The sequence below is a fragment of the Ixodes scapularis genome, unplaced genomic scaffold (genome assembly GCF_016920785.2).
Source record: "Ixodes scapularis isolate PalLabHiFi unplaced genomic scaffold, ASM1692078v2 PGA_scaffold2__306_contigs__length_199485367, whole genome shotgun sequence".
Classification (NCBI taxonomy): domain Eukaryota; kingdom Metazoa; phylum Arthropoda; class Arachnida; order Ixodida; family Ixodidae; genus Ixodes; species Ixodes scapularis.
In genome coordinates, this window is record NW_024609857.1 from 53,525,803 (window position 1) to 53,669,981 (window position 144,179).

General features: G+C 44.6%; 1 pseudogene; it reads right to left on the reverse strand.

The window, feature by feature from the left end:
* Positions 1 to 34,850: 34,850 nt before the first annotated feature.
* LOC121047770 lies at positions 34,851 to 118,926 on the reverse strand (annotated as a pseudogene).
* Positions 118,927 to 144,179: the final 25,253 nt, after the last annotated feature.

The window sequence follows — 144,179 nt, forward strand, 5'->3', positions numbered from 1 at the left end:
CTTGCTATCGCATGTGATTGTGAACTATAGCTGGGTCATAAAGCTTACTATGAGTCAAAGAGCCATAGTACGCTGAGATAATGGCACACCTAACCTTTTGTAGTAATGCTACGTGCTGTGAATCCCCGCTTCCGGGCATACGTAGAATGTGAGTCTAAATCCGTCAATAGCGGCGCGTTTGCTCCAGGACCGTGTACATGTTTACGCTTATCTCGAATTCGTGTATTAATACTTTTTGAAATGCGATGTTCAAGTAAAATTAAAACCTGAACAAATATAGGAAGGTGCTGGTGAAAAATCAAAACCAAGGGGATGGTAAAAGTATCAAGAAATAAACCCCAAAAAGGACAAGTAAAAATTACCTTGCCGACACTTCTCCTTTTTTCCCTTGTTCACCATTGATTACAGTTGATGCGACTCTTCTGTTCGTGTATTAGGTACTTCTTCGTGCTTTTGATTTTGGAGTATCTTCGTCAAATTACATTTATCTCACTCTTTGATATGTGAATGTGCGCCAAGTATACATTACCCTAACTCCTTGAAAAAAAATCGTGCGTGTGGTATTGAAGTAGGCGTAAATAGACACATATTCGTGAAGGATATAAAAAGTCGCAAACCGATTAATAATAAAAGTTTGGAAATAAATAAAACGAAGGTCTCGATTCCATTTTGTATCACCGAGCAATAAAAGTGCATTTTTGACATACAATACGACTACAAATAGGTATTTTGCTATTGCTCGGGCAACGTAATGCACAACCATACCAAAAACGAAAATAAAAATCCGAAACAAGGGCAGCTTTGTTCTAAAACGTCGTTATGTTTGTCCTCTTCTCGTTTTCCTTTCGCGTCGGGTTTTTCTTTTTTTCTTTTTTCAGTATGACGAACTTGTTTGCATGCATGATTTCTGCACGTTCAATTTCTACCCATTTCCACGTTTCCATGTTCTACCCATTGTATCGCCGAAACCAACGCCTCGCAAACGGAAATTTCTTTCGCGCAATCGTTGTAGCTTATGAATCGCCACCTCTTAAGGGGTATTCACACGAGGGAGAAATCCCGGGGATTTCTCCACGGTACGCGCACCCTGCGACGAAAATGTCAGGCTTTGCGATGTGCAAAAGCCTCGCGTTTTTGTCTCGTAATGCGCGTGTGCCGGGGAGAGATCCCCGTGATTTCTCTCCCGTGTGAATACCTTTTTACCCAAGTGGCAAAAACCCTACTGGCTACCTATTGTTTCATGTATTGCAAACCACAACAAAGCACTATACTTTGAGCTAACACTCCCTAAATAGGACCTATACATTTGACAAGGGCAAGTTGGTATTTCACTTTGTCTCTCCCAGCACACGAAAAGAGCGAACCATAAATGCTCGCCAAAAGTTTATCAAAATCTAGCTTTTTTTGAAGGCCTTGTTGTTGGACGTTGGTCTAACACTTTTATGCCGTTAGGCAGAAATATTCACATGGCCGTTTTCGGGGATAAAACCTTCCGAGACAGCGCAGTCAGAGCTAGATTCCTTAAAATAAAGCTGAAAAGGATCTTAAAAAAAAAAATAGCAAAAAAAAAAAGAGCTAGAGCTGAATTCTAGAGTATTTTTATCCCGGGAATCTGAATATCGCGTTCGTTTTTCGCGAATGTGTAACTAAACGTGTAACTGAACACGAAAAACCTCCGACCAGTCGTTGCGTGATAAAAAGATCTTCCGGCCGCCAAGTCCGTGTCACTCGTGTGGGCAGCGCGTGTGATTGCAAGCTTGCCAGTTATATTCCCCCCGCACTGAAAGCAGTCCTGACGTCTTTTTCTGACCTTTTTTAAAATAGCGAGAGTGCGTGTGCATAGCTTTGACAGGCGCTGAAATTTCGTAAAAGCGGAGATTCTGAAAACTCCTTTTATTCCTTAACCGGGAAGGAGGAGCTTCAGTGGTACTTTCAAAATTTGGAAAACATAGCGCTTCACGACAGGGACGAAGAGGAAGAACGAGACAACACAATGCGCTGACTTCAACTGCTTTAATCGTCAGAAATTGAAGTCTTGAATTTCTGACGATTAAACCAGTTGAAGTTAGCGCGTTGTGTTGCCTTGTTCTTCCTCTTCATCCCTGTCATGAAGTGCTATTATGTTTTCTAAGTTTCAGCACCAACTCGCCCAAGAATCCGCATTACTCAACTTTCAAAATGATTTTCTGCGGACTCCGTGAGCCAACTTAAAAAATAATTCCGATATTCGTGATCCTGGAGGCCAAATGAAGACGATTAAAGTGCTTTCACTCAAATATAGAACCGCTTCAACTTCCCTTAAAAAAAAACACTGACCCCAACTCTGTTTTATTGCCATCTGGGTTAATATTGTGTTAGAAAACTGACTACCTAGTCAATATTTTTCTACAGTGTCACGTATATTTTTAATAAAGTAAAAAAAAAACTAAAAAAACGCAACTGCTCGAAAAAGAAACTGAAACTGAACTGGGGAGAAAGAAGAAATATAGAGTTAAAGAGCGTTACCCCCCAGGGTTCGCGTAATTACGCCCGGCCGAATTTTCATTTTTTTTTTTCCCTTACGGTGATCTGGTTGTGCGAATCAGACGAAAAACGCTCACGTCGTACGTCGCACGTAAAACGTAAAAGTGAAGCACTTCGTACTTGACGCTTGCGCGTTATTCAAGCTCTTACTAATAGACCGATCTCACCAGTCAGTTTGACTACGTCACCGCTGCCACAGCGTGTGGAGTGAACTTCAGTCTTTCTGCCTGTGCGACAACCTCTCTGGAGCTCTGTGTGTGTAGAGCACTAGGCGGCCTGAGTCCTCTCGTACACTGCCGTCTGTCTCCAATGAACTAAAGTTATTGCGGCGTTACGCACGCGCCGAACGTTTTGTGAGATCTGTCTATTCGTGTTCGTCAGCCGAGCGATGTCTTCATCTACGAGAAGAGGCGACGAAACTGTGACGTCTTCGTGCAGATCAGCTTGGTGGTCGGGCGTGTCGTACAGAATAAATGCTAAGTATTTTGATCCGTAAACGATTTATCTTTCGAAGCTGGACGAATTCCTCGGTATTGTGAAAAACAATTCTGTAACATAGAGGTCCCGCGCCCATCGTCCGCCGCCATCGCTTTGTCCGTTTGGTTCAGCCGTAACGCCCGTATCCCGGGACACGACGTTATGTAGAGAATTGCGCAGCAAAATGCACAGAGTGATTCCGGTTCTTTGTGCTACTTTTTTTTTCAATCAACGTATTTGCAGTTTGTTAAAAGCCACAAAAATGGGGTATCATATTTTTTTTAATTTTTATTATCGAGTGTGTGCCTTCGATGACCCGCGACTTTGATTATATTTGGTGTGTGTGTCTAAACCGTAAAAAAAACGGCACGTGACCACGGGGAAGAAAGTGAGAGCAAAATTCAAACCGGCCAGTTCTCAATCGGTGATTTTCGAGAGAAAGAAAACAATGTTCGAGCCGCAAATTGTGTTCTGAGTAGTTGGGCTCTCATACGTCATGTACAAAGGAAAACCTTGGCGAGCATAAATATCCTGTCAGTGTCCCTTTAAGTAGGCTATACGCATCAGAGTGAAGGCCGGTTAACACACACAGCGCCGCGCCGAATCAGCGCTGGAAAACGGCGCTGACGCAGACTTGACTGGCAAGTGACTTATCGCCGACCTGGTTCCGCAAGGTTCCACAGTGGTGAGCGGTGGCACAGCGCCGATAAATCACCGCCAAACCGATAACTCGACACAGCGTCGGCGCCGCGTCGGTGTCTTTTTCAACTCCGTGTTCTGACGTCTGCGAAATCCCTGCAAAAGAAGCAGACAACCTTGCGCTACACATAGCAATCACGCGCAAAAAAAAAAAAAAAAAAAAAAGAAAACGCTCAAGGTTACGTTACATTTACTGTGCGTGATTGGTTTCGTCGACGATAGGAAACGCTCTAAGACGATGAGCGCCATGCCGATACACTTTTGGCGCCGCTTGATTCACCCCATCGGGTCGTCGTATACACGAACTCATGTTTGCAAACAAACCGAAGCGCCCCTAGCGGACGCTACCGGCGCCGCGCATGAGCGATGGGGTGTGGGCAAGAAGCTCGCCGTCGCCCATAAACAAACCATTGAAATGCGATGTTGCCGGCATCGGTACGAGTCTCCGTGCTCTTTTGCGCGTTGAAAGTATCGAGTCTACGTCTTCATGGCTCTGTCTGACTACTTGATCGGCCTCAGCGAAATTATCAAGGCTCGTTACACCGCAAACTTCGCGTAAATAATTTGATTAGCCTTGATTCATTCCGCGTGGACGCCGCAGAATGGACGCAAAAGCCTGCTTTGCATAATAAGGTTCCACTCAAAATTTTCAGTGGCGTCGTCGCTCGGGCTGCAAAAGCGTGAACCGCTGCTGAGATGGTCGACGTAGATACTGAAAATCGCAAGCAGACTCGCACCAAGTGAATCGAGAATAACAAGTCGATGATGGCCATTGGTAACGATGATCCACATCTCCTTGTATCTACCATTTACATCGAGCCGGCTTATTCCAACCAACCTTCAAACTTAAAAGTGTTTCGAGTCCTGCACTTTCTTCTTATTGCAATTACCGGGCCAACGTTTGGTCTATGGGCCGGTGTCATCTGAAATAGCAGACGACAACCAGAAACGTTGTCATCTGAAATAGCAAATGACAATTCAAACGATCAGGGCCGGTTTTCTCGAAGCGATGGTATACCCATTTTTGGTAAACCACGGTGCCTAGGAAGGAAAAAGTACCTAGGGTACTGTTATAAACGGCTGGATATAGAACAACGATCATTATTTTTGATTGGGCAGTAAGGTGCGCCATCTATCGGTGAAACAAGCCAGTCATTTTGTTTATCCTCTTTTTCCGCTGGTTGTTATCGATTAGTATAGTATTTTAAGTCAAAATATAATAATGTACTTGAAGACCAATTTATTTGCTTCAGATGGTACGAAGAAATTTTAGCTAATATGCTAGAGTTTGTCGACGAATATTCGAAAATTAAGAAACATTTTCTTCAATATGTTTCGCCATAAACAACGCATAACTTTTCTGTGTGCCTTCCAGTCTAGCAATGCCGGTGCTGTAGTATCGTTTTTTGTTCCTTGCGACGCACGTTTCTGCGATTCCTGCTGATCTCAACTGTTTGCCCCCTCTTCCGTTTGCCCAACCGATCCACCGGTGACGAGAAGCTAAGCTTCTCGTCACCGTTGAATTGCTGGCCACCGGGGATATGTAGAAACCTCGATGCTGCCGGCATACTGTCGGCTCACTGTGAACAAAAAACAGTACAATGTCTCAGCTGTTCACCCAGAACGAAGACTTTATCGAGGATAACCCCCTTTCTCCGCAAAGTAATCGCTGCTCACGAGTTGGCGTGCATAGTGTAACAAATTAAACGTGTTAGTATAAATATATACCAGCAGTCGTTCGCAAAACATTTTTTTACTCACCATAAAAACACTTGCAAGGCTTTTTTACCGTCATATGTCTTGGATTCCGGACTGCTGAAGAGGGATGCGTTCGCGGAATGCTGCCGTCGGTTAGTTTAATAGTCCCTCTTGACTACCGCTTTGCTTGACGTGCTAATAGGTTGATGGTGCGTCATTAATATAACAGCCGGATCGAAAGAATGTTTAGCAGAACCAAGCAGAACTATTAGCCATCATTAAGCGACGTCGCTGCCATTTTGTTTTTTGGTACAGCTCCTCCCACGGCACCCCTCGCTCTCCCAGTCACGTGACCTAGAAGTCCCCCTTCTAGGGACAATAGTTAACTTTAAACCACGATTCGCGTTTGAGAAAACGGGCCCAGGTGGCAGTTTGAACTTCAAGACGCACTGACCGTAGTCCGCAGGTGGTGCGTACAACTTGGCAGTTTCCCGCGTTCATGTTGGAACAAAACAAATAATTCTGATAACCACAAGCATCCGTGAAATCAACCCAAAGGGCTTCCCGCCCAAGCAACCGTGGTCCGACGGCGTCTGGCTTTCCCTTTTCACGGCTCATATCCACGTTCTCGAGCGAACCTCAGAGCACATGAAAACTGACCTTCAAACCTTTTTCGACTCTTTTGTTACAACCCCAATCGCGGCGTTTTGGCGAGGTTTTTGTCTGGTTTCTTTCAAGATAACGCAGGAATGCCCGCCTCGCATGGTGGCTTCCGGCCACAGCCCCAGACCGGAAGTGCGCCCGACGCGCCACCACCGCCTCGTGACGTAACAGAGTAGAGCTTTTGTATAGACCTTTCCATGGCCTATCACTGGGGCGAAAAATGTTGATTCACTGAGCTGTGGACGCATGCGCAGCGTCCGATATACCGCACAGAAAAGCAACAGCGCATGCAGCGATGGCGGTCCACAGCGCAGCAGTCAGAGATGGCAGCGCGCAGAAGTTTGCAAATGTCCCAACCATTAGCTGCGGTCTGACTTAATCTGAAACGGAGTATATGGGAGCCCTTGCCTCGGACCCCGATCAAAGTTATACGCGGGCGCACTCGTTGTACTTCTGAAGTGCCCCTGCAAGTTGTGCCCGAATGCAATACTGCGCCGACCTATACGCGTGCTAGCCAAACGAGGAACGGATTTGTTGTCTTCTAAAACTCGGGGAGGGCCGACTTCGGGGGTATGCGCGGCACGTGCTATCACCAAAACCCGCTTCTGAGCTTCTCGAGCGGTTGAAGAAAAAGAAAAAAAACAAAGAAAGCGAAGAACCCGAGTTTATTGGCGCTGGCGTGGAATAGCAACCAGCTGTCGAGGTGGGAGCGCTCGATAGTTAATTAACCGGCTACGAGAGCAGGAGTATAGCACCGAAGGTAATTGACTTCCGACGTTCGGAAACGGTAACCGAAAAAACGCGACACGGTGCCGAGTTTTAGAAACTTGGGATGAAACGGTCGTCGGACTTAATTGAACTGGAGACTTTCGCTCGACCTCGTTTATTTAGTTTATCTGGGATGTCGTCGTACATTCTTTCCGACCCTATACCCGGCCTTGTTTGTTGTAGGTTCAATCTAAACGCGTGAAACATTGAATAGAACCGGCGCTCCATGGAGGCCAGACTTGTTGCCGAACTGGGTACTGTTCGTTTCAGCGAACTTGCATAAACAAAGCCGATCCTGAATGCGGGCTTTGTGTTTGCGGGGGAGCCTGTTCAGGAACTGGAGGACTTCTGTTTTAATCTGTTTGTTGAAGCTGAGAGTGCATACCTGTAACCGTTTACGAGCGAGGTGTCGAATATTTTAAAATAAGAAAGGATGTCTTAGAAGTGCGCATCTGGTAGCTAAAATAATAAGAACGTTATTCGCATAGTAAGTTTAAATAAGAACCCAGCGCAGCCTTTTCATATCTCTGAATTTTTTATGCATGACTCTACGTGCTGCCTGGGGACGCATACAGCTTCTCGAGAAGCAAGCAGGCGTCGCGATAGGTAGGCTTAGTTATAATCAAACAATCTATACCGTCAAGTATCCCTTCGTAGCGGTAGCAGTAAACAGTATTGACTGCCCTCAGTTTAAAAAAGAAAAAAATCAGAAATCAAAAAAAGGAATAAATAGAGGAAGTTTCTTTTCTTTTTTTTTCTTTTTGCTTTTTTTTAATATAACCAACATACTCATGTGAGTCGCCTTACGTAAGTGGGCACGAGCGTGCTAGGAAGATACTTTGTTTAGAATGCCTCATCTGCACGTGATCATGCTTACACTTTCCCGATGTCAGCCCCTATACAAGTTTAATTGCCTGCGAGCCACACTAAGAGGTCTCACTTTAGCCCAGAGCGTTTGAGAGGTTCGATAAGTTTTCGTTCGTGGGTAGTGTTAAACATTTTGGCACCAATCTTCTTTTTAGTTGTCTATTTTAAAACAGACTTGTAACACTTGCGCTCTGTAGAGAAAGTGGCATAGTTTTACGAATATAGTCTCAATAAAACACTAATTAAAGCATCATGGCTAACTTCTCCATTCTAAATGAGAAGGCTTGATTCCCACTTATTTCTATCTGAATTACAAAGCGGAAAGCTCAAAAAAAGAAGAACATGTCTCTCTTCGTTGAAATAACAGTAGTCGCTATGGACGCTAGCCACATTTCGACGTACTTACCTACCACTGCGTCGTAAAGGCATCTTGCGCGGAATGAAAAAAAAAGAAAAAGAAATACGGTCTTGTATAAAAATACGCCTGAAACGTCATAAGAGACTAAAGCGTTTGCTTGAGTAACTGCCGCACTTATGAACAAAACCTGTGGGTCTGCTTTCCCGTGGAGGACGGGGATAGCGAATCACCGCGATCGGTAGAAAAATGGCAGCGATTCACGAAACATATAGATTACGTCTTCACGCGAAATCGCTATTCGCTCTGAACTAATTTTTACGGAAAATCGTGATCTCGACCATGTTATTCATTCCGTTTTTTTTTTTTAATTATTTAACGCAGAACGCAATGATTGATTGTATGTGTGCTCTGCCGAAAAGTGGACGCAAACGCCTTGTTCATAACATGGCTGTTACTCGGGCAAATACCAAACAAAGGACTCATCTACACATCCGTGGCTGCGCTTTGTCTTCTTGCTCCTACTATCAAAATAATCTATAGGTTCATTCCTGCCAGATTAAACTTACCAGCTTTCCTTCCTCCTTAAAATTTTCTGACCCTTAGTATTGTTCATGCTTTGGGTACTCACGTCATTCTCCCTGATCCCGAAATAACCGCGACGTATAAACATACATCTCGAATGTCCGAAATAAGCCTAGCCAATTAACTAACTGGCTTCGCATCCTGCACAGAAACTCGACGACCCTCCCCACTACCTATGGAAATGCTTTGTGTGCTTGTGAGGCGGTGGCGGTGGTCGTTGTGTTGCAGCAGCTGCGTCTAGCACATTCAGAACTACTACATGATGAGTAGCGACAATCCGCCGAGCTCCGTTATTGCTGCTTCCCGACTCCTATTGTAAAGACCTGGGTAAGAAAACATTGAGCGGAAGACCTTCTTGAATGAGTGTCTTCGTGGTGCCGTATAAAAAGGCACTTCTTTTCTTTTTTCATTTCCGTGCTCGGTGAAGCACGTCACAATCAATCTGTAAACCCGCGGAAGCCGGCGAAGAACAGAGTTTCTTCTGGTGGTGAGCTGGTTTCTTCTGCTCACCGACTCGTTCTCCCGGCGTTTCCGCAGCTGCCGGTGTTGTTTGCGATTGGGCGACGCCAGGGAAGAACCGATGCGATTTGTTGGAGCGCGGCCGCCCGGCGTGCTTGGAGTCGCGACGCAGCGAAGCGCGAAGACAGGACGCCGCCACGTTTGAGTGCGGCGTCTGGGTCGGCTTTTGTTTTCTTCCGATAACGCGAAATTCATTATATTGGGCCGGCTATGTATAGGAAATGGACAATATAAAAAAGGAGCGATATGGAAGTGACGTCATCAGAGTGACGTCGTCAGCGTTGACTATAGTTTATATTATGTCACTGTATAGACGTTTGCAAGTACAGCCCTGGGCGCCGCCATCTTGCTGACTGTGTGGGTAGATCGTCTGATAGTCAAGCATTGCTGAGGCGTACCCGCAGCCTCAGCAGCGTTTGACCAGCAGACAATCTATTCACACCAGCAGCTAAAATGGCGGCGCCCAAAGGCCGTACTCGCAGACGCTTCACCCTTCTTGCTTTGCGTTTCGTCCTTCGACGCTCCTGTCGGCCGATACCGCAAGCCTATTGGCTCCGGAGCTATACGATGGCCAGGACACGCCACGCCTCCCATGTTTCTTAAACTCTCATGTGACTATAGTGACAGCGAAATTTGGAGGGGGATGCCTCGCCCGCCAAAAGTTAGGGAATTCCGTTGAGTTCGCACATGTCGAACTTTGAAAGCCCTTACAATTAGTGTCACCTGCGCAACAATACGTTCCTCGTGAGTGGTGCCTCAATCTCATTGGCTGGGGTGCGATTGATAGAGTGGTCATGACGTCGAAGTTCGCAGCGCGGGTCTCTGTATGGAAACTATTTCATCTAGATTTAGCGACCTAGAAGCGTATTCCAGGCGCCCTGCTTCCCTCCATCCTACGAGGGAGGCGAGGATGTGGCTTCGCACTGCAGCCACTGGTCAGCAGTATCACAGGTGCAGAGATGCGCTCTGATAAGAAACCGAAGTCTGGAAACGCGTCCAATTAAATTAAGCCTTCTTTTTAGAACGCCGTAAAATGCTGTTCCCGTCATACATTCCCGAAAAGGGTTGATTTAGTGTTTTTCTATGATGCTTAGCAACTTTCTAATTAAAATCATGGGTCTATTTTCACTAATTAAAAATATAAGGAACATATTATACTTAAAGGGAAGCTAGAGTGGTTTTGTATTTGAGGAAACAGATTTAAATCTTCATTTGACCTTTAGAATCTGAAATATCAAAATTATTTGGTAATTTGGTCAATCGAGGCTGCATAAAGTATGCAGTTTTTAGTTTTTAAAGTATCGCTGAAGGCACTGTTTTCCGGCGAGAGACGTCACAAAAAGAGCATTCGAAATCTCTGTTTACGCATCTTCAGCGCCAATCAAAGCTATGCACGCACACACTATTTTTAAAAAAGGGGAAAAAAGACGTCACGACTGGTGCCAGTGCGGGAGAATACACCTAAAAAGCTTCCGATTGGACGCGCACACATGCTTGGCAGCTGAAAAATCCCCTTACGTCACCACTGGTCGGATGTTTTTTGTGTTTTCTCACGTTTAGTTATATGTTTGGAGAAAATGAACGTGATATTCAGATTCATGGAATAAAACTATACTAGAATCAACCTCCATCTAGTTTTCTGAGAGAATTTTGGTGCTTCCCTTTAATAAGGCGACTCATCATTACAATTAGCCCTTTATACCATGCCCCCCGGCCATATAACTCACGTGCACAGACCGTGTAAGTGTATCTTTTACGGCGTTTTTTCAACAAATCTGTAAAGCATACAAAGAAGTTGAAAGAACACCCTATAGCATGTCCCCTAGTACGATACGACTGTATGGTTCCTTCCCCGCTTGCATCCTTCGGGAGAGACTCGCAGACATCCAGCGTTTTATTGGAATGCTGGATGTCAGCGAGTCTCTACATCAGCGATTGGTTTGAAACAAGCATGATGTTTGCACACAAATAAGCTCTTGTCCGAGGTCCTCGAGGACCACTAGTAGCAGTGGCGAAATGTAGTGACGTGGTAAATTTGGTAGCAAGTATTTATTTCTAGAAGAATTGCATGCAGCAAAGCTGAACTTTGCTCAAAAGATGATAATTATAAATTCAATACTGAAGAAAGGTGTCTCTTGAGCCGTCAGGCCGAACTCCCACTCTTGCCACTCAGGAGTTCCTGACTTCTGCGTAGAGGATCAGCACAATCCACATTTGTGCTGCGAGCGCACCTGCGATATAAAAATTGAATAAACATGAGATGAAAGATAAAAGACGTTTACAATTCTCTGTAATGCGAAATTAGAGCGAAGATGTTGAGGAGGAGGATGGGAGGGTATGCTACTCCTCACCCTCCCCTCCTCCTCTTCTGCTCCCTCCCATTTAGCGGGAAATTTTCCTAAATTTAGCAGGAAAATTTTCTCACTAAATTTAGCAGGGAAATTGATTTCGCGTGACCTCAACACCAATTCAGTTTTCCCACTAAATGTAGCGGGGAAAATGACGTCGCATGACTTTGTGTCACGTCAGCCAGAAACAAATACAGTTCCTCCACTGGATTTAGCTGAAAAATTGATGTCAAATGACCTCTACATGAATTCAATTTCCTGCCAAGTTTAGCGGGGCAGTTATGTCGATGGGGATGCCACGAAACGGGCATCTAAGTGCTGCGCCCTAAAAAACTAAATGCCTCACATGAAATAAAGTGATAATTAGAGATGAGCCAAAGAAAAGAGAATCTAAGATACCGCTTTAATATCAATCTTTTTGTCCGTTCTCAAATGTTTTGATTTCAAGAAATGTTCATCTCTTTATTCATACCCAGAGAACCCCTCCCAGTTTCAGCATGAATGCAATAAATCAGTGCAGACTAGACCTTGTAAACCATAATGCATATGAAAATGAATGTTTGCCACATAGTCTTGCATGAGTCAGTTGCTGAGATCTCTAAATATATTTGTAGTGAGGAACGTTCTTGAATAAAACTTTTAGGGCTTTGAATTTGACAGTTTAAATGTCCATAAGGAACACTGTATGTCACAGATTTTTTTGTGACATATCAGAAATGACGCAGCACTGTCATCCTTGCATACCTAAAAGAGTTTGTATTTTTTAGCATTGCATGGGGAGGGGGGGGGGGTGCTATTCTGATACCCACACACAGACTTGTACACGTTACTGAAAAATAGTAAGGAATTACATTTACAATTACTCAAGGCTAAATTGTAATTTAATACAATTACAATTACCCTCCCATAAAAGTAAGTGACCGTTACCCACAAAAGTAATCCGTTACTTTCGTGGCGTTACTTTCAGCATTATTGTCCTCAAGGAAGAAACAAAGGGAAGAAGGTTATTCAAGTTCTTATCGTTGCCACCTGTTTCATTTATTGACCTTGAGTATTTTGAGCAACAGCGGACTATCGAAAGTCTCGTCAGACATTTTGCGTTATTTCTTGATGAAGATGTCCACTGATACGGTGAACTCTCTCTCTGAACTTAGGCACTGGACGGCAGCTCCATAATTGTTCCTCACAAATGTTTTATGCTCTGTGTCGAGCTTTTTCAGCGAAGCAAGCGAAGTACTATTTACCTCGAAGATAAAGCAAAGCTTCGTCGTTGCAGCCGTTGCCTGATATTCGAGAGTTTGAGTAGAATGGTAACAGTAAGGGTGATAATTAAATAATAATCAAGGTTTGGCTCGATATTCTTCTTCCTTTGATTCTGAACAGGTTGCGCCTCGGTTGAGACGGTGGTGAATAAGAAAAAGTTTCCAATAATTGAAAACAAGTAATCGAGAAAAAAAAAAGCAAAACAGGGCACTCCTAACAACAATATATTAGAACCTCAGTTAAAACATGGAAATGTAAACGCACGTTTGGCATGTGTACCTTTCTTGATTCCATTCAAAAACGCACGAAGCACGAACCGACCGCAGTTTACTCCGGTGTTCTCCAGATAGACGTGCCCTTCGCTGCCACGGGCAGCGAAGGGCAGAGAACTATGTAACAATAGCGCGAGTTTCACTCTTTCCTCAAGCCCAGAATATCAAGTCTTCGTCAGACGTCAGCCACCATTATGTTTTATTTGTAAAAATATCTGCTTGGAGATAAGATGCGTTGCTGGGGGAAAAACAGAAAGAAGAAGAAAGGAAGACTATTACCATTTTCGAAGTGCTCGCAGAACGCTGACTCACTAAAAGGGTGACTGAAATGCAGATAACGTGGCTGGAATTCACAAATAAGGTGGGAGTCAGAGTTTGGCCAGTTATTGTGGTGACGAAGGTGCCGGAGAGGAGAAAAGTAAAAGAGCGCCGAAGGAGCCAGAGAGAAAGAAGGGAGCAGAGAGGAGACTACCGCCATTTTTTTGGCAACGCGGTCGGAGACTGGTCGGAGAAGAGCAGTGCTGAGGCTACGCGTCGTCTGCTACGGGCCGACTTCTTTTTCGCCTCAATAAAAGTTTGTGGCCATGCGTCGAGAAAACTTCATTTAATAGCTTTTTAACCAGCCGAGGAATAACAGAATGTCATTTTCTTGCCACAGCCAGCGATAAAAAAGGAAATAATCGAGATTTAGACGCCGATCCCATGTATTCCGCCGGGAGAATGAACGAAAATGGCGGCCCTCCCCGCTCAGCTGGGAACAGCCGGGAGTTACACGCATGCGCTCATGCCTCTCGCTCTGCTCCGCGTGCTGATTGACTCACTCAGGAGGAGAGCGTTACGGCGGCGAGATCATTAGACTGACCAAACTCTCCCCATATACGGCTCTGGTGGGAGCGGGCCAACCCTAGAAGTTTGACTACAAAAAATGTAAGCAGCTTTTAAAACAGGGTCAAATAAGGTGGAAGAAGCAAAAAAAAAAAATATATATATATATATACATCCGGTTTCTAAAAGATGATAAGTTTAAATCGACGAACGAGGATTTGGGGGGGGGGGGGGGGGGCAGTGGCAATAACACCTTTACATATTATCACATCTCTTTTAGTGAATTTTAGGGTAGACGGAGCCTTATCTCGTGTTGTGACATTATGGAAACGGTCCTGTCACTATAACCGAGAAGGACATTGTTAGTTCATGTCTGAGCACTTACCACCTTGAGCTTTTCGAAGAGGCACACAATCATTTCTTTTTTGTTTATAATGCAATTAAATGCAAAGGTGCAAGCGAGCTGGACAAGAATGACGAAAATAATCCCTGGAGAAGGGGAACAAGAGGGACAAAGGACAAACACAAATCATTTCTTGTTTTCCTCTCCCCGCCTTCGATCGCAAAGAAAAAACAAAGGCACTAAAAAAGCGGATATAACTTGCCCCCCACCCCCCCCCCCCTTTTTTTTTTTGTAGAAATGTTTGTTTGGATCTTTTGACATTGTTGTTACGGTCTTAAAAAAAAATAGATTCAAAGGCTTGGTGTTGCAAAAAAAAAAAAAAAGGCTTTGAGGGAACGGAAGAGTTCCAAGCCTCCCTTCACGCTGATCAAGTCGCGTGACAGTGTCACTGCGCTCGACCTCACCAAAATGAAAACGACTTTTTCTTTAGAAGGGGGGGGGGGGGGGGGCGGGGGCGGGGGGGGGGGGGGCTGGTCCTGAAAAAATGTAACGGATTACAAGGAATCCGTTATGTCAAAAATGTAAGGGAATTACTTTAAAATTACTCTAGAAAATATGTAATTGTTCCATTACTAAATTACCGATAAATGTAAGGGATTACAAGTAATTTCGTTACTTGTAACGGATTACGTACAAGTCTGCACACACAGCCCTCTTTAACAAAATTTCGTCTATAGAGCTCTTTTTTGGTTCTTAACTCACATGACAGATTCGGTCGCTTGAATTCTCACTCGGCAAGAACACTTCTATATATTGATGTAATGGTGAAAGACAAGCTGTAGGGGCTTGAGTACGGCTCGACAAGCGCAGATCTGAAGAAAAGTACTGCCGAAAACTCAAATGTCAAAATAAAAACTGTTAGGTAGAATGCGGATACAATTATGGATATGGTCATGAATACAGTTAGCAACTTCTATATGTGTTAGTCTCCACGATCGTAAAAGGAAATACCTCTCAGTTTGGTATTAATCCAGTTGGTTGGGTCGCCCCGTGGTCCGGAACATCAGGCGATCGCATCCCGAAGCGGCAGCAGCGAGCGAGCCGTCCAGGACCGCGGCGCCGTAGAGTATCCAGGCGCACGACTCGGGCATTCCAGACAGGCCGCGACAGGCGCACAGCCAATGGCACAGCGCGATGTCCGGGAGAGGAAAGATTCATCGCGTTTGAGAAAAACATCACGTGATGTGGAGTAGAGGCAGCGAAAGCAGCGAAAGAACCGCGGCGCAATCGCTGCCTCCTGGCGGTGAGGGGAGACACCACTCGCCCCGCCGCATGGCCTCCGAGATCCCCGAAGCGCGCGAACGCTTCTCCGGCCGCCCCATTCGTGCGGAGAGGGCGTAATTGAAAAAAGAGAAGGAGGCGGCGTGTCTCCGCGGGGAGGCGCTCCCAACCCAGTCATCGACAGCATGGCGCGAGGCTGAAGAGTTGAAGAAAAAGTCTTGTTACGTCGAGTTACTGCAACTTATAATTAAAAATGTTTGGGTATTGTTGTAGAACGATGAATAGCTGCTCCGGGGACGTAGATAGAAAATTTGTGATGCTTATTTAATTATTTAATTTGAGATATTCATCTGGACATGTTGCGGCTAGAGCTACAAGCGTGCCTTTTGATATATTTGATTGCAATTTGTAGCACGTATAAAACTAAAAAAAAGAAAAGCTCCGTATATAAAAATAGTACTTCCCTAAATAAAAATACTCATGTTGCAATATATTTTTTTTACCTTCGCATGTTGCTTGGCGTAGCTTTTTGAGCCTCACGAGGTCTGAAACTATATAGGAAGTCCGTGTTGTCCTTGTTTTAATATTTTTAATATTACGCAATTTTTGCGGGTCGTATTGCGGTGTTTGCTTCTACTAGAAGTACCTTTAAGCCGAGGTCACTCTGCTTATACATTATACAAAAGACAGTCTGCAGATATCAGTCACCACGATATCCGTGGTTCAAACGCTGCGTGCCAACTCTCTAATTGAACTGCCTTGTGGCATTCGAAGCTGAGATCTCGTGGTGACTCGAGTGTGAATCTGTTCGCAGACTGTCTTTTGTATGATGTACAAGCAGCGTGACCCCGGGTTTGGGGAAAAACCTTTGGCGGTGAGGTACAAGCACCTCGCAATGGTTTCGCCATTTTTTTTATAAACCTAGTGATAATTGTAGGTACTTATTGAAAAGGTGGGGCGTTATCTTGTAAACATCTAGTTTTTGGCACATGTAGCGCAGACCACCGTATCCCGTAATGCACTTCGTGATATAACTTAATTGATATGCAAACAAACAATGGGATCTCAGGAAAAAGAACTCTGGTTTATCCGCTATCCATTTCCGACAGCCGGCGCAGCCCGACCCGAAGCTAACTTTCACGGGCACGCTGCGCTTTATTTTAGCCCAGTATGAATAGCTCACAAATTGCGCGGCATGGCAGCTCGCTTGCAACTGCTACACATAGGTTGATTACGATGCTTACAGTAAATACTGTAAGCATTTTATTCTTGCTGATATTATTATTCGACCAATCTGCAGGCGTAGGAAGCTTGTTAAGAAAAATCACCCGATCTTCCTGTTCTGCGACCAAACACGCGCGGAAAGAACGGAAAAAACAAAAATGACAAGTAGAAGTAAACAAAACAACGTGTCGCAGTTGGAAAGGAAGGGACACATCGCGACGGGATTGGACAAAAGACGGGCAAAGTTCTAAATTAGCCACTTTCGCTGCGCACAACCGTAAAAAAAAAAAAAAAAAAAAAAAAAAAAAACAGCAATGTTGTCGTTGCTTGCGGTGGTCTGCGAGAAATTGTTCAGGAAAAGTACCCCTCCGGGAAACCTCTTCACCCCCATTGGGGATGCAAGCACTCGTGCGTACAGATGGTCTACGCCGGCGAGGGTGCACACGTTGTTTAGGCGCGCGTATGTGCGTGTTTGTGGTGAGAAGCGCTTGTATGATGGCGGCGCCGCCGGGGACAAAAAGAAACGCCGTGCCGCTAGTCCTCTGGAAGAGCATTCGCTGCACACACCGAACCATACAAAAACATATACCCACACATACATGCTTTACCATCTGTTTATCCCCCCACTGTGGTTCCTCTACCAACCCCCGAACATAATTCCAAAGAACAAGCCGTTAAAAAAGAAAAAAGAAAGTAATGGTCGGTTTGGCTTGCTTTGGCCCCCCTTGTAGATGTGAATACAAGACCCGTACCCTGCCCGGTCCCTACAGATTGCAATCAAATATACCAAAAGGCGAGCTTGTAGCGCTAGCCGCAACATGTCCAGATGAATATATCAAATTAAATACAGTAATTAAATAAGCACAACAAATTTTCTATCTCCGTCCCCAGAGCAGCTGTTCACCGTTCTACCACAATACACAAACATTTGTAAGTATAAGTTGCAGTAACTCGACGTAACAAGACTTTTTCTTGAACTCCTGAGCCTCGCGCCATGCTGTCCATGACTGGGTTGGGAGCGCCGCCTCGCGGCGAGCGACGGAGTTAGCGCAATTACACTCTTCTGCTGGGGAGCGAGACGATTGGGACGGCCGGAGAAGCCTTCGCGCGCGCGCTTCGGGATCTCGGAGGCCATGCCCGCCGCATGGCCTCCGAGATCCCGAAGCGCTCGCTTCGGGGCCTCGGAGGCCATGCCCGCCGAGGCGGTAGCTCCCACCGCGCGCCCGGCAACCGAGCGGCGCGCTGTGCCGGAATAAGCGAGTCGATGTCTTGTTGTGACCACTCGTTTCATACGAGTTTAGCGGAGTGCGTATCGCCATTTCGTCCGAAGTGCACTCCGGAGTGCGTATAGCTTTACTCTTAATTAAACACAAATGGATGGTTTATATGATGAACCAGCAGCCCCCGTTTTGCATAAATGTAATCGACAGGGTGAAAATAATTGCTAGTATGAGTTGGCCAACAGAACGCTCGCGGTGTATAAAAGCTTCGTTCAATTTACATGCACCTCCTGCACCGGTGCAGCGAAGTGTAGGGCGGTGTACTTCATGTAAGCGATTTGGCGAGCGACAAGACAGCGACAACGACGAGCACTCGCTGTCGCTCAGTCAGCCGCGCGACGAGACACCTTACGAAAGCGATTGGTGCAAACGACGAAAGCGATGAGCGACGTTCTCTAGAAACCCCAAAACCGCGCGACGCAAGCAGCGACAGTGAGAAATCGTCGTCGCTCGTCGCCGGCACTCATAGCTTGTCGTTGCTGCTCGTCTCGTTGATCGCTATATTGCTTACATGCCGTTCAGAAAGGCGCTCTAAGTGCTTATTATTGCATTGGGAGCAGCCTCGCATCCAACCGTAATCAGTCTTCTTTTTTTAAGCCGCCCAGGTAGAAGTTAACATCGTAGAGACATCGTTTTCAAGCATGGCTCCTCGTTCATCGGCTCGATTTACATTTTCGGTAAATGACACACCGTGATGAAGCACAATTATTCTTGCTCAAAATTGTCACGAACAATTGGCACGCATGCTTACACTGAAGCGCACCTAACTTAATTTAAAAGTAGAATGAAAAGAGGACGAAATTCGCTTACCGCTTCGGATCTTAGGCCTACCGGCCGAACTTCGCATTTCGAAGTCGTCGACGGTCCGGCGATCGGACGAGGCGAGCCGGCCGTGCTTCGCTGACCCAGGCTGACCACACCTGGGTGAACTATGAGAGGCGCAGTCGAGTTGAGAGCCAGAGTCGCAGTAGAAACCGACCACCTAACGTCTGTCGCGTACAACGAACGAGCCGACGTCCCGTCTACGTCTCCGCCATCTTCTCCGTGACGATCGGGAGCTGGGAAAGCGGAGAAGCCGAGCACCGGAAGCGGAAGTCTCTGGGCGGCCGCTTTACGTTTCGCTTTTAGCCGACGCCGGTATCGGTTGAGGAATCGTGGAGGAATCGTGCGGTTGTAGCTGGTTGCGACGAGAGGAACCACGAAAAGACGCCGAGTTGGCCGTGTACGTGTCACGGTACGAGCAACGGGCCATTTGCTGCTGTCGACCGGTGACGCGGTATCCTCGGCTTGGTGTCACGATCGGTTTGTTGCCGTGCACGTAACGGCTGGTGCGGCTGTCGAATGCTTGTGGTGCTCATTATTCGAAACAGTCGCCCCAAGACGTCGCCGTGAAGAGTTGACCGCGGTATTCGTGTGAGCTCAACGTCGGTCTATGTTCCGTTTCGACATGTATGGCATATGTAACGATACCGGTGGTAGATGATGGACGTTTTTGTTGGAAGACGGCGGTCGCCTTTCTGGATGTATTTGGTGATACCGGTGGTCCTGAGGTATAAGCGTTGCGGGGGAAAGACGATGGTCGCCTACGTCATCGGACGTAAAACCATACCAGCCGCACCAAATGATATCGGCAAGCAAACTGGCTGCCAGTATAGACATACGTGGAGCCATAGCGGTGCCGGTATCTCCAGTTATGCAGAACGTCAAACCAAATCTAGCTGCATGTATAATCACAAGAAATTATTGTGGTGTAATACCAGAACTGCCGAAGCAGCAGGTATGTTTCTTGTACGTTTTTCCAATAGGGAACTCACTCAAAAATGTATTGACATTATACATATAGTAAGTGCCTTGCATCCCGGATGACACGGCGCCGTGAGCGACTGCAGGAACACGCTCGCAAATAGACGAGAAGCTGCAACTGTAAGGGCGGTTAAGGCGCTCTTTTTTTACTTTGTAGGTAAAGCGGTATTCAAACAGCGGAGAAATCCGCGCAGGGAACCCTCAGCTTCGTTGTTCACTTGAACGAGGTGCCGGGGGAGGGTCGCCAGCGTATGCAGTCCAGTTTAGCGGTTTGCACGCTTGACATTACCGTAGACGAGTTTGGCGAGCACTACACTTAACACCAAATAGTTCAACGCCAAAATATTATTGAAAACAAGCTGATAATCAAGATTGCTTGGAAAGTCAAATGGTCTACTAGGAGAATACAGGATGCTCCCCAAGAATACATAGAAAAAGTCAACAACGAAAATGTCCGGAACCACGCGTGACGGTGGCGGCGGTACCGTCTTCGCATCTGCTACTCCGTCAACTGCACCCCATTCCGAAACGTCGCCTGCTCACGTGCTCTGGCGGCGAGAGGAGGGAGGTAATGGAGAGAGGCGTCACCAAATAGGTGACGGAGGATTCAATGCGTCCGCCGTTCTGTCTAACGTAAATGAGTAGGGTGTCAGGTGTTCCCATAGTAAAGTAATTGGTGCAGTGCCATCCGAGCATTCCTCTCTCCCTCCGACCCGTACACGGAGACGTCGTAGCGCCGCATCGCAAAAGTCTGACGTCTTTGTCGCGTCATGCGCGCGCCGGGGAGAAATCCCCGAGATTTCTCACTCGCTGTAAGTGCAGCTTAATTAAAGGGGCCATGAAACGCTTGTTCAACTACTTTCCCTTTAGCGTTAATTACAGTTGTCACTGTACTTTAATCCTCAACTAAAAAGCCAAATGAGAAATCGCGTGGTCGTGGCGTGCTTGTGGTGCATAAGCTTCCACCGTGCTTTTTAAGCACACCATGAAACTTGTCATTCGGAAGTGATCATAAGTGCCGTCACGGCACTCATTGGCCACGTGCGCATACGTCCGAGTGACGCAGTGCTCGTGTCCAATGCGAGAGCTGAGGCTGGCTTACGTGCTTTGGGTACCGCGGACGCATCACATTGAAAAGGCGGAGAGCTTTCTAAGGAAACTATTTACGAAAAAGTGCGCTATATTTTCAAATTTTTGTAGTGATAAGCAGGCTTTTGACTTTCTGCTATCTGTCTTTTGGCCCTCTAAGCGATATGCGATTAGTAAAATTCCAATCTAAAAAATTTATCCCAGCCCAAAATTTATTAATGCGAAAGCATGAACTGGGGGTCCCATGGAGCGAAGCCGGCGGCGTCTGTAGCCGTTTTCTGTAGCCGCAAAAAACGGCACCTAAGTGCCCCCTGGCTGACCAAAACGGCACTCAAAGTCCTATTGGCTGCGACACGACGTATCGTATGCTTCGTCATGGAAGCTGGCAGGGCCGCTCGAGGTCAAAGCGGACGCGCCTCAACGATAAAACACAAAGAGAAGTGCAGCAACGCAGATCCATCGTCACGGAAGCCGTGGAGCCGACTGGAGCGCCGCGCCTGCGCAGGGGGGGAGCGTGCATGATGTCACAGCGGGAGCGCCATCTGATAAAGGAAGACGTGGTGCGCTACTTGTAGGAATGCGCTGCGTGTAGGAAAGCTTTCAAATTCCTGCACGTAAGCAGTCTTAAGTGTCTCGGCCAAATTTGACATGGCCCCTTTAAAGCCATTCGATCAAATTCACGCTTCGCGTTTGTTATACAAGTGCCGACAACCATTGTTGCGCGGACGCTTGATACACGTGCCTCGAGCGAATGTGGCGCCGCCATTTGCTTCTAATGTAGTGTACTGGCATAGCCTCCTCAACACTGTAGGCTCCTCTATACACCTTTTCTACAAGGGTGCAGCCATCTTGAATATCGTCAGTCCTGGTATTCGGTAAAACATCGTTTTGATCTCACCCCGCCGCTGGGAGTTGTTTATTCTTCTTTGTGTACTTCTTCAAAAAAATAAGTACACATTCTTCTTTTGTCTCACAGGTTAAAGTGTGTTTTTTTATTTTTCTTTGTCCCGCATACCAGATACGGAACCCATGTGACTGAGAACGGCAGGTATCAGAAAACGTCTATACTGACAAAGCCTGGCAGGCCAAAAGTGAAGAGGCAGACCGGCACAACAACAGATAGGAGAGTATGAACCCACACTCTCCTGGGAAAAGTGGCGCCATTCATTGTTGTGGAAATGCTCGAGACACGTGACGCGCGCCACTTCTGGGAAGAACATGGCGTCTGAAATGTAGCTTAGTGCTGCGCTGTGCCGCCATAATCTTCCCAGGGTGTGCACGTTGTGCATGCCTGGCGGATCGACGCACCTCGCGCTACTTTTGAAACATTAAGGGGTCTTAGGAGAGTCTAGGGTGCCTCGAGGTGCGTCTGTCATAGGGTGAAGACACCATTATTGTATTGAAAACTGCCTGCGTGTGCCAAATGGGCCTTAAAATGGCACCAAACCACCGGGCGGAGCTAAGCGCTCGCTCTGAACGAGATCGAAGCGCGCGCATTTTGGGCACAGAAATTGCCGAGATGCCTCCACCCGAAGACAGACGTGGCGAAAGTGTATGAAGGCTCCCTAGGAGAGTCATGTAACGGGCACCCCGCTCCGGTGAGACGCCGAAACATACCTGTTCCGAGCGATGGAATGTCGGCTCGTGCTCCTTGCGTTCCTCGCGCTACCGCTTCTTTTCTCGTCGGGTTTGAAAACCATAATTCGGGTACTCGCCACTGCAAAACCTGTGCGCTGAATACCAGATTCCCCGAGAAATGCTCTCTGCTACCAGATCCTCGCGCTCCAAACCTGCGATCGGACGCTCTATGGCTCCGTGGTCGAGCTGCCAGGCTTTGTGAGTATGGAGGAGCTTATGGTGCTGTGCGTGCACTCACCTGATGGTATGTCTTCGTTCCTCTCGCCGTCCATACGGTCAGGGATTGAGAGGGACGAGGAGATGAGAGAGCACGTATAGACGTCAGAGCGCCGAGATCTGATTGGTAGGATTAGAGGGTAGACGCCAGGCCCAGCTACCTTTGTCTGTCACCCTCCAATCAGAGCGAACGAGACCGTCGCCTCCTTCTCGCGCAGAATCTGGCGTTTGGACGCCGAACACCAAACACCGGCGTCCAGCGCCCGAACGTTAGTGTCCGCGCGAGGAGGAGACGTTGCTCTTGCTCCTCCTGATTCGAGAGAGACAGTGGTTAGGGATAAACGCTGCTAGCCTTTGCATTTACCCACTACCCCTCCAATCAGACCTCGGCACTCCGACGTCTCCGCGCGATCATATCCCCTCCTCTTCCTCGGTTTCTCTAAGCATTGACCCTTCATTCCTAAATGGATTAGAAAACTAAAACAAACTTCCCAAGATTACATTGTTGTCCGCTTTCTTTGTTGTTGATGTCGTTCCTCATACTTCGCATTCAAGAGCGAATTCGGTCTCATCATGCAGAAGCAACCAGTTCCCGGTTAAGTATCGCCACCTATAGAGCCTTTTCTGTTTACAAATACATATCGTCTCTTGGTTCCCAATATAGTAGACCAATCTCATCAGCAAATTTGGATGCGCCACCGCTGCCGCAATGCACCGAGAGAACTTTAGTCATTCCGCACGTGCGACAACATCGTTGGGGCTCAGCGCATGCAGAGCACGGGAAGGCACGAGCCGTCTTGGGCACTGCCGCCTGGCTCCTGTGATCTAAAGTTATGGCGGGTTCATGCATGCGCCGAACGCTTTGTGAGTATTTCGGTCGCTCTGTTTGGGCAGTCTTTCTGAGCCTATTGATTTGAGAATTCCTGTCACTCTAAAGAAAAGCCCGTGCGTCCACTTCCCGCACAACACTCGCAGAGTCAGTCATCGCAACTTACGGAGCCTGCTCAGCGAAGGACAATGCCAAAGTTCAGACCAGTTTGAGTTGTGACATTTAGCAATGCATGCATGACGTTTTGCACTGCTTAATGTCACAACCTAGACTGCGTTTTTTGGTCTAAACATATGTTTCGGCATCGTCATTCGCTGAGCTGCCTCCGAAAGTTACGGTGATTGGCTCTCCGAGTGTTGCGCGGGGAAGTAGACACACGGGCCTTTTTTTTTTAGAGTGATGGGACGGTGAACTTCTACGGAAATCATGAAATTGGGCTATATAGCGAGATACTTATCTGTGTATATTAAACATATAAGAGAGGATCGGTCGTTCTATATGCGACTCCAGCAAAACAGACGCCACCAAGCGGGAAAACCGGGAACCAGCCGGACCAGGTCGCTCCGCGCCCCTCCGCGTCTCTGGTGCCTTTCGCGGACACGTGTTGTAGGCGCGGTGGCGAACAATCTAATTTGTCGAAGGTCCGAAAATTTCTTAAGTTTGCCTGAGTGTTCATTAGTGTGGTGAAGCGTCAGTAGATTGTAGATCTCCTTCCATCGCATGTTTGAAAGCCCGTTTACTCCGCAACACACGGACCCGTCCTTTCGATTTCTTGAATGGGGAGGAATCACGGAAAAACGTTTTGACTTCTTGTCTGTCTCAAATCACATTCAAAATGACGACTGCTTGGTAACTGATAAGTGGTTTCTTTATAAGGATGTAAAACAGTCGAAGGAGGACGACAGACGAGGCGTTTCATTGAAGGGAACACCAATGTTGCAGTCAAGTGAATGGGAAAGTTCGATAGCGGCTTTTCTTGAGTTTGGTTGTGTTCGGTTAGCTCCAAGTTTGAGTTACCCACGCCGGTCGGTGCGTTGGCTATTCATCTTGGCTGCTTTTCGCCGAAAAAGCCTCTGGACCACACTGAAAGAGTGGGGTTGATTTCGCAATTACTTGATTCAGGAAAACCTGCTCGCTGCAAATGACGAATGAGAGAATTTATCTGACCTTAAAAGTTGGAGGGACACGTCTCGGAACGTTAGAAGCGGTCACGGCATTTTGATCTATTGCGCCTCCAATGTTTATATTATACTCCCGTCGAAGCCAGAAGCAATATACGTCTACATTGCTCAGGTTTGACCGGCCACAAAAAATACTAATTTTCTCCGTCCAGGATTCCAAGCAAAGTTTAATGTAGAGAGGTTCTGTGTGAATCTCCGGTGAAGACTGTCTTCAGTCTTTCTCCGTGCTGCCGGCTAGAACCATTTGGCTAAGTTTAAGTAGTATCTTTCTGTCTGTCAAATATACTTTTATTCAGCAGTTCACCTAACAGCTAGTAAGCTAAGCTCATATTTCAACCCGAAGAATATACTAATATCGCTTTGGTGGGACATATAGTACGTATATATAATACATAACCCGCTCGTCAAAATATCTTCTCGACTGCTACTAAAACCTGAATCAAAATACGAGTACCAGCTGCTGAGTGGGGCGCCGGCGGGTTAACATGCTCCTTGACTCAAGAAACGCTTGCGTAATTTTCGTAATTTTTCTGCAGCCTGCGTTGTTGACCGAGCAGACGACTGGAGCTGTTTCTTAAACGCGGATACGCACAAAAGCTCGATTTCGCGGACAGATAAGTCGCATGGTCGAGGCATGTTGTGAATTGCAAAAGACCACTGGTAGTGCAAGGAAGAAAAAAAGGAAGATCCGAGATCGGCAGAGGCACGAGAGGAACGAGTCGGTGGCACAAGACGGAGCTCGGCTGTTGAACTGCATGATCAGTGCTTCCCTTGATTGTATTGTACATATGTAAATATCTCGCTCAGTAAATAAGTGGTGTGTTACCGTTGAACGGCCTTGAACGACGTATTCCGCTAAAAACACAACAAGGCATGCGAGTTAGCTGAAAATTACTCTCGGTGGAACAATCCTGTAGTCATCGCCGCTTTCCTTAGATGATCAAACTGATTAGAGTCTATCACCGTCTCTCCGGAACCCATAGTTTCGGTTTAGAACGAAATCTCCGAAACGAAAGTTTGACATGAAAAGAACAAAAAGCATCGGGAAAACAAAACTATGCTCTGCAAGTTTATGTACACCGGCTACACTCAACCGTCTCAGTTCGAATACTTACAAAATTGGGCATTAGACAAAAGAAAATCGGTTAAATTGAATGCGCCACCTTCTCAGGCGGCCCGGCCGAGCCGACGCGACCTGGACGCAGCCGCCATGTTTGTTTGGTGGTGGCGCCCCCTATAGGTTGCTGGAGTCGCGAATAGGAGTAATAAAACTATCTCCAACAAATGTCTCGCTAACGGTCCTTCATCTAAACCCCTGAAGAACTGACCATAAAATATTCTATGAACATTTCAAGAAGTGGTGCTATGGCAGAGGTTGTTTTCCCTCTGAAAGTACGCAAATTGCATACAGCGCGTGTCTCCAGCGCTCAAAAAAAAAAATAAAAAAGTTCATAAAATTTTGTAATTGACAAGCGTGAATTTTCCCTCGAAGTTAAATGGCGCGTTTTTTTTATCCTCGTGATACTTGTGACGGTGAGAGACTATTGTAGATGCATGAATACTTTTCCAAACAACTTTTATCTGTTTTGTTTTTTTAACATGTACGTTAAACAGATATGCTTTTCAATCAGCTAGACACACCAGAGCGTTAGCTTTTAAAGCTTTAATTATGTGGTTAGAAACAATGAATCAATAATGAACCGAAGGGTTTGTTCACTTTTAGTTTGCGAATAATTTGCCCTCGTCTGAATGTGATGGAAAAAACCCTTTTCTTGGGGAGTTTAGGAACAATAACAAGCTCGTCTTTCTGGTTTTAGAGCTAGGTGGCGCGCATGCACACCTACGATGGGCAGTGATGCACGATACACTGCAAAAGAGAAGAATCAATAAAAGGAATCAACAGGTGACGGGAAACACGAAAAAGGATTTTGAACAACGAGGTCGTGATCCATCGGTTGTATTTCACTGGGGTTTATTTAACGCTGAACCGCATAATGTGTAGGCTTGCTATATACACACAAGTTTTTATACATCAAATTTGTTTCTCATCTTTGAAGTGTACGATCCCTTGAATGACTGAACGTGGCCTTGGAGCCGTAATTCAAGGCAGCATGCGGGTCAAGCTGTAGGGTTTATCCTCGAGTCCCACGACTATGTTATTGGATCATTGGGCGTTTCTGGTTGGCTGAAGACTGAGTCACGTATTGGCAGTTTGTGCGGGTGGTGTTATTATGCGGTTTAAGAAAAGGAGCGTCCCAGTGCGTAGTAATCAATCGCGACAGCGCAAAGAAATTAAATATTTTTCCTTTTTTTTTTTGTTTTAATGTTAAGCGAATCGCGTGACACCAGACTTACAAAAAAATAAAATAAAAGAAGTCACAAAATCCGTTAAAAGGTGTTTATAAAGGGGTCCACCTTAGTAAAACATCCATAGGGTATCTCATTCAGTAGGAACAAGGCCAGGAAATGTAAAGATAAATAAATTTGCTATATACCTTTTTCTTGTTCTGTCATACACATCATGACAGACTTGCTGTAACAGTTTCGATATCTGATCGAATTGGAATAAGATGTCACACAATGTGAGTGGTAATTATGCAGACAGCTACCGTATATTCAACTTGATTGTTTACTGGTGCAGAATAATCAGAGAGCAATGGCCGATTTCTATGTAGCGTTTACTCACGCATTGGTCGGCGAACCGTTCACAGAAGGGAAAGGGATGGTAAGAAACGAGCGAGAATTACGAAAACAACGATATTCGATACTTATCGCCCACTCCCTGTGTTAATACAAATGTTGAGATGCTGATATGGATTGCAAGTAGTAATCACAATAACTCAGATGTCCGGGACCAGTCTGTGCTGTCGTGACTTAGCGAATCATTTGTCGATCTGAGAACCGTTACGCATACTGCTCACATTTGAGTCCGGTATTTCTCTGGGTCAATAATTCTGATAATTCACTTACAAGTTAAAAATAAACAAAACCACAACACTCTGGCCCTTCGAACTAAGAGACGCGGGACCTATGTAAATGTATAGAACGTTTACAATGGTATTGGTTCGAAGTGCCTGAAAGTAACCTTACTTTGAACAAGTGAATTGATGACTACATAAACAATTAAATCCCATCACTTTGAAGAGTTTTAATTTCGACGACAGGTGACGTTCTCAAAGGACGCAAATATAACGTGCTTCTTGAGTTGTTGTAATCTCTATATCAATGCTTTCGCGAAAGTATTGGTAGCTATGATATTTGAGCTATTGTTAGATATTTTCGACTACACGCAATTTTAATTTTACGAGCAAGATATGTTTTTGGCTTGTTCTTAGTATGTGTATGTGATAATCGAAACTAAAATTAGAGGTACATTGCAGGAAGCTCCCGTTCAACAACCGCCTCGTGATAAAAGCGAAGCTCACGGGAAATCTACTCTAGCGCAAACGTAACTGGCGTGTGTCTGTTCCATCATCGTGTGCCTAAATGTCACGAACAAAACACACGGAGTTTACATATTGGATAGAAACAAATTGCTTATTTTGTTTTTCCAGGTTCGCCACAAAAACGAACTGATGCAGCCGAGACAACTTAATTTTACGTCGCGACGACAGGCACAACCAGTGCAGCTTTAACAATTGCCACTAGGAGTTGAGTTATTTCATCGGAGGAAAGAGATATCGCACCTTGAGTCGATACAGCAAAGCGTATACACACAATTTTATTATTCATTTTTTTTTTTTTAATATTTGAGAAGCATTTGTAAATGGTTTCGGATGAGATGCGCATATGAACTTTTTGCTGATTGATTTAACAATAACTCCCGTGACGTGACTGACAGGGAGGATTTTACGAATATGGGCAATACCACTCAGAAAACAAGGCTTGCGCCCCCCCCCCCTCCCCCAAACGTTATCGATAGTGAATCCACGCGGCGTCACCCAGCTCGCGTCAGCGTCGCTGTCAAAGCCTCTTGCAGCGTCTCACAGGCGTCTCCCGCTTTGCGGTATACGCTAGTTGAGCTTCGGCGTGTTGGCCGCTTTGGGGCGAGTCGGGGATTCACTAACAATGAGGTCATGCGCCGGGCTTGTCTTCTACGTGGTATTGTTATAGGACACTGAACACGGATCACACGGAACACATCTACTGTAGATACTGCGCGAAAGACCAGACACCTACAAGTGCGTGAGTCGATACGAAACCAAACTGCGGCCGATAGGCTCAAAAATATATTTTTTCCTTTTTTTTTTTCTCCTTCGGAATTCTCATTCTCAGCCTAGAAGCCGAAAACAGTCACTAAAAAAAAGAAAAGAAAGAAAAAAGATAGTGTAGGGTAGAAAGAGCAACAACAAAAATTACATACTTCCCTTCGGTCGGCTCGAAAAATAAAGTGTTTTCTGGTCCACTCGCGTACTTTTTCTCCTTTTATTTAAGACTTTGCTTTGACGGTGGGCGAGCTTGCGTCCCCATAAGGGACATCTGGGGCAGCGAAAAGGGGAGTTGAGAAGGAGGGAAGCGTTGAAGATACAACTAGTGCGGAAAGAGAACAACACCACCATTAAATTTCATAGTATTTCCCACCTTTGGGAGACAATGTATTTCGCCGTTTTCTCGACACATATTCACCATTAAGGTAATTCGGTGCAAGCAGCCAGCGAAATATTTTTTCTCGCTAATCAAATCAAATAAGAAGAAAACAAGCGATCGCCGTGGTAGGCTGACGTTGACGAATTTTTCTTTTCTTTTGAGTCAGTATTTGTGTGCCGGACCACATATATATTGAGTACTTTGTTTCTTGTTCTTTATGCAATCAATCGTTTACGGTAATTCGATCAAGGATTCAGCATTCAAAGTTCCGCGAAAGAACGTCGGGAAAATGTGGCTTCCGACTTAGCCAGCAAAGGGAAGCAAAATATTGACGTTCCTCTACTCGCGAACAACTATCTTTGGCTGTGCTGTCAAAAATACGGTGCCGCGTGCTCGAACGCCGATTAAAGCTGCGGAAGCACACTCCTTCTCTTGTCGAAATTGCTACAGAAATTGTTTTACAAATATAACAGCATTAAACCTGTACAGCCTTCGGGGAACATCAACCCCCCAAAACTGGGTTGAAAAACCGAGCTCAATTATATGAGATCGAAACACAAAAAAAAAAAAAAAACGTTTTTTTTTTTTTTGCTGTGTTAGTCGGCTTATATTTCCGGATTTTTGACCGACTTGGCATCTTCAACGAATTTGGCTACCTTCAATCATCCGGCTAACCGAAAAGAAATAACAAGTAACGCTTCTCGACTGCTTGCTTCAATAATAACTGTGTCAGTTATAAGCGTCCCCCGCTACGACACCACCGGAAGGGAAACAGTTCTAGCGGGGTAGAGTATACGTCTGCCAACGTACTTGGCGTGTTGATCCGACACCACCTAGAATAATCGAGTCCTGCGAACATTCTCCTCTTTCTCCACGGAGCGTCATCACAGTCGGATGGGCGATAACTCAGCGATTGGACCCGCGCCCAATGCCGGGCCGTTCGACGCGGTGATTGGGCACGAGGCCTAGCCGACCGATGACGCAACACTCGTGACCAATCTATGTTATCGCCCAATCTCACTCTGATGACGAGAAAAAAAACAAAAAACAACTCTGGTGCACAGGCTTTGATTATTTCTAGGCGGTGTTGGCTGGTCTCTCTCAAACTTAACAATAGTACGCCCTTTAACACCTGGAACGTTTGTTAAATGAAGAACTTCATTTAACAAATTTTGGATTTTCTAACAAAAAAAGAAAAAACAAATTGGACATAGACTTGTTTTTTTTTCTCGTTTTTTGTGTTAGGGGCAACAAGAATGATGGGAACCGTGCTGAATGTTATTACGACGGGGTATTTGTTATTTTCCGCTTGCCTTCCACTAAAGAGACTGGGCGTGCTTGTGAGCTTTGTCGGTTAAATGTTTGGAAGCCCGAGAGTTTGGTATGTGCGTATGTGTGCGCATGTGTCTGTACGTGAATGTTCTTTGTTTGCGTTTGAATGTACGTCAGTGGGACCTGGCAGCTGAAAGTGAGTACGTTCAGATATATATTTATATCTTCTGATCGTAATGGCGAATACGACATTACGATCTGCCATCGGCTGACTCTCCTTGCTTCCATCTTGACATAACAGGATGAGAAACGGCTAATCGTAATAGGGTAAGATATTGCCACATTTTTATATAAAATTCGTGACACTACGGGGTTTTGTGTTGTCCTCGGGTGATTTGAGGTAGCACAAAACCGTGACGCCTGAGTCGTTATTCGCGTACGGTATGCATCAAGGCCTCGTTGCATACCTTCCGATCTTAATTCCCCAGGCCGCTGAAGGAACGGCGGTGAAACAATACCATAACGAGGGTCAGGAGGTTTGGTCTCATCTGTTTAATGTCGTTACTTCTTACATTATCATGAAAAAAAAAAGTATAAAGGGGTTTCAACCGCTGAAAATGTCGGCATCGTCTTAAAGAGCTGCCTCAAACTTATCACTCAGCGGTTACTGAGAAAGCTGTAACATAGCTGAACCTCAAGGTCAAGGTTTTTGTTTGTCGAGCTTCTCGGAGAAGACAGGCTAACGCATTTTGGTTATCGACCAACTTTTGAAGTCTTTTCGGCTCTTTCACCGGGTCAACGGATCTGTCGTCTTCTAGGTGAAAGTTCTAACGAGCTCAAAGACATCTCATTAAGCGGAACTTTGACCTTTCTTACGGTAAGCAGGTGGGAACGGCGGCGGCTGACATGTGTCCGAGTTCCTCGGGATACTAAAATCTTACCGGCACTTACAGGAGGTAAACCCTCCACTGCGTGCCGTGGGCTTTCGGGGTTCGTGAAGGACTGTTTCAGGGCTCCTTTTTCTCGCTCGGTAAGACGTTCGTGGTGTTCGGAGCGTTCGATTCTACAAAACAAGATGAAAAGAAAAACAGTGAGAGATCTTTAACTATGGTTTGTCTGGGCTGCGTAATTGCCATGCAATGCGAGCTTACAAAAAAATAGAAAACCCGTTCATTGTTCATGGAGAAGCACGGTAAAATAAAATTGACATGCGAAATAAAAATCAATGCCTACTATACACAATAATGTCACGAAAAACTCATTAGTAATTAAAGGCGTATTTCTCATGATGCGAAGCTGTATATGTCGTAAAACTTATAAAGAACGCGCTACGGTATGGCGCAGAGATAAAGGCTCGATACGCGAAGCAACGAGCATGGCCCGTATCAAGTGCCAGCGTCGGGGCGACCAACTTGAAGGCACCTAATAATCATCAGCTACTACTCGCTAACTTAACGTCACTTCTGCGAAAACGAAACTACGCGTGTCGTCGGCTCATGCTAATTTATATTTCGAGAGACCGTTCCGCAAACACACACACACACACACACACACACACGAACGTTGCTCAGTTTCAAGTAACAAAATAAATACAACAATAACTAATTTTTGTATGCCCAAAATGTCTGTTTTGTTTTTCATTCCGTATCGGGCTATTCGGTTTCTCTAGAATTTCACAAGGAGGAAAACCATGAAATTCCCCACAAGTGAAGAATATATATATATATTACATAAATGTGCCTGATAATTATATGAAGACATATAAGATCCTATAAGAACTTATATAGACCTGACAAGTGCCTTGTATAATTTATATAGTTTCGGATGTGTTTATTTGGGAAACCATATATAAATGTTTTCTTTCCTTTCCTTATAGGGCTGGATCACCCCCTTCGTACTCGTCTATATAGAATATGATTTTGTGTAGGTCAGGATAAACCTAGACAAAAGATTTAAAAAAAAAATTAAAGCAGATGTTGATTTGTTAAGGGTAGATAAAAAAACGCAACGTACCCCAATTTTGTTTACCCTACTACAAAAAAAAACACAAAAAAAAAACTGCGAATATAGGTCCCGCGCGTGCGAGCGCGCGCGTGTGTCTGTATGCGTATGAATATTCTCTACGTCAAAACGCCGGTGATTTTTCACCTTTCTCGCAAACAGCGTCGCAAGGAAGGCATAAAGCTTTCCTGCATAAGCAGAGCCCAACCCACGCGAAGATTTGTACTCGCGGAGGCTGTCCTAAAAAACAACGGAAAAGCGCGTTTGCGCCGTCTACGAAGCGTGAGCGCAGATCGCGGTTACAAAAAATAAAAACCAGGACGCAGTCTTTCGCATTTTTCTTGGGAACAACATCTAAACAGCACGGAGGAAAGTGAATGGTCGTAGTAATTGCCACAGCTAAATCTTTGAAACAAACATAATTTCAACAAAGAAAGAAAGAAAGAAAGTAAATAAATAGCGAGAGAACTTTTTGTTGCGGTGACTTGCTGGCTCTTTGGTTCACTTAGCCACCTGGGCGAGGAACCACTACACGCGGGGTCTTGATGGGAACTCATGCACGTTCCCTAAAGCTGGTTGGCGGGTGAGTGATTGTTTCTCAGCAAAAGCGGCGCGGAGATCTCTGAGGCAACGGAGCTTATTTACGGAGACAGGGCGGAGTCTATTGCGTTACACAGCTCGATTACACCTCCCGTCGACACCAACAAGCCTTATAACGAAGGGCGGAAAGTTGATATCGAGTTGTGTATAAAGTAGTTAAACATGTTTAGTTTCTCAGGTTAAAGTGGTAGACCTACTTGAGAAGTGCCATAAATGAGAATTCCAATTTCCTGCCAATCCGCCTTTGAACTCGGTAAACGGGTAAACCGTTTCTTTAAGCAGTTATTTATATGTCTATGCCTAACAGTCCGTGACTTCAAGTTTTAAATTTACAGTACTATTTTAGCAGGTATGTTGGACATCAGTTAGCCTTAAATACCGAATATGTCAACGTCATCGGCATGTGTAAGAGTGTCTGATCAGTAGGCGAGCATTTGGGGCGCTTACAACGGAAACGTAAGACCAACTACTGTAAGGAAATCTCACTATTAGGCGATTTTAGTGACGGGACATCCACCTCTCATGCATACTGGGGCGGGCGCATCATGTTATACATTTAAGATATTTAAACAAGACGAGTACAATAAATTTCTAGGAATGAATGCGTCGTGTAATCACTTGTTTTTGTTACTCCATTCATCGGCTGCATATTGGAAGGAACTTGGTGGACCTAGTGGTAGTTAACTTAAAACATGGCACTAAATTCCCGGTTCAAGCCAGTCTGCAATATTCAAAATTAAACCGATCTTTCCACATGTCGTCAAGGCGACACTTATGACACGACGTTCCCATGACAATATTCTACTCACCGACATCCGACGTCACAATTTATGCTGTCTAAGGAAGCATCGATCGCTTATCGTAATAATTTTGCGACCTCATACAAGGACCACTTCGTCATTCAACACAACGCCATAACATCGAAAAGGGCATGCTCCCCGATAATTAGGGTAATACTACACTTTACCCTTTCCTTGTAGGAGTTGACACTATCGTAATTTTTGCTTGTAACTTTATCACGGTGATGAAATATAAGACCATGCTTGAGCGGGCGTTGTCTACCAGCTAAATGCCGCAGCCAGCATGAGAAAGTCTTCTCTCTGATACCCGCTCACCCGTCACCGATGCTTCGGTGCCTCGAAGAGTGGTCGCGAAACTAGTAGAAACATGCTCCTATTACGTAGAGAAAGATAGAGAGATAGAGATGGAAAGAAAGCGGGGTCAAGCTAGGCGCGGAACACTAAACAAACTCGCTCCGGCTTTCTGGGAGGGTGTATGAAACGCAAAGCTCGAAGCATCAACAACAACAAGAACGGCAACAGCGCTAGAGCGACGGCGACACCGCTAACCACAGGGAGCGGTCTCGAGTTGGGTTCGTTCCGGACGTGCGCACTGGAGCACCACTGGCTGTTCTCCTTCGGGACTTGTCCGGAAGGCGTCGTCACCGGAGAGCGCACGAACCCAGTTGTCTTGTTCCCGACACCATCAAGTATACGTGTCACGGCGTGGTCGCCTCCGGACCACGTCATCACCTCACCTCGACCGCTTCTCAGGGGACGCGGCCTGGCTTGTCTTGGGTAACGGCGACTCCTCCTAGTGAACGAACGACGGCACCACCACGTGAAGAACCACCCGCCTCTAGAGTGTTTTTCGAGTAGCTGAGTCTGTCGGTGCCTGTCTTTTAGGGTTTTTTTTCTTCTTTTTCGGGGCGATGCGAGATAGACGTGTCACTCCGGTGCCTGGGGGAAGCTGTGACTTCGAAGCGGAAAGGCGAACGGTCGGCTCTACAGTGTCCTGCCGTCCACATGGTAGCACTCCGGATCTCACAGTGCGGCCAAGACGGCGGAAGCAGCGAGGGCCAGCGCTGACGAGATCAGTGCCACTGTTGACGTCACAGAGGTGGAGGCTCGTCCGCAAACACGGTAGTCCTCCTGAAACAACAATAAAAAAGGAACTTGTATCCATCATATTGATAAGCCCTCGGGGAGCACAGAATACGTCGTTTAGGCATTATGCGTGCGTTGTGATTTGTTAAGCTTCGGTACGGAACACTTTCGGTAGTTTCGGATGTGTTGCGCGCGCGACAAACTCGCGGACTCCGCAGGTATATCAGAATGGTCAAGACAAGTCCAAACTTATGCCGGTCACGCAACGACGTGAGATCACGTGGAGAGCTACGCTTCGTCATTGGGAAGCCAGCTGCGCTCGCCGACAGTCGTCTGTTGCCGCAGGCTCCCTGGAGTCATACTTGTTGTCCTTTCCCTTGCAAATAGCGAGTGCTTGCAGATCTGGAACGTGGGGCATCCGGTGTCGATAGTATAGCTGCAGAGCATCGGCTCCGAGGGTCACATTGTAACATGATGCAGCAGACGGAGTATCTCTTCCAGAGCTATATATAGGGGCCCTGACCTCATCTCGCTAACAGCACCGCCGCGTGGCCACAGCCGCCGCTGCTACGGCCGCAGTTCTGGCTCTTCTCCCCTACAGCGCTCTAAAGAGCAGCCGAAGTTATTTTGTAGCGTAAGCTACACTGGCCGAGGTTGAGCAGTTTCGCGTGGCTCCCAAAGAGCCGTTCTGCGCATGCGCGAGGAGCAGTGACGTCGCACGGCGCACAGCTGGCGTGCCGGAGCCGCCGCCGCCGCCGCCGCCGCCGCCGCACCGGTCTGTGCATTCCAGAGGAGTGACGTCATAGCCGCGGCAGACGCACTGGCGCCGCCGCGTGCCCAGCTGTGCGCCTCCGTTGCGCAGTAGCCAAGTCTGACGCTGCACCGAAGCCGCTAGATAGCGCCTCTCATTTTGTGCGCATAAGCTCACGCTACGTATATGCTGGCATAGCCGAGTTAGCCACCGTAATTTTTTTTTTTTCATCTCAACATGGCAGTGTTCTTTTTTAATCTCACGTTCCGTTGCTAATCTCGCGATTGAGGGTATAGGAGGTACCAGGTCACAAAACGTCACCTTTGCATGGTCGGCGTAACACTTGTCGGGGCGCCGTCGATACCGAAGTGGATGCTGACAGGGCGCCGGATCATCAACTAGAATGAAAAAAAAAAAAAAAGGAAACCATCATTCGAACCGAAGCTACAGGCCAGCTCCGCCTCGACCGTCTCACCTTCAATTGGTGCTTGTAAAGGTGTCGGTGGTGGGTCGCAGAATACTGGAGCACACGGCATCTTCGATATAACCAGGATCACGTTTGTGTAGCCCACTCGTCCCACGCCGTACTGCCTGCGCACACCGTTTTTGCGAGATCAAAACTGGTTTCAACAAAGAGATATGCGAGGAAGAGCTGCTGCTTTGACTGTGCACGTTCACTCTTAATCTGGAGATATATATATTTTTTTTAAGCAAGCCATATTTTTAGATGTGCACAGAACTCAACAAGCGCATGCTTCCTTATTGAATTCAAAACTTAAAGCTCATTGCAGACAGAAAGAAAAAAAAATTGCTAAGCAAAAATCACTTTTGTAGTCTGAATTGAGCCGAAGTACAGTGTATGAATACCTATCTGAAGAAAAACGCGAGCGTCCTCCTTACCAAGCTAAGTAAATTCTACTTTCACGAGGTATTAAACCGATTCCACAAAATCTTAGCTGAAGAATGGCTAAACTTAAGACTAAACCGATTTGTATTGCCCAACTTCTGAACCCATTGCAATACAAGCGACGCGCAGAGCTACTATATATAGTCAAATACACATTAAGAATGCGCCTGAAACTTCTCCCTCACCCACACTATCATCATCCAGTGTACCTCCGCGACGCTCGAATAGTCCCCTACCGAGGCGCACGTCGCACTCACGTCACGTTACTCATCATGGCTGTTTCTTTTCCCCAGTTTGTCCGTGGAGCAATTCGATACCATGGCTGGTGCGTTATGCTGCTTATTTTTTCCTTATTTTACTTGTATCCGGCTGTAGCTTAACATCTGGGCGCTACACACTCCTTTAAACCACTCGTTGTTTTGGACCACGCTGACTATAGATCCCTTTCGAAAGTCGCGTGCCGATTATTAGAAGGTTGGAACCCCTCCATAATGGCGGAACAACTGCATCGAGGTACGTGCAAGTCATTCCATGAGATAGCGAACGTCGGAGCGCGGCAAACACTCCGAGCCGATGAGCCACTCTGTTTGAGTAAAAAATGCAACGTCACTAAGCTCATCGCCTTTTTCTGTAAGTTTTTTTTCCAGTGTGCCGTGACGTTGAGGTTTTAGTCCGCCATTGTGTAGGGTTTGACAGCTGCCAACAGAGGACAGTATTTCGAAAGGGTCTATAGACCTTTCCAATCTCATCTTTGTGGGCTACAATCTTTGCCATTCTGGGCTATGGAACAAGGAGGGCGGCACGGCAGCAACACATTGAGCACGAGGCCTAAAAACCTCTTCTTCATACCGCAGATTCTGCTGCTACTGCATCTTCCCGCTTATGAAACCGGGACGACGAACCTGCACGTCATCCCCGTTTTCGGGGCTGACAAGAGCATCAACAACTGCGCATGGATGAGACAACGGCACCACGGGACTGTGAGGTCACCATGGGAGGTTATCAAACCACAACACCCCTCAACTTGGCTCTGAGGGCGGCACCGCAGCAAGACATGGAGCACGATGCCTAAAAACCTCTTCTTCATACCGCAGGTTAGTTACGACTCATACACTAAATGCTTTAAACCAAGTTCATACTGTTTAGTTGTGCTGCCGTGCCCCAGCCAATGTGTGAAGTGTTTGAACGAGTGTTGGTTGAAGTTGTGTCTGTTACTCGGCGGCGATACTGAGAGCAATCCTGGTCCTGACGATCTGAAGGAATTGGTACAGAGCGTGTTACATGAACAGGGTAAACTCTTTAAAGAAGTTCTTGAAATAAAAAAAAATAGCATACGTCTACAGGACGAGCGATTTAATGAAATAAACACCAGACTCGATCAGTTAGATGAGGTTGTTAAAACTACCAGGGAAACTGGGGGAAAACTAGCTGTTCTGGAGGGCACAGTGCAAGAACTTCAAAGGGCATTGCACGAGCAAAACAAAAAGCTTGTAGATTGCGAAGACCGATCTCGTCGAAACAACCTCATTGTTTTTGGACTTCCTGAACAACGAGGTGAAACACGGAACGACCTGGAGTAGAAGGTTATTCACGAAACAATTTCCACACAGCTAGGTGTAACCGTGTCATCTGTGGAGCGCATTCACAAGCTCGGTAGATTACAAGAAGAAAAATCAAGGCCCGTTATACTGCGGTTGTTTAATAACAACGAGAAACAGGAAGTTTTAAATAACTGCAAAACGCTAAAAAACACCGGCCTGTCAGTATCCAATGATTATTCCCAGAGCACTCTGTTGAAAAGAAAAAAGCTTTGGTCCTCTGTACAGGGCGATAGACAAGATGACACCAGGGTCAGAATAGTGCATGATAAGTTCTTTGTGAACGGAGAAGTGTACACGTGGGATGATGAAACAGACTCTAGGGTGAGGCTGAATGCTGCGAGAACACCGCCAAATAGCGGGGAATGACGCAATGATGATTGTCAACAAGCCAGAGCCATAACCTAGCTTCGTTTGATTTGTATTAACGCACGAAATGTTATGGATAAAAAAGAGCGTCTCGAACATGTTCTAATGCTCTATGACCCGCATGTCGCGGTGATCAGCGAAACTTGGTATACCTGATTGTGACATCTTCCCTCCCTCCTACAACAGTTTCAGACGGGACCGCGTTTCTAGAGGAGGTGGCGTAGCCATAGTAGTTAAAAAAGCTATCCCATGTGTCATTCTTGAGCAAATAGAAAACCACAAAAGTTTTTGCTGCAAACTAAATTTATGGGGTACTAACGTTGTGATAATTGGTGTCTACAGAGCTCCATCTGCACAAGCTGAATTTCTCTATAAGCTATATGATCACCTTAACCACTTTAGAAACCAGAAGTTAATAATTGCTGGAGATTTTAATCTCCCAGATATCGATTGAACGACTCTAAGTTGTGGTCGGACTAATACGCAAAGTTCAGGAATTCTTCTTGACATGATCCGCGCATATAATCTCACACAAATGGTAAAACACGCCACGAGAGTGACTAACGCGTGCAGTTCCATCTTAGATTTGGTTTTTCATAGCACTTGCTTTGAAACTACAACCATTTCTGTCAATGAGGATTTTTCCAACCACAAGGTTGTCTATTTTTGCTGTACTCTTCATACAGTGTAGTCTGCATCAACCCCTAATATTGTGTACGTTAAAAACTACAACCAAGCCGACGACGTTGCAGTTTTAGACTACCTTGATTCACGTTTCGAAAACTTTTCTGGTGATGATGTGAATATTTTATGAAACAAGTTTAAGGAGCATGTCAACTATTGATAACAAAAATTTATACCCGACAAATGGAAGCGTATTCGGGTTAACAACCCGTAATTAACTCGAGAAATTATTCAGTTAAAGCGTACGATTAAGCGACAAAGGAAAAGGCAAAACCCAGATTCGGGTGTCATCTTACAACTAAGTAACACACTAAAGGAAAAACTGCAAGACTCAAGATCATTCTATTTCACAAATACGCTTCGAAACTTTGTCCGGGAAAACCCACAAAAGTTCTGGCAATATCTGTCTAACGGAAATAAGAAAGTTGAGCGGCTTAGGGAAGGCGACACGATAATTGAAGACGCCGTAGTTATTGCCGACACATTCAATAATTACTTTCAGGGAGTTTTTACGCGGTGTAGTGAAATTTTGTTGTGTTATGCGGATGATGAAAGCGACATGACTTTTGAAATTTCATATCATGGGGTGGTATCTATCCTATTAAACATTGATAAAAAAAGGCGCCGGGGCCCGATAACATACCAAGTGCCTTTCTTAGACGAAATGCTGAATCACTTGCTCACTTCCTAACAGTCATTCTTCAAGTCTCATTTTTAACAAGTTCTCTATCCAATGACTGGCTCAGAGCACACGTTGTACGCGTTCATAAGAAAGGAGATTACATGTCGGTCCCTAACTTCCGTCCGATATCTCTAACCTATCTATCATGGAAGCTTATGAAGCATATAGTGGTAAAATATCTTAAGACATTCATAGAACGAAATAATCTACTTTCTGATCAGCAAGATGGGTTTAGACAGGGGTTTTCTACTGCCACGCAACTGGTAACCACGGTACATGAGTTTGCAACAGTTCTTGATGATGCCGGCCAGGTAGACATCATATTTCTTGATTACTCAAAAGCTTTCGATAAAGTACCCCACGATAAATTACTATTTAAACTACGTCGCCTTGCCATCCATCAAAATATACATAAGTGGATAGCTGCTTATATGCGTAATAGATCCCAATTCGTAGACGTTAACGGAAGTTACTCTCGCATTTTGAAGGTTACATCGGGGGCGCCACAAGGTTCCGTGCTGCGACCATTGTTATTTTTATTATACATTAATGATCTAGTATCCTTCCTGGGCACGGACTGTTCAGTCCGCTTATTCGCCGACGATTGTGCTATTTTTTCCGCTATCACCTCTCCCATAGATCGAGAAGTTCTGAACAATAAACTTAATCGTTTGGTCAGTTGGTGTAAACAATGAAAAATGACAATTAGTTATGACAAAACTGTTCACCTCTGGATGACAAATAAGAAACACCCTTTAAGATTTCAATATACAATCGGAGAAACATCCATCAATGAAGTGTCAGAATACAAATACCTACAGGTGTAACACTAACTAGTAACTTAAAGTAGTCAAGACATATTGATGACATATGATATGTTCAAACGCTCGCCGAAAGCTTGGACTACTAAAAAGAAAACTCTGCGAGGCACCAAATGAACTCAGAAAACTTGCTTATTCGACAATCGTCCGACCCGCTATAGAGTATGCTAGCATAGTATGGGATCCTTATAAAAAGAAAGATATAGGACAACTTGACATGATACAAAACGTAGCACAGAGATTTATCTACCGACGGTTTAATAGATTCGATTCCCCAACACACAAGTTACGTCTGTCCAACCTTCCCACTCTTACTCAACGACGAAAAATAGCTAGGTTAAAATTTCTCTATTCTCTTTATTTTCATAGATTGGGCATTCAGCCACAAAGTTATATTTCACAACTTGACACGCGTTCGACAAGGCATCGTCATTTACTCGCCTTAACACCCATATTTGCAAGAACTAATCTGAACAAGAATTCTTTTTTTCCCAGAACCATTGAAGATTGGAATAAGTTGCCAAACGAAGCCTTCGAAACTGAGATATCTTTTTTTGTCGTATCTTTAATACTAGCACCGTCATCACATTACAACCTATTTTCGTTTGCTGCTGTTGTTGTTTTTTGCTTTTTGAAATTTGTTTTTTTTCTCGAGGGGGCAGTCTGGTCCCAAACTGCAATTTTTTTTTGTTTTTTTCATGCGCACATTTGAAAACCTCTGTTACAAAGTGTGGTTTATGCTGTATGATAAATTGTATAACGCAGCCTTATAGTATATGTACGCGCTTGTGTTCATGTGTTTTGCCGTATGTATTACTATTATATTTATAATATATGCTATCCCTCCTGCTTGGGTCAATGTGGGGCCTGCAGTATATGTAAATAAATAAATAAATAAATAATTAGGTTTTGAGCTTGCGGAGTCGCTCTCTTTAACGGAATATAAGACACAACGCATGGCGTCCGCAGCTTATGCAACATTTTTCGCCTGGGTGACGCACGCTGCAAAGGTCTATATTCACTGACAGCTCAAAGAACGCAGGGCGTGACTTCTCATTGTCACACTTGTTGCCTCGTCCTTCCTTCTTCGGAGTTCTTATCGAAAAAGACCTCGACTTTATTGGCTACAGAGTGAGAATATAGGTTTTTCCATCGCTTATCGCCAAGCCAAAAAATGCCGAGACACTGAGCTGTGAAAACATGCGCAGCGTCTCATCTAACGTACAGCAGAGCAACGGCGCATGCTCAGAAGACGTTCCACTGCCCAGCAGAAAAAGATGGCAGCGCGCAGAAGACGATTTTTGCAGAGGTCTATACATGTATGGGGCTCGCCACACCGCGTTCCTTAAAGGAGCTGCGCAACAATTTCAGTGCTTTGCTTAAATAATTTGAGAGCTGATGTCTCGACCTTTCTGAAGTCAAGAACAAAAAACCGTTTTTGCCTGCATGTCCTAGTTTTTATTTTAAAAATGGACAAAGATTGAGGTTTTCGGCACCTCTCAACTCCTTCACCATCTTCCGAGTCACGTGCGCTGTGACGTCAATGGGGGACGCGCGGGGTTCCGGTGAAGCTGTCTCTCTAGAGCCATCAGTGAGCAGCGAGAGCTCACTCGCTCGCGACCACGTGACCCTGGGCTTACGCAGCGCGATCAACACGGCAAAAGAAGGAAAGTCTCATCCGCGTCTGGCCATCCCCGTCCGGTTTTGCTCCCGTTCCCCTCCGGCTTTTGGCGGCTGTTCGCGGTAGCAGATAGACGGTTTTGTTGACCTCGGATAGATGGCGCCACTAAAACTCCGTATAATAAAAGTTTTGTCGATGATACCAGGTTTTTGACGCATTCATATTTATGTTGGTACGACAAGCTTTATAGAAAAATACCTTTTATCAAGCAGGTATTTGAACAACTTTCTATCTCTCGACAAGTCCCCCATTGACGTCACGCCACGTGTTTCTCATGGCCGCCGTTCGCGGCTGCAGGTCGGGAAATATTATCATTTTTTGCCTCGCGATTACGCAGTGGAGTTGCAACATTTTGAAGGAAGGAGATTTGTTTTGTGTCCTTTGTGACAAGGTAAACAATGTCAAAAGTAGAAGATGCAAGCCCTGTCAACATTAAAATCGTTGCACAGCTCCTTTAAAGGGCCCCTGAAAACAAAATGCAAACAAACAGAAATGTGTTTTTAGACAGTCTGGTTGGGACATGCGTGTCAAAAAATTAATTTTATGCAACAACAATTTTTTAGAGCAATATTGACGGCGCAAGACACGATTTCGTCGGCGGTCACCTCATTTCCACTTGATTTCTCTCTCCGCATTTTATTGAGGTGGAAAGAGCGAATGGTCGTCTCGTTGGGCGAATGACCGTTCCGTGACGTTATGGACTTTGCGCGCAGAATTTCAAATAAATCTCTGGCCGTCAATATTGCTCTAAAACATTTTTTTTCGCTTAAAATTACTTTCTCGACACGCGTGTCCCAAGCAGACTGTAACATCTTTTTTTCTTTTCAGGGTTTTCTTTTTAGGTGCCGCCGGCGACTACAGTCCATTCGGGCCAGGCCTTATGAATAAAACAGCTCTCCTGGAGTACGCACCTGGAGCAGTTCCCGCAGTCCAGGCTGCTCATGAAGTAACTGCTCCGGTTTACGAAGTGGTACAGGGCCTCCCTGGTGGTGCACACGCGGTAGTCGTCCGGCGCGTACGAGCTCTTGGGGGCCACCTTGGCCGACTGAGCACCCAGGGTCGTCAGCGACCACAACCACCTGAGCCCATGTGCCGAAAACAAAAATATGCTGTGCTTTAAGCGGCAAGTGACACGCCTCACGCACATATTTTGATTTTACAGCGCAATTATATTCTTTTAAAAGGCCAAGCATTCCGAAATTACATGGAGCACGCATCGAAGAACTAATAAAGAAAATAATAGAAGGACGCCTAAGCTTCGGCTTTAAGAGTGAAACGCGATAGCGTTATTGGGCCCCGTTCCCATCGCCTTCTTATTCGCTTCTCATGGTCTTCCTGTCGGTCAGCAGAAAGTGCGGCGGACATGGCCTAGGTCAATAAAGGAATAAAAGAAAAAAGACACCCGTCCTAGGTAGTAGCGTGTCTGGCTCGGAACCGAAGGGTCGTGGGTTCGAATCCCTCCTAAAGGTCTTCAAATTTTCCTTCAAGGTAAAGTAGTTACACTATGAAGTGAAATGATTTAAGACATGCGGCGACCTTTAATGCGCACTACGTGTAATGTTGTTTTAACCACTTTCATTCCACGCGTGACGTCACACTTTCCGTGAGAGTTGCCTGTTTGAAATTTCCGGGCCAGGTCATGTGGCTGTAACGTTATGACCCTGTCAACCAATGAAGATTGTCACGCCACCGACACCGGCTTTTTGGCGACACGATGTCCTTAACGCTACTCGTTAAAAAAGACTGTGATAACACCAAAGGCCACAAGATCCTGAAACTTTAAAGCATCCGATTGCGCAACGCCTAGTCAGATGTCGCGCTGCTAAGCCGGAACACGACATCGGCGCTTTCTTATTTTGGATTTGGCCTGGAAAAATCTTGACGAGCATTAAATTTACCGAATTGACTAGTATCCAAATAAGCACTTTCGACTACACTAGATAGTTTTCGTGGTACCCTTTAAGCAATAATAAAAAACATAATAGAAAACAATAATGACCATCGCTTGTTTGTGCTAACTAGGTCGCGCTCTATACATATCCATGTGGCGTTCATGGCCGACCTTTTAAATTATTCCAACAAAAACTGGTAGTACATTTGGAGAGTGTTCACAATGCACGAAAGTAATTTTTGGTTGGTGCTGCAGTTGCTTGGAATTAACGAGGAACGTGTCAAGAATAATAAAAAAAAAATCTGCGGAGAGCAACTGTTAGCTCACCATCGAGTTATTACCACTCTTCCTGACATATATTATATTTTTTATGAGTATATATTCAATTAACTTCTTTAGTTTTCACTTCCCCCACGAAACTCACTACGAGCATTGTGTTCATGCAAAACATTTGTTATAACACGGTGTAATTTTCGTTGTATAGCTTTGGAACAAATAGTGAGCGGTGAGAAACAGGGACGTGCTCAAGAAGCCCTGTTTTTGTCGATATAGGTCGCGTTGATTATATTATGATGAACAAGCTTTTTATGTAAGTCTAATTTGCAATTAAATAAATGATGACTCAAACGAGCTTAGAAGTGAAATTACACATATATTTAAAAAAAAATATGGCTTCTCTGAACTGCATAAAATATTACAATGAGTTGAAACCCGAAGGAAAGCTAGCGAGTTTTTATTTCTAGTCGGGCCTTCAATTTTATACGTAATTTAGGTTATCGGTAGAAGTTAGACGTCACCGGCGATTGTCGAAACTTTCTAAATGAATGCTGATAGGTCCCATTGTCAGGAGGACCGTAGTCAATGGATCTGGTGTGTGGGAACGTGCTCTGGAATGTTCTTAAAGGGATATTCACACGGTGGAGAAATTCCTCCGTTCGCTCCCCGGAATGGACATCACGTGGTAACAACGTTAAGCTTTTGCGCGGAGCCGTGCTGACGTAGACATCCCAGGGGGAGGGGCGAGCTTTGGTTCGGGCTGCACAAGCGCTGTCCGCCTTGGCTTGGGATCTCTTTTGCAATTGGCGGCATTTTATTCGCGTGTCCGGCATTTTTCCAGATTTTGCTCAGCGAGATGCCGGTGGTGGCATGGGCATCATCCAACTTGTTGTGGCTTGCCAATGATATCCTAGAAAGCATTTGAAGGTGTCTTCGGTATTCATCAATGCCATCTTCAAGCCGCTCCTCGTACAACTAGTTTTTGATTCCACGTTCTTTGTGTTGTATCTAGCAACTCAAGAAGCATCCTTCTTTTAGCAGGAAGCAGTTCGCCGTCTTCTGCATCTAACCGCGCTGCTGCCAGAATCGCGTAGTGCCGTTCTATGTATGTTATTCTACTCTCGTCAGCGCGCACTAAGCCCTCTGTTGTCGGGGGTGCGATCGCTACATGAATCTAATAATACTAACATCCCTCATGGCTCCTCGTCGTTTGTGTGAATGCTTAAGTAGGGGAGGGAGTCCCGCTGGTTCCGCCGATCACTGACGTCTCGCACTTCCCTTCCCCGTAAACCACCCTGTGTGGCCCTTAAACACGGTAACAGAATCTTATAAAAAAAACAAAAAAGACAAAACTACGTCGTCTTACGTGTATATCCAGACTTTGAGTAGTTGCCTGAAAGAAAAAAGAAAACAAGTCTTCAACATGACGAAAAGTTTGGTAATATACTACAACAAAGTGCAAAAAAAAGTATGCTCCACAAATCTTACCAAGATGCCGCGTCTAGCACCCAGCTGACGTCGAAGATGTGAAAAATGTTTTTTAGAGGCTGCAAGAAGAAGCAACGATAAAATTTTAATTGGTTATTTACACAGACTCATTGTTCTGCCGGAGTGAATTAAAAAGGTGGGATTAAATTTGCTGTACGTTTGTAGATTTGCACAAAAATAAGTAGAAGCGCGCTGGCTCAGACAACGCGGGTAGAGGAGTGTTTCAGCTATCTTGTGCCAAGGGCTAAAAAAAGTTGGTCGCTATGCGTGTTGAAGAACGCAGTATTGTTCACGGTCCTATTGAGGAAGTAAAAAAAAAATTTCCGGTTTCCAAATTTGTTAATTTACGCAAAATAATGAGCTAACTTTTGAATAGTAATTTATGTGCCAACCTTCTTATATAAAAATTGTCGGACGTTATGAGTTACATCCCATTTTGTCGTTTTCATCAAGTAGCCTCTAAGTGACTAATTTTACTAACCCTTAAAAATATAAAAAAGAACAACAACTACAAGTGAGATAAAAAAAGGTCAGACAACACACATGAGCGATGAAAACGGGCGCCACGCGGCAGTTTCCATAGCAACTTGAGCGGACGGTGTGACGTGAATGCTATACCTTGCCACCACGTTACAGCACCCGCGCAAGTTGCTATAGGAACTGCCTCGCGGCGCCTGTCTTGATCACTCACGTGTCCCCCCTTTAGGGCTTTTAGTCACGTGTGATTTTTTTTTAAATATCTCGGTCGCTTTCTATGAAGCCCGAAGTAATTAGACGCAGGAAGGCTACCTCGATGGATAAGGCACAATTGGATGTTTCCCAACACGCGCTACAATGTTTCATTGGATTTGCGCCCACATTATTGTAAAAAAGTTAGATAATTAATTTATTTGTGTTGATTAGTCGATTCGACACACCGCAAATATTATCTTGACTCGCTCAATAGGACTGTGACCAACACTGCGTTGGTTTGAGACGCGTACCGTGCGCCAGCTTGGCACAAGTTAGCGGAGTCACCAAAGATTTTTTGTATATTTCTCATTTAATCACAAAACGATACATGGTAAAATATGATCAGTATGTCGTGGTTTAAATTGTTCAAAGCGGTAGCTTTATAGGACCATTTAACCCAGGCGCCGCGTATGCACGAAGTCTGTGGGTTGTTCGGCTCGTAACCGCTAAACGATCTTAAAAAAAATCGGCGACCGGTGCCAGGGGTCGAAGCCCGGTCAGCGGCGCGGAAGCCGAAAGCGCTCTGAGCTACGGACGCGGCAGGCAGGAACGGGTGGAGCAGAAGAAAGAGGTGTAAGAAAGCGCGCGGAGTGGAGGGGTGTGGAAAGGGCAGAAAAGAGGAGCAGAACCAGGTGGCGTAGAAAGAGGGCGCAGAACGAGGAGTGAAAGGGGCAGGAAAGTGCACTTCCCCTTCTTGGAGGCTTAAAACCGCCAAGCAATTTTGACAACAAAAAAAAAAAATGAAAGGCAATTGGCGTTAGGGATTTAACCCCGGTCACCGGCGTGGAAGCCGAATGCGCTGCGGATTGAGCTACAGATCCAGCACGCAGAAACGGGAGGAGCAGAAGGATGTGGTATGAGAAAGCGAGCTGCGCGGAAAGGGCTGGAAAGGGCAAGGAAGAAAAGAGCGGAAACAGGTGGTGTAAAAAGAGCGCGCGGGACGAGGAGTAGAAGGGGCTGAAAAACGAATTTCTCATGTTTTGTTGACTCGGAAAATTCAGCGCAAAAGCTTTACATCCGGTTGGTGTGTAAGGAAAGCGCGCGCAGCGTCAGAAAGAGACAAGGGTATGACGTAATCTGTTTTCTTACTGAACTCCGCCCTAGGCCCCACCTGAACTAAGAGCACCACCCACCCCAGGCACCTGAAGACAAATGGACATCCCAGGCACCACCCACCCTATAAAGCTATCATAAACGCGCTTGGTAGAATGATCAAACATGCAGCAAATTTTAGTTAACATAAAGCAATATACAGCTCACAATTCAAGAGTCATTTGGGTTATGCGCTACTGCACATTGTAATATAAAAAAATGTATTGTTTACTTGATAGTATACATCAGCGAATAATTACTGCAATATAATTTAAACTATAAAATAAATATTCTAAATGAAGGAAACAAAAGAAATAGCAGGACATGCACTCATGGCATAAAAAACATTGACTACTTGAAAACGTAACAGCTAGATTTTTTTTTTTTTAAATCTGTAATGAAGAAATATCAACATCAATGACAAGTTATATAGTTCAAGCCGAAGTCTCGAACGGTGATGTAATGAGACGTTAGGTTGAGATGCTTGTTTACCAACATGGACGACCTCGCTCCCGCTGTGTACTTGCGCACTCGTGGGCATCGAGACTCTGTATGCAGTTCCTCAATCCTGCGAAAGTATGTAATTTCACTCTTAGAAAACGTACCCTAACTTACTGTCATCTCAAGAGTTACAAGCACCACTAGAGCGCCAGCTTATACCAGACTACGGATGTCGGCCAGTCCCACCGACTACTGGGGCGACTGATACTGGCTTGTGGCGCAAGTCTGGTAGGCTCGCAATGGCAGACGCAGACGACGGACCGAATCGCGATTTTAATTCCCAGACCGCGATCTTGTCTGCACGTCCTTCAGCTTTTCAACCAGTAAGATTTTTTCTTGCAGCAGCGGCGAACTAAAGAGTTCGCCGCTGCGTGAGGGCATCTCCAGTCCCCCCTTCGCTAGCCCAAGATTCCATCGTTTCTACGTCCAAGCCTCCCCTCGAGCAGGACCAGGCTTGTGTAATTTCTTGGGTTAGTAAAGCTGGTGGTGCACAAGCCTATCACGGTGTTCTGTCTTGCTTGGTATACAACATGGGCACACAAGGATTCTTATTAGTATAATGCAATTAAATGGAAATGTGTGAGCGAGCTGAACAAGAATGACAAAAATAATTTCTGAAGCTGTGTTTGGAGATTTGTGTTTGTCCCTTGTCCCTCTTGTTCCCCTGCTCCAGGAATTTTTTTCTTCAAGAATTCTTTTTCGCGGCATTGCCGTGGCCGTAGCGTCAAACGTCGCTTTCGCTGTTGGACAACGGTGCCAGAGTGCGCTGTGGGCGTTTTGCCGCCCTGTAGATCCACAAACAGGTTTGGTTCGTCCTCGATGTCGTCTGTTCGTCGTCTCCTCCGTGTGGATGCCCTTAGGAGACGGACGGTACGTGGACATGTCGTCACGTGATCAATCCGTCCGCGGATCAGTCTGTCGTGTGAATCGCTCATAAGGGATCGGATGCACTTGAATGCGTTCAAAGAGCAAAGACGTTGCTGGTTCATGATATACATGCTCAGTGTACGGTTTTCACCTATTTCCATCTGCAAAGCAATGTCACTTTGGTTGTATGACCATTTAGACAACTGGGAGTTAATTTCTTCTAAAATGTGGCAGGTTGTGTCATCGCAGTAGAGGTTGATACTTCCCCAGGGGAGTAATACTGATAATCTGAGGTCTTTAACATGCGTCACGCTACGACGGCCGTCTGCACCGAAATCTACAGGAGTGAAATAGTTTGAATTTACAGTGTTTAGACTGTGAGTATTTGCTCCACGTTTAAACGAGCTTCACGCATTCATTCCCTCAAACCGTAGAATGATGTCATTTAGCGGTTGCATGCTCGCTGACGCAATGCTTTGTGCACATAGCGCGGGCTGAGAACGTTTGCGTCAACAGGCTGCCAGCACTCACTCCTTTCGTTTCTGTGAATAGACCAGCTTCCGGGTGATGTTCTTCTGGGATTGTCTGGCGATTGCAGGCAGCTGATAATTGGTAGGGTGAGCGAACGCGTAGGTCCTAATGGCTGAAGGTTTCAATTTCGGAATTTATAATATCTATTGTTTCCTTCGAGCATTAGGCCACCTGATATTGACAGGCGGTCATCGGCCAATTAAAATAAATAAAAAAAAACTTATCCTGGCTTTGGAACTTACTTGAAATATACTGATTTCTTCAGCATGTCGTCCATAAGTTCTGGGTCTACTGCTCCGACGAATTTTCCTACCTACAGAAATACATTGATATAATGATATTAAAAAAAGACAACATAGTGTCTACGTGCCTTGAAAGGTGAATATGGTAGAATAATTTTTGAGCATATTCGTAAAAAAAAAGTGGTTGTACAAAGAAAAGTTATAATAATTTCGAAATATTTACTTTATCACATTAATTAAGTGAGCACATTGGTGAAAGAGAAAACACACTGCTCTATGAGCACATTCAGTTTAGAGAACGTATCACCAATATGAAATGCTGTAAAATACCCAGTATTAGTTGTTGTAAGAAATCGCTAAAATATTTTTACACGACTGTGTAAAAATAATAAAGGTAAACAATTGTATTTCATGTTTCATTGTTTTAACAGAAAGACAGCAAAACTTTTCAGACGAGTTTAATTTTCTTAATCTTGAGCACTTGGTCAATTTCATTTGGTTAAAACTAAGTCTTTATGACCACGTGTATGCAGTCAGTCACCCGCACAGCAATAAATGCGCATTTATTCTCTTACATTTTCAGCATGATCATCACCGCTTGATGTGATAATGAAGCCGCCGTCATCGAGAAGGTAGCAGATTACGAAGTCCTGAGTTGATGAAGCAAATAAAAGTAAAATTATCATTCTTGTTTCCGAAATCTCATGATGCAACCATGCACAAATAAGCAGGACTCGTCCTCACCTCGTCAGCACAACGGAGGTGGCCGCCCGAACTTCCGTTGGCAGACATCGTCATAAGAGACTCGTGAATAATTCTCTCTTCTATCAAAAGGCCTACGACTGAAAAAGACACAAGAACGCACATTCCTCCATAAATGGCACCAAAGGTGCTCTAAATTTTCGCACAGTTCAACAAAACCAACAGGATTGTCGGAAATAAAGCCTCGCCTTGTCTCGAAAATAAGAGCATCTCGTTTTTCTAAGTCACTGGGCGAGTGTTGCATCGACGAATATGCTCGTGTACATTAAATGTCGCGATATTTCTGCCTTAACTCCAAAGGGAAGTGCTAATGATGGTGATAGCCGTCGGGTCCTGACTGATGTTCACACGAAAGCTTAAAACCTCAAAACCGAGTACAATAAGATTAGGTTTGCGTTTTAAACGTAGAGCTACCGCAAAAACTCGGCAAGTAGCTTAGTTTAATCACGTGCCAGAACCGCTGCTCATTATTGCCTCGTTTCAGTAGATTTTGCGTTTCGTTCGCGAGGAGCTCCAAGTAGTCACTTTTCAAAAAGTACGTGCCATCTATAGTAACTCTGCGCAATTCTCCGAGCTCGCCATTGGTTGGGCAGCAACTTCGAGCGTTTGGACACAAGGATTATGTCATCGCTCAGCGTGGACTGAGACCACCTCATATCGAGAACCAGTGCTATAGGTCAACGTTCGGCAAACACTCGCATCCAATCACATGCTTCTTTCCCAAGAAATGGCGGTCTCCAATGTTGCTTAATAGGAATTTTAAAAAATGTATACTATTCAACTCGGCTGTATTTCACCTCAAAGCCCCTATACTACGTTACAGGGGGAGACCATCATTAATGCGTCTCTCTAGGAAGTTATTTATTAGCCTAAGGGCATTGCATGAGACGAGCACCTTGCAGAGCTGCTTTCTCGCGCGTGTTTTTGATGGCTTTGGGCGCAGCTTGTTAGATAGAGCACATATAGACGTGCTTACCTGCCGGCATCAGCTCTGCCTTTTTTATGTAGACGTCGACCGCCTTGGCCGCTATGATGACATGTTCTTGGGTGGAATTCAAACCCCAGCTTCCTGGCGAAAAAAAAAAGAAGAAAAAAGGTGGCTTTGATAACAAAAGAAGAGCCTTCTTTGTCGATCTGCATATACGTGTATCGGGATATACCGGCAGAAGGTGCATGTAGATAGACTAGTAGGAGAAGAAGATAAAGGTTACTCGTTCCACTGCCCGTCATGATGGTCCTGTGTTCTTGTTCATGATGCATGATGTCAGAAGTGGCTTTTCTTTAGCCTGGCCATGGAGGGACTTCGCCCGCTTGATGGTTCGCTTCTCTCCGGAAATGTAGCGGACACCTGGCGCAAGTTTAAGCAGCAGCTCCTGGAGCTCTACCTGGCCAGCACCGACCCGGATAAGGCACGCAGCGACACACAGAAGGCAGAAAGTTTCCTCCACGTCGCGGGTGCGGTGATGCCATGGAAATCTTCAACACCTTTGGACTGACAGACAAAGAAAGAACCAGCTACCGCGTCCTGGTGACAAACTTTGAAGAATATTACACTTTAAGATGCAATGAAACTTACGAATGCTACAAATTCAGGACTCGGACGCAAGCAGAAGGCCAGTCGTCCGAATAATTTTTTCGAGACGTAAAGCTAAAAGCTCGAACATGCAATATTGAGCAGTTGTTCAATTCTATGATTCGCGACCGGATTGTCTATAGCGACACCGACACGCGAGTACGCGAAAAGCTTCCTTGCGAAGATAACATGACCTTGGAAAAGACAATCACACTCTACCAAACGACTGAAGTAGCCAAGGAAAGGCAAAGGACTTGGGACAATACAGAGAAGAGCGTGGCACCTGTAGCCAAGCAGAAGGACAAGCCCGCTGCAAGACCAAGCAACATGGAAGGTGCAGCACGTACTGCAAGCCTCGAAAACGCCCCGCATACGGCAAAGCATGCCATGTATGCCGCAAAAAGAATGACTGCTTGACCTGTTGAAAATTCAAGACCACAGTCAACAAAGTGAGTAACCAAGACGAATTTTTAGTTTTTTTTTTTTGTTTTGGGCATCGGAAATGGTTGTGCTGACTGGATCATACCAGCGATCGTTTCTGACAGAGGAGTTAAACTGAAGGTCGACAATGGTTCCCAATCGCACCAGCTACCGTTATCGACTTTCAAGAAACTAAGGGGAGAACGTGTGCCAAAACCGTCGAGGGCGGAACTTCGCAGCTTCAGCGGAGGTATCATGGGGCACATTGAAATTGCCGAACTGCGGCTCAAAATCAATAGAACAGACGCAAGCCTAGACTTCTTTATCGTTAAGAAAGCTAGCCAGGCACTTCTCAGACTCGGAGCATGTAAGTCATTTGGGTTCATAAACCATGTCCACACCGTGACAGGTGCCAGTGACCATGCAAAGAAGATCGCAGAAACCTTTTTAAGACTATTCGGTGGCCTCGGATGCACCATGAAAGAGTATGAAATGGTTCTAAAAGACGGAGTCAAGCCAGCCATTTAAGCAGCCCGTCGGGTACTACAGCATTTGAAAGCACCTCTCAAACAGGAGCTGTTCAGAATGGAGAAGGCAGGAATAATAGTCAAAATGGAGGAACCGTCAGACTGGGTCAGCCCGCTCGTCGTGGTTTGCAAGAAAGAAAACAAAATACGAGTGTGCATGGGTCCCAGATTTGTTAAAGAAAGCCTGAAACTCGAGCGGTACGAAATGCCTTGAAGAGAGGACATCGAAGTGTAGCTGGCTGGCGCGTGATTTTTCTCCAGGTTAGATGCCAACGCGGGTTTCCACCAGATCCCCCTGGATGAAGAAACGCCACGCATCTGCACCTTCCGCACTCCGTTTGGACGATACCGTTTCAAGCGTCTTCCGTTCGAAATTTCGTCCGCATCGGAGGTTTTTCAGAAGACAATGTCACAGATCTTCGACGGCCTACCCTATTGAAAGATATTTTTTACCGGAATGTCGTTTCCAGTAAAAGTCTATTTTACTGGATTATGGGACTGTTTTCACTTCCAGTAAAGCCGTAGTTTACCCGAATGTTGCCGGGTGATTTACTGGAATGTCACCGGTCGTTGTACAGGAATGTTACCGGATTTTTACCGGTAACATTCCTGTACATGGTAACATTCCTGTACAAGATTATGGGTCTCTTTCCACTTCCAGTAAAGCCAGAATTTACCAGAAGATCACCAGATTGGCCGGAATTCACCGTGTTTTTTCTTTCTTTGTTCGGACGTCGACGGAAGGCACTTAGAAGGGAGCATGTGAACAGTTGTTGGTTATGTTTACCAGATGCTGGACGATTCGGTAAAAATTAAAGTGGCTAGTCCATATAGGCCAGAAGGTTCCATATATTCATTTAACAGGGTCGATACCAGTGAAACAATTTGCACAGCTGTAGAAAAAAGCAATCAGACCAAATAGGAACAACCAAGTTCTTTGCCGCAAAAGACATCTTTCAAGATACTCACAATGCCGCTGGGTAAATTCCTAGACGCACAGTAGTTTAATTAATAAAACCGCGCAGGTGCAGCACACGGACACACACACGTATACTGTCAGCAGCACGCATAGCGAAAACCACGAACGCGCGGAGGGAACATCCGCCGCTGTTGAGAAATCCCGGGCACACTCACGATGTCGTCCCTGATGCCGTCGCCACGGGTGCACCAGGCCTCAGTAGCACGCTTAGCGAAAACCACGACCGCGCGGAGCGAACATCCGCCGCCGTTGAGAAATCCCGGGCACACTCACGATGTCGTCCCCGATGCCGTCGCCACGGGTGCACCAGGCCTCAGTAGCACGCTTAGCGAAAACCAGGACCGCGCGAAAGGAACATCCGCCGCCATTAAGAAATCCCGGGCACACTCACGATGTCGTCCCTGATGCCGTCGCCACGGGTGCACCAGGCCTCAGTAGCACGCTTAGCGAAAACCACGACCGCGCGGAGGGAACATCCGCCGCTGTTGAGAAATCCCGGGCACACTCAGGATGTCATCCCTGATGCCGTCGCCACGGGTGCACCAGGCCTCAGTAGCACGCTTAGCGAAAACCACGACCGCGCGGAAGGAACATCCGCCGCCATTGAGAAATCCTGGGCACACTCACGATGTCGTCCCTGATGCCGTCGCCACGGGTGCACCAGGCCTCAGTAGCACGCTTAGCGAAAACCACGACCGCGCGGAGCGAACATCCGCCGCCGTTGAGAAATCCCGGGCACACTTACGATGTCGTCCCTGATGCCGTCGCCGCGGGTGCACCAGGCGTCAGTAGCACGCTTAGCGAAAACCACGAACGCGCGGAGCGAACATCCGCCGCTGTTGAGAAATACCGGGCACACTCACGATGTCGCCCTGATGCCGTCGCCGCGGGTGCACCAGGCTTCAGTAGCACGCTTAGCGAAAACCACGAACGCGCGGAGCGAACATCCGCCGCTGTTGAGAAATCCCGGGCACACTCACGATGTCGTCCCTGATGCCGTCGCCGCGGGTGCACCAGGCGTCAGTAGCACGCTTAGCGAAAACCACGAACGCGCGGAGCGAACATCCGCCGCTGTTGAGAAATCCCGGGCACACTCACGATGTCGTCCCTGATGCCGTCGCCGCGGGTGCACCAGGCGTCAGTAGCACGCTTAGCGAAAACCACGAACGCGCGGAGCGAACATCCGCCGCTGTTGAGAAATCCCGGGCACACTCCCGATGTCGTCCCTGATGCCGTCGCCGCGGGTGCACCAGGCGTCAGTAGCACGCTTAGCGAAAACCACGAACGCGCGAAACAAACATCCGCCGACGTTGAGAAATCTTGGGCGCAGTCTTTTTTGCTCGCTGGATGCTTCTGAAGACGGACGGACAAAGAGGCGTAAGAAACAGGTCACTGAAAAATATATTCTTTTCATCTGCACACCCAGCCGCTTTGGAAGATACAGGTCGCACACATGGAACGAGAAGCCGAGACTGAGCGTTCCTTCCTGGCCGGCCGTTGCTCGTTGACAAACAAAAAAACCGGTTTCCTTAAAAAAAAAAAAAAAAGAGGCAGCAAAACGACCCTTTTGCATTTTCCCCACGAACCCAATGCGAGGGAAAGAGGGTGCGTGGGGACTCCTCCATGGTGCGAGGCACCATAATTACACACGTCCCCGGCTCGTCTCGGCTTCCCCTCCCCTCGCGTCCGCTTCGAGTGAAGGTCGGTAAACAGGGAAGCGAGTCACCCGTTTCGGGTAAGATTTCTAGGAAAACCGGGTCGTCTGGGCTGCCGGTGACATCCCAGTGAAATCTGTTTGCCGGCAAATAATCTACCAAAGACTGGTAAACTGGTTTCGGATGAAAACGGGCGAAAGTGCCCACCTTTTTGGATCGTCAAAACAGTTCACTGTACGGACTCGTGAGGATTGCAACGTCGTCCCGAGCTGATACCCGCAGTCACGAGAATGCCGTTCGAGTGGTCTCGTACCTGCTCTGGCCCAGACTTTTGCCTGTCACAAATATTAATTAAGTTGCCGGTGATCGCAGTCCACCTTTTTGGATCGCCAAAACAGTTCGCTGCACGCAATTCTTGCAGAATTGCAAGGTCGTTTTGAGCTAAACACGCACTCACGAGAATGCCGCTGCATTGGCGGCCGTCATTACAAACACACTCCCCCTGCTCGCCTTGGCTTCCTTGACTTTAGCCGCTCCCCTTGCGTCGGCTTCCAGTAATGTTCGGTGTCCGGCAAACGAGAGTGGCTTCCAGTAGGATTCCAGCGGCGGGTAATCGAAAGTGGTTCTGGTATAACTTCCAGCGAAAGTGGCTACACTGGTTTGTGGTGAAAATGAGTGGATATTAACCCGTTTCCGCCGAATGTCACGGGAAGTTTTTGCCGGATTTTAACCGTAAGTGGCTCCGGTGAAAGGTCCGGCGAAATCTGGTTACTGGAAGTGGCGGCCGGTAATATTTCCACCGAAGACTGGTAAACTGCGCTGGTTTCTGGTGAAATTGAGTGGAAATTAACCCGTTTCCACCGAATGTCACTGGAAGTTTTTGTCGGATTTTTCAATAGGGTAACGGGCGTTCAAGATTGATTGAAGCGTTTATTATGTGAACCATACCTTGGCCTATTGGGCCTCATGTGACATGGGGGAGGGGAAAGGGGCGTTTAACGATGGCGATGGGTTGATGTACCGTCCAGTCCCGGAGGACCGGAGGTAGGAGATGATTGATGAAAATACTAGTGCTCGGTCAGCAGGGTCCGTTCCCGTAGGGTCGTTGGTCGGAGGGGCGGCGGTAGACTGTTCATTACCGCCACCCGTTCACGAGATGTCCCCGCACAGGACCATACCAGTTTGCATCGACGAATTCCTCATCTGGGGTGCCACGCGTGAGGAGCACGATGCACGATTCCAAAGAGCTCTCTTAGCGGCACAAAACGGGGGCCTGATATTTGATAAAAAAAAGCCTCTTCTGTGTCACAAAAGTCACCTTTCTGGGCGACAGGGCTTCCAAAAATGTCATACAACCTGACACCTCAACTGGTACAAAGTGTCCTAGAGATGCCTGTTCCGAGGACCAAGAAAGGAGTCCAACGGATGATGGGTGTCGTCACCTACTTCGGCAAGTACTTGCCACGACTTTCGGACAAGACCGAAAAGTTACGAGAGCTTCTAAAAGACGTATCACTCTTCGAGTGCACTCAAGCTCATGAAAAGGAATGACAAGACATAAAAGCGTCTTTCACAGCAGCGCCAATGCTAGCTTTCTTTGATCAGTCCCTTGTTACAAAAGTGTCCACAAATGCCTCAAGGTACGGCTTGGGTGCAGTGTTATTCCAACAGCATGGAAACGACTGGCGTCCAGTTTCCTTATGCCTCAAGAGTGCTGACCGACACTAAGACAAGGTGCTCACAGATCGAGAAAGAAGCGCTTGGAAATGTCTACGGCTGCGAAAGATTCCATGATTTCATATATGGTAGAAAAGTGATGTTGAAACGAGTCACAAGCCGGTGATATCAATCTCCAAGAAAAACCAAGGAGACATGCCTTCAAGGCTTTAGCGCTTCTTCATCCGTATCATTAAGCACGACTGCGAGTTCCAGTTCGTCCCTGGCAAAGAACTGCTCCTGGCGGATACACTTTCTAGAGCGCCATCAGGAAGAACCGCGCGTGACCAGAAGGAAGATGAGTACGTTGAAGTGCATGCAGTCTCAGTTCTGTCGATTCTGGTGAGTCAGCATACACTGAATTGTTTGGTTTCTGCAACTCGTGATGGCCAGAAGTTACACCGAATTGCGCAAGTGCTAGAGGCACATGAGACAATTGAGGGACCTTTCGAACCTTTCGCTTCAGAACTGGCCATCATAAATGGAGTTCTGTTTAATGGCGCAAAAGTGATTATCCCCAAGTTTCTGCGCAAAGAAATGCTAGCAAGAGTGCATGACGGACGCCCTGGCCTACCCAAATGTAAAGAAAAGGCAAGAATATTGATGTTCGGACCCGGAATTGCGACGGAGATTAACGCAATGATCGGTCGCTGCGAGATATGTAAATGTTTTGCGTATCGTCAACCCAGCGAGCCTCTACTAATGCGACCAACACCCAGCGAGCCATGGAACCTGGGGGAGCAGATCCTTGCCAGTATGCTGGAAAATCATACCTTGTGGTTTACGACGCATACTCCAACTTCCCAGAGGTTGAACCTCTACCGGACACGACGACAAGCACCGTGGTCAGCAAGCTTTCAGGTATATTAGCGAGACACGGAATACCTATATAAGTCAATTCAAACAACGAGCCACAATTTGTGTTACAAGAATTTAGAGTGTTTGCTTCCAAGTATGAGTTTAAGCACGTGACCTCAAGTCCAGGATTCCCACAGCCCAATCGCCTGGCCGAAAAGGGAGTGCAAGTCGTAAAGCGACTTATGAAAAAAAAAAAAAAAAAAACTATCAAGCGAGGACTTTTTTTGGGGGGGTTAGCTAAATTACAGGTCCTCGCAATTGGAAAGAGGAAAGTCACCTAGTGAGCTATTGATGGGTTGTCGGATTTGTTCCAGAATACCCGATTTTTCAACAAGAATCCACGGAAGCGTCGTGCAAAACAAACAAAAGGAAGACAGGGGCCAACGGCTACCAGACCTGCAACCTGGAGATATTTTCCGCGTGCGACACGACAACGGTTGGACTGCGAAGGCTCAGGTCGAAAACTCTGTCGCGCCAAGATCGTACAAGATCATCAATCAAGACGGGCGCGAGTCCAGAAGGAATAGACAGCATCTGCTCACAACCTCCGAGACCTTCGATGCCCCTGACCATCCAGAGGGTTACGGCGCTAGTAGCCAGCTAGAGCACTGAAGTACCTACTTCACCTGCGGCAACGCAGAAGAGTGCAGAGAATACTGTAGCAGTAGCACCCGCAAAATGTGTGCCACTGAACGTCTCGCGACGCCGCGGCAGCAACGCTGCACCGGCATTCCTGTTCGCACCTCAGCGCGGTTAAGACAACCACCCCGTCATCTGGGATATGCCAAAAACTTTAAGCGGATTCCCTGAGACCGCAAGTTTGATATTCCCGCTCTCTCGGTAAAGAAAGTGGGGTGTATCGGTATATACCGGCACGAGGTGCATGTACTTAGAGTAGTTGGAGAAGGAGATAAAGATTACTCGTTCCACTGCTCGCAATGATGGTCTTGTGTCCTCGTTCATGATACAATACGCACCTCGCACGCACTGGGAGTGCAAGCGCAGCATAATCGAGAATAGAATATTCTTGAGAGCTTCGAGACGGATGGGAATAGGAAATCACACTGGTTACATGTGGATAAGATATTATCTTGTTCTACTAAAAATAATTGATAAAGTACACATTTTTTTTTGTCTAGTTGCTGAATTTTGATTAAGTAAGAAAACACGACATAAAAATAAATAACAAGACGTTTCTCGTTTTAATCTTGGCAGGCGTCTACACTATTTCGTTTAAGTTTCCACGAATAAAAGCTCACTCTTCGAGCCATTTTATATAAAAAATGTTAAAAACCGTGAAAAAAAGGACGAAAGGGAGCATAAAATGATGTTATTTGCTCGTCAAAGTGTCATAAGCATTTGTATGCATCCGCAGCGAACCCTACTCTTAGTACAGTGGTATCTTTTCGTGGCGTCGTAGCAGCATTGGATGTACACAATAATCATGGCTCCTATTTTGATACTAAAGAAAGAAAAGGATGACAACCGAAATATGCAGGAAAGCAATAAGTGAAACGTGCCTGTCCGCCGAGAGATGCGAAATCAAATTGTAGTTCACTCACCGTCGTCCTTGCGCTTGACGTTACTGATAAGGAAAACGAAGTCCTCTGCGTAGAGGGCTCGCCTAAAGTAGGCTGCCTTTTGTGGATTCGCTTCGTGGATCAGGTACACCGCAATGCTGTAGTATAAAATACACGTTCGTAAGGAAAGTGGGCACGAGAAGGAAGCAACAAAACCTGTTGGCTCTGTTGCTTGCTCTAACCACGAAAGAAAACATTAGGGAATTTTCGTAGACCGCGTTTCCCCCCCCCTGCCAAGCCCTCCGCAAGGAACAAGCCCCTACTGCGCCTGCGCGCCGATGGCCTTGACTGTAGAGCTGCGGGTATCGTAGCGGGTTACGGAGAGCGTTGCGGGACGGCGATAACGATCTACGAAAACTCCCTATTGCTAGACAGCGTTCGCTTACTTTTCCGGGTGGTACCGTATCAGGCCTCCTTCGGTTCCCACGAAGGTACCGAGGATGCCGTCTCTGAAAATTAAACCGATATCATAAGAACCCCTATTTCTGCCGATTCCTAAAAGAAAAAAAAAATGTTGTATAATGTTGTCTTGCTGTGCACTTGCAATAAATAGCTACGTTACAATCCTCGACCTGTAGGGATAAAAATCTAAATTTTTTAATTTGTTCGTTACTTTTTTACGGAGAAGTAAATAATTTTGTGGGTGAATATAGCGGTATCGTTTTGATCGCAATATAATGCTTTCGCTGACGTAGATTTTTGTTTTTTAATTATATCTCTTCTTGGCGGCGTTGAGCGTGTCGAACGTCGAATGACTGACTACCTCATTCATTTATAGGTGATAAATGTTTTTTTTTTCGGATCGTAGTTGTTTTTTAAGCACTACTCATAACTTCTCACAGCGAAATCAAGAACTGACGTCCGGGAAAAAGGGCCTGTAGTTACTGAGAGCTTTGCTCTTTTTATTCTATCTTCGTCTCAATGAGACAACGAGCCATTATTGTAAAAGGTACTGAACTTTTTATAATATATTTACATGAATTACAAGACAATACAGTACAGGGCGCGACAAAAATAAAGTATTTTATACGTTAGCTTTTCACTGTCCGATACTCATAGACAATTAGCCACTAGTTCGTGACACGTTGATTGGACCGTCTTAATCGATTTTGCTTAGTTGTGTTTACATGCAAAGCTATGACCGTATAGATTACTTCGGAATTTCTTTCGGCGAGTGTAGCAAAGCTGCATGATGGCTACTTTTGCGTTGACCACCTATAACCGGTCGTGAGGGGAAGTCGTGATGCTTAATTACCTTTCTTCAGCGAACGCGTCGCTTGTCCAGTTGTTGACTACAGCCCGCGTGTTTTCAATGTCCCAGAGGAGTCGCTGCATGAGTAGAGGATCGCCTGCGATAGCAAATAACCGGCAACTTTTTAAAAAGAAAAGTTATTGCCTAATTTTGTCAGAACGCTTGCACGGAAATATGAAAAAATACGTACAAAAACAATAACACAGCAAGTTAGTCATTAGAAAATTGTTTTACTATCTATAAATTGCTGAACACAACTTGTTCTAGCATAAGGTGAAACGAGCTGGTGGTTTAAACTCTTCATGTCAAAAGTAATTTATGAACACATGGTTTTCCTTTTTTTAGTACTCGCTTTTATGTATCAAGAACGATATACAAAATTTAAAAGCGAATGACTATATTTTAGTAATAATAACAATACCCTATTAATATTGGTACAAAAACACATAATCACTTAATAACAACCTGGCTGTTCTATAACACCCTCGGTGCAGCGGATACTGATGCGTTTAACTCTCATTTTCTAGTGGGTTTTTGCGGACTAATTTGTAATATAATTGTTTGTGCATCACTACCAAAGCGTCAGTTATCCACGAGAACAAAAATCAACAAATATAAAAACGAATAAATACACAGGCCAATGATGAAACGTTTCATTTACAAATTACAACAGTACATGCAATATTACCAAAATATGTAAAAAAATACATGATCGAGAATGAAAATTAACGCTTTGAGGCATCCTAAATAAGACGAAACTCCCTTGGCGGCGCTTCAACGCGCTTACTTTACTCGCTAGCACAAAAGGGAGTTCATGCATAATCTCCTCGCGATAATCGAAATTTATTTTAGTGGGTGCCACTTAATCGAATTGTGTCGTTTTTACGTCAGAGACCTTGGGACGACTTCGCGTTCCCAATAAACAAGCAACACAGTTATAAAAAAAAGCAAGAAAACACACACACATAAAAACAATACTATTTATATAAAAAAAAAAAACAAATAGAACAGAAAGTCGCATCTGACTCACACTGACGATGGTCTGCCCGGTACGCTTCCAGGACCTGGCTTAGGTTCCCCGTGGGTCCCTTGGGACGCGCCACGTTTTTGCAGTAGCGCCTGCATTTCAATGGTCCCCATGACATGCCATATAATAGATGCCGTTTTTGCAATAATATCCTTAGTTTATAGCATTTAATGACAAGCATCTCATTTTTGACTGTCAAAAACCCTTCCCCCCAGCCCCACTCCACTCCCTTCCCCTTCCTTCCCTGGAATTTTTTACACAAAATTTTTGCGTCCCAAAAGTACTATAGCTTGATGCATTTGAGGTTCTTAAAGTGCATGCAATGAATCACGCATTTCGAATAATTACACTTACGCAGGAAGATTCTTATTGATTGCCTCCTAATAATATTCTTGATTATCACCTCTCTCAGTAGCTGTATGAAAGTATTGTCAAGATCAGATAGAAAGTTACCTTACCACGGAGCCAAGAGGACACCATCTCCTTTCTCTGTTTCTGGCTTGAAACCTGGAAGAAGGTAACGGCCTGCTTAGCATCTTTCTAAACCTAAAGCATTTCTTTTAAGGTTGCACTTCTATAAATGCACAAAACGCCCATGTTCTTCGGCAACAAATAAGTAATATTGCAGCCGAATATCATTTGACAGTCAAAACCACGAAAATCATATTTCCTGGTTTAAGGAGCGACCTTAGGTTACTTCTGAAGCGAAATGGTCTGGAACTGAAACATCAAGCGCGGGGCGTGTGTTATCAAAATAAATAAATAAATAAGCATTTTATATGACTTTATCTTGCTGCAGATGAAACAACAGTTGCAGTGTCGTTTGAGGAGAAAAACGTGGTTTAATACCTCAGCGGTGGTTGCGTTAGATTTTGGTTTTTACAATCTGTTTTAAAAGTAAAAGAAATGTTTATTTATTTTTATTGCACAGAAAAAATATAAAATCAAGGCACTTTTTTATATATGACTTTGTAGTCTCGTGACTCAATGACTGACGTGTTCTAGAAACGACAGAGGAATTGAAACAAAAAGTCAACATATTGTATGAATAAAACAAGCACAAGAATACTATAAAAAAAGTTCGCATTGTTCACGATTATGTTTTTCAAGCTGTGAAACTCACCGTCTTCAGCACGCATCCCTTCCACACGCACGTACAACTTTCTCCTTTCTGGGAACGCCAGTCCAACGCTGCGGAGTTGAAGTGAGGACAAAAAAGTGATAGAATTATCCTACCTATGCATACAATTCAGCTCTCATGTAGTCTTGTGCAACCTCAGGTTTTCTCTACCGTGCACAACAACTTGTCTTGTCTAAAGTAGGTTACAGCTCAAGAAGGTAGGGCGAGGGAAAGGAAGGTTCGGAAGGAGGAAGCAGACGGAAAGCAGGAGGGAGGGAAACCTCCTCTTTCCTCCAGCGTTCCGCCTTTTTCCTCCTCCTCGGCTTTCCTTTCCCTCGCCCCATCGTCTTGAGTTGCAACGGACTATAGCACCGAACACAACGTGGAAACAAACGGTTTTGTCTCCACGATCACTCACGCTTAGAGCGCAATTGCTTAAGCAGGGCTCGCTCCCCTAGCCTACCATATCACTGGACACCTGGACGCGTACCTCCAAAAGCAAATAAACTACTCCCAATTGTAGAAGACCTCCCTTCCCCCTCTGCCTGAGTCGCGCTAAAAAAGGAAACAACAACAACAGAAACAACAACCAAAACATTCAATTTTACGACTTACCCGAACTCCGATTCGTTCATGTGTGTATAGAAATATACCATGTTCTGTGGGACTAGATGTTTCTGTAAAAGTAAACAACACGGTCTAGTAGCATTCCTCCACTTAATTGAGTATTCTATTGTAGATTTTTTTCTTCTTCTGGTGGTATCAGTTTACCTCATCCGGCATCCTTATCAGGCTCCTTAGGGTTTCTTTTCCTGAGCGGCCTTCAATCATTAGCTCCCTAATCTGAATAAATAAATAAACAAAGCAAGAACAAATAGCTTAGCATGTATGTTCGATTAATCTGCAATAAGTTTGAATTCGAATTACACAGGCAAGAAAACAAAAACTTTTTATATGCTTGATGAAGTTGCAGTGAACTGAACGGATTATTGCGATATTAGTACGAAACACTAATACGGGTGAAATATTGCAAAAAAAAAAAGAAACACAATAATGCACCAAGCAAAAAGAAAAAAAAAAAGGAAATGACCACACGATGTCTGTTGAATTAGTGGCAGCTTTTGCGTGTTTGTTGAAAGAATGCTATTGCCACTGCGAACGAAATGCAGTTACCTGTTTGGTTGCCAAGATACCACAGACAAGAACAGTTTATAACGACATGTTTTGTTCCATCCTTTTTTGGTACGCAAGGTCTAACAAATCACAATACAAAACGTATCTGTATCTGACTTCAAGCCCTGTTTCCTCGACACCCTAAAAAGTATGTGAGTTCACTTTCCTGCAGAACATAGAAACAGCCAACCAAAGCGAACAATTAGAGCATGGTCCCAGCGAGTGATAAGGCTAAAATACAATTAGCCAAAAAAGACAAAAAAAAAAAAGAAAACGATATGTGTTAGCACAATGAGTATGACGTCTGGCTTGCATTTTTGCAGATATCGCAATTTTATATTTAATCGCATTCTGAGCTTTCTCAATTGCTAAAACTCTTCTATTGTTCATCGGGACTGGATGCTTTTGTGTACTGCAAAGAGGTGAATTCTCATCGACATTTCTTTAGAGTTTACCGTTACATCCCGAGAGATAGCCCACCTAAAACCATGAGAAAATTGTGTGAAAATAAGGTGTGGGATAACTTTTGGTGCGCAATCAAGAAAAGTTTAAAAAATGCTCGTTTAAGATTATGTGTCTCTGTCAAACATTTTATTGCGGTGAGGAGCAATGAAACAAAGACGACTGTACTTCCCGGTCACTAATGTTCGCCTATATCGCGTCATAGCTAACTTGGCGAATTTATTCGAAGGTCATCATTGATCTGAACACAACGATTACTAAGACTGGGCTATGTTTCGGTGTTTAGAGAAATCGCAAATCAAACCAAATACAGGGGTGGGATACCTCTCGGAGGTCGGGCATCTGTCGTGATTCTACCGTAAACACGGTGGGTTATAAAAGAGCGTAACAAACGGGAAAACTGTGGCCGTATGTTGTGGTTGCAATGCTGTATTTGATGCATATTAGTTGGAGACATTCAGACCGATCCGCTCAGCCGTGTGAAGCCGAGCAAAAAGATATACCCACTTTTAATTAGGTGTCTTCAGTTCATTGTCACTGTAGTTCCTCTCGTTCACACTCTCAAAATAGCTTGTGTTGTACTTACGCCCTTTGTCCCATACCAATAGCAAATCAAGCAAAGAATAGGGATGGGTTACCTTTCGAAGGGTCAGGATTTTAGGGTAGGTACGGCGCGTTATAAAGCATTTCGACGTTCAGTACATTTCGACGTTCAGTTCATTGACGTTGTAGGAGTGGAGGCTCGGTAAATCACACTCTACATATTTATTTACAATATTTACACTGTCCTTTTCGACTAGCTCATCGAGGGGCCCTTCGCCGAATTCCAGATTCCGTGCAGTTCGTGGTCCAGGCATCTCGTGTCCTTAGCTCGTGCCTGCACCGTGAGCATGGATGGCGCCGTTCAAGCGCTGGATCGCTGCCGATAGCTGCCGCTACAACGTCAAACGGACGATACCAACTTTTACGAGTGGCTTGACAGCGATGTGATATAACTTACTAGATAGCTAATGTATGCATAAAGGACTACAAAAACCCTTAAGGTTTGCAGCAGGGCCACAATACCTTCAGCGTTTTCCAGTAGTCTTTAATGCGTACATTAGGTATTTTAATCAGTTGTATCACTCGACTATCAAGCTGCCCATGAAAGTTGGTATCGTCAGCTCCGCGTCAGTGAACTAAACGTCGAATTTTGGTTTTTGGGACGTTATACATGGGACAATAGGTGTAAGTATTTCTGAGAGTGTAGCACATCGCCCCTATTTCTAAAAGTGTAGCACATCGCTGCGTCGACGAAGGAACGTGCAAGACGAAAGACGCACCTTTTCCTTTTTTGGATTCTCAATCTCCACGTCGAGAAAATCTATGTCCAGTGGCTCCTCGAGGGACCCAAGCTGAAATTCAAAGAAAAATTAGAAACAGAGTCACGGATGTGAGGGGTTGCCAAGAATGTACTGAACGAATCACAAACCTGTAGCTTGATGTCTGGGTGGTACATGACGTATCCATTGCGGTTGATCATAAATGAGTATCCCGATGGGCCGATCTGAAACAATCATATTCGTAGGATGCTAGCTGTGGGGCAGTTCTAGGTAAAGCCGAAGACATGTCTCGGGCCATTTGTGTTATCGCAATGAATGTATGTTCCTCAGCTATGTTTGTGATGAATGTGTGTTTTTCAGCTCTTTGTTTAAAATCAAAAACGTCTTCTGGATCTAGGGGCCTGTTTTAGATGTGGGGTTCGTGCATACATTTTTGTGTGTTATGGGTTTATACTAGAGCAAGTAGTCATTGTTCTGATCCTTCGAATCATATTAACTCTTTAAGCAAAATTATTTCTACACAGAAGGCGTGTACATCTTAAAAAAATAGTTTAACCGCTGTTTGACAAAGTGGGAAACCCGAAATGATGTCGACCCTTACATTTTCAAACGCTTTTTTCGTGATTATTTTTTTTTTCAGAATGACGCATTGCATTTCTAATTTTAAGTTTGGTGCCTGAACCATTAAACAAAATATCATACGCACTTAGCATAGCTAAGGAATCGTTCGGCCGTTAATAAACTCACTAAATATGTAAACATAGGTATTCACATTTCAGTTGCTTCATTCACGCTACAACATTCTTTTTTATGAAACTATTATTGATTAATGAATCCTGCTATATTTTATCAGCGTCTTCGTAATAATAAACAGCAGGCATTTGTGAGAGCTTCCAGCCTTGATGGTAAATAATTGTCGTAGGTAATGGCTAGACAATTATCATGGCCCTAGCTGTCCTAGCCCATAGATCAGAGGTGGCCAAGCTGCGGCTCTTCGCTTGCTAAAGTGCGGATTGCGGCTCCCTCTGCTACCCTCTCCTCCCCCCCCCCCCCCAAAAAAAAAAGAAAAACAGAAAAAAAACATAGACCGCGTCTTAAATGGAAAGACAGGTTGCGGTTTGGTAGTCCTGTGCTGCTGCTACCTAACGCATAATTGGACTGCTTTGACTTGCAGAGATTGAAAGTAGTTCCGGTTTCGTTTATTGCTCTGGACAAAGGTTTGCCGCCCCCCCCCCCCCCCCCCCCCGCGGCTCTTGGAAGTTTCGTGCTTTTGTTTGCGGCTCTTAGGCTGAATCAGCCGGGCCACCCCTGCCATAGATAATTGGATTTCGTACCTTGTACGTGGGTTCGTGATCTTTGAGCTCTTCGAGGGATACATCCACTCCCATGACCCCCACGATTGCCTGATCTTTCTGCGATCACGAAGCAGAAAACTCCATGAAGAAAAGATGCAAAACTTTATTGCAATTAAAACTATGGAAATATACCAGCTGCGCTACCTTCTTTAAATTTTGGTATCGCACTACCCTTAAAATGAGCCAACAGATCTTTCCCGATTGTGGTGCATTTAAATTAGAGTGAATGGCTCGTGTAAAATATATTTTTAATATTTAAATTTTATATTTTGTAATGAAATTGAGAATTCACTAGAAAAAAAAATTAAACTTCCATAAAGTTTGTGAGATAAACTTAATAGCAAGTAGGGTTTTCTGTAAATGAAAAACAAGTAAGAAAAACACGTTTTTTGTTTTCGAGTGTTGGGTGTCGTAAACATTGTTCTATAGAAAATTCACTGGCAGTTGGCAGGTGGTATATTCCTTACCCGTCGAGAAACGAACAGGACATAAGGACACGACTTACTGTGCCCTGGGTTTTGTTGTAAACAGGAAGAGTTGCCGTCGTCAACAGGCCGATTCCCTAAAACCAATTGGGCAGATATATCTTAGTGGGAGAAGATATCAAAGATATAACGTTTGATGTAGGGACGGGCCACTCACCCCTGAATCTTGGTAGAAATTGGTCCAGGCAAATTGTTTCTCCCCAGAAAGCACCATAGGTCGGCTGAGCACCTTGAGGTACTCCTTGAAAATAAAACCGGAAGAAATTGTCGAAAAGAATGATATCGGTCGTTGATGAAAAAAACAAGCAAACAAACAAAAAAACTGCAATAATATGTAATTATAGCAAGTGCTCGGTGATAGTTGCTTTTTTTCGTAATCAACAAATAAAACATTTATATGTTACCTATTCTATATATGCTGATAAAGCCAGGTATTACTCTCAAAGCAACAATCCTGTAACTCTTTCTTTAAGAAAAATTTGAAAAGTTAGGGGATTTTTTAGGAGTAAGAGCAATTTAAGGAGTATATATAAATATATCCTTCTAAAATCGGTCATTAAGAAACATTACTTGAAATATATTAGGCAGATTTTCGGGCAACTCTTTATATCTGCATCATCACTCTTTTTTCCAATATAGAGGTCGATCGTTTCGCGAAGGCTTTCAAATATCTATAAAATAGGCTAGTTGAGGAAAGAAGGAAACTCTTTTCAGGGACAACCTTCCAGCCACGACGGACGTTAGGGATTTCAAAAAAAAAGAAAAATATACTAATTAGCATAGTATTGAACTAGAATTTACCTATTGTGGTACCTGAGAAGAACGCTCGGAAAATCTCCTTTTTCTGTAAAAATTCTTGCATATAAATCAGTCATTAGACCCGCCTTAGAATACGCGTCTGCAGTGTGAAGCCCATGGCAGACCTCTCTGGTCAAAGGACTCAAAGATGTCCAATCACTAGGGGTTTTTGTCCTTTTTTTTCAGATTTCGGACGGACCACATCTGTCACGGGACTTAAAACGAGAGCCAGTATAAAATTTCTGGCAAACAGAAGAGCGTGCCAAGGGGTCCAGTTGTTCTTTCAGATTTTCAAAAACGGCATAAAAAGATAGCTCGAAATATTTAAAACCAAGAGGGTTCTTCCCGAACGTTTGCACCACTCAAAGCCCGCAGCTCCCATTAATGCCCGAATAAATATTTATACACAATCTTTTTTTGCGCATACATTTGACTTATGGAAGAGTCTTTCCGATGATGTTGTTGGCATTAATTCATTCTCTTCTTTTGAGAAAGCTGTAGAGAACATTTTTTAGTGCTAAGAATGTTTTTTGTTGTTTGTCGTTTTGTTTACTTTATTTGTATGCTATTCAGATTTCAGTGGGCCAATTGGAAATGTAACCCACTCCTGCCTTGGCCCTAAACTGGGCTGGAAGTATTGACAAATAAATAAAAAAATTAACTTTTTATTTAACGAAGATAAACATATAGTTCCAATGAGAAAATTGCTAAGCTTCACGGGAAACTACTAGATCAACAGATTTTGGAAAGATATAGGGCGAAAACATCATTTTACGATGTTAATAAAAAAAAAAAAGCCCCTCAAGTTGGACGCGTTTTTAGGTTTCGGTTTCCTATCGGAGCGCCAGCGGTCCTGCTCCCCGGTGGCCGAGGTGCGAAGCCATTACCTTGCCTCCCTTGTAGAACAGAGGGAAATATGGCGTACATGCGTTGCGCGTCTCGGCCACCGGGGAGCAGGACCGCTGCCGCAAAGACGCGCTGCCATAGGAAACCGAAACCTAGGAACGCGTCCAAAGTGAGCGTATTTTGGTATGTCATAAAAGGCTGCCTCAACCTTATCTCTCTTTAATTTTAGTTGATTTAGTGGCGATGCTAAGCAAGTTTATATTGAAACCATGTGTTTATTTTCACCAATTATAAAGTTAATGAGTACATTTTACCTTATTATCTCGCTAATTAGTATGCTTTTTACAATTTCTGATATTCACCTTGACTGGCAGTTTGTTCCCCGAAAAAGTTTCTTCTTTTTCTTAACCATTATATTTTTTAGAGTTTTTGAAAGCCTTCGCTGAGACAGCAGGACACGGAAAGACCGATACAGACATAAATCATCAATGTAGAATTTTTTGGCATATACATTTAGTGTACACATGTTTACTATATACTATAAATTTAATGTACACATGTTTACAGTATAAAGTGTATGTACACATGTTTACTGTATAAAGTTTATGTACAAATGTTTACTTTATCTATACAACAAGTTAGTGTACACATGTTCACGTTGCGCTCAGGAATTTTCACTCTTTACTGTCGAATCTCTCAAAGAAATCAGTCGCTACGTTTTTAAGAATCAACTCGCTTTTCTTGTCGGCGGGTTATGCGTTACGAAGGTAAAGCTGGTAAAACACGAAAAAGGTTAACAAGGGAGCCAAGTGAGTTGCTTATAAACTACCGCGAAAAAAGATATAATAACGTCATATTGGAATTTCATCATCACCGCTAATAAATATAGTAATACAGAAAAATACACGGCTTTTTATATAATTATTATTGATTGTAAGAGCCGTACAAATGCGCACGGCATTGGAACCCGTCAGATGTCTCTTTTCAATGCATAACATGGAATCATTTCATTTGTGGCAGAGGTATGTTCAGTTGACTTGTACTGACCTGCACCTTGTACCTACTGGCTCCAAACGATGTAATAGCCGTAAAGTATCCTAGAAAAAGCAAGACACCACTGTAACGACAAACGCTTAATGCATGTTCGAATCGGATACCTCTGTTGTTGCAAGCGAGAGCCTTGAGGGTAGCGTACGGTATCGGGTGCGGTCCAACAACGTAAGTGAAGATGCGAATCTGAAATAGAAGCGGAGAGGGCCTCAGTTTCATCTCAACAGGACCAGTTTCATACCTATCCGGGCTGAGTAACAGCTTTTCGTTTGTGAACGCAAAAGAAAGGCTCAGAATTATTTTCTTTCTCGCTCGTTACGCTGCTAACCAAACGCCAAGACGAAGCTCTGTGCCATAAAGAGTCAGGGCCTATTTATAATAGAAACTTTTCAAAAGTGCGCGCCATCTAGAAGCTGCTGCACCAATTACCCGAGCCCGTCGTTGTTTGATCACGTACTCCGAGCATGTATTGAACACGAGGTCTGTGCCATCGTTCGGTGTGAGCACTGCTCAGCTCGCGTGAAAAGACGAGTGCTGCCTCAGCGAGCGTTCGGCGAAGGCTCGGATCCAATCGCACACACCAAAAAATGACGACCACCAATGTTGCTTGATCAGGTTTTGACAAGGGTCTGTTACGATGACTTAATTCCTTCTTGTGGCCCTCTACTAAGACTAAGGTGTCTGGAACGCGTCCGCGACTGGTGTGCTTAGTGTCGAATCATGCCCGTACATAGAAAGTTGCCCCGAAGTGGCAAAAAGATGACGTCATAGAAGCCGGCACGTCATGTTGAAGAATGCCGCGATCCTGGTGGCGGTTGGTGGTAGAAGACTCGGCAAAAAGAACGAGCGAACGTGAGTTTCGCTGTCGTTGAGGGGTCCCAACTCCTAACTACTGAAGCTTCCGTGGACTGTCAAGCTAGAGCGAACTGCAGCAGAACAGGCGTCAGCTACATTCATCACTGCTGCCGCGACACCGCCGTGTTCGTGGCCGGCTACAGCTTGGCACTTTTATTATGTCGTCGGGCGGATATCAATGGAGGACCACTTTTTGGGATGCGGACAATTGATCCAGTCGGTGACGCGTTCTAGGCACAGTAGTGAGTCTAAACAGACTGAGTGTGAGAGAGCATGAGGAAGGTCGGGGAAACCTTAAGTCCAGTGTTGAGTTTCTTGACCAATGGGGTTGGGTCTTCCGTGCCTCCGTCCGTGAAGATCATGATCATCTGGATGCATTCCGCGCCGGCATACGTCGTCCGATTTTCTTGGAACTGGAGTCAAAGCAAACGCAGATGTGGTGGCAATCGGCCGCATTACATATGGTTATGAGCAGAAGGCTATGAAATATTTTAAAGGCCGTACTGCCTATCGGTATAAGAACACACTGCAGTAAAGATGGATTTAACAAAGCGCTACATGTAGTGTTCACACGTCATATTGCGTGACTATTTTGCAAGTTTTATCTGCAGAGGTTTTGAGCTTTTTGTGTGATGTTAGGATGCCGAGTTATCATGACCCCGTTATATGTTTAAATAAAGGGTAATATAATATCATGTCATCTAAGATGATCTCGAGATAATTATAACATATTATCATGTAATTCTACCAAACTTGTTGCAGTAACATATTTAGAAAACAACAACAACAACGTAATTCGACTTCATATTATGATAACATGATCTCGCATTACTTATTGTTCGTATTGGTCTGCTTGATGATAATAGAAATGAATATGTACTGCACATCCATAGTCAGAGAATTCCAAGCTTCAAAAACACAAAGAACGTGCACAGGTCAACACTCTTCGCGCAAACACAGCATAGGAGCGTTTTTTTTTTTTTAATTTTAATTTGAAACATTATTTTGCATGCATCAAATTTTACCCCTTAGGCTCTTGCCCTTATTGAGCACTTTTCACCAAGTCATTAGTTTGATGACAGTCCTTCGACTCTAAGAGGAACAAAAAAAATGAAAGCCGTTTACAATTCCCTGTAACGCCGGTTAGAGCGCAGCTCTTGAGGAGGAAGATGGAAGCGTACTGAGGGGTAGGTGACTCCTTGAGGTCGCGTGACCTCAAGGGGGTCACGTGACTTCAGGGGGTCACGTGACTTCAGGGCGTCAGGTGACCTAAGGGGTCACGTGACCTTTGGGGGTCACGTGACCTAGGGGGTCACGTGACTTCAGGGGTCACGTGACCTCAGGGGGGTCACGTGACTTTAGGGGGTCACGTGACGAGAACGAGAAGAGGCGGGGAGAGAGAGAAAAGGAAGGGTAGAGGTTGACGCGTACTGGAGTCAGCGCTTCGGAACCAATGGGAGCTTCGTACGCGTCACACTCTCCCCCTCTTTCTCCTTCGCTTCATGTAGCTGACAAACGGAAGACACCGTCGGGATTTCGTCAAAACGAGCGTTCTAATGCTTACGCGTTACAAAACTGGCGATTGCATGTTTGGATTAAGTGTCGTGCAATGTACAGGTCGGTCCCCATCACAGCTCAATAGAAGTATTTTTAACTTGATTATGTTCTATTGACTGGATTATTTTATAAACAAGGCGAAAACATACGTCTGCCATGTTTTGGAAGGCGAAGTCCAGTGCGTGCGACAAACTTGCGGTGCCACCGTCGGTGATCCGGTCAATGCTCTTGGACAGTATCTGCAAGAACAACAGGACGTTCCAAACGAAAGCGTAAAGATTATGTTGGAGATTTTAGGTGGTAGCACGCTATCGCCTCGTCAAGTTAGTGCCAACTTCCTTTTCACTTGTCACACAAAAAACAACAACAAGAAGTACGGTAATTTTGTCGAAAAGTACCAAACACTACACTTGTTAGCGAGTGCTTTCGTAATGATGTAGGTCTAGAAAGAGTTATATACGTAAGGGCAGGGGACGGGACCCCTGACTTTACGTATATTATATATACGTAAAGACAGGGACGGGTCCCCTGTCTTTACGTATATAATTCTTTTTAAACATATACCAAACACTGTTGCGACTTAGTAAAGGTACAGGCACACGCATAGGTGTACGCTGTTTTGAGGTCATCGATATATCGTCAAGTCTGCTTTAACTTGTTCTTCCGTGTCTGCGTGATGCATCGGCAAACAATTAGGCGAGATAAGAGGGCTACCCGAAGGCTGTTTCTTATGGGGCCCTTAGTGGTATCAGCGATTATTTCTGAATCGCAGTTCGGTGAGAGGATGACAAACTGTATAGGAGGTAAATTGCTTTTTTTCCGTTAAGTAAAGTTTAACCGCGTTTGTTAGGATGAAAGCTTGGGAGAACTGATAACTACCTTTAGTGCGTATCTTAGTTGAGTTTTATTCTGGGGGTTGTTTTGTTCCTCGCCTTGGTGCTTGGTGCTTTGTGTTTTATTTTCCTTCACTTCTGCCACATTAAAATAGTGCTGTACATACATGTCGTACTTCTTTTAACTGCAGGGAACGTAGGGTCTCCTTTTAGCATGCAATCTCCATTGTTCGTACGTACCTACACGATAACGCCAATAAAAACTTATATGAAGAAATATATAAAAAATAAAATACCAGTGCGCAAACTTAAGCATAGTAAGATCAATCTCTTTTCATGATTTTATTCACCACTGAGTTATGCATGTTTTAAGCATCTCGTGCATACGCAGTAGTATTGCAGTGGCCACGATATTTTCTTTTCACAGTGACCGACCGCAGAGGCTGTCATATTTGAAGTTACACAAATTTCATGTCGTTAAAACACTCATAAGTTATGTTGTTTTTGTTATCTTGAGTTTCTGTGTACAAAAAAGGTCACTGTATATAAGAGCACAAAACACATACCCGCTTATTTCGCCTGTTGGCTTGCACCAGAGTGTCGAAGCAGGACACCCACCGGACTTTGCTGGCAAACTGCAAAGGAAGATGTTTGATTGTTTCAAAACTGAGGTACACCATCAACCTTGAATATATAAAAAAGCAGGTTAACGCAGACAAATGCTTATTACATTAATTCAAACACTTTGCGATAGGTAACATTACGAAGAATAATAATGGATTAAGTAATCCATTATTATTGCATTCGGAATAATCGAAGGAAAACGTACGTGCCGCATATGAGTGGAAGATCTGACCAGACGCCGGGCTGATGCTTTTCTCTTTTGAGACCACATAAATTTGCCAGATTGAACGATGTATCTCGAGTGTATTGATTATAATTCAATTAATGCAAAGGTGCAAGCGAGCTAAACAAGAATGACAATCAGAAATGAAATCCGCCTGGTCCCATGGTTCGATACCAGAACCAGGAGGATTATTTTGTTCTCGCACCATTTACCTAGTTATGTTTGAAGATTTGTGTTTGTTCTTTGTCCCTTTTGCTCCCCTTCTCCAGGGATTTTGATTATCACTCGAGTGTATGTTCTTTCAAAGGCATTACAAGGTTACTTTTTAAATTTAGAATGCGTGTTTGGTGTGGGTGACCTAGTGAAAACGTAAGACGCAAAAGCGGTAGACGAAAGCAAGGCGCAAAAAGTGAGACGAAGGGGCGCTACCACCGAAAGTATACGCATATGGCATCACTACCACAGCAGGTCACCTTCGCGGCTATCGTCTCAGTGAAATTAGCTGGGGTAAGTGACCATGCGACCATGCAGAAAACCAATAAATGGCGTCGGCACATATATTATTGCACGGAGATTTACCGGCCCATAAGCATTTCCCACATAAGACGCTTTTTTTACGGCATAATAGGTGCTACCACAAGGATTCCCCAACCTGCAATAAATACTTAAAAAAGAACGCTTTGATTGGGGTTTCGGGCTAAATACCCGTGAACTGTGTTTTTTTTTTTTTTTTATTCAGTAGTTTGCGTACCTTGTCATGTGAATATCTGTACGGAAAACGATCGCTTCAAACTTCGCGGCAAAGTAAAAAAACCACACATCTTATTCAATTCAGTGGGCCGGGCCAAATCAACCTTGTCCATCGGCGACGAGATGTTTTGGTGGCGCATTCTCATTGCCCCTATCCCCGACGTCACGACCGAGGTTCGTACTAGTGAGTGACAACTTTGATGGTACGTGAAAATGTATGGCAAATTGCTAGTCAATTGTGTTGTATACGTGAAGCCTTCTAGCATCACAAACATTTTCCGATACTGTTAGCCGCTCGTCTTCAGCCTTGGAAGTTTGTTCAGCAGCACGCCTAGCCTGTTCAGCCAGACGCTTACGTATTCCACGTATTCCAGCCCGTATTCAACAAGACCGTCAGTCGTCACAGATGGGTAATCTGTATGGAGAAAACTGCATGAAGTTTTCGGGAGGACGAACATACATCCATGACGATGGGGGTCCGTGATGACTGAGGGTCTTCTTGAACGCGTGATGGAAACGAGTGAGAACCCTCTCAGTACCCCCTTTCAGGAAGGCATCCTAAAGTTGCGCCACTTCGTGATAAGAGCCTAAATCTAATCGGTCATTACGAGGGAAGCAGCTACGGAGTGTGTATTTCCCTGTTGTGTGTATATGAATGCATTTTTACATTGCTCTTGTTTTTTACAACGCAGCTCTTAGGCGCCCGTTTTCTGGTTGAGCGGCATCGGCGTCGCCGTCGGCGTAACCAAGCGTTGCATTATAGGACATTGCCCATAATGACGTCACATGTGACGTCACGAGGGTAAAGTTTCCCCCTAAGTTTGGCGGGAAATTTTACTGCTAAATTTAGCGGGACGTCTTGTTATAATGACGTCACACGTGAATTTTCACGTCACGTCTCACGTGACGTCACATGTAACGTCACATGTGAATTTAGCGGGAAAATTTCCCTGCTAAATTTAGCGGGAAATTTCCCCGCTTAATATAGCGGGGAAATTTTCGCTAAGTTCAGCGAGAAATTTAGCAAACATTTTCAGCCAAAATGGGAGGGGAGCAGGAGAGGACGATGGGAGGGTACGGAGGGGGAGGAGGGGCATACGTTTCGCTCCGTATCCTACCCTCCTTCTTTTCCTCAAGAGCTGACCTCCAATTCGGCATTGCAGAGCATCGTAAACGTCTTCAATTTTTTTTTCTTTACCCGGTTCATCTGAGGATAGAAAAAGAAATAAAGAAAGAAAACATCCCTAGTTTTCAAATAAAGCTATGAAATTTTCCTTTGTTTTTAGGTCGCATTTGTAATAAAATGTGAGACAAACAAGGATATTCGGGTTCGTTTTATTTTGAGAGACATACAAAATACGTTTTGGAATTAACATACATATATATATTTCTTTTTCTGGTTGATGTGCTTGTGAATAGCGATTGCGGCTACAGAGTGGCAGCAGACGGCACCGAAACCATCATGCTGCATTTCGAAAGCCGCCGAGCCGCTTCGATCGGGCTTTCATTGTTTTCGGATCAGTGTTTGAAATCCTTCTTCAGCCCAGAATAAATTAGGGCTATTGTATGGCTTCCTCTTCCACAATTCTTTTGTTTTATTGAAAAGGTACTCAAGAACAGGTCAATCGCCGACGAACATAGTGGTTTTTTCTCTTTTGTTTTTCGAGCAGAGTTTGGCTAGGGGTTGCTTTTGCTTGTAATAACTAGAAGAGTTTCCTTCAATTTTTTCTGGAGATATCGTGGTCTGAGAGGTACTTTCGCTATTTGTATACCTTACAATTTGAGTTCTCGGCGAACACATAATGTGGCGCTTTCTCGGTTTTGTCGAAGGCATGCGGACGTGGGGTCAAGAGTGATACTCAATTTGGCTGCTCAGAAGTTTTGCCATGGCAATTTTAGTCACGTCACGACGGCATGATGGGCTAGAAAACCAGCATGTGGACCTTTTTTGGTTGACGTGACCAATTCGGAAAAAGTGTTTGTTACGTCGTGCTTATCAGTAAGGAGCTCGCAACAGCGACGAAGGATGTTGTTGGGAGTCGGTGTTGTACATAAACATCGTTCTTGCTTTTGTAACGGTCGTGTTTCAGTTCCGCCTACGTAATGTGTAAAGACCATTACTTCGTTCCGTCTAAAGACCCATTCACATAATAACGCTTTACTACTTTTGAGTCTTGACAGCGCCATGACGTCGAGTTACGACTGCGAGTCTCCTGAATATCCGTGCTTCTTATGAAGCGTGGAGGCCAATTCAAGGTGTAGCGGGGCACGTGGAATACGAAGCATTGATATGCAGGGGAACAATGGTCATATCACTGCATAACGTAATCAAACCAATCAAACGACCGCTATTAGAGAGTTTTAGTAGATCGTTCCCATGACTCCGATAACAATACCCGATACTCCGCCACCGCCTCCCTTGCGCATGCATAGTATCGTTATCGGGGCTATCTGAGGTATCGGAACGATCTACTAAAACTCTCCATTGTTTCTTACGCTAAGCCGAGATTCGGAAGCGAGTGACCGGGACAACTGTGATTCGTATCTCCCGTGGAAACCTAATGAACAAACATCTTTTTTTTTTTTTTTTTTAGAGCGCAGCTCTTGGGGGCCGTTTCCGGCTTGAGCGGCGTCGGTGTCGCCGTCGGCGTAACCGCGCGGTGCATCATGGGAAATGTCCCATAATGCACCGCGCGAGCCCCTTACCGGGGTCACGTGACCTCGTGAGGGGGCACGTGACCCCCCTGAGGTCACGTGACCCACCGAAGTCACGTGACCCCCCGAAGTCACGTGACTCCCCTGAGGTCACGTGACCCCCTCCTCGAGGTCACGTGACCGCCCGAGGTCACGTGACCACCGCCGATGTCGCGTGACCCCCCGATGACGTCATCGTCACTGATGACGTCACCGGCAACCACATCGTCATCATCACTGATGACGTCATCATCATTGATGACGTCACCGGCATTCACATCGTCATCGTCATCATCACTAATGACGTCACCGGCATCCACAACGTCATCGTCATCATCACTGATGACGTCACCGGCATCCGCATCGTCATCGTCATCATCACTGATGACGTTACCGACATCCGCATCGTCATCGTCATCATCACTGATGACGTCACCGGCATCCGCATCGTCATCGTCATCATCACTGATGACGTTACCGACATCCGCATCGTCATCGTCATCATCACTGATGACGTCATCAGCGACGTCACTGATGACGTCACCGACATTCGCATCGTCATCTTCATCATCACTGGTGAAGTCATCAGTGACGTCACTAATGACGTCATCGGTACCCGCTTCGTCATCGTCACTGATTACGTCATCAGTGACGTCAGTGATGACATCATCGGCATTGGGGGTCACGTGACCCCCAAGGTCACGTGACCCCCACTGGTTAGTTTAACCCCCACCCCCCAGTGCCCTTCCCTCCTCCTCCTCAAGAGCTGCGCTCTAATTCGGCGTTACAGGGAGTTGTAAGCGGCTTTCACTTTTTTTTTTTTTTTTGCAAAATAGGTTTTTTGTTAAATGACTAAAATACAAAGGAGCACGACACGAGAGGGATTACACGCGTGGCACGTTCGGACGTCTGCAACAGCGACTGCTTTACATTTTTTCAGAGGGGATCCTTTTTAATCCTCTCACAAAGTTTGTGAAATGCAAACCGTTCGGCATAGTATTTGGCGATTTTTGGCAAATCTTAAGCGTTTGAGTTTTTTGACTGATGATCTGCCGAAGTTTGTATAAACAATTATTAGGGATATCCCTTCTGGCGTCGTGTATGGGATAAAACAAGTGCTCAGGAACAAGGTCAGTGACGCAGAATTTGCCCTTTTAGTCAACCGAAGAAAGGCGAAGTTTGGGGTGTGCTGGCTCTCCTTTTAGAACTACGTTCTGTATGCAAACCATTTCATTGCTGAAAAAGGTCAAACACGAGACCGAGGCTTACGAAGGAGCTTTCGCAAAACGGGTTTGACATTTCCAAAGAAGATAAGAGCGCGCGTACACAGCTTTCATCGACACTAAGGTTGTTAAGGTTTAGGTCACACGAGCGTGGATCACTTCGCTTTTATGAACTCAGAAGGATTTAAAGCAACGAGCACTCTCAGCAAAAAAAGAAAAAAAAAAAGAAACAAGTAATTTTTTTTTCTTCCCCAGTGCAAACTTTGTTTTTTTTTTTTTTGTAGTCTTTGATACGCACTTTAGCTGTTTATACGTCATATCGCACGGTTACCAAGCCCTTGTATAATTTCGGGCCGTCTTTTCAACGTCAGTGCGCTGCACGTCGAACCGAAGATTCGAGGTGTGTTATATGGGTCAAAAAGCTGTAAGACTACAGCCTTTTTCGTTGGAGTGAGGGCAGGCTAGCTCGCGCCTGCTGCCTTTGCTGCCTCGCATAGCTTGCCGGAATGGGGTGGATTCACTGGCTGTCGTAGTTGTGGGCGTTGTTCTTTCGCCAGTGGTGACAGTGAATACGCCCGTTTTGCACCTTAAAGGTTGTAGCACTCGTACTCATTGAAATGATGAAAACTAAAGTCACTGAATTCTGGGAAAGTAGCGCCATTGCCTTTCCTGCCTGCTAGCCGAGCACAAACAAATACCAACATACAGACGACTAAAACCTCGCAATGTGATTGGTTCATCGGTCTCTGTTGCCATGGAAATCGCCATCTCGGTCCATTCAGATCTTCGAAGCTTGGAGAGGGTCACTTGAATTCAGTCGCACCAAGATCGCCATGGAGCATCATCGTACTGAAGGCGTTCCTCGCCAATGTAAGCGTCTTTGGCACTGTGTATGCAATCAACTTATCAATCATGCCCATCCCCACGGATCTCTTAGATTAATATAGTTTATTTCAATACAGGAAAATTATTTTTCGATGCCTCCAAGCACCGACACAGTATGTGAAGATGTACGCTTGTTTCGCCGGTGTGTGGACAGCAAAATCTCGGTATACAAGAAACGTCTCCATAAAGCTACACGTCACCAGCGAATTTAGATTGAGTCACCAAGAATGGAGAGGTCAAGGAGGAAATGCTCGTTTCAAGGGCCAAAAGGGCGACCATATGGGGAGCTCGGCGCTACTTTCCCACGATCCAGTTACTCCAGTGAAATCGACAGAAAGGAGCTTCAGCTGCCCGAACCTCCAGCTCGAGTTGCCGATTTCGACAACGCTTCGCCGTCTCGTGCACCTCGAACGCGCCCGCACACCCGAAGCAGGGCGAAAGGCTTAGTGCGCGTGCTGGAAGCCGGGCGTTCGAAAGACAAGCCCGGCCCTTCTCACTTTGTCAGTGACTATAATGAATGTTACTTTACTCACGGGTTGCTCGCGGTGCTCACCCCGTGTAGGGAGTATTCACTGGCGGCCATATCCGTGTGCGCTGCTGCTGAGTGCGTGCTGACGGCGAGCGTCCGCAGTCCTTTTGGAGCGTGTATTTAGCACCATCAAGGTTGCCGGTCTTAGCAGGCTTTTAGGGTGAGCTCGTTCTGAGCATGCGCTCTAAAAATCGCCCTCAAATATGGCGTCCAGTGAATACCTCCTATATAAGCGGCATTCACTGGAGGTCGTAGTCTGCTCCCGCTGACAACGATCTTACAATGAGCTTCCAAATAGCTTGCGCAACGTACATTCCACACCAAAATAAGGCGAGGCTCACTCTAATGAGCTGCGACCACCTCGCTGAAACGTGGTGCCCAGTGAATCCCACCTGTACTTACTCTGATCTTATCTTTTTGTCTAAAAACTGGTACGGACAGCCTCGTTTTCTTACGTTACGTATAAATCACCGAAACATCTGTTCCTCGAATGTCCCGTGCCAGGCTCTCGCCTTAAACTGGTAGCCACGCTTAAAATGAAGCACAGATGTTAATGCTGAATGCTGGCTAGTTGGTATTGGTCTTGGGTTGCCAAAGGCATGGTAGCGCTTTTTAGACGAGGACAAATGAAAGACAAGACAGACACGAGCGCTGACTGCAACTATTTAATCGACATGGAAACGAGGCATATATGCATTCTCCGATCCTAACAATCAGCCAAACCCAGGCCTTGCCGCCGCTCGCATGAGGAGGTGCAGTTCATGCGAGCGGCGGCAAGGCCTGGGGTTGGCTGATTGTTAGGATCGAAGAGTGTATATATGCCTCGTTTCCATGTCGATTAAATAGTTGCAGTCAGCGCTCGTGTCTGTCTTGCCTTCCTTTCTTTTGTCCTCGTCTAAAAGGCGCTACCATGCCTTTGGCAACCCAAGACAGAAATGTCCCTGTGAGTTGTGGCGTAAGCAGACGTAAAATTTCATAACGAAAGGTAACGGAAAATGGGACCGTGTGGTGCAGGTATTATACTCAAACAGCAGATGAAAACCACGCATCCACACTATTGGAATAAATTACAGAAGGCTAAATAAGCATCTCGCATTCCTGGTAGATGCGTTCACTGTACGAGCTTGCACGCAAACCGGGGAGTGTCCAGGTCTTTCAGTGCGAACGCAAAAGGCTTGCGCACACAAACACTAGTTCTTGAAACTGCAGTACCGAAATAAAGCGAATTCAGATTAAGCTATCACTGCTGACCTTCTCTGGTCTTATCAAGATACCGAGCCACAAGTGGGCGTTGACGAGCTTCCACAAAGGCCAATGCCGGGGAGAAGCACGCAGTCGAATCTAAAATAGCAATAACCTGTCCTGCTGTTGTAATGATGCATGGAGCGAAGGGATCAAAATAAGAGATAACACAACTGGAAGGTCGGTTATTGCCTTGCAGCAGCTGGACAAGGGCGCAATACAAATGTTGACGGCTTTAATCTTTTTTTATAGCTTAAAAATTTTTTTTAGCTAAGCCGCAGCCGTTGACTAAAAAGATGTTACAAAAAAAGAAAAAAAAAGAAAACGGCGTTAAGGGAAGACAGCTTTTCGTCATATATTGTAGAGATTCTCACGGCTCATGAAACACCAAAGAATGCGTAAAAATGCCTTGTTTTGAAGAGAGAAAAATAAATGCGGCAGGCACCACGTTATCTTGTGCTCACATTACAGATGCAATGCGCCGATTTTTTATAACACCCGCAAACGTAAGCGCAAGAAGCGGAACGATTTCGTTCAGACTACGAGCAATCGTGGTCTGAACGAACATGTTCCGTTTGTTGCGCTTGGGTTTGCGTGTGTTATGAAACGTTGGCGCGTTGCGTCCGTAGTGTGAACATAGCATAAGTCGCGAGAAACGGAACAAATGATCCCGGAATAAATGGTCCCGGAATAAACGGTCCCGGAACAAATGGTCCCGGAACAAATGGTTCCAAGTACAAACTAGAAAAAAATTATGCCAGATAAATATAGCCAATCTGGCTTCTGCGATTTCGGATAAATACGATAAAATCCAATAACGGTTTCCAACTTATAAGAAAAGCTCCGAATTTCGAGCCTGACGGTTGCACGAACTTCGATCCGTTTCTATATTTTTTTGGGGAAGCTGAGAAATATTTCTGCGCTATGGAAACCTAATGCAGCTATAAAGGCATCGGGCACCGCTCGTTATGTGCGATACCACTACGAGTCATGACGAGATGGAAGTAATTCGAGTTTCATGGCTTCAACAGCTTTGCACCCACTTGATCGAATGACGTTTCAGCGAACGCCCACGTTTCACCGAATGACACTTTAGCGAATAGTTGGACGCCGCGAAGGGGCGTTAACGTGTGGGCCAACTACGTTCACATATTTTGTAATGAGCTGCCGCAGACTCTCGCCGCCAAAGAGGCGTAAAGCGTGAAACACATGTACGACGAAACTTTCCGATCCGACATGCGGACTGCCGGAATGACCTTGGGGGGCGAGGGTTTTCGTAGCATCGCAGAGCGTTGAAAACTCTCGCCTCCGACCGTCGTATTGCGTGGTCGGACATAGGATCGGACGGTTTCGTCGTACATGGGTTTCGCGCCTAAGCGCAGCGCGAGGGGGGGGGGGGGGGGGGTTAACATGCGTCCCCGATATTCGCTAAAACGTCGATTCGCTCATCTGATATAGACCCGCTTCAATTGTATAACTTGGGGTACTATATTTTCGTTTCAAAAATTTTTTGTTCGAAAATATTATGGCGGATTTGAATAAAATTAAGTTCAATACCCGACCACTTTCTTCCAAGTAACCGGCATCAAAATAGGGATGAGATCCTTCATTACACCAGGGAATCACTGATTGCATAATGGAGAAAGCATATTGCATGGTATATCTTAGTTTCAAAACAGTCTTCTTACGGGACTATTTTGTTCTACCTTAGACCTGGACCATTATTCTGTGACCATTTGTTCCGGGACCTTTAGTTCCGGGACCATTAGTTCCTGGACCATTTGTTCCTACACCCATAAGTCGCAACCAGGAATGCAAAACGATTAACACATCTGTAATTGACGCTTACGGTTTTATAACTCGAGATGTAACTACAAATCATAAGATACATGAACACTTTTCAAATAACGACAATATGACAGATTATCACGGAATATTTTCCAATCGTGTTCAAGTTAGTGTGATGTCAATCAACACGTTTAGTGATATGAAAGAAAACCTTTCAGCACCTGAATAAAAAAAGAACAAAAAACGAATGCGCTAACCTCAAAATTTCGACTTATGTGGTTTGTAAAAATGTGAGAAACGCCATTTATTATGTTAAGCGATTGTTTTCATGAGAAGCAAGTGCGTCTAGAAAAACGTTTAAAGCTATTTTGCATTTTTGCTAAATTTAATTTTAAAAAATCAGTTTTTTTATCGGAGTACTTTTTACCAATACAATGGTTTTCAAGTTAAGGTAATGTGTCGATAGAAGAATAAACTATATATCAAAACAACTTTATAACTCGGGGTATTAGTTCATTGAAACCATTTATGGTAACCTCCTTGCAAACGACAAAAAAAGGGCATTGACTGCGGTCACGTTATTTTCTAGCGTCTTACTTAAAATTCTAACATCACAATTTTTTTTTTTGTGATAAAAAATTACATGAGGTAATTTTTTTTTTGTGCTAACGTGAAACGCGCGTCTGAAGCGCTGCTTGCTTCGCTAATGCTCTCTTCGCGCTCATGCAAAACTTGACACGTCAGCACTCTTTCTGCAGCCGTGACCTGCCTCCCTTTGATCTTCAGGTTGCTGCAAACTTCGATAGTCTTTGATCTGGACATTTGATCGCAACCCAAAACCACGAGAAAAAAAACAAAAAAACACCTCTTCATTATTTGAATAGAAAAAGAAAACTGAACTAAATCAAAAGAACCAGAAAACTCAGAAAACCAGTTCAGGCATCGGAGAGCTTTAAGTGCAACGTAAAACGAAGAACAAACATTAACAGCGAAGCCGAAACACGCGCGAAATAAAAAGAAGAAGAAGAAAAAAACTTTTTCCATAAAAAATTTATAAGGGCTGGACCGACGATTTCGTCAATATGGCTTCGCCGTGTCCCGTCGCCTTTTATTAAATAATGCGGGCGAAACCAAACGAGGCCTTGGGACTGTTGAAGGAACGGGAGGTTATCCAAAATTCGATACCGGTATTTGTAGGCGCCTCCAGAAGCGGTCCTCTCATATATAATTCAGCGAATTCTGATGTGCGGCAGTACATATGGGTGAGCGTTCTGCGGTGTCAGACTTCTAATTCTGCCTGCCGCCGAGGACAAAGGGTTCCCATCACCAGAACGTTGCGCGAATATATTCGTGCGAAAATGAAAAATGAACGCATAGCAGATGTGGGACAATGAAGCGAAAAATTCCCTCGTTTTTTTCTATGGTGTTGTTTTCTTGATGAGTAGTTTTCTTTTTCTTTTATCATCTCTGTCGAAAACCTTCAAGGTTTTCGTAACTTCCTAGCGTTTCTGTATTGTACCGTTTACGTGTAGCCAGGCTGCGCATTCCTAATTCGAAATCGTGTACCGAGCGTACTTCCAATTTAGGTTTTCGGTAAACATTTAATTTAAATAACTAAAAAAAATTCACACCGCGAAATTACTTGTTGAATTGCTCGGGGTGATATAAAAAAGAAACGTTGCCAATATCAGTGGGCTGAGCCAAGTTAGAAAGTGCAGCTTGGGCATACCAACAAATCCCGCAGTACAAAGGTTCTTGGTCTGTCGACGGATCTGATGAGCCAGCGCGGGTTCTGGTCACGTCACATAGAAAGCTTTCGATGTTCCTTGCCGCGCGGGCTCGTTCCGCTAAATTTAGCGGCTGAACATACTTACTATAGGAGGCTTCGGAACAGGGGGCCCCCTAAAGCCTCGGGTCCCCCGATTTGCTTGGGGAATCGCACTGCGCATGCGCAGAACCCCTGCGGGTGCGCACTGCGATACCCCAAACTTCTCGAAGGAACCAGTACGTTTGGGACCCCCTGTTCTAAAACTCCCCATTTTAACGTAAAACGTAAGCGCACGAGTCAATGCACACACGCAGTGACACAAAAGAATTGTCTTTTAGTGTCAAGATCTAGAGTGACGGCAGTGATTATACGTCACTGACAGGATAAGAACGGCAGGGAGGTCCTTCGGTTGTCCCGCCTCCAGCGCGAGCTTGTCACCTTCGATGAGGCTTCGGCGTCTCGTGAGGTTCGAGCGTGTACGAGCGGCCGAAGCATGACGGAAGGCGCAACAAGCTCGTGCTAGAGGCCGAACCCCCGAAAGAGACGCCCTGTAATTCTCACCCTTTCAGTTCCTATTCGCCACTCGAGCAACTTAAAGGGGACACCGCTATCGTGCAAATATGGCGGTCTAATACACGCCGTGTTTTGCAATGCGCGAGATCAACGCACAACGCTGGAGAATCAGCAAGCGAGCGTTGGACTCAAAATGGTTTGCCCCACTTTTTATCCTCCATGTTTCGAGCCTGCTTCGATGTGTCGGCGTAAGTGGGCTTCCAGAGGCTTGGCCTTTTTCGAGGAAGCGATCAAAAAACTGCGCACTCTCATTCCACGGTGCTTAGGAACAAGGCCGGATAAAGGAATTTTGGGGCCCTGGGCTGAGGCTGTTCACGAGGCCCCTGTTGATGATGATAATACTGAATATGATGACGATGTGGTGGCGGTAACGACAATAGCCACTTCGGTGGCTCGGAGGCAATGCGCCGGCCTACGGATCCCCTGGTGGCGGGTTCGAGTCCCGGCCGTGGTGCCCGCATTCTGTCGGAGGCTTATTGCGGAGAAAGCGCCGTGTAACAGAGCTTTCGGTTGCACGTCGAAAGATCCCCAGGTGGTCGAAATTAATCCTCCATCCTCCGCTGGGGCGTGTCAGATGCCCGTCGTTAATTTGGCAGGTAGAACCCCCAAACTTGACTTTGGTAACGACAATGACGGCAGTTTGTGTATTTCACCACCTTATGAAATATAAATACTTTTAATCTTATGGTACACATTGGAAGGTGTCGATATGTATATGTAGCTTCTACAATTAGGGAAATCAGGTATCACTGATGGAAATGAAGACCGTGGGATTGGGGTTAGAGGCTGTTTTGGAAAGAGCCAATCGCTCACTAAGACGTACAAATCAAAAATAAACAGTTAACTATAAACAATTCGGGAAAATGTTAAGAAGTGCCGTGCACATTTAGCAGCTCCATGGAGAGTCTCGTAAACTTCCGTTTAAATGTTAAAATGTTGACTCCGCTTTTCTATGAACTTGTTTTATCAGACGTACTACCTTATTTATAGAGTACGTGTCTCTGACGACTTGCATAAATTCAACATTATGGTGAGTTAGAGAGACGGCACATATGGCTCCCTTTATGTCGACTAGTATGATTACCTAGGCACAGACTGCATTAGGTGGCAACCGAATGGATACCCGAATAATTTACATTAAAAAAAGAAAAAAAAAACATTTTGCTGCCCCTAACGACATGCATCGCGAGTCGCAACTCAAAAACTGTCCGGAGAATATAATGTTTTTATTCTAGTACTTTCTCCGATTGATCGGAACTTGTCTAACTAACTCTTTTTTAATCAATTGCTGACTTAAAAAGTAATCTTGGTCGTTACAGTATTTAGTGCTCAAGCCGTTTTGAAGCCGATGCGATAATAACAGATCCCTCATGTCCCAAACTAAGACACTCCTACATCCAAAATTGCAGCGATCATATCACTAGATGGCAGGAGAAGTGTTGTCTCGCACTGGCAAATTATTCACAGGCTCCAGAGCTGTTGCTTGCAGTCGCTGGTCCCGTCAAGTCTGCGCTCCTTTATTCCGAGCGCAGCAACTGAACGACGCATGGCGTAGAGGAGGGCAACAGACCAAGGCTGCGTTTCAGATCAACTCGAACAGATCCGAGTTACCCTGCAGATTATGTCACGTGACAACAAAAATAGAAAAACGCTGGACGTGGGCGGCCTCTCGCACGCTAAAGTACAGACGGAAGTTTTACCGTAGAGTGAGATCGAGTAAATTTTGAAACACGGCCCGAGACTATCGACGAGCCACACGAGCTCCTTCCCACCGCACGGTTATGGCGAACCCGGTATTGTGTCGTAGTTTCCGTTTCTGTATTACGTCTTTCAACCTTGATTGTGTGTGTCGCTAGTGTTGTTGCCTATATAAACATGTGTTCGTATAAACAAAGTGTTGTTCGACTTTTCGTCACTTCGGCCTTGGTCGCTACACTACACCCGGCTTCTCCTGGATACGGGTGGCAGAAGCCGAAATTATTTCGAAGATAAATTATTTATCCCCGTGGGCAGCGGCAGAGTCTAAAACAACAAAAGACGGCGACGTTATGAAGCTTCTACGAACGTTTTAATATTCATGAAATGTCTGAAGACTCGCTTCGTGCACATATGTGAAAAGTTACCTTGGCCGATCTGTTTATTGTCTATGCATGCTGTTCCAATTTAAATTAAAGACAGCCTTCGTAAACCCGCTCGTTGACGCATGAAACCTAAAAAATTGTCAGAGACTCCGTGGTTCCGTGTCGCAGCGCGGGACGAAAGCTACGCCGATACCGGCTCACCGTCGTTTGATAGCACGCCAATTCTTTTTTACGCGGTATGCATGACAAAACCTTTCCCGCAACGCTAACTGATGTTTTGGCGTTCTAATTTAAGTATATTTATTCGCTTCGGCTGGTCTAAGCATTCCAAGCAGGGCAACAGTCTGACTGTCTTTTCATCACGACTTTTCTGTCGCCGAGCTATCGGCACTCTCGTTCGATAGATCAATTCGTTTTCAGGCAAGACGCACGTGCAAACCTTTTTCCTCGACGCTGACTGATGTTTCGGCTGTCCAATCGAAGTATCTTTATTTAGCTAAGCATTATAAAAGGGGAAGAGCGGTCGGAATGTCGTCTCATTTCGACAATATTTCTGTCGATGTGCTATCGGCACGCTACCGTTTGACAGATGAATTTCTTTTTCAGGCAAGATGCACGAACAAACATATTTCGGAACGCTAATTGCTGTCTTGGCTTTCAAATCCAAATCGTTTTACCGTCTAAATTAAGCACTAATGAACTGAAAATGGGCAGCGGTCCGGTTACGCCTTTCGTTTCGACGGCGTCAACGGTCTTACCAGCAGCGCAACCATCTAGTTCGTTTACGTGACGTCACGGAGCGCGAAGAAATCACTCGCGCTTTGAGAAATTCTTGGTGCACGAAGAGCACGCTCGAGGTCTTTGGTGGCACTCCTGTCCGTTTACTGAAAGGAGCGCCAAACTCTCGCGCTCCGGAGCACGGACTTAACGCGCCCATTGTCATTTGAAAACTTTTGGGAGACATCTCAAGAGCCGGCTCTTTGAAAGGCCTGTTAATGGTTAGAAAGGATGGCTTCGGGAGGTTCACCGATATACACATATATATATATATATATATTGCTTTTTTTGGCTTGTCATTTTGGAGGAAACTTCCACATGGAACTACGCTAAAAGACAAAACATAAACAGAAATGATGAGTAGCATGTATGTTGCTCCTATAGCTTTCGGCAACACTTGCTTGCCTTCCAACCCACCATCGTCCGTAAAACGCGTCGAAGGGGCCCCAGTAAAATTGAAAACGCCGTGTCCCTCCTCCCACCTGTCCTCAATTAGAAGAGACTTCAAAGGGACCGCCAGTGTCGACAGCTTTGCTCTCTTCGACAAGGAAGCTGAGAGACAACGCTTACTTTTTGTGGCTCTAGCAGAATATTTTACAACGAGTTCACAAACGCCAGCTCGTCTAGAGAAGGGAACTTTAAGGCATCGCTGTTTCCACGTTGAAGAAGAAGTAATTGATTGGGGGGGGGGGGGGGGGGCAATGCCAGAATGCCAGGGCCCAGAGGCTCCTTTTAGTTTTGATCCTTCTTTAGCTGTTCTGAGCTGAGAGCGACTATAGCAGTTTTTCAAGTTTCCGGGGGCCAACACATGGCCCCCTTGCAGCCCTGGGCCCTGGGCAGCGGCCCCTTTAGCCCGTACCTTATTCCGGCAATGGTGATAAACATTGACAAACGCTGAATATCTGCTTCGCGCGGTTGCGTAGGTTGCATACAGAACAACTTAGGAACATGATACTCCAGTTACGACAGAGTCATTGGGACAAGTGTTCTATCGCGCAAACCACCCTTACAAAAATATGTATGGACACTTCTAGGACATTCTATAGAGCAGCGTCCATAGGCAGAACAAAAGGCGTCTATAGGCAGACCACGACCTCCGTTGCCTCCGTGAAGTCGTCCTATGGCTGCCCTATAGCATATTGGCCAACGGACGTTCTATGTACGTCCTATTTTATGGATGATGTGTGGTCATCCTATACCTTCTCTATGGTAAGACGCCATATAGAGTCCATAGGGACTCCATAGGGTTTCTACACAGGGTATTTACGGTGTCTATAGGGTGCCTGCAGAAAACCCATACGAAGTCTACAAGGAGTCCCTAGGGAGTTTACAGGGAAGCCATACAAGATCTACACAGGGTCCTCATGGGGTCTGCAGAGAAGCCATACAAGGTCTACAGGGAGTCCCTACAGGATCCGCAGAGAAGCCACTCAGTCTGCAGGGGGTCTGCTACGGGGCCCACACCGACCAACGTTTCTAGAGCAAGTCAGTTGGGAAACGCTAAGGAACTTGCTCTGAAAAAGCGGCACCGATCTGTGCTCGAAAACCGAACTAATTGTAATCGCAACGCCACCATTCCACCCGCAGCGGCCACTCGGATAACTGCACGACCACGTGAGCTGGTTTGGGACTATCGATTTTCGACAGCATGCGAATGTTCTGCTTTGGCTTTGATCGGCCACTTTGGCGCCGAAACATATACGGTAGAAGAGGGGTTTCAGGGATGCCAACTCCCGTCTCCCAGGCGGACGCGCCGCGAATTGCAACCGAAGTTAGGACGTACCCAAGTCGGGACGCGCTACCTGAAGTCGTCGGTGAGGCATGGCTGTAAAAAAAATATTTATTGTGCCGCAAAACCCTGTAAGCTAAAAGTGTATGCAAACATCACGCCCTTGTCATTTTGTACTGATCTCCAATAAAGGTTTCTACAAAAAGAGCTTTTTCCCATCTGTTTTTACGCAAAAACGTGCTCTGTAAACGTCGTTTTAAAGAGTGTAGGGTCCTTAGGGGTCTGCAAAAAAGCCATACAAGGTCTATAGGGAGTACGTACGGGGTCCACAGGGAAGCCATACAGGGTCTACACGGGCTCCTTATGGAGTCTGCAGAGAAGCCATACAAGGTCTGCACGGAGTCCCTACGGGGTCCATAGAGAAGCCACTTTAAGCGATGGTGGTACCGCGGTGTGAGAATCGCACTCCTTAGCTCCTGGATGATTGGTCTCATAATAGAATGGCTTGAATACACTTTCCTGACGTGAAAAAAAACAACCTAAAGTAAGGTTTTGATACTGCGCGCTAGGATTACTTACGCGTCGCGCGCAGACCCAGTTTAGTATACCGCTGTTTTACGACGATCATCCAGATCACCGCAATTTTGATAGGCACCAGTGCGCCTCCTATGGGTTGTGAAAGTTGCGAATATCTACGGGGGCCGCAGCGACCCACATATATCTACCTCCCACTGAGAAAGTAAAAACATTATTCCGGCACATACTAAACACTTCCATCTCCACAATGAATATACACTGAGGTAGGATATGCCGCCAGACATCAATGTAACATATTGATACCCGGAACTTAATTAACAACTCTTTAACTCGGACACCTCGCTGCACCTAAAGAAACCGTCTACCCAGCATCACTTTATTAATGTACCAATATATAGCTCACACCATAGAGAGGCAATAGGATGTCCATAGACTTACCAGGACCATAAACGGAAATAGGAAGGAATGAAAAACTTTTTCTTTCGCGAAGATCTCTATAGCGTTGTTGTGTCCATTCTGTGGCAAACCACTGGTACATAGACGGTCTAAGAACTGTCTACAGGATTCCATAGGATGGACAAAGGGGTAATAGAACGGCAAAAGTATGTACATAGGACGTCCATACATATTTTTGTAGGGGCATCGACGACATGTAAACACGAAAGCCACAAGAGACAAGCAGAAATCGCGAAAGGACCTGTTCCGGCCAGTTCAGTGTTTTCCCGCTAGGTGCCGTTTGTTTTGCTGGAGTTGCGAATAGTTGGATTAGAGGTAAGTTTAGATGAAGGCTAGAGCGATTTCCCATAGACGAAATTAGACGTAGCCCGGTCGTTCGTTTGGTTTTTCTGACTCAAAGTAGGATCACGGTGCGCTGAGAAAATGTTTAATATGGGAAGCATTATATTAAAGCAATGCAACGCTCTTACGAGGAATAAAGTGTACTGGTAATTTTTGTAAATGAAATAATGTAAGAGGGGGAACAAAAGGCCCTTTACAAAATTACGTCCTCTTCTCGTAAAGCTGAAGATACTACACGGTGCGTACTCAAAACCCACAGTCGAAGTAGCAAGTCCATAACATAATGTTCACTCCCGAGCATAAGTACGTAACAATTAGAAGCGCATGTTCCGCAGTGTCGCCAGCTTCATTATAATGCAACGTTTTCAGAAATAATGCGCCTGCCTTTTTGTATGCATCACACAAGGGTACCGAGTCAACGAACGTTAACTGCTGGTCTCCTGTGTGACGATAAAATATGTTAAACTAAAGTTACAAGATTAAGGGAGAAGAAAGGACATAGAGAGCGGTTATGCCTTGGTGCTTAAAAAGCGTTATGGGGGCGACGTAGGATGCCATATGTCGAAGCGCCGGGCGTACTTAGTGTACAATTTCGGCTAACACGACCACCGAAACCGAGCTCTCACCCAAGCCACGTTGATGAAATCGTTTTCTTCAAACGTCTTCAGGAGGGACTTGACGGAAAGCTTCATGATCTCCATGGAGGGGCCGTGCATGCTGCCGCTTCTGCAGTAGTCGGAGGAAACAAAAATACACTTGAAGAAGGAAAGTTACATCATGAGATTATTTGTACATTTTGAGGCATGAAGACCGAACTATAGTAATTTAATAAATAAAGTGCAAATATTACCACCAATAACAATACAACTGTTCCTAGAATGGAAAGCAATAATGCATAGTTTCTTGCCATGACATAAACTCAATACCAAGATCAATCGTAAATAGGCAACAAAGACCTTTTCGTCAAAGTTGGACTAGTTGACAAGGGCCACAAACACATCAGTATGCCTGCCTATAGGTAAGTAATTCAAACGTAGCATAAAATCAGACAGCATCCTTATGACATAAATTATTCCAATATCGCATCATCAGCAGAAAGGTTAGATTATTATCGACTCACATTTCTTAAAAAAAAACAAAAACAACAACAACAATAAAAAAACTCTACTTTGCGTGTCCTGAAAAGGATCTGCGGCACTTAATTACATTACCGCGTTTAAACTTAGCGGGTCTGGGTCCCGCTAGTGGACGGCGTTGAATTGACACTTTGACGTCACGTGACATTGTGACATCACGTGACTTCACGACGTCATGTGACATCCTAATATCACGTGACACTGTGACGTCACGTAGCACTATAACGTCGCGTGGCACAAAATTCCGACGAAATTTAAAGGGAAAACTTGGAACTTCACGTGACATCATGATATCACAGTGTCACGTGAAACTGTGATTCTCCGCTAAATTTAGCGGAGGAATGTCTTTGCTAAACTTAGGGGGCCACGATGATCACGCGGCCAAACCCCGGGATCCGCCACGAAACCTTGTCAGTAGCGGTTATCGCCGTAAAAGGAACTCACGTGTCCATTAGTACAATGACATCTTTAGGCGAACTTGAGCCGTCAATAAACCTGGAAGAAAAACAAAGCAAATAAAGCGGCGTGATTTACTGGAGTGCAGCATAAAAGGGCAGGCACATACGCGCAGTAAAAACGGCCCTCGAGCGACGGTTATTGGACACTGTAGTCCTGCGCCTGTTCCCATCGCGCTTGGGTTTGCTGTCCAACATATCGGGTGGGAGATAAAGTGACCAACTTCTTAGCATTACTCGCAAATAAGTTCAATTCCTCTAGTTAGCTTGGCGCGTAAAAGCTGACTTACGGCAAAATAAGGAACCAAGAATTAGTATGACATCTATTTTGCCAACCAAAGTAAAATTGTCGATGCGAAGATTCGCTACATATACTGGGTATCGCGGCTAGTGCTAGTATGAACAATAAACTAATATTTCGTACCAAGTCGTTCAAACATCTTTAAATCATTCATAATGGCTTCGATGCTATCAGCTTCGAGATGTTTCAGTGGCGGCCTCTTATGGTTTCCTTTCGTGACATCACGAACCGGATTTGCCTCGCCGTGATTGGCAGGATTTGCCTCGTGGCGATCCGGCAACTGAGCAGGCATTATCATAATGCAGTAAGCTGTGGTTTCGCCAATTGCGAACTTCGACCACAGCGTTTTTTTGGTCGCACAACTAAGCCCTCCTCTCCCCTGCCCCCCCCCCCCCCCCCCCCATTTTCATTCACAACACTTTCTCTCTCTCACGTAGTTAATGGACTGCATGTAACGCGATGAACGCGACATCACAACTAATCGAACGGGGTTCTCACCAAGGCCTCATTCGGACATCGAACAGGTCTGGCTTTCCAGGGCGACCTTCCAACGATTTGCTGAAACGAGATAAGATCAGCAATAGCGTCAGCTGTAGAAGCAAAACGACACAACCGAGTCCCAAATGATCTTAGTCGACGCGGAGCTTCAATTAGAACCCCACTTGGCAGTCTGCCGTAAAAAGAGCCTGCTGTATCAGCAAATTGCGACGCGGTCAATTCACGTAATTAGCGGTAGTTCTGCTTAGCCCGCCCCTCATAACAACATACAAATGCTTTAATCAAATTTCCCTAAAAGGCAAGTAGTGAAATCGATGAATCTGAGACGTTCGACACGAAACGTATTGATATATTTTTTTTTATTGCTGTTGGTCAATCGAGAACTCTCATCGGCCTCCTTACGATAGCGCAATATTTTACTTCCACATTTTTACACAGCAACAGTCTTCACGTCCATCCGGAGTGACCGGCAGATTAAGAAATGCGGGAAGTGGTGAGTCCTGTGCAGCTAATTATCATTCCCCAACGAATAATGTTGCGGAAATTAGCCTATAAAAACGAGGAAGAAGAGGCATGGAAAAAATATGCGCAGTCATGAGAAACCACGCTCCGTGTTTCTTAATGCTGAATATTGAACGCGTTAGGGTTGAATCTTTGAAAACACGGTCTTCCCGTTGACGTGTGGCAGAAAATATGTAGACCAGACAAAATATCTGTTCCCGAAAGATTACGCGAACACAACCAAAACGTGAGCAGCCATCGAGATGGTCGCTTGTCGATGCATTGTCATGACTGCGGATAAAAAAGTTTGTTGACCATATGCACGATTATTAGCAGGCATAAATATAAAATCGAAAGAAAAATTATAGAGGCAAACATAGTCAAAAGTTAAGGCGACGAATGCGTCAGCGTGGCTTAAATCGATCTGACAGATAAACAGACGGGGTTATTGCGAGCAGCAGCGGGGTACGGGGTTGGTTGAGTGGCGCCATAGCGGAGAGCATATATCCCCGTCTATTTCTGAGGATGAAGCAGTTGGAGTGAGCGTGTTGAGTTGTATGGTTCTATCCTCTCGTTCGCGTCTATAAACGAAACCATATATGTTTTCAAAAATTGTTAACTCTGCCTCGTTAAAATGTTTACGTTTTTTTATATATTTGTTTGGCTTTTGTCTTTTGTTATTCGTTGGTGGACGGTATAGGCAGATTGTATGCTAACCTTAATCTGGAGTTAAATTGATTGTTTTGCGTCTTCGCCGACCCTCAGCCACAGCCACAGCCAGCTGTAAGAAACCGTAAAATAATCTCACCTTTGGCTAAATACTCGCTACACCTAAGGTCCGATAATTATAATGTATAAAACTAGTGTTCATTTTTTTCCCGTCGCATTATCTGTTACAGAGTTTACAGTGCACGCAGCGAGCAGGCGACGCACTCTGTCGTCAGTTTGCTGTGTTCATGAAGAGATGGCGCCACAAGCAAAAACCATCGTTAACTTAGTCGTCTGCCGTTTACCCTGGAAAGTTTGTTGGTCTCGTTGTCTACAGGAAGGGAAGGACGCCTTAGAATTCAACCAGGCAAAATTCAGTCCTAAATGCACGTTTGGTAAAAGTTGAAGCATTTTACGCGCATGCCCCGATTTTCCCGACTGGCTTTACAGCGCAAGGATCCATTTGAGTCTCACTACACATTTTGTGAAACAAGTTTTAAAAATAATTTCCCGGTTCAGTCTAACACGAAATTACGATAGTTGATAATGCATCAAATATCTAAAAAAATTCCGACGTAGAATGAACTCTGCAAGGGCGTGCTGATAATGGGCCCGCCTCACATCAAGCTGAAGAACTCAACAGATCACGTCTTACGTGCTTCTATGATTCAAGGATTCCTATTTAATTAATATTGCGAGATATTATATATATATATATATATATATATATATATATATATATATATATATATATATATATATATATATATGAAATTATGGACAGAATAAGGTATTTGTTTTACTTTTTTTTAGACTATGCAGGAAATGGCTTCCTGTTTTGAGTGAGTTGGGTCAATATCTCATTAGTCGAGACGGCAGTTGAGTTCGAAGAAAAGCATTCGGATGCAACATTATTTGATGAATTTGGGCTTTTGGCACAAATGACGTTCCTGTTTTTGTTTTTAGGCTAATGACTGCCATAGCCTTGGGTAAAAGTATTTCTTGAAAGATTTTAGGCTGGAGTGAATTTACCTTACATTCAAAGTAAAACTCATGTTTCTTTTATAACTTTCGAATTTCAGAACAGTTAAATTATTTGTTGCAACACTATATTACTAATTAAAATTGTACGTAGTTTGGTAATCTCTCTTCATATATATAGGGTGTTCTTTCTCTAGCTTTATAGATGTCTAAAAAAAGCTGCCAAAGTTGCACTTATGCGTATTGTGCAGGTGAGTTATACGGCCAGAGGGGCATAGTAGAGAAACTAATTGTAACGATCAATCGGCCAATTAATTAAAACTCGTTACTTAACTTCTTATTTAATCAAAATAGGCATATGGTTTCTATTAGAAACTTGCTGAGCGTCATCGAAAAACCACTAAATTATCAATTTTCAGAAAGACTGAGCGCGTGAGAGGCTCAGTAGTGCACTAAAGTTACCACTCGTGAACGAAGTACAAGGATAGTGGTTGAAGAACGCGTATGATTAGATTATCATCGCGTTCCGCCACTGCGAGCTTTGCGTCCGGTGTACGAGTGGTAACTGTACTGCGCCCCCAATTGACCCCCGAGCTTCAAGTCGTTATAAAAAGAGTTGATTTAGTAATTTAAGTTTCTAATTGAAACCTTATGTCTATTTTGACGAATTAAAAAGTTAATTAGTGAATTTGTATTAACTAGCCGACTTATCGCAAAGATTAGCCAGCCACATAATGTCCCCCTGGCCGTATAACTAACCTTCACGAGCCGCATAAGTGTACCTTACAAGACTTATCAGCATCGGTAACCGCAGCGATTCCCATCTGAACGAGTGCTGCAGGAGCAGGAGGAATGCAAGCAAAGCAGGCGCGAAGCAGCCAATAGGGACTTCGGACCCGACTAAGGAAGAAAGGGGCCGAGAGAAGCGTTGTACGCGGAGGAGCAGGTGGACAGAGGCATTCTCGTTGGTCGGCCATGAGCGACATCTTTCTAACGACTGAGTCGACGTCACGCGCGACCTCTCTCCACGACGTGTCCGTCTTGCTCCGACAAAAAATATATCCAAACAGAAGAACGGAACGAAACGTTCCCGCTGAGAATGTGCACGCTTTCCGCTTTCCGTTTTTAATTTGGACACTTTTTAGCTCGAAAGTCGAAACGAGACGCCGTAGAGTAAACCGCGACGTGCGCGTCGTCACCCTGCAAAACTATATCACTATGACTCAAATACAAACTCGCAGACAGAAAGTGTGCACGCGCACCACACACAAACGCTGATATACACGCAGACGTGCGCATGCACCCAAATACAGACACACACAGCCATGCACTCACAAATTCACACACGCAAACAAACATACATAAACACATACGAACAAGCAGTCACGCACACGGACGCACATACACACACGTATACAGACCCACATACACACACACACATGCGCGTACACACAAATACCCGCAAACTCATACACACCCGTGAAGACACTCACGCAAACACAGGCACACATAAGCAAACAAACAGACGCGCAAACCCAAACCACGCTTGAGGGCATGAACGGAACCGAGGTTGGGTGGGGTGTACGACTTCCTAACATGCATGAATAATGGCCGGTATCAGGAGGGTCGCTCGTGCATACGCTCATCCGCCTCGCGCGACTGATGATCGTCGCGAACATTAAGGTTTCCGCTGCGGGGCCTTTCCGGGACTCGCGACGGCGTTTTCTGCCGACGTCGCGCCGACTTTCTCGCCCCGCGTTCTAGCTCTCTTGACGAATGCCCTCTTCTTGTGGCCCTTTTCGCTAAGCGAATTTGTTTTGTTTTCTTTTTCCTTTCCGTACGTCGTCGTCTAGAAAAGACGCGATGCAGAAGCAGGGCTGACGTGTCGAGCAAAGATGCGCGAGCACGACCGCACTTAATGAAGACGCCGTTTTCTGGTAAGTGCGAGGAAAGTAAGATAACGGGACCATTAGGATCCGAGACGCGGCTCCTGCACCTTAGGACGAGAGATGGCGGTAGGGTGTTTAAAATGAGCGCTGTCTAATGGTAGTGAAATATGAGAAGAAAAAAACGCACAGGAGAACAGAAGATTGACAAACGCCGATCTTTCAACTAGACACGAAGGGTGTCTTGGTGGTCACCTAAATTGCGCATGCCTCTCAATAGACCGATCGCAACAGCCAGTTTGACTACGCCACCGCTGCCGCAATGCATCGAGGGAACTTAAAGGCCGGTTCACACATACAGCGGAGCGCTAAGTTAGCGCTACGTGAGCGCTCCAAGGAGCGCTCATGTGGCTCTTCCTAGCGCGTGTATAGCGCACGGTTAGCGCTTCAGCAGCGCTCTATTAGCGCTTCAGTAGCGCTTTATTAGCGCTCTCACGCTCTTTATGCCGTGCTTGCTGCTGCGGAACAGCGCGTGCACGGCGATTCCTTTGATGTCGTTTTAGAGTGCAGCTCTCAGGCGCCCGTTACCGGCTTCAGCGGCGTCGCCATAGGCGTCGGCGTCGCCGTCGGCGTAAGCGCGCGGTGCATTATGGGTAAATTTCCCCGCTAAATTTAGCAGAAAAAATTCCCCGCTAAATCTAGTGGGAAAATTTCCCGCTAAATTTAGCGAAAAAATTTCCCCGCTAAATCTAGCGGAAAATTTTCCCCGCTAAATTTAGCGGAAAAATTCCCCCGCTAAATCTAGCGGAAAATTTTCCCCGCTAAATCTAGCGGAAACATTTCCCTGCTAAATCTAGCGGTAAAATTTCCCCGCTAAATTGAGCGGAAAAAATTCCCCGCTAAAGCTAGCGAAAAAAATTTCCCCGCTAAATATAGCGGGAAAATTTCCCCGCTAAATCTAGCGGAACATTTTCACCGCTAAATTTAGCGAAAAAATTTCCCCGCTTCATCTAGCGGAAAAAATTCCCCTCCAAATCTAGCGGAAAATTTTCCCCCGCTATATTTAACAAAAAAATTTCCCCGCTAAACCTAGCGGAAAAATTTCCCCGCTAAATCTAACGGAAAAATTTCCCCGCGAAATCTAGCTGAAACATTTCCCCGCTAAATTTAGCTGCAAAATTTCCCCGCTAAATCTAGCGGAAAAATTTCTCTGGGGTGTCACGTGATTCCCCAGGTCACGTGACCACCCACGTGAACCCCCCTACCCTGAGGTCATGTGACCCCACCAAGGTCACGCGACCTCGGGGGGGGGGGGGGTGTCACGTTACCCCCCTCCCCTTTGACGTCACGTGAACCCCATCCCAAGAACACGTGACCCTCAGTACCCTTCCCTCCTCCTCCTCAAGAGCTGCGCTCTAATTCGGCGTTACAGGGAGTTGTAAACTGCTTTCACTTTTTCCTTTGGCATTGAAAGAAGAGGAAGTAAAAGAGCCGCTCTCCAAGCAAAAGGTCGGGCAGGGGTTCCAGAGTCATAGACTGTGAGCGACTAATTGATTGGGTACGACCTCATCGCTTTCTATTCGATATGTGTGACCCTGTTTTCAAAGGACACACAGTTAAAGAGACACAGTCCCTCAGCCTAGGAACAAAGCTCGCCGGGTACCCGTCGGTATCTAGGTGGCGAAAAATTTTGCGCGCCCAGAAGGCTCCTTTTGTCGTTAAGCCGTCTACACACATATGCACTAATTGCGTATGTAAGAGCATTTGTCGCGTTACTATTTCAGCGTCCCACATGTCCGCCATAGTGCTGCTGATGCACCCAGCCACAGGAATCGGAACCGCAGTGCACGCACTAATCCGCAGCAGTTACCGCGGTACAAAAGCGCTAACAAGGCGCTACTGAAGCGCTAACAAAGCGCTACTGAAGCGCTAACAAAGCGCTACATAAGCGATAATCGCGCGCTATATTAGAACTAAGTCACGCGCCAGGAAGCGCCACATGAGCGCTCCTTGGAGGGCTCACGTAGCGCTAACTTAGCGCTCCGTTGTATGTGTGAACAGGCCTTTAGTCTTTCTGCACGAGCGACAACCTCGCCGGAGCTCTGCGCGTGAATAGAGCACGAGCCGGCAAGAGCCCTCTAGTGCACTAGTGTTTGCCTCCTATGAATTAAAGTTATGGCGGCGTCACGCATGCGCCGAGCGTTGAATGAGATCGGTCTATTGCGTTTCACCTCAATAAATCTGTTTTTGCTGTTGAAAGATCCGTGTATGCCAGTTTTGTTGTTGCCTTGTGTGCTTTATTTTTTTTCTTTGTCTTTTCCTAACTACCCTAACACGCTTCATTTATTCCTTCTATTTAATGGTTAGAGAACTTGTCATTCTCAGAAAGTAATAAAACTAAACTGACACATCGGAGGTTTATGGAAAAGATAGCAAGCTAATCATAAATGCTAGTGTTAGTTTTTATAATGGTTTACCCTCCTCCCTCCAATTTGCTGACTTTAAACCGTGACATTTGTTTTTACCGCGGTTTGCGTAGTTTTTGTTTCTCGGGGCCGAAGATGAATCAGTCTTGCTGCATTTTTTATACTGCAGCTTAAAAAAAACTTAACTATTGTTTTGACAAATCACGTGATTGGAAACAGACAACGAAAGAGAGACATGGCCATCGGAAACGCACGATTTACGAGTCGTTGCATTACGTTCGCTGAAAAAGGCAAGACAAAAGGACAAAGAAAATCCCCCACTCAATCGACATAAAACGTACATGCGTTTTTCTAATTCACGATGCCTAACCAATTTTTGTTGAGTAATTTTACATTCATAACTTATAATTCTTTTTTTTTTTTGAAATAAGGGTCTGAGGTCGTCTGCTGAGTTTGTTCCCTGTCTCTTCTACTTTTGATTCTTTAAAGATTTTTTCACCCAGTCTCAGGTATTTTAACAAAATGGTAAACGATTAGTACCCTGGAAATAATCATCATTGAGGTTTGAAAGTCGAGCGTCACACCGGGGTGCAAGCATCCTTTCTATGGTTTCTTGTAACCAGTAGTTTTTCAATGCTGCGTGTATTACGCGTTCAGCACTTGAGATTATCTATGCTTTTTTTAGTTTTTTTTTAAATAGTTTGACTGGTCACCCACTTTAAAAAGTGGCTCTGTTGATTCACTGGCCGAATTATTTACCCCTGTAGTAAAAGGTGGAATTGATCAATTTATTCTAAAGCGTTCTTGGAAACTTAAAAAAAAGTATTCTTCGTGTTATTCAAAAGATCTGTTGTTCTAAATGCGCAAAAAATAACACTGTCACGAAATACACAAAAGATACGGATAGGAATCGTAGTATTTAGGTTAAGTTTTTATCGCGCACTCGTGAAAAAGTTGTTTATACATGACGAGCGTGTTCATTTAAGAGTAGTGGAACTATAGTCTGTTACGCAAACCACATGCATTTTTGGAAGTTTCCCAGTTGACACACGATACATAGTGTACAGTATATCTGCCTAAGAAATGATTTGCGGTAGCTGCCCAATCCGAAAGACGTTGCTCACTTATTTTCGAGGCACTTCAGTAGTTCCTCTTCTTCAGATGTGTTTCAGGGTTGGGGATCTTCTAATGAGTATATACACTGAGGTATTTTTACGGCTAGCTAAGTTACTGTTTCTAACATAATAAACGCTACGAAAAAATGTAAAGACAAAATTAATATTTCGATGCGATTCCATTCTAAATTGTATTGTTAAAGGTTATTTAAACGCATTTGCTTTAATATTAGAACATATATGTACCATCAGTGGAAAGAGTTCATTGTTATGCCTACACCTTGCGTGCCTACTTCTTCCGTGAATAAATATCGTCCTGTATCTTTTCTTCGTTCTTTTTTTTAGATTTGTATTCGAGTTTCTAATGCATGAAACGCGTCTTTTTATCTCAAACAGCGCATTAATTCCCATTAACATGATTTCCTCAAAAGGGTACTTCGGTGATATTTTGAGCTACCCCAATTAACTATTTTTTTCAAAATCACCGGTCTTTACACCTTTAGGTATGCTACTTTGTATCACGAAATTCAAAGTAGTTATTGAGAAATCGGCAAGTGAAGAATGATACCAAAACCATCATTCATACATACACGCGCTTTTCAGTGCCGTGACGTCAGGAGAAGGCAGGCTTGCAGGTCGAGCAGGCAATCTAAACAATAAACTGTGCCGAGCATTTGTTTCGTGCTGCTGCGCGGGTACTGGAGCGAGCTTCCAAAGCCTTCAATTGAGACCATGAATCTGCTTGTAATCAGTTTGGAACTGAGTCTACAGTATAAAGAGTTAACCCCTGCCTTCCGCTGTCGTAATTTTTTCATTGTTGCCCGTAGAGATTTTCACTTTGAAAAGCACGGCGAGGACCAAAATTATAAATTTTATATAACTTCGCGAAAAAACATATTTTGGTCCAATCTTTGAGTTACTACTTCAGTGATGTTTTTTGGTGTGTTTACAAATTCCCAGTGAATCGGGCACTGTGAAGAAAACGCCAAGGTACCCCTCACGCCTTAAGGGTCTTTCCTTAAAGACACACCTGTATAACTTTCTAGATTATTCCGTGCCTCGTGGTTTAAATAATTGTCAAGTTTATGTTATTTACCTTGATCTGTCGAAGGCGTTTGATAAAGTGAATCATACTTTGCTTTTACATAAATTCTCACTGAATGGGCTTTTACCAATCATCCTAATGTGGTTTGATAGCTATCTGACTTATACCCTTGTTACACGGGCACACTTAACTGCAGTAAGGGTAAGCCACAGTTAGCGCACAATACTTGCCGACAACATTCTGCTTCGATGCAGTCAGAGCTATGGGCGAACGTGCGCTTGAGCATCTTGAGCACCCATCAAAGCAGTGCACGCGCCCTCTTCATTTCTTTTAAAATAGCTGTCCGAGGGTATAGTGCGGTATCTGTGCTGCCATGTAACAGCAGTTAAAGCTGAGTTAACCGCAATTAAGTGTGCCCGTGTAACAGGGGTATCACCGCCCATTTGTTGTGCGTGTTTTAAATAGCTTCTCAAACCCATTTTACCCGCCATCAGGAGTATCACAGGGCTCGCATTTGTGACCTATTTTATTTCTTGTTTTTATCAACGGCATTTCCACATGTGCAATAAACTCCAATGTCTTCCTATTTGATGATGGCTTTTTTTTTCTCTCAGAATTCGCTCGTTTGATGATTGTAGGCGTCTGCCGGGCGATGCCTCGCGTAAACTAGATTGGTGTTCGGCAACTTTTTCTATTAATTAATCTAGACATAGCTAATGTTTTGTCGTTTTGTAAAAAGATAAAAACTAATTCTTCATCGGTATGCACTTGATAGGAAGACTATTTCTTGTGTGTCAATGATTCATCATCTTGGAGCGTTTTGGGATAGTCCTTTTCCTTTGGCTGCAAGGGCACTAACATTTTCTGTTCTGCAGTTGAAATGTGTGGTTTAATCCTTCGCATAACTCGAAACTTTGTCAATCTAGCATGCATTTTTTTTTTTTTTGCATGCATACTTTGTTCATTCTCAACCCTTATCTGATGTAGGCTCGAGTTTGGTTTCATAGAATGGAGTTTGCGCAGTGCATCTGATACGGCTCGAATAGAATCTATTCAGCGACGTTTTGTTCGTATAGTCTATGACACATTTTCGCCGAATACATTTTTATAGTTATAAACGTCCATTAGACAAGCTAGATCTTAAAGTTCTGCTCGACAGAAGGCCGTCACGTGATGTTGCTTTTTTGTACAAAATTATTCACGGTGCTATCAACTCTGATCTTTTGTGCACAGTGAACTTCAATGTACTTGCTCGTTTAAATAGGCGTGCTCTTACCTTTTATCCTCATAATCAACATACTTTATCACCTATAACCAGAAATAAGTCATATTGAAATAATTTTGGGAATACAGATTACGATATTTTTTTGCAAATATGATAATTTGATGAGGCAGCTGAACGATATGCTTACACTGTTTTAATCGTCTGTTTTTATACATATACACAAACATTTTTGGATATGTTTTTTTTGCAGATTTTAGAGACAGCTGTTTTAACAGATCATTGTTGTTCATGGGCCCATAAATAAAGACAGGATGATGATGATGTCTTTGAACCTGATAAATACAAGATTGCCTTCTTGTTGGGGTTCCTCAGGCTCTAATCTTGTCCTCACCTGCTTCCCCCCCCCCCCTTTTGTTTTAATTGTTTTTTCTCTCTCTTTTCATTTTTAAGCGAAAAGTGACGTGCTCATTAATAAACACCTTGGTAGTAGTATCCCGAAAGAGAACATTAAGCGTCTGTTCCTGGCGTTCAAATTACCTGAAGTGTATCGTGAATGCCTGACAAAAGATGCGTTACACCTCTGGATAAAAATCACAAGTACAAAGAAATGCTGCTGTACTTGTGAAAAAAGAGCGCATTGCTTGGGCTCCCTGTCTGGTCAGAAAGTAAATAGGCGTGCCCGCCGTTTCTAGGCTCTAGCGGAAGAAAGAACTGCATCGTCGATCACTTTGTTTGTCGAGATGTCAGCGCCCTTCCGCGTGTGGCTCCACGATGTATTTTTACGGTAACGAGAACACTTCTTGTCTTTTTGTTAAAAGATTTTTGTCGGCTTAGGCGTTTCATGGGAAGAAGCAAGCTTGGATAGCTTCTGTGAGAAGAAAGAAAGCCAGACGTCTCAGCACGGCAGCCGAACGACCAGTTCCAAATCTGCAGCGCTAATCTTTTTTTTCTTTTTTTTTTTTTTTTGACGCAGTGTTTTAGGGGAAAAGCGCAAAAACTTTCACTATCTTAAAAATTCGACTAAGAAGGTTTGAGCGTCCCGCGTTCGGGGTGAGACAAAAACAGGCACTTTCGAGAACAAGAAAGCAGGACTAAAAAAAAAAAAAAAGAAAAACTCATGTCCGGAGTAATAAACGCGAATCTTCGCGATTTGCCACAGAGTGCACTGTGTGGCAAAGCGAGGATAGCCACAGACATCATCATCATCATCATCCTCGTCGTCGTCGTCATCGCCATTGTCGTTGTCAACATCATCATCATCATCATCGTCATCGTCATAGCACATCACCTATCAACTGTTCCTATACAAATAAAAAAGAGAGCGCATGCCGCATGTAATCCGACTCTTCCCGTGTCTGCGGTGTTGGCGATTTCGTAGCTTCATGGAGCCTTAAGCGCCGAGGCAGTCGGTCTACACCTCGCGGTGTTTTGCATCAAAGCAGCGCTGGAAACGTCGGAGATGTGCGTCGGTGCATACGTTGGCTGGACTGCGCTAATAGTCGAACTATAACGCCCCACAGTGGCAAGAGTCGACTCCGTAATGAATATATATTCTTTCCCGCATGCATGAAAGTGGAAGCGAAGAAGAGGAATACCACAGCGCGTATCAGAGCGACGGCTTCTTTTAGGTACCGGTGCCAAAAGAGGATTGTGGTGACTATTGATGCGTGCGCTATTCGAAAAGTTTCAACTTCCACCTTGATACGCGGCACAAATTACACTCTGCTCCACGTAGACGCCAAGGTTGACTGAGCACCCTCAGCAGAATATTCGGTCTTTTTGCTTCTTCAAATATTTTGTCGCGATCATCGTAATATTCATTAATTTACTCATTAATTCATTTATTTTTTTATTGTTTTGTGCCCACGAAGAGTCGCTGCATCGGTGATGATGCACGAACAGTGCGATTACATTAAATTGCCGCCAGGAGTGCGTGGGCCTGGGTGATATATTTTTATAGATGGGAATAGGAAACATGACGCATAGCGAATTGCTGCGTTATCTTTGACTGTATATTGTTACACGCCATTTAAAATGTATAGCGGTTCAGGTAGGAATTTTGTTGGTAGAGGCTTCTACCACTGCGAATCTAATCTTCAGAAATATGAATACGAATGCAGCGTGCAAGTTCATCTTCTCTTTAAGTACCTTGTGCGTTTGGTTTACCCTCCAGATGAGCCCACGTGCTTTTTCCCCCGACCTCAACCAATCGCGACGGGCGCTAGGCTGCCTCGTCATCCGGCGGTCTCTGAACGTTCTCTATGTTGCAATTTGGGTGGCGTGATCCTCTTTTACATTCTGATTCTCCAAATATGCCTTACGTTCTTGGCATACTTGCTTTCCGCATATGATGGCTGGAAACTACGTTTACATAAATACTGCTCGAATATACCATCCCCTGATTTACGCGACGAATCAGGTTGCTTCTTAATAGAGCCCTGAGGCCCAGAACAGATGAAGGGGAAATAAAACACAAAATATCAATTTTTGTTTCTTTGTACTCAACTTCAAACACTTCCGGTAACATCAAATGCGATGGCAGCATTCCTCGGTTTGCCGATTCCGGATTCTTCGAAAGATTAACCTTTCTACATAAAGGTAAACAGCTGATTGACCTACTAAATTACGGCCATCCGTATTCGGTCGTAGAGATTACTAGCGAGGGATTATGATCAAGTTCAGCTTAAATTAACAAGTGTAGTTAGAATGCCTGCACCGCAGCCACTGCAGAACCCAGGGATCCTGGGTTCAATCCCCACCCCTGCCCGTTCCGATCTGGATGAACATCATACCGGCGTGAGGTCGTGTATCACCACTGCGTGGTGCACGTTAAAGTTCCAGACAAGCGGTTGTACTGCACTGTCTAAATTGCTCACCTACAGCGAGTGACTCGTCACAACTTTGAAATGGCTGACACGCTGTATAAATATCCACACAACCCCAATTATTTAGAACTCCAAAGAAAACAAGCTGGACATAGCGCCCCGTGTAGTTCGATCTCCTCATAAGCGCGACAATGTTTTCAGATTCAGTAGCAACATGGCCAACAGTCAGCATTGATTCAAGCTCTTGGCTGGTGCCTGATCTGTATATCGGTTCCATCAATCCCCATGCCGAGAAGCATATCCGAGAAACTCTATTCGCAGCTCTCTCTCTCTTTCTCTCAGACTAACATTTTCCTTTACTTTTGGGCTGTGAAACCCAAGTGCTTTCAGTTTTAAGGCGTCAGCGTACCACTCTCAAAAATCCCTCAGAGGCTGCGCCCGTAGCACAGGAAATTGTGCGAACATTTTGTATGGTCCTCCTTGTTCCCGAAAATTGCGAATGACTGCTGCGTCGGAATTCGCCTGGAGCTCGTGTTCTCACTGATTTGACACGAATCTAAGTCGTAAGCTGACGCATCACTCGTGTCCAATCACTGCCCCACGTTTGACTCTTTTAGGTGACGCAGAAATTTCACCCCTACGTTCTCCCTGTTTAAGAAGTGTTGAACTTAAGAAAGCGAGAGAAAGGGAGAGGGAAGCCCTCCGTTGTTTGTAAGGGTCGATTCTATGCAGTCATTTTGCAGAATGCCTTTTGGAGAAAAAAAAGAAAGAAAGCGATAGAAATAGCCGTTGTCTCCGTTGTCTTCTACAATCAGTTATATACAGATATTCCCTGGAATATTCTTGGCATAGAAAAGAAAGTGAAAGAAAGCGAAAGGGAAGTCGTTGCCTCGGTCGTTTGCTAGATTCGGTTCTAAGCAGCCATTTCCCAGAATTCTTTTTGGAGCCGGGCAAGGAGGAGCACGTCCTGCAAAAGTAAGGCAATCTGTATCTCAGCGCACTCACCCGGAAACATCCTCATGTATCCCACTTCGCTGCCGAAGTATTGCCACAGCAGATCCGGGTCCTTCCCGGCATTCTGTCGGAAGGCCTCGTCCAAGGCCTGAGACCACTTGAGCCCGTTCAGAACCTCGGCGTCTGCAGGGACAACATTGGGATCAGGGTCCAAACAAGATACACGACACAACACACAATAAAACACACGCATGTCATCGCACGAATTGTAAAATATAGTTTATTTTGTGCCCGGAGATTCATCTTGTGTTGTTCGTTTTCTTTTTTATTTAATAGCAGAAACTTTATAAGACAAAAAAAGTAAAGTTTCAGTATGCAGTTCACTACGAGAATTTTTGTGTGCTAACGTTTCAAAGCTGCTGATGAGGTTATGCATCCGAGACAAGTTTTAGAGCGTTTAAAACCAATAAAGCAAGATAAAGAGTTGAAAAACTGCTGGTGAGATGGTGTAAAAAGGAAATGTGCATGAAAACTCCCTCCCCCCCCCCCCCCCCATTAGATATTCAAAATGTAAAAAAAAAGGAGACACCAGCCCACCGATCATTTGCGAAATGACTACAGGTATAGTCACGGTGAAAGTACGTGCTGGATCGCGCTCTCTGCTGGCGGAGAACGTTATGAAGGGATCATTTGACCGCTTCGCCAGAGTGGTGGTCCGTACAAAATGTGAATAAAATAAAAACAAAACAAACGTTGTGTGTATTCTTTTCTTGCTTTTTAAAGGCACTTACCAGTAATAATAATAAAAAAGCTTATTGAGAACTTTCGAAGAAAAATACGATACCTTTCTAAACTCTCCCGCAATTGCCAACTACGTTTATTAAAAAGAAGCGCGTTCACTGACTTCAGTCGAAGCTTCTGCTCACAGGACGCCTCGGCGAGCACGCACCTTCTTCGTAAATCTCCAGCGGGACGTGGGCCCCCGAGTAGGACTCGTTCACGTAGCGGTGGAACTTGTCGCTGTAGCGAAGCGAGCCGTCGCTTTCCGTGAGGTCCTTGAGCATGACGGTGCCCAGTTCCTCCCGCTGCGTGGAAAACACGCGCACAGCGTTGGTCAGGACCACCCGTGGGTGCATGCTTCTGAATACTCGCGTCTGAACAATCCACGAAGCCCACCGAAGTCCTGCTAGTGTTTTTAAAGCAGCGCTCACGAATCTAATATATCAACCATAAGAGAACCTTCATGACACTGCCTGATGCGTCTTTCCTCCTTGTATGATGTGGTCCTGTTGGATTTGTCACACAAAAACTGTCTGCAACATGTTCAAGACACATACACGCACACACGCACACACGCACACGCACACGCACACACACACATATGTGTGTGTGTGTGTGTGTGCGTGTGTCCTAGGGTAATCTACGGCGAACATCTTGTCCCGTATGATGTCTTAGCAGCGCGACCGAGGCCTGATGGGACATCTAAGTGAAGTTTCTGATCGCTTTTGACGTGGCCCAAAGTGTTTGTTTTTAATCTCAAGAAGTGACAGAGGAGCTTATTTTTAGTCTAACACAATTTTGAATTTTCGTCACTGATCAATTATTTATCGGCACATTTTTTTTTTTTTATATTGAAACACAAAGTACGGAAGATAGACATATTGCAAGGCTGTGCAAAGTTAAATGCACTGAGTGGTCTGTTCCGAATCCTGAAAACGTCGATCACTCTTGCTTCGAAATTTTTTTAAACTTTTGTTCACAGTTTTTGGTTAGGAAAGGATGCTGACACGTGCTGTTAAAACTACCTAAATCAGCTAAAAAAAGAAAGAAATCGTAACGCGAAAACAGTGGTTACCATTCTGAGAAAGATTTTGAAAACCGCTCAGCTCTCGTCTACCTTTTTCAAAAGCAAGCCGACCACGCGAAGGTTTAAAGCAACAGTGTGTCGAAAGGCGGCTCCAAAAACGAGTTTCGCGGAAAGTGAATAAAACAACTCTTCCTTTAAAAATTTTGCGCCTTAAATAAGTTACATATACGAACAAAAAAATATTCGTTCTCTTATCGTTTTCGAAAAGTGCAGAAGGTAGGCAAAAGAGGCGAAAGGTTGAAACGTAATATCTCTCTATATATTATATATATAGTATGCTCGTTCGCATCAGTGTACCCATCGATTTATCCACCTTACGTACAATATGTATAATCGCAGGCCGAGTTTTGACTCTTGTGCAGGAAACGGCTCGGAAGAAAGCTAGAAACAGCGAACGAGCGAGAGCCCCCGGACAAAAAGAGGAACTATGAGCGATCGCCGCCGTGCCCGGGGGGCATGGCATCTTAGCTCGGTAACCTCCTTTGAATGATAATCTCAAGATGCACTCGATTTGCCCCCACACCGCGCTGGCTTCGCACGGGCGGGCGCGCGCTCGGCAATTTTTGAAGTACCGCATATGCCGCCCGACAGCCACCGCTTTATATTCTCCTGTTTTTTGTCTCCATTATTCATAACGTTTTTTTTTTTCTAAAGTTATTACATTTCCGTAATTTAGCTCCCCTCTCAAACCTTTTCTTGTTTTGGTTTCCTGGTTTTTGTATGTCACGTTTTGGGTTGTTCCAGTTTTAACCTTTTTTTTTTTTTTTTTCTTCTCAATTTCGTTTCACTTTTTATTTCGTCGTGGGTTCTGAGCTCTCGTCGTTTCTGGTTTCATCAATCAGCCCCGGGGGAGTCCCTCCTCTTTCGTGCTCTTTGTAGCGTCGTAGCGGGCGCTGTGGCTCTGCAGCCGAGCGATACGGCTTCGCTGCCGATACCGGGAAGCGAAAGCTGCCGTGATGAATGAAGGAGGCCGCTACCTTTCGGCGCCGCATGGCGTGGTGTTATGCCCTAAGCGGGCGATTGAACGACAAAGAAAACCTCTAGAATTCACGTAAAAAGTCGATCTTTTCCCACAGCTCAAATTGGGCTTTGTAGCCTCTTTATGGGCGGATGTGGTGAGTATTGATTGCAGTGGCTCAAACCACAAGAAAAAGAAGTAAACAATCTTCGAGTAACCAATTGAGTACTGTTTTTGGTGGACCACTGTTGCCAAGAAGAACTCACTTGTTTAAGCAGTAGGCACGCTTAAAGCAGGCGCTGCTTAGTAATGACGTGTCATTGATGGCAGCCTATAAATTATTAACGTACACAAAGGACCTTATCTATTAAAAACGTTAAAGGCGTTATATTAAAAACTTTCTTAATGAGAAATTAAAAAAAAAAAAAATTTTACATGCCTTAGTACGATCTACAAATTGTGTTTACTCATCTAAATTCAACGGCTGATCAAAATATCAGTTTACACATATCTAAGTGACTACATTGCGTTTTGCATAAGTTGTATAGAATCTCACTCTGCAATTTAGTTACTTTTTAATTCTAGGTAAAATCCTTTCATCTATTTTATCGACGATTGCCACCCAGCCTTTGTCCAGAAGCACAAATCGCGCTCGCTAAAGATGTTTTATTCTAGACCCAACCTTCGGACTTTATATATTTCTCTACAGGGTATTTTTTTTTTTAAATCTTTACAGATTTGCTTGAAACAAGTCGTGAAATGTACGCCTATGCGGATTATTCAGGTGAGTTATACGGCCAGGGGGACATAGTATAGGGGGCTTATCATAACGATCACTGGACTAATTGAGTAAAGTTTGTTAACTAACTTTTTAATTACTGAAAATAGACACATGGTTTCAATTTTCAACTTACTCAGCGTTGTCGAAAACCACTAAGTCAGTCATTTTCAGAAAGACCTTCAGTGCGTGAGAAATGTAGTAGTGCACTAAAGTTACCACTCGTGAAACAGGTACATAGATAAGAGCGAAAAAAAAAATGTCGCGGGCGCCTTACCGCAAGCGCTAGCCTTGTACCTGCTCCACATCTGGTAATTTTAGTGCGCTACTACGCTTCTCACGCGCTAAAAGACATTCTGAAAATGACTGATTTATCGGTTTTCGATAACGCTCACCAAGTTTCAACTTGGAACCATATGTCTATTTTCATTAATAAAAAAGTTAGTTAACAAACTTCACTTAATTAGCTAACTGATAATTACGATTAGCCTCCTATTTTATGTCCACCCGAAGTATAACTCACCTGCACAAACCGTATAAGTGTAGCTTTCACAACTTTTTTAAAACAAACCTGTAAAGCTTAAAAAGACACCCTGGATATAAACAGTAACACGACCTGGACGTTTCGAAACATGAAAGAGGACCTATTTGTTCGTCCGTGCACTGTTAAGTAAACAAACCAGCTCGTTTCTTCAGTAGTTTTGTAAAATCTGTTTTTTTTTTTTATTTTTTATTTGTAAATGTTTACAAAAATTATTCGTTTGTTCATGTAGTCTGGGTGTGTTGACAAAATAAAAGATTTAATGGTACTCTCATAGTCACATGCTATTCAAAAGTTCTGTTTTGTTTCTCGCACTTTCCGCTTATCTGCTGCGAAACGATTTCTTAGCGAAATGTAGGTAAGATTCAGTCACAAACATAAAAGTTTGCGCGTTAAAAAAAGAAAGAAGAAAAAAAGATGCATATATATATATGTTGAAACGGAACAACGTTCCTGCTAAATGGTCAATAGTCATTCACTGCACAATTAAAATGAACGTAGACACCATATGTTTTCTCACGACCTGTGAGACGTGGCTCGGAAGCGTCACTTACCGTGAGATCGGCGACAAATTTGTGCTTGACCACAGCTTCCTCCGCTTTTTTCACCAGGCGCTGCGTTTAGGAAAGGCGAAAAAAAATGAAATAAAAAAATGAAAGCCGTTTACAACTCCCTGTAACGCAGAGTTAGAGCGCAGCTCTTGAGGAGTAGGAGGGAAGGGCACTGGGGGGGGGGGGGGGGGGTGGGTCAAGTGACCTCGGGTGGCGGGGGTCACGTGACAATGCTGATGACGTCATCAGTGATGATGACGATGACGATGCGGATGCCGGTGAGGTCACTAATAACGTCATCAGCGATGATGACGATGACGATCCGGGTGCCAATGACGTCATCCGTGACGTCACAGATGACGTCATCAGTGGCGATGACGTCAAGGGGGGTCGCGTGACCTCGGGGGGGGGGGGGGTCACGTGACCTTGGGAGGGGGTCACGTGACCTGGGTAACCATCGTGACTCGTGAGGGTAACCCTAGTAACCCTCGTGAGGATAACTCTCGTGACCCTCGTGAGGGTAACTCTCATAACCCTCGTGAGGGTAACTCTCATAACTCTCGTGACCCTCGTGAGGTTAACCCTTTCGAGGGTAACTAACCCTCGTAATCCTCGTGAGGGTTACGAGGGTTAGTAACCCTAGTAATCCTCGTGAGGATAACCCTCGTGAGAGTAACCCTCGTAACCCTCACGAGGGTTACGAGGGTTACGAGTGTTACTCGCGGTTACGCCGACGGCGACGGCGACGGCGACGCCGCTGAAGCCGGGAACGGGCGCCTAAGAGCTGCGCTCTAAAATACAGGTCATCTCGATTTTCCAAGACATGATCGTGTTGATACAACGCGCAACACAAGTCGAGGAACAGCGTTACGTGTTCAGTAGACACCGATGATAATAAGCTCGCATTTCTGTTTTTTTCTTCCTGGTACGTAGAATAACACTATACAAATAGAAACGTCTATATTTTTAAGCAGAACTGGACGATCTGTAACATCTCAGAGTAGTCTGTGTTTTATTTGAACCCCAATACAAGTTCTTCAGAAGTGACCTCGAAGCCGCGCGGTTGCACTCGCTGTACACCGTACGAAAGACTGTCCTTAGACATGGGTTCGAAGCAAACTGCTCCGAGCGTACTTGTGGCCTGTCCGCAGATAGTTTTCCCGTCATGTCCGCTGCAAACATTGTGTCTATGATGTACAAGCAGTGAGTTTGAATGCGCAGCTCAAAAGCGCCTGGCTTTCATCGCAACATTACCCGTAGGTGTTATGTACAAAACACTTTCGAAGCAGTTTTGAAATGAGAGAATTTTCCCTTTATGGCAGAGAGATAACGGAGGTATTAGAGAGCTTTTTTTTTTTTGCTTTTTTTTTAATGCCGACTAACCTTCCACTGTCGGAACACGCACGCACACAAACAGTATTGACTCCTGTATGCATTTAAGTGATGTGAAATCCTACGTTTCCTTTCTTATGGGGGTTTATTTTCTTTCGGTGACGCCCATTTTTTATTTACAATGTATCCTTCGTATTTATAAGATCTGTCTCCTGTAATAACTTTGAATGTAAAAATAATTAAATGGAAACTAACGTTGAATATATATATACATATATATATAAAACAATGAAAACGAACTTTTACATAAATATATTTGTATGAAAACAATTGAACTGGAACAATTAAAGGTATGCTTGTTCCAGGTTATGGACTGTATGGTGTCAAGAATTAAATCGAACTTTAATTGCCCATTTGGGCTTGAATTCGCCTTTATTTGAGCCCTTTTTTGTGTGCTGGCGTACTTCAATTTTACCTCACGCGACTGTGTGCGTATGACTGTTTTTCTTTCCTAGTTTTGTTTTTATACTCACACGCCCCTGTAAAACACATCTAAAGGACTGAGAGTATCAATAAATGAATAAATAAATAAGTACAGTTACTTTTAATTTTCTTGGTTCCAAAACCGTTAATGTAATTCGATGGAGTCAGTTTTGAATATGTTATTTCTTTTCAGCACCATATCGAACTATCTATCATGAAGTGACCGTCTTATCGTGAATAACGCATCATACAAGCCCGATGCTATCAACTGATTTGCTCATATTGCTTTTAATGAAATGATTTGTATTCGTTTCATGCATCACTCAATGAAAATCCTGCGTCACAAAAATACAAATTTAAAGGTCGAGCAGTGCCGGGAGAGCTGCGGCTTACCTAGTTACCTAATTAATTAGCAATTTATATGCCGTGTATTTTAAATAACTCTAGAGGTCTTATAATTGGGTTTTTACATACGGTGCAGGATCCGTTCAAGAATAAAACTTGCGGACCTCGTTATAAATTAACTCTGCAGTTCTCGTGGGAAACGCCATGTTACTGTCTCTCGGTTTCACGAGAGAAATCAGTAAGCGCAAAGGTCCCACAGCTTTTGTGCATCGCGAAAATTTCTCGTTCGGTTCATGCGCAAATGCGACTCTAATTTATTTTCGTGCTTCTTTTAATCTTTACGAAAATCGCTACGTATGCTGCGTTAATCTAGTTGAGAGAACTAAATCGAGTCTATGCCCTCGTGCATAGCCGAGTGCTGAAGGGACTACATTAGGGACGATGAGAGCAACGACGCGCTTGGCTATGGGAGAGCTTTATCACGTGTTTTCGAGCCTACTTCCGGGGCTTTGTCTTTAGACGGTCAGCCGCTATAAATATCTGATTCGCTCGAGGAGGCTGGAGAGCGAACCTGCCGCCACAGCTTTCTGTTCTAGCTGCTAGGTACCGTCGGTTTCGCCAGAGTCACCAATACTCTCTTTGCCCCTAAGCTGATAATGCAGTGGAAGCTACGTGCTGGCTATTGGCCACGCCATTGTCCACGCGATCACGCTCCTGCCCACACTCAAGAGCAGAGGGCGGGGTCAGGCGATGAAAGGGACGTGGCAACTGGGTCCGGCGAGTACGTAGCTTCAACCACTCTGTCAGTGTAAATGTGAACAGAATACATGGTCCCACTCAGTGCAAAGTGTTTCAGTAGGTTGGGTTCACCGGTCGCTTAGGAAATTGCTTTCGACGCTAAAGATATACTTTGTTTCAAGGTAAAAAACACAGGCGAGCTGGTGAATGGTATCCATAATAACCCTGAGACGATAGAGACTTCGTTGTACTAAAAAAAAAAAAAAAAATAGAGACTTCGTTGTACTAAAAAAAAAATAGATACTTCGTTGTACTGTACGTTTTTTTATTTTTCCTTCGTCTCAGGGTTATTATGGATACTTTGTTTTAGTTTAAATCCAGACGCGGCTAGCACTACGAGGAAATGGGATCAAGCAAGCAGCGTCGAAATCGCAGGTCACTGGGCCTTTTCTGTTTATGATTGGTCAGGAGATGATGAAGCTAACTAAAGACGAAGCGCGTGAGAGCCTCTCGAGCCTGCTTCAAATGTTTTAACTTTTCTATCAAAATAGACACTTACTGGGAAAGTAGTACCGCAGAGGGCCTGTCGTAAAAATACCTAATCATAGCTTTTCTTTTTTTTTTTTTGTCCTAGCAACTTTCGTGTGTTTTGTTGTTGTTTTTTTATAAAAAAAGGTGAAAGTCTGTATGGGGTAAAAGGGAGGAGGTTTGGGAAGAGGTTGATTTTGCTGGCTATCAAAGGGCTATACTCCTGTCGACTATTAGCCGTACGGTTTTGCGTTAGCTATTTGGCATATTTAAGCCACAAATAAACATCGATGAGAGTGAGTCATCGCCTCGTTCTGAATGGCTTTGTGGGTTCGCTTTAAAGGTATCGCTTCCCCCAAAATAAAATATAACGGCCTCCCTAATATCTCTGCTGGGGCGCCGACATTAAGATGTGGGACTATAAAGAAGCCCATTACCATTCCCCTGCCACTTCTTCCCAAGACAGATTTTGCATACTGAGCCCCTGAAGTTAAATATTTTGATTTTACGGCGACTTCTGCGAGGTGGCAAGAAAATACATTCTGAGGTTAAAAAACAACCTCTTGAACCCAAACGTACCCTTAGAGCTCCGTCGATGCTTAATAAAATAATTACAGCATCAGAATATTGTTGGGCTATGGACAATAAGCAAAAAATATAAACACGAGCTTGGAGTCGTCATAAGCGCAGCGTAATTTTATCATTAATTTTATAACATTCGTCCACAGAAATAATCAGTTCAGTGACATTCCATGTCATGTTCAATTATACTGTCGATTCTTGAAATTATTTGAACCTTCACCGCATTGACATTGACTACAAAATGTTTTACAACACTTGGAATTGCGCGTTCTGATTTGAGCACTAACCCCGCAATGGCCAGTGTTTATTTTTCATTTATTTATTTTAATATGTTCATGTTTGTTATCATCGCAATTCTGTAGCCATTCTACTGACAAACAACTGACTCCTGCTGATGCGAACACCGAAAAGTCTAGTAGTTTCTAAATGCGAACTTCGAGCTATGAGACAGGAACAAGTTATTATCTCTGCTATCAGCTGCGCTGGAAAACTGTTAAACTACGTCATTCCGTTTCACCTAGAATATTTCTCTCACACTTTGCTTTGTTAAAGAAAAAAAATAAACAACACTTTGTTTCCCATTGAATGTTTCCTCGTCCACGACCAAAACATAACGTGTTTTGATACTTGGCGTGCCGGTACAATGGCCCATAAATTCCATAGCGCGTAAATCGTATGCACTCACCTTGAGAGCGTTTTTCTTTCGCTGCAAGTTCTTCTCCATTTCTAAGGACATCTTGAGCAGCAACTCCGTGCCGTTCACTTCCACCAGACTCAGACTCTCTGCATTCTCGTAACTCTGAACGGAAATAAAATCGAGACACTTTCGCTTAAAAAGAGACCTCGTTGAAGGTGTCTGCAACTTGACCGAGGCTTTTTGAAGAGGAGGTGCCATGTTACTGAGATTTTAGTTACACGTCGATAGAACCCCGGGTGGGCGAAATTAATCCTCAGTCCCCCGCTGCCCAGAGCGTGTCGGATTCCCTTTTTCGTATTGGCGCGTAAAACCCCCATATTCAAGTTTTAGACTTCATTCAGGCATACAGAGAACTTGTTCAGGGTTAGATGCCCACTCACTCTGACTCAAAGTAGTAGCGTTTGACTACGTTTTATTACGTCGAGATTCGACAAAGAAGAACTGTGGTAGCACGATTTTATTGCAAACAGTGGTATTCGAACTTAAAGAATTTTCTTGAGAAAGTGCGTTTTACTCTTTTCTAGACTTTAGCTTAGTTTACGAAGTTCATCTTACAGTTTCAAAAAAAAAAAACTTGATGTTATTTTTAGGTAGAAATAACAAACGTAGTCGTATTTTACAAGAAAATAACGAGCGATTCGGGTGCAAATTTCAACGTCTATTGAGGAGACGAGAAAGAATGGAAGAATGAAAATGAGCGAAAAGGGAATACTTACATTTCGAAGCGTCTCGATGCCCGATATCGAAGATAACCTCGTCACCAGGGTCGTATCCAATTCGTTCGCCCATCGATAGACCCTGTTGTAACAATGTAGAAAGAACAAAAAACAATATATCATTAGTACTTTTGGCATAGGCTCGCGTCATAAGTACGGGTAGTGGCCATAAGAACTAACATATTTGGCGTGTCTTGCAAATTTAGAATTCCCAATTTATGTACATACCTGAAATTGAGCACGCGTACGCAGTTTCGCAAGAAGTTTTATGTCTGTTTTTATTTAGCTCAAGTCAGAGGTGGTAAAATATTAAAAATAGAGCAAAGATGGCGGCCGTGCATTTTCTGAGCCCTCTACCGGATCTTCGTCGTTCTCCACACTGGTTTGTGAGCTTGCTCGCAGCGGGTGGTAATTGTTCAGATATAATTTTGAAAAGTCATAATTATCGCGATTATCTCGCTCGTGGCAAGCCTCGACTATTGTTTTTCTTAGTTTTTTTTAAACGTTTTTGCGTTTAGTAAGCCTTTGGGGAGCGAGCTCATAAACTTGTGTGCAGACGACCAAACCGGTTGGTATATCGAACATAGAAAATACACGACTTTCGAGTTTGCTTTACTTTTAATTATTTCACTACCTGAAAATTGAGGTCTAAAAAAATAGACAAAACTTGTGGTTAAACGTATACGCTTGCTTGCCGAATTTGAAGTATGTAAGTTTGGAATTTGAATTTCGCTGGGCGTTTTGAATGTGCTAGTCCTTACTGCCACACCCCGCGAGACAAAATGGCCGAACCAGATATTTTCACCCCAATAGTGCACGACGCCACCTTTCGTACAAAAAAGCGCTACTCGTCCACACACACACAAAACAAAAACAAGAAAAAAAAAAACACTGTCGTTAGCGTTTTCAGAAACATAGGGTCGGTTCTATTGAGTCCCGAACACTCTAATACCGCTCCACAGCCGGTGAGATTCAGGCTTATTTGACATGAACGCCGAAGAAGTAACCATGAAGCACAAAGCGTAAACATGAGCCACACCTTGCGTGTTTCAAATTTTTAGTGACTATAGTAAAAGCAACCGCCTATCAAACAATCAGGCAGCTATTCGTGATAATTCGAGAGGAGGGTAAAGGGTGAAAGAGGTTCCAGGCCTTCTGAACTTGAAGTGACGTCATATTTATGACTTTTGACTAATCAAAGACTGGGGTTTACAGAGGCGCCCGTAGCTAAACGCTGGATTTGCGTAGAAAATGTAGGGACAGACAAAGCGAACTAGGAAACGCCCAGAGGGACGAATACGATTGACGGAAAGGAATCACGTGATGTAAACAAACTCTCCGCCAAAGTAGTCGGTGCTGGCGGCTGCCTTTCGCTGTGTTTCTTCGGTGAGTAACGAATGAAAAGTCTCCAAATTCAATCATTCTTACGCTGACCTTTCAAAAAGAAGAGTCACATATTTAAGTTAACACAAAATATTTTTACCTATGTAATTGTGTGTTTAATATCGGATGACAGCAGAATATGTGTAGGATGGCCGTAGTCTTTGTGCTCACAATTCGAGTTGAAGAAGCCATTGGGGGGCCCCGAATTTCACCGAACGCGAGAAGGACGCTCTACTTGCAACATCGCTGAAGACTGACGAAACATTATTGGGAATCAATAGGCAGGTAAGGTGACTACGAAAATCAAGAATGACGCCTGAGACCAATGAAGCTCAAAACAGTGATGAGTTGGCCACGAAAGCTGCGAAAGTGCTTGGAAAACGTCGATAGGAAGACGTCGAGAAATAAGATCGCGAGGAAGAAATATGGTCCTTGCGTCGACCGCACTCGTTGCTCTCAGAAAGGTGACGGAACTGCTCTGATCTGTACCACCGTTGAGCATCTGCTGCAGCCCCAAACGGACTTGAGTTCCATACTGTGCTGTACGAAGGTATACCTGCGGAGCCTCAGCCATTTTGATTCGATGTGCCCCTCCGCAGGCACAGGTGTCGGCTTTCTATATGCCCCCGTGCGCAATATTCTAAAAACGGAAGCCATGGTGAGATGAGCAGTTTGGACAGCCTTGGGTCTGCCAAACCGAAAACTCAAACCCAAGTCGTTTGGCTAGTGTATAATCGAAAGAATACACAAAAATTGCAGTTTTACCTGTAACGTCTTTAAAATCTTCACTGAATTTATTGCAAATTATCATCATGAACAAAAATAATCCCTCTCCACCTGCGCGTTTTATCCTAGTAACTATAACAACTAGAGTGAGAGGTGGAACCTAGGTTGTTGGGATTCAGGAAGTAAGCTAAAACATCCACATTGGGGAAAATTTTGAGCTTTCGTAGTTTTAAGGCGAATTTGGACACACTGGAGCCTGTTGTCTCGGTCAGTGAAGCTCTTGTAGTATAAACTTGGAAATATCTACAATAGGTCATGTCGAAAGGTGGCATGAACTATTCGGTAGAAACTACGTGTTGCTGTTCTTTCTTATGCCTTTATACATAAAGTGTCTGCCTTTATGCAAAGCGCCCTGTTATTTTTAAAGCGCAGCTCTTAGGCGCCCGTTTGCGGGTTGAGCGGCGTCGCCGTCGGCGTATCCACGCGCGTTGCATTATGGGAATTCACAGTTTCGCTGGTAAATTTAGCGGGGAAACCGAATTGGTGTTGAGGTCTCGCGAGGTCAATTTTCCGATTAAATTTAGCGGGGAACTTGACTCATTAAATTTAACGGGAAAATCTTCGCTAAATTTAGCGGAAAATTTAGCACAAATTTCCCGCTAAATGAGAGCGAAGTTGGAGGGGAGGAGGGGAGGGTACGGAGGAGGAGGAGCGGCATACCCTTCCGTCCGTACCCTCCCCTCCTCCTTAAGAGATGCGCTCTAATATCGCATTCAGAAAGTTTCAAACCTCTTTAATGTTTTTGTCTTCATATTTGTCTTCCTAACTGTTTGCCTTTATAAGTGAATTACCAACTATCTCAAGTTACCATTTCATAAAAACAGATTTGTTGAACTAGAAATATGTGCCTCGAATATGTAAATAATCAAAGAGAACTTTTTTTTTTCACATTATAGTTTATAAAACTTACAAATGCATATATCAACATTTAAGATTCTAAGCTTCCCTTGGTTGTTTGTCCTATTGCACACCCTTGAGGTGAGTTTTTTTAGCTAAACAATTGGAATTCTTGTTATCAGGCTATTTTATTGATAATACTGAAGGTCTGACAGTCATATTCACTCGAGACACTAAAATATAAACTAACAACGCCCCTGCAACTCTTTTTTTAACACGGTCTTTTATGTTTGAGATATTGTTGAACAGCTTCATTATTTATTTTTACACGGCCCTGGTTAGCTGTGTTTCTCAGCTCTGTTCGTTTAATTTCTACCATGAGCAGCCAGCCTCGCAAAAAATGCAGCTCATACAAATTCAGTATAGTCCCATTATGAAAAAAGGAAATTCAGACTAAGCCATTGAAAGCCGAGCCAAGCCCACATTCATAAAAATAATTGCATACGTCTGTTTGCAGCTGCACCAAATATCATGAACACTTAATCACAGTGAGATATCACTTAGTGGAACTTGAATGTGCCTATCGTTAGTGTTGCATCTAGAATAAGAGTGGCAGTGACCTTATGTTATCTTTTCAGTAAATTTTACACGATTTAGTTCCTGAGGCATCTATCTGTTTGGAACCTGGCAGGCTTACAACATTTTTATGTGTAAATAACTTTTAATATTTTTAACGATCACGGTTTTTACTTCAAAGAAGAATTTACAATCTGAAGACGACGACCATACAGTGGTAGCACTTAGCACTTTAGAGCCGTCTGGAGGCAAGTTGGGTCTCCAAATAGAAAACTTCGTTGTAATAGAACCGTCCAAGACCAATGCTTGACTACAATCTGGGGACGATGACGATACCGTAATAGTCCTCAGCATTTCCGTGGTGTGCGGAGATCTCCCAATGCCCTGAAGAAGTGTCTCAGCACATTTCAAAACAGGGCTAAAAGAACGGTTCAAGCATGTGCAGCCTCTCCAGGCGATTACCAGAACTACACCAAGCTTTTCTCTCACTGTGGTAGTTGCAGCTATCTATGGAGAGGTTACAGATTCCGAAAAGCACTGGCCTAAAAATAAAACCTGGCTCACGGAAAGAAAACACACTTCAGAAATGGCAAAACACAACCTATCATCCTTGCTCTCTGGTGGGAGCAAGAAATGTGTCAACTATACACTGAAGATAAAAAGAATAGAAAAACTTAAATACATGGGTGATTAGAAATTTTTCACTCTGGTTGTAATTTTATCTTGATCACAACTTTTCCATACCCAAGCCTTTCATGCATTATTGCAAATGGAAAGACTTGGCTGATTTTCAAATGATTTGTCACATCATCCACTGTCACTTATCTATCCGACAAAATGAGTTCACAGGCACGCTCAATGTCATCATCAATCGTCGACACGGATGGGTATTGGCTCCTTTATGATTAGCACTTATGCATCCTTCATAAAGCTTTTGTATCCAATCCAAATACATTTTTTGCGACAAGACATTTCCATGATACCGTGGACAAAGTTTTGTTTTTATAGATATCGGCACCAGACACCCCTTCTGATAAAAAAAACAATGACTCCTACACTTGTACAAATTACACATGGGGCAGCTATTCGTTCTTGCACCTCAGTCACAACTGAACTGACTCAACACATTCTAGCTTGCAGATCAGTGACTGGAGGGGCAGCAACCTTGTACGAGAAGTTCCGATAAGACAGTGCGGCCAACAGAAGGGGTAATATAACCGAAGTGTGAATGAGTACTCAATTAACCTCGTACGACATGGATCCTTCGCAGCGTTTGCATTCTGGCTCGAACAACACGTATTTCTTACTTTCTTTACTTAATAACTCAATTTCAGTAACGTAATACACATTGCATTTACACCAAGGAACTCTGTGTGGTCACGCTGTCCAATAAATGTGTGATATATATCTTTGCATAGGTTAAAACTTTAGTACTTTGACTTTAATATGATCATCAAAGTAAGAATCGAACGGGTGGTTTAATCTTCAGAGAGTGTTGAGTCAGTCAGCTATGAAATTAGACGGTATTAGACGTAAAGTTATCGCATATTGGAATAGTTCCACCTTTTCGTGGGAGTCGTGTACTTCATTGTTCTTGTTCTATTATATTATTCTAATTTGTATGCCTGGATGTCGAGGGTTTCTCTTTCTAAGCATCTGCTAGTTCTGTCTTTTAGCGAATATATACAAACCACGTCTCAGACCCCGACATTGTACATAGTTTTTTTTTTTTTTTTCATTTCACCTGTTTTGACTCAGATCCCAATCATGAAAACCAATACTGGGATCATCACATTACGCTTAGGTTATTTATGACCTACAGTCTTCCAAAACAAATCATTCAGATTCCGAAATCTGCCTTCAAAAACATTTCATGTTTTTTTTGTTTTTTTGTTAGTACCTGCATTATTTCCTTAAACAATTCAAGGAACAAATGTTTGAATAGGCAAGGAACGACTCTAGGGCTGGGGTCCAGTTGTTTGCCAAGAATAATTTGACCATACATATTTCCATTAAAATGTGAAGTGAGGCCAAAAAACTATATTACTAGGAGTTTTCATGATGCCACCTTCATCACTCAACACATATGCATTGCAACAACGCACACCCCAAACTTAAAAGTAAATATTCTATCTAATTCTGCTATTGATATGAAATATATCGAAGTACAGATATAATTACGTAGCGGTTATTAGCTTTTGCGATACTGCACAACGCGTGGTAACGTGTGTACCTAGAGGGGCATGGCAAATATGCTTTGGCACAGTACACTGCGTGTTTACCTAATTGAACAATAGACAGCGGCAGTCTTGGAAGTACGAAAACTACCACTAGTTCATCACATCGCGTCGGCGAGAACGGTCGTCTCTTTGGAGAACCCGCCGCAGCCTGCGCAAATACAGTGCCGAACAAATCTCGTACGGTAGTCGTTATGACATCTGGTCACTTCTACAAAGCGCGGTCACCAGAAAAGTTGCGATAGTAGAACGACACAGTTTTTCGAAGCTAAGATTCTACTCGCGTGTCAAGAAAACGTCACTGAAAATTTTCTCATGGCTCTAAAAACCAAGAAAATGGCATTTTCGTTCTTCTATTATTTAAATGAGTCGTTCGCTGCAATTTGATGAGAACGACAGAAGTGTAGACAATCAGCGGATCGCCAAGAACATGCACTGGAGCTATTCAACGCGCCAATCAGAATAAAGGATATGCAATGAAAGTAACATTCAACAAGGTTGTAAATAGCAATACGTTACATGTACGCGCAAATAAGTGCATACGAATAAGCATGTTGACGGAAACACGAAAATGGAAGACTGACGAGATCTCCACAGACTTTTCCCACTAAAGGCTGACACGCGCTCAGAGTGCCAACTTGAAAACAGGGGTCGATAAACAGTTCCCACGACAATATTTTGCATCCTTTTCACAATCGAAGGTCAGTCTGCCGAAGCTCTTACGCTGGTGTAGTCTAAAACACTTTTTACAACCACTTTCGCCTACCGTTTCGACAGCCACAAACCAGTCACCAAGTTTTTAAATCCGGGATCAAAAAAAAACAACCAAAAGCACAGCGCCTCAAAAGATTGTGTTGCTCGTATGTTTAGACAGCCTCGATGCTAGTACGCCTCAACGGGGAACTGTCTCTTAGCTGTAGATGAGAAATGTAGCCATTGCAGTACAACCGCTAACCTGGAGTCGTTAGTGTGCACCAAGCAGTAGTGATTACACGAGCGCGTGCCGGTACGACAATCAAGCGGATCGAAACGGGCAAGGGGTGGAGATCGAACCCAGGAGGCTCTGCAGCGCAAGCTTTCGCTCCTCGCTCCGAGTCGAGACGCGTTAGCCCACACGGCCACCGAATCCCCCCGCCCCCAATGTTGAGCGCTCACGATACGCGTTTAATGTAAGGTTCACCGATAAGCGATTTTGGTGCAGCAGAACGAAACCGAAACTCAGCTTAAGTCTCCGGCTAAGCTCCGACTTCTGCTAAGCGGCGTTGGTGCAACCGGCCCTTAGTGTTCGGTAGTTCGCGTAGGTGTTACAGGCGTTCGGGTGGGACTGGGAGAGGGCGGGGCGCCTATACAACAACACGCTGCTCACGCTGTGCAGAAACGCTGCGCAGACACCAGGCTGGCGTGAAGTGAAGCGTCTGAGCATGCGCAGTGCCGACAGCAGCGCCACCGCAGTGGGGTTACGTCAGCGAGCTCAACTGGCGTATACTTAACACCAGCCTGTTACAGCGATTGCCGTTACGGGCAATCGAAACGACGAACACGTTACAGTGTTCGTCGTTTCTATTGACACGCAACACCACGACGTCACACAGTCAAGTGACGTCATGGTATCACCTGACATGGTGTCATGTGACGTCACGATGTCATGTGAGGTTGGTGTGGCACGTGGCATCATGGGTTTGAATGACGTCACGTGACACTTTGATCTCACAGTCACGGCACGTTATAATGTCACGTGATGTTATGTCAAAGCGGAGGAAACCGATGATCGCTTGTTTCGTGGTTCTTGAGTTAATGACATTTGTTAGTGAGCGCCAACAGTGTCGCGTTATGTACTCCAATTTGTTTAACGCAACGTCAAGTTTTTTAGACAAGAATCGACCTCATGCTTTTAATAAGATTAGTTCCGGACAAAAAAAAAAGTATTCGAAACACTTGCGAGCGGCATTTGTCGTTTGTCCGGCTGATTTCACGAAACCCCTTTCATGAAGAGTTAGTGTTATATAAACAAACGAGTGGCGAAAAACGGGTGGCGCAAGGAGTCGACCTAAAAACACCGCGTCTGCGCCTTGACAACCACCTTCAAATCTCCGAAAACGAAAAAAAAAAAGAGAAAAAAAAAGTTTTCCGTAGTTTCAATGCTTGTCGCAAGATGGCGCTTTCACTCTGCGCTTCCCGCGCTTTGCTACGGCTAACGAGCGACGCAAACAGCGAACAATGCGGATTGGGGGGAAAATTAGAACCCCAAACAGTGACTTTTCCCCCCTCCTCTTCGATTCGGGGACCGCTCTCCGCCCCGGCGCCCATTGTCTCTTAATGCAGATGTGCTCTCTGCCGTACCTTCCGATGTGCTCTCTGCCGTACGTCTGGCCTCGCTCTCCGGGAACCTCTCGCTGTCGCTTTTGTGTTCCTTTGTTTCCCTCAGAAAATCCACAAAAAAACAACGAAAACGTTTTAGCTTTGGGGCGCGCGCGCTACAGGCAGGCAAGTAGGCAGGCAGTATCACGCGTACTTTAGGAACGTTAGGCCTAATTTGCGGAGGAACCCGTTAAGCGAGCAGGTCGCTTTCCTTTCTTTTACGTATACATCGCTAAACGATGGCGAAGGTCTGCCACGCGTTGCACACGGAGCAGCCAGATTTTAGCTTCGGTTTCTCTCTCTCTCTGTGCGACCGCGTTTTAGGAGCGTTCGAGCGCCACAACTATACCTACCGTTTCGTTTTGTGTATTGCTATATCAGGCCACGACACGACTGTACAGAAAGTGAACATCGTCGTGCCGGTTCGTCTGCAAAAAAGACTACGCATTTTTTCCCCCTGTTTCGTATGGTGTTTGGGGCTGAAACTCGGGGGGGGGGGGGGGGGGGGGGAGGTTTACTATTTATCTTATTAATGCGGCCCGCTACACTACACGCCTCTTGATCAATCGATGTGGCACTCTGTCTGATTTGGGGCTCCTCCACCTCCTCCTCTATCTCTGCGCTCAACGGGGTCTGCACATCGTTCCCGCTTTGGGGAAGTTGTTGCTGCGAGGCATCTCCCCGTTCTCCGCGGGTTGCTTGCCTCCTTTTTCGATTCCCCAGTTTCGCTTCTCGTCCCTACTTCTGCCGTGCGTTCGCTTTCGGCACGACTCATGTCGGAGCTGTATTGGGCGGCCGTGTACTTATCCGCAGAGTATGCTGGTGTGTTTGGTAGAGTGGCCGGGAAAGGGTGACAGTGAGGAGAAGAAGGGAAGAGGGGGGAGAGCACTTTTCGGTGTTCTGGAGTAAAGCAGCGGACTCCCTCCCCGCCTCCCTTGATGGAGCCTAACGTGGTTTGGAGTTTGTTGCGTGTTCGGCGAGTTTGGAGCAGCCACTTTCCAGCTCTGCGGCATCGCTGACTTTGAGACAGACGAGGTGGGGGTCGTTGCCTCCGCTAGGCTCTCGAGTGCTGGGAAAGGCATCGGTGCCATCGGTAAACCTCGTTTGCCTTACGCGTACTAGGCAGCGTGAACTAGCCAATTAGAACACAGAAAGACACCTAGAGACCGGGAAAAAGAATGGACGGACAAACAAAAAGGGCGGACACACACGGAGACCTCTGTGTTTGTCCTTCCTTTTTTTCCAGTCTTGGTGTGTTTTTATTGTTTTCAACTACCACCAGATTGTTTGCTCCTTAACCTTCTGTTTAGACAATTTGTTTCGTTGTAACGCAAAGTATGTTATGAAGGAAATTTGCTGTGGGTCAAGATTAAAGACAGAATTAAACGATCACATGGTCATTGCTGTGTTCGTCAAGATAGTTTTTTTTCCTAAATTTGTATTTTTAATAATGAGATCCTTAAGTATCATTCTGAACATCAGTCTGCTGAGCCTGAGCCTGATTCAGTTTTGAGCCCGATAAAGTTTCAAGCCTCATAAAATTCCAAGTTTGAACAAAACAAATCAATTACGTAACATCTAATGCTCTGCGTAAGTTATTCTTTTTTAGAAGAACGTTAAAGCTTCCTCCCCTTTCCTTGCGTGTTCTCACTTATAGAACTGTAGTCTTTCCAACATTAGGTTATGCTGCAATCATTTGGGATCCTTTCACTAAGATTCACCTTAATAAATTCAACCGAATAGAAAAAAAGGCCGCACGCTTCATTTTTAGCTTTGGACGAGCCTCCATAACCAAACTTTTAACAAGAGCCAATTTACTGTCCTGGTTTGAAAGAAATCGGCATCCTCGACGAAATGTGATGTACCATTTCATAAATGAAAATTATAAAGTAGAACTGTCCGAATTAATCACTTTTGTTAATCACTTTCTTATTATGATATGTTACTCGACAAACGCATGCTCTAACAAGAACACCTTTGAAATGGCGTCATAATGACTTTAAGCATTCTTTTTTCTCGCAAGCAATAACTGAGAGCAATGACCTCGCTGAGAGTGTTGTTATGCAGCCATCGTTGCCATTATTTGCATCTGATTTGGATTACCTCCATTTTGTATCGCATTTGTTCAAGTGTACCACGACTTGTTTTCATTTTTGTTCTTTATGCCCAGTTTGTTGTATTTTTTTTACCACTGTACCCACCTGCGAAACCTCCATCAAGGAACTACAGTATTAAAAAAATAAAAATAAAGAAGCCTGAGAAGATTTCGAACTTTATAAGATTCTGAGCCTGATAACTGTTATATTCTATGATAGTACAATACTTTCGATGGTTTCGAGTGCTCATCCGCTCGTTGTAGCGTTTTCATGCGTGCGTGGGACATAGTGTAGACTCGCTTCGCTAGATACCCTATTGAAAAAACCAGCTTAAGCTGGTCCCAGCTTCAGGCTGGGTTATTGCCCCAGCATGCCCAGTTTGGGAAGCTGGTCATGTTGGTTGTTCTGGTCCCAGCTTCAAGCTGGGTTATTGCCCCAGCATGCCCAGTTTGGCATGCTGGTCATGCTGGTTAAACTGGTCATGCTCGTGAACTTCCCAACCAGTTTAACTGGTTTAAATCAATACACAGAATAAACAAGCCAAGCTCTTTAGTAAAGCCAACTCGGCATCCAATTTATTATTTTCGTACTTGCGGCCGCCTCACAAGAACTCAGACGCTACACATCCTCGGCGCTGACACAGTACTAACCGACGCACAGACAGTGGTTCTCGGTGCAAAGCCTACAATGTTAATAAAACCAGATTGCTTATCTTTCAACACAAAAAATACTAGACACATACCAAAAACAGGCAATAGCCAACGAAAATACTACACGGATGAGAGAAGCGAACCTGGGTCCCGCCAGTGATGGGGACAAAGCGGCAACTTGCGTAATCGGCAGAGGCGAGGAAATCCGTGTGGCTTGGATGGCATTGGCAATACTCCTCGGCACCGCCGTCATTCTTGAGCACACACACATTCGAAGACACGAAGCAACGCCTCAGTCGGGACGTCCGACATCTTCCCGCACTGAACGGACTGCCGCTCGCTGTCTCCTAAAAACCCGCTTCGCTTGCACCGTCGTTCAACTAGTCTCCAAACAACGCGCACACAGCCGTCCCTTCGAAAATCTGTCCAAGATAGCCAAACGCGTCGCAAATTCTCCGTTCCTGCCACTCTCTCTCTCTCTTTTTTCGCACACTTAGGTACCTTGCAGCGCGCCTGACGCGCCCAGTCGTCTACCAAAAACGAGAGGACAAAGAACAGGACGTGGCCTCGTTCCAGCCTAAGCCGACCTTGGCGCGCGCGCCCCCAGCAATGCCAGTTCGGCTATCTCTAGCCGACATTGGCGTGCGCGCTCCCAGCATGACCAGCTTGACCACCACGATTATTAGTTCGACCAGATTCGCCAGCTTGTCTCCCAGCATGACCAGCTTGCCTCCCAGCTTGACCACATTGGCTCCATGGAAAACCAGTTTGACCAGTTAAGAACAGACTGGCTCCCAGCTACACCAGATTGAATCTAAAACCAGATTCTAGTGACACCATGATGGTTTTTACTTAAACCAGACTGACCAGCTTAAATTCTAGCCTGCCCAGCTTAAACCAGCTTGATTGCGAGTTAAACCAGTTTGACTACCATATCGACCAGATTGTCCAGCTTAGTAACCAGCTTGGCCAGTTTGATTTTCAGGCTGGTTTTTCCAATAGGGTAACGATGAACATGCAGATTTATGTCTATATACGGAGAAAATATACCATTCTTTTAAATAAAGGTAATGTTCAACTACGCACTGTTGCATTTCCTTATTCGTAGCAACTGATTTAACGTTTGACATGGCGAGGAACAGGTTTTATTGCGAAGGGGAGATGCAATACGAAACTTCATTTCTTTTTTTAGGACGACAAAACGACTGGGAAACGTACGCGCAGCTTTTTCGTATTCCATTATTTGTTTTTGCTCTTAGATTTCTCATAATAAAAAAAATAACTACAGTGGGCTTCGCGTTGACTTTTATCCCCATGCCTTCTTCACGATTGCATAGGTTTAAACAAAATAAAATCAATCTGAAAAAAAGAACGCGATACAAGAGGGAAACTTTAGCACATTATTCAAATAGGACGCTCTGTCGTGATCCCGTGCGGTGCTTGCAGGAAAACACGTCGGCTCCGTAGTCGTCTAAAGCCACTATTAGGCTGCCGCCATCATACGAAGAAAGGGCAGTGTGCTAAGACTCTCCGAGGTGTGCTTCTTCCTTGTGGGACGGTTCCGTCACGCTGGTAACGTCAATCAGTGTCCGCAGAAATGTTTTTAGAAACATGCATATCTAGAAAGGCAACGTGCATACGCTTCAGGCCTGGTGTCCACCGATACCGCTGTCACTGTTTTATATGCCGTGTGAACGTGTGACTGCGGTGGGAGGTTGCCCGGCACTGGCTGTCTTGGCGTCGCGTCTTCCATTGTCACTGTCGCATTACCAAAAGCAGAAAGACTGACATGACGCCACTGTGCCACGTCATGTCATGGCGTCACGCGGCGCTACAGTGTCACGCGAACACCATGCTCTGAATGTAGCGGGACGTAGGCCTCCTAAATTTAAACGCGGCAGTTGAAATTTGTGCAGCAATGTGTAGCGTATTACCGCAGTTCAATAGACTCATTTCTAGGGTTCATCGAGCAACGCTGGCTGTCGCCATTGCTTGGACACGCAGCGTGTGTTTGGATCCGAGTCCTCGCCGAACGCTGCCGTCGCACTCGTGTCCAATATGTCCTCACAGTGTGTGATCAAGCAATGGCGGGCAGGCGATGGCGCGGAATTTTGAAAAGGGTCTATCGCAGAAGAATGTAAAAAAACGAGCTATTTCTGTTTAATTATTTATTGTACGTCGCGGCTAGTTGATCGAGATATTTTGCCGCTTCATGTTTTTGTGGGTAACAAATTGTCGGGTCGCTCGCATATTTAGGAGTATAACTCTTGTTCATTAGGAAAAACCACGGTAGAGCTGTCTGATTTCGTGCTAGAAGTCGCAAGGTTTCGCTCTCATGTATGACTACCACGTATGATGGTAGGATAGTTACCTTCGAACACGCATACTGTCGCGGTGAGAGAAGTACAATGGGGCTGACTTCACATGCAGTTCCAGCTTTTGTACGAACATCGTCAAGTTTCAGAATTAGAAATGCCCAACGTATTTACTCGAGTCCTAATCGCTCTATGTATAAACAAGCCACCTACGCCGTCTTTCCCGCTGAGCACGGAAGTAGTCAATCACCGCGATCGACAGAAAGTGTGCAGCGGCTTAACGAGCTGAGGCAACGGCCTCGTGTCAACCCGCTATCTGAGCAGATCGCATTTTAACCAAGGATCTTTTTCTACCATCGTTCACTACACTCTTTTATGTAGAAGGCGACGATTGGTTGTATGTGTTCCCAGCGGAGTCTCACGATACCTCGTTCATAGGTGGTCCTTCTATCACTCGTGTATAAACACGGTGCTTCAACCGGTATCTAAGAGGACGGCGAAGACGACACTGGAACATCAAAAAATAGAAGCGGCGGTTAGAGGCAGATGAAAAACAAAAGCGAAAGGGCAAGCGAACCGGTTTAAGACTGACATTGTAACCCTGGAAGAAGGGAAGAAAGGAACGTGCAAACGCAGCACTGCATCCTTGTCCTTGCTCGCTTTTCCTCGTTGCAGGTTTACTATGTCAGCTGGAAAACAGACGGAAATAAGCGGACCACGTAAGTATGCTTTCAGGCGGCCCGGCGGAGTATCCACATATCCGTGCCCACCGGACTCGGATGTCGTCGCCTGGCAAGCGGGCAACACCGTAGGGCACGAGCCTGCACCCTCTTCCTTCTCCCCTACTTCCTCTCGCTGCCCCCCGACCCGACTAACGATCCAGCTCCAGACGTCTTGCTCCGCATCCTCCCACTGTCCCAAATTGATATCCGGGAAACCCCGTTCGGATCCACTCGGAGCGAAAGCCGGTTATTAGAAAAACATCCGTCCGGAACGCATCGATTCATACAATCCGGAATGCACCCACCGTCTACTTTAAGAAGCGTCCCGTTTCCACTATCCGGTTACCTCCCTCTTTCTCCTTGTCTGTACCGCTTCCTTATAAGCGAAAGACGCGAAGGCCCTCGCGATAACGCCCAGGAATATTAATGGTGTTCCCGGGTCCGACGGGAGAAGCGGAGAGAGTAAGCGAGAGGGATCGCGCGGGCTCCGACGTGTATTCTAATAACGGTTGGCCAGCCGCTCTGGCTTCATCGTTTGATGGGTTTCCAGCCTTTTCGGGAACGGATCTGTTGGCCTGGCTTTCCTGCTCCGCCTGTTTACCGGCCCGCCGACCGTAGCATCGAACGGCGCGGGCGAGAGCACGCCCGTGACGAGCAACGGGCGTTTTCCTTTTCTTTTCCTCCACGCACCTGCGTGCGTGCGTGCGTGCGGAGGTTGCATCATGCTGTTCTAATAGTAGTGCTGTATAAAATAATGTTTTCTACAGGTTTTATACACTTTTTTTTCTATGTCCTGTGGCTTCTGTTGCTGCCGCATCGGAAACTCGCTGTTTTTTGGGCTCAGTTGGCTCGGCGCGTTGCGGTGTTATTTATGGGTCGTTAGTGCGGGATTACGCGTGTTGCGAAGGGGGGCTTTGCTGCCGCTTTCCGCCATTTGGAGGATGCGGCTAGGAGTGCAGCAGGTGATGACGGCGGGGTTGTGGTGGGTCCGTGCGGCCCCCCTTGGGGGCCCTGGCCGGTTGGCGGTCGTGCGCGTTGAAGGACGTGCTCGTTTACGGGAACCACTGGACTGTCGGTTGAGGTCGTTAGGCGGACGAGACCTTGGTCTCCGATGTTCGCGTTTCACCGCTAGGGCGTGTGTTTTGGGAGGTTCTATAAAATTTTAACATAGAGCATCTCTATAACGTTTTTTTTTTTAAATGTTAACTGTTACGTGATTAACGTTATAATGACTGATTCGTCGCACTCTCACCATTTGCATGTCCCAATTTCTTCAATTGTTTTTTTCTCTACGGAACTTTTATTCACAATTCATTTTTTTTTTGTGGGAATATTTTTGTGTGGTTGCACAGTTCGGAAAGGCGGTCAGTATAATATGAATTCAAAAACGTAGTAATAAATAGTGAACGTGTTTAAACTGAAACCTATCTAATTTCACCGCGAGTTTTTGTCCCTTATTTAGAAGTTTTTGTGCAACAAACAATCTGTCTCCAGAATGTCATTTATAATTTTACGTTCATTCTTTCGCGCGACTACAAAATATAATTAAAGCTAAAAAAAAACAGACAACGTACGTTTTCTAGTTGTTTGTGTTTGCGGCAATCAATTGTTTTGAAATATATTAGCAATAACTATCTAACATTAATGGACTTTTGAATTGCTTTCGAACTTTTTTTGTGTGTGCTTGGCTGCTGTTTTTAATACGCCTGGGATTCGTATACCAATTGAGCAAAGTTAGGACGTTCTGGCAGTATAGTGGTGGTATTTTTACCATCGTCATATTGTTAAGGAACAAATCAATATTTTATTGACTTGTGTGCTAACAGTTTGCAATCTTCCTTAAAGTTCGATTAAATCCCGGTAAGTATTGATTTCAATATTTCATATCAGCAGTGGTTGTGCACACTTCGGCAAAATCAGCAACGTCGCTTTACCTTCTCATTTTATGATTTACGCAGTGCATAAAATACATATGTGACAATAAACACAAACTTATAGATACACTAAAATCTTCTATCTCCTTAGTGATTGTCGAAGAATGGAAAGTTCTTGAGGAACAGTTTAGATGCAATCTTGTTTAGAGGGAAAGTGTGTTTGTTTTTATTGCACATGAAAATAAGTACAATCCATCTGGCGGTCACCATCTCACCTTGCGGCAGAATATTCAGAATATTCCATTCTTTCGAACTTTCACATTGTGAATTTTGTAGTTTATGAATTTTTACTTTTTCCGACCAGAGAACAGATCTTCACTGGCCCTAAATCATGACTCCTTCCTTGCATTTCTCTCATTTCTCTTCGACGGTACAAAAACAAAAGCGCCATGCAAGCTCGTAGTCGAAAAAGGCAAAACCTCCCATAAAGTCCCACGGGAAATGGTGACGTTGCGTAAGATTTCTGGAGAATGGCTATAAATGTTTAGAACTGAAAGCAAAGTATATGCATTAATCGTAAAATGTTTGCGTCAAGTTTCATCGAAGCGCTACTATGTTATTTGTGTGTCTTAAGTCAAACACAAATACTGCTTTCTGGCTAGTGCGGTAATTAATAAACTGTGATGACACACAGAGAGTTGCTCACCCTTTCGAGAGTTACCAAGTTATTAGCCTAGTTAGGTGTTTTTAGGTGTGATTATTGTTTTCGTCTTCAAATATTAGAAATTAAAACACGCTCTTCAAAATCGGCTCTGCGATGCCACTACCATCGGGAAATGATTTACCTTCTTCCATGCTCTAGAAAAATTGCTTTACAAGACATTACCGCGTATCCAATTTTTTTTTTTTTTTTTTGTAGTGCAACAGAAAGAAATGAAAATCAGAGGATATTTTAAATATAAGCTAGCAACTATGTACATGGCATCACTTAAATTTCCTAATCATCCATTATGGTAAATTTCCAAATTGATTAGCGAAAATATTGCGTACGATATGCGCAGCGCCGGAACCTTGAGAGTACCACGCCCAAGAACTAATTTTGGTTTTCAGATGATTCAGCACACACTTCCAACACCATTGAATTTTTTCAAACAAAAAGGTGTCTGCATTGAAAATTTAAACAAGAATAGATTGCGTGAAATATGAACCTCCTAATAACATATTTTTCGATGAGGTGCATAAATGTTCTTTTTCTTCAAATGATATCATTGTATCCCGCTGACCGATCTGCCTGTAGGGGGCAGGGGCTTCGTCAAGCTGCATTTCTGTAGCTTTTTCTGCTGCCTCCATTGCCCATTTTGTGTTATGGGAGTAAATAAAATGAATTAAATTGAATTCAACTTGGTGAGTAACTTCCTTTTATTTACCAAGAGCATTGAATGACGAGGCACCATTAAAATGTGAGCTAAACGAAAATCCATCTGTTCGGAATCCCAACGTAACTACCAACGTAGCTCATTATTGCCTCCCCGCCAATAATATTGCATCATTAGCAGATAAGCACACAGGAAAACAAATCGCGAAGCAAGAAGCGTGAACATAAAAAACAATGAACGGAATAAGCGAAATCAATTACATACCCTGTCTAGCGCAGGAAAGCGTGCTTTCCCACATATAGAGTGTTATAGTGGAGAAGCCAACTTAAGTTGTATCTTGCGAGTCGTAGCAAATAGGATTCATAACCCGGTCTAACGATCGCGGTTACCTTCTGCAGCTTGTCTCAGACGTTTACGAGTTATTTTGACGAGAGCGCAGATGTTGCGGCTTCATCTTTGGCCTCTAGTCTGTGGAGATGTTACTTTTAGAGAAGCAACACCTTACGAGGGTCCTATACAAGCGGCACGCGGAACATAAACTTGAGCGTACTTGGAAACATGCTGTAGCCCCCTAGAAGAACGGTCAGCAGAGAGCAAAGCCCAACGTTGTTTGTGGGGACGTAAAAACCTTAGATTGCTACGTCGTACTTTTTTATTTCAACAATATTAGGAAGAAGATGAAAGAAGAAAAAAAAATGAGAGAACACGTTGGGTCAAGAAACCGCCACTTAGTATAAGAATGGTGGCGGTGTTCCAGGCTTACTTACGTTCTTAGCAGCGTTCCGCTTTTCCTTTATGTTTTGTTTTATTCTGGGTATAGTGGCTATCTAGGATGAGTTTGTTCGCGAGCTTGCAGTCGTAAAACGGGCGGAATCCCTTCATCACGGTTATAAACTTCTCCGGCCATTTTGTTTTCCTTTGGGTATTGCTCGTTCTGACAGGGAAGCAAAGTTGGAAACAGAACTAAACATATTATAGAGTAAAATAAAAATAAAAAGGAGACGGTCGTATTCCGAAGAACGGTAGGCGTCCATAATTTGCCGCCATTGTGAATGAGGGTAAATGCCTGCTTCAAAAGCAGACGCTGTTTACACTTTCTCGGAGCCGTTCGTTTTTTTCGCGCCCTCTATTTTGTTTTCACCATAATATCTCCAACTTCAGCGCTTTTGTGTAGTCGTATTTATGTATATATGTATAAAAGGCTTTGCCTAAAGCGTGATTTTGGCGTTTTCTTTATGTGTAAGAAGGTTTCACTCCATCTGGAGCCGTTTGAAGCAGCGAGATTTGAAACAAGCGCGGCAGTGCTGAGTCTAAAAAGTAGAGGAGGAAAAGAAGGGGAAGAAATACCGGTTAAAGGGGAGAAGCAGAAACGAAGGATGCGGATGCGAATCGTCATCGTTATCATCGCCTTCCACGTCGCCAGCGAACCCTAGCGACCACGCGGAGAACTTTTGCTTGGTTCCTCCTTGTCTGCTCACAATCTTGGCTTCGTTATAGAACTCCCTGCTTCTCGTGATTTTTGCGCAATCTGCTCCGAAAGGCAAAGGAATCGAGGAAACATCTCCGATGTGTTTTCTTTTTATTGTTTTGCATACCTTTTTTTTTTGTTACAAATAAAAATGAGAAAAAGGGGAAAGGGGCGTTAGGGGTTGCTTGTTTGAAGCTATAAAAAGAAATTTCATTTTTCGTTTCGTTCTTCGTTTTGCAGCTGGAGAGGGAGAGGAAAAAGGCAGCCGAGCGTGTGCGCATTTGAACGCGGGGCTCTTAAAAGGAATTGGGTTTGTTAGCTTCACTGCGCATCTCTCTTGCCGAATTAGGGTTAACGCGTTTCGCAATATTCACTTGGAGTGAAAAGCACGCTTCGCTAGACGGTCAAAAGGACGACGGGGCCCCGTGAAAGGAGACGGGAGATGGTCGGGACCAAGTTTTGGGGGTGAAAAGGTTCTTGAATTTTATTGGCACTTTTACGGACTTCTTTCGTTTACCTTTTTCATTCTTTCCCCTTTCTTAACCTATTTTTATTTGGCGAATTGTTTTTCTTTTGTGACGTTTATTACTTTTTGCTTTATTTAAGTGTGCGTTTTACAACTTCGTTTTTATCTATTTCTTGTAAGGGATTGACTCTAAATGATAAAAACAGCCTCATATTGATAAAAAAAGGTCTTTAGCGTGAATCGGGCTCCTTAGAGATTTTTCGAATTACAAATAATTGGATCGCGTTACAAACGGACAAAAGATAAAAACAGCAAATATTCTCTCCCCACTCTGCCTTTAGAACATGCATGCATTCACGCGAAGGATGTAGAGATGTACACTTAATATGGTAACTTTATAAATTCAAAAATATAAACTTAAAAACAAAACGTGCTTCAAGAAAAGTAATGCAGAAGTTCAAGAAAAGATTCCCCAAACACTTTACTAATAAAAAAAAAGGAAACTAAGCCGATATTTTTTGCTGATTCGTTTTTCGAACTTGTACAGATCTCTACGTTCTTTTCCTAAGTGCCTTAAGCTTGGGCTTTTAGAAACGTCTTATCTGTCGCTATTTATTTTTATCGCAATCTGCAGGTGGTTTTACTCCTCAAAATTTGCTTACGCAATCAATATAAGCTATTTTTTACGATTATAAAAAAAGTCAACATTTGAAGAAGAAAAAAAGATAAGAGTTTATTGTTAATCTTACAGGGCGAAGAATGCGCTCCAATATGTGACATGCTTTCTTTTACTACCGGCAAGTATTTGTATAAAACGATAATGCATAAAAACGTCCTTATGGGAAAGCACTATTGTTAATACATTAAAAAAGAAAAAAAAATCGTACGAAATGTCGGTGCGCAAACATATTACAGATTCGGAAACAGTTAAATGCCAATAATTAAATAAAGAAGCGGCCACAGGTGGAGTAGAGTTTGTTACAGTTTGATCATTGTTTCCTCCCAGGAAATTTTTTTTTTTTAATGAAAGCGAAGTGTTCTTAACACAGCCGAAAAGTGTAGGAAAGGCAGGTAACAAATCGCAAGCCCTTAGAAGGGGTGGGGGTGAAAAATGAATCGAAACCCGAAATAAATATGAGAGAGTTCAGACATTTAAAATGAAGGGATAAAAGAAACGAGGCAGCAGTTTCGAACAAAGCGCAACAAACAAGAACAAAGCTACAAAAAACAGAGGGCGCTTAGAAATGTGTGATGCGAAAACAGGAGTGGAAGAAATGTTCGTCGGTACAGAAAAGAAACAAACGCTATGATTTCAGTAAAACGACGACAAATAAGAAGGAAAAAAACTGTAACAGAGCACAAAGGAGCAGAACGAGCGCGCAGAAAGTTGTTTCCACGTTTCGTCTGGTCCATGTCGCGAATGGGCCCGGTGACGCCTCTCTGACTACTGCGGAAGCGGGCTTTCTTTTGTTCTCTGCTTTCGCAGCTACTGCGAAAGGCGGGGAATAAAAGCGAAGGAAGCATCAGGACAGACAAGAAAACGAGAACCCAACGGCAACGACTCGTTCCGACGGCACTTGGGAACAGACGGCGCCATTTAGAAGGCAACTTTGCCGCCTTGGCACTCTCTGCATGCTTTCCGGCCCGCGCCTCGTGCCCTTGCTGCTGGACGTTTTTTGGTCTGTGTGCGTTGGATTTCGTCGCGTCGGGGGCGCCGTTCGCTTTGTGTCGCCCCACCATCGGTGGTCGGTGCTGACTCGCGAACTTGCACGCCTCCGCGGGTCTCTCGGCCGTGGCGCCTCGAAGGGGTTAATTCATTTCGCGGCGCCTGTACCTCTGGGCGATGGGACCTCGGAAAATTGGGCCTTCCCTCGGTTTCCGGCACTCTCCGTCGTCACCTGGCCTGCGAGCCGCTGCACAAGATTGTGGTCGAGACGGATACTTTTTTTAGGTATTCCAGTTATGGTGAGAATAATGTGAATTAGAAAAGTCATTAATTTGCACGAAAGAAAACTTCGAGAAAGTAAAGTTAATTTATAATCCCAATATAAGAAAACATCTCGTGTTGTATACGTTCCTTTTAAAGAACAGTGTTGTACGCGTTCCTTTTAAACAATGTCGTAAGCGTTCATCCAAAACAGGAACGAAAGCTCATTCCTCGTTTCTTGTCAATATCAGACCGAGTTCCCGTTTCAGGTTCCGGTGGTTCGAAAGAAACGCGTTCCTGTTACATTTATAAGATTGAAACGTGTCGTTGCATTAGTGTTTCATTCGCAAATTTCAATCCAATATTCTGGAGAATAATCCGTAGCTAAATTAGGGTGATTAAGTGAATATATTCATATCGAACTACGTGTCGTGTTGTAACGATCATGTTGGTCCCAGTCCTTTGCTTTTTATTATCACTCGGAAGCTTCACCCTCTTTTCAAGTCGGGGGTTTAAATAGTCGATAATAAGAGCCCCATGTACTCACTAAAGTCGGGTAAAATTGCAGATATCTAGACGAAAAGAAAAGGAACGCCGTTCCTCCTTCCGTTCCTTCGAAAATGTAACGATTTTCCGTTTGAGTTCCACCGATGCAACATGACACGGCGGCGTTCCTTCGTTCCTTTTAAAAGAAGCGCACTCATGGAACGTCGTACCTTGGAAGGCTGTTCAGCACAACATTGTATATAAGTAGCACAAACGCGTGCAAAATATTGTATAGGCGACGCTTAACGGCGATAGAATTCTCTAAACAAATTTAAATAAAACAAATTTAGACGCCTTCTGAGGAAAAAAAATGGGCAGAGACAAAGAAAAAAAAAACACATATCGGCAGAAAAATACAGTCAAGAGTCAGTGTTATGTCTCTGGTTTCCATATTTTGCATGGGCTGTTATTTTTTTTTTCAATGAGCATAGGTAAAAAAAAAAATAGAGCGGTGAAAAATGTTTTAGACGACGCAGTACACGAAATTTAAAAAAACTTACTGTAATCACTTCTCTTCGTAATCACCACGTCAGTTTGCAGTTTTAATTATGTGGCACAAATATTTGAATGCCTTCATCAAAGAAGATTGCCGCCAGGGTTTTCAGTGATTGTATCAAGCGTCAACAAGACCGCCACTCGCTACAGAGAAATTTCCCTGACTCACATAATCATCGACATATGTTCGTCCTCCCCACTGATCTCTATGACAATTGCTAGATTGCGTTTGCCCGCTCCGCGAATGCGGCCACTGGCGGCCATCTTTTCGGTAGAGTTCTATTACCTCCAGCCAAGGAACAGCCGCTGCAGCCACTATTATCCATTCATGGCAGGCAGCATTGTGGCAGTTATGGTGGCAGGCTGCCATCGAAATAGCGTGGGTGATATTTCGTGCTTCATGGAAGTTGTTTGATGAAATATATTTTTTAAACCCGGCGTGAACGGTAGCCCGATCTTTGAGGACCCGGCGAAAGTTTCACGAAATCGCAGCACCGGGGAAAGGCAGCACAGCACGCAGCGAAAGTCGCATCGAAAGAAGCACCGAAAGCAGACGCCGGTATGGAGTCTGCTTTCGATGTGAGCTGCTCTGCTTTCCCCCAGTGCTGCGCTTTCGTAGAACTTACTCCGGGTCCTCAAAGATGAGGCTACCGTTCACGCCGGGTTTCAAGAATCTACTTCGTTGAACAACTTCAATCAAGCACGAAATATCACCCACGATACAGTGGACTAGATCTACGGCTATTTTATTGCAGCCTGCCGTCATTGCGCAGTTCTCCATTATACTATGATGGTTAGAGATAATATAAGTCTACCAAAAAAATTGCGTGGCCGCATTCCCGTCCATAGGCGGAGTGGGTCAAACGCGATCCAGCAAATAAACATCGAGATCAGTTGTCCTCCCTAAAACTTCATAAAGTTTCCTCTATACAGATTACACGCCTCTGGCGACTGGCGGTCTTTTGGACGCGTAATAGAGTTATTGAGAACACACGCGGCAAACTTCTTCAAGAAGGGCGTCTAAAAGCTTGTGTCACAAATGACAAGAGCTTAACATTTCGCGGTAAATAGGCGAAGTATGTATATCAAATTCGTGTATACAATTACATTTTCATCACTTTCCTTTTTTTCTTACCCAGCTTGTTAGAGGCTGAACCAAAACACTCCTCGCACCTAGCTTTGTTTTCTCGCTCTGTTTTCTGATGCTGCAAGTCAGTGCACTAGCTGATCGTACCGAAAATTTAAACTGAGAGGCTTTTTTAACGTAGGATTAGACATTGTAAACAAAGATAAATCTGACAATTATTGAACAAAATATATGAAGTTTTAATGTATGGAAAGCTAATATTATAGTATACAAGTCTAGTCAGTCAAAAAACATGAATTTTTCGGCTTAATTAACCGAAATCGATTAGAGCATCAATAAAAATGTTTGAAGCTGAAAGCGAAATATCATCCCGAAAGTGACTAAATCTACCGCGAAACTTTTTTTTTCTCTACCTCCACTTAGTTTGATATATTAAGGCCGCCAAGACACTCAGAGGTTCAGCACAGTAAAAAATGAACACAACAACCTACGGTTTAAACTTACATCTTCATACATAGAAAAACAACAGCATGGCGGGCAGTTGTGGAGTACTTGCTCACAGTTGACTAAACATATAGCGTGAAATTGAGTCATGTTAGGGGATAGATAAATAGAAAGAGTGATAACGACTTTATTCCGACATAATAGTGGGGGGCATCAGCCGCCTTTTTTACGCTGTCCTCTCAGGTTTCGTAACCTGACGACTACAGTCGAGTCTGATGCAAGGCATTCACGTATGGGGGGAAATGGCGGACGATTTTAGCACTCCCACTTTTCACCCAGAGCACTCAGGCATTGTCTGCAGCTTCCCATAAATAAAAACAGTAAAAGCGGCATCTGCGTTGAAGATGGGCTAATCAGGTTTGCCGAAACTCGCCACTCTGCATTGTAGCAAAAGGAAAACAAAAAAATCTAAAAAGTTTTACAAATTCTTGCCGAAGGTTACGCAACCGGAACTTGTCTTCTCCGCTAATTCTACTCAGCGCTTACCCACTATACTACGGATAGCAAGGAACCACCGTTCCTGCATCTCCAAATGGTATGTTTAGCGCCCCATTCCATCCATGCATCCAAGGCGGTCGCGAAGTGGCAATAAACGACGTCACAAAAGCAGGAGTGTCGTGCTGCCGGATGTCGCGATCCTGGCGGTTGGTAGTAGAAACGCTGGCGAATAGCACGGGAAAACGTGAGTGTCACCGTCATCACGAAGTCCCAACCCCTGGCTGCCGAAGCTTCCGTGGACTGCCACACTGTAGAGCGACACTGCACCAGAACAGGCGTCTGCCACATCCACCACCGCTGATATGACGCCCGTCATGGATCGCGACCGGCGAAGGCATGAGACTTCTATGACGTCATCGGGCGGAAATCGAGGGATCACATTTCTGGACGCGATAAACGCTCCAGTCGGTGACGCGTTCCAGGCACCATACCGATATACTTCGTCTTTACATTAGAATAGACCACTGCGGACGCTACGAGTGATCCTAGCCGACCCTTCCGAACGTCAGGTGACACGCACACGGCCTGGTATTGGCTTTGACGGCTCGTGGTGTCGTTCTACAGAAAAGCAGCGCGAATGACGGAGGGGCAAGTTTAAATAGCGTAACGATTATTGTGTGTAATCGCTCTAGTTGTTTCATGTTCCTTCGTCTACCTCCGAAACCGTTGGTGCAGACTACTTTCAATGTTTGGGATGAAACAAAACCACGTTAGTTTCTGCATGTCGTACGACTTTAAAAGAGATCGCTCGACATGCACCGGCAAAGTAGGCGCGTCATTTATCCTCCACGAAGCTTCGTGGATCGGCGCTAATGAGCGCATGATCACGGCGTCGGCGGGCAGCAAAGCGTGGATAAAACCATTTCGCCATTTGGACGGGACTGAATCCGTCTGATCCCATCACTCAAAGGTTGCCCCCCCCCCCCCCCCCCCCCCTCCTCTGCCGTTTCCTGTTGTAGCGCATGAGCGGATCCACTTTTCTTTTCGAGCGCTGGGAAAACATGTCAGGGGTTTAGACAAACGGATGTACGCTTCTAATGTCCGTCGACTTTCAAAGATTGCCGCGTTTTGTCACACAAAGTATTCAATTTATAAAAAAAAACAGTCGCACTCGAATTATATTTTAGAAACTTCTGGAGTTATGCGTAGCGGTAACTTCTGCCATAGTTCTATGT